The 144,179-nt window shown below is 47.6% G+C and overlaps 2 long non-coding RNA genes across 2 annotated transcripts; one reads left to right on the top strand and one right to left on the bottom strand.

The window, feature by feature from the left end:
• Window positions 1-34,485: 34,485 nt before the first annotated feature.
• Window positions 34,486-39,040, top strand: LOC129049605 (uncharacterized). Its single transcript, XR_008512832.2, has 3 exons — window positions 34,486-34,754; window positions 35,688-37,388; window positions 38,566-39,040. It is a non-coding gene; the product is annotated as an uncharacterized LOC129049605 (long non-coding RNA).
• Window positions 39,041-71,502: 32,462 nt separating this feature from the next.
• LOC129049604 (uncharacterized) lies at window positions 71,503-123,590 on the bottom strand. Its single transcript, XR_008512831.2, has 3 exons — window positions 123,447-123,590; window positions 81,323-81,447; window positions 71,503-72,153 (listed from the first exon to the last, which is right to left on the bottom strand). It is a non-coding gene; the product is annotated as an uncharacterized LOC129049604 (long non-coding RNA).
• Window positions 123,591-144,179: the final 20,589 nt, after the last annotated feature.

Here is a 144,179-nt window from a genome sequence, read left to right as displayed (position 1 = left end):
CACAGAAACAGACACACAAACACACAGACACACACACAGAAACAGACACACAAACACACAGACACACACACAGAAACAGACACACAAACAGACACACACACAAACACACGTGGACATACACATACAGAAACAGACACACAGACACACATGGAGACACACACACAGGGACACACACACACAGAGAAACAGACAGACAGACACACAGAGACACACACACAGAAACATACACAGACAGACATGGACACACACACAAACACAGACACAGACACACACAGACACACATGGACACACACACAGAAACTGACACACACACAGAAACAGACACAGAAACACATACAGAAACAGACACAGACACACACACAAACACAGACACACATGGACACACACATACAGAAACAGACACACAGACACACATGGAGACACACACACAGAAACAGATGCAGACAGACACACAGAGACACACACACAGAAACATACACAGACAGACAGACATGGACACACACACAAACACAGACACAGACACACATGGACGTACACACAGAAACAGACATAGACACAGACACACAGACAGACACACACACACAGAAACATAGACTCAGACACACAGAAACTGACACTGAAACACAGACAGACATACATGGACACACACACACAGAAACAGACACACAGACATCCATGGAGACACACACAGACACACAGGGACACACATACAGAAACAGACACACATGCAGAAATATACACAGACAGACAACATGGACACACACACACAAACACAGACACAGATAGACACACACAGACACACACATAGAAATCACAGAAATAGACAAAGACATGGACACACACACAGAAACAGACACAGACACACATAGACACACATAGACTCATACACATCCAGAAACACAGACACACATGGAGACACACACAGACATACAGGGACTCACACACAGAAACAGACAGACTGACACACACAGACACACAAAGAGATGTACACACCGACACACATGGACACAGACACACAGAGATACACAGAAACACATAGACACACACGTACACACACAGAGACACACACAGACACACACACGTAGTGGCTACATAGAATTTGGAGATCCATTCCACTGGACGATTTTGAGACTTGTGGATGGAAATAAACTCTTCTATTTATTAGCCGTGTGGCCTTGTGCAGTTGAAACCCTTTTCTATGTCAAAGTGTCCTCACCTGTATGAGGAAGATAATCACGGCTGCATCACTCAGCTGTGTGAAGGTTCAATGAAATATTTGAGAAGAGCCCAGCTCAGTACCTGATACTTAGTAAGAAATTAATAAATGGGGTTCATTTCTATAAATCATTCCTATTCAAATGCCTCCTATAATACATGTCTATTAAATTTCTTTTTAATATGTCATACAACTTATATAATGAGTATAGTATAATAAAATCAATCATAAGTCGCTGTCATTTTGTTACTATTTTGGCTGGAGGGAGGGTGACTGCGTGGCTCAGGTTTGAGGAGGCAGGACCAGGTTCCATAGCGTATAAGCCACTGAGGGCCTCCGACTTCATCCCAAGGGCTGGGAGAAGACACTGGATGCTTCTGCACAGAAGAGTGATAAGTTCACGTTTTCGGGCGGTCACTCTGGTGGTGGGGGGAGGACAGATGGGCAGAGGCCAGTTAGGAAACGCACAGGGGCCAGGGGAGGGTGGTGGTGCCCAGAGCAGCTCTGGGGAGGGCTCCGAGAAGTAGCCACAGGGGGCTCCTTAGGAGTAGAATTGAGGCTGATTGGACACGTTTAGTGAAAGAAAGCGTTTTCTGACTTGGACGTCTGGGCAGCTGGCAATTCTCCCCACTCAGGAGCACAGGAGGGCGACAGGCTCAGCACTCATGCCTTTAACCTGCCCTCCCAGAGGAGCCCACACTCAAGTCCTGCCTCGGGTCAGCTTCCAGGGAATCCTAAATGAAGACAAGGGCTGCAGAGTCACTAAAGCGGCGACCAGAGCCTTCAGCCTCAGCGCTGTGGGATCCTAGCACCAGACAGGATGCATCCCTTAGGGGCTGCCGGGGACTGTCCAACACAAAGCACCCAACAGAGAGCCAGAGGCCCTGCAGGGGTCAAGAATAGAGGGGTTGCCCAGTTGGCCAAGGGTCAACGTTGGACTCAAGCCACTAAGATGCTCCAGCTGCACACCAGTGGGCAAGCCTCAGACCTGCCAGGGAGAGGGCAGCATCTTCAGGGAGGATGGGTCACACCCAGGTGGCAGCTCTGATAACCAGGCTTCTCCTCTGCAGCAGGCAGAGGACATCAGTGACCACCCCCAGAGCTCGCTCGCTAATAGGCACAGAGCCTTGCTACTCAAAGTGTGGCCCACGAACTAGCAGCTCAACATCTCCTGGGAGCTTGCTGGAAACACAGAATGTCATGCCCCCCAAGCCCCTTGAATCAGAATCTGCATTCTAACCAGGTGCCTGGGGACTTGCACGCACACTCAGGCTTGAGCGGCAGTGACCTACGGAGTATTGACTCCAGATTACAGCTAAATATGGACAACTTATTATCAGAGGCGCTCTACTAACTCCAGATCATAGCTATACAAACATTTAGATGCATGTGCACATGTTGTGTTATGTGTGCACATGTGTGCATGTGTGTGACATGTTCATTCAAAATGTTTGCATTTATTTGCATGCTGAGCATACCCAGGTCAGTGCACTAGCACTGGGCGACTCAGCCATGGCTCTCACCCCCGCACCAATGCAGCTTTGTGCAACCTTTCTTATACAGATGTGCGTGTGTAACTGACGAGAGCCAGAGCTTCTGTGATTATAGGGCATCTCCCACCCTCAATTCTCGTACCCGATGAACATTAAGCAATAAGGAAACAGCCAGACACCACAGACAGAACCTTATTTTAAACAAGAAACGGACATCCTGGCAGTCCCACTTTGCCTGTCTGCTTGAAAAGCCAAGGCCAGGAGGCAAGCGATGGCCAGTGAGTCTGTTTCCCAAACCCTTGCCCTGCTCTCCTACCTGGGCTGTGCTCGGCGCTGTCCCCATTCAGAACTTCCCACTACCCCATACTCACCCAGTCTCTCCCAAAAGGCCAGTTCAAATCCCACATCCTCTAAGAAACTTCCCCAGTTGGTCAAATAGCTACATTTGGAAGCCAAAATTCAAGGTACGAGCTAACAAATTTAACTAGGTTGATATGTTTATACACAAGATTCCTCAAACAGAAACATCATTCCCGTTTTAAATTGAGACCCGATGGCCTGGTTAATACAATCCTGCCTGACACTTAATTGTCTTCAGTGATTCCAAACATTTTCACTGCACTTTTTGCAGTGGAAACCCACGGTCCTGGGTCTCTCGCTTTTCAGGACCTCCGCTTTCTTCAGGGTCAGTGGCAACTGAAAATTAAAAGTTTAAAGGAACAGAACAATTGGAAAGATCCTTTTCAAAATGCTTGCCAGAACCTCAAACTAGGCAAGCAGCACCCTCATCTATAGGGAGGCAGGCTCCTCAAAAATGGATCGCCAAGGTGGCCTGCAGGAGCTGCAGCTGGAAACGTGGGGCAGTAAGTGCCACTGGGGAAGAGCCAGGTTTGGGCAATGAGGACAAAGGGGCTGACCAGGAGATGCTCTGTTATCACTGGAGTTAGAACAGGAGCAGCCCTGGAGGTGCCACCTTCATCCCTCCCACGTCCTCCTCATGCTGTCATGGAGGCAGTGCAGGTGCAGCCAGTGATGGCTGGGATGGGGACACCCGAGGTGCAGTGGGGAAGGGAAAGGGAGGGAGTGCTAGAACCTCCTAGCCAGCTTCCTTAAGACGGGGCACAGACCCATTAGTGTATCTTGAGTTCCTAGTGTCCCCTGGTGGACAGGTGTGGGCAGCATACACCAATGATCTTAAAGAGTTTAACTAAAAAAAACTCCAAAACAGGTCAACTTGACATTTCCTGACTCCTTCAGGGTTCGGTCATGAGGTGACCAAGCAGCCCCATTAAGCCGTTGTGATGTGCTGAGCCAATTTCAGCTAGACCAGTTGCTGTGATGTGTCCAAGCCACACCTCCGTGGCTTGGACAATGGTGATTCATGCAAGGTATACAGTGATTCATTCCCCACCCTGTCAAAGTGGACCTTCAGCCATTGCTGGGGTCACTATGCCTCAGGTAGAGGGAGCATGCAGACATTTAGAGGGATGGGGTGTAGTTTAACATCAATGTCTGCAGACATAGATGTCCAGGTAGGCCCACTGGGAGCTGGGTAATAAATGGAGTCCCACCCCATCTGGCCCCACAGACCTGGACAATGGCTGTCTTCTCAGTTCCTAGCTGTACACCTGGAGTGGAAATGTTCTGTGAGATGGGAATGGCCCGTGGGGTAAAAGCCCTCAGCATGAAGAGAGTAGGATAGAAGCCTCAAAGTTGCCCCCTTGCCAGATGGATGAGCAAGCCACAGATGAATTCCAGAAGAGCCTAAAGGGTGCACGGGCCATCCTGCCCCATCTCCAAGTAGTTCACCAGGAAGCCTGGAGCAATGACCAACCCAAAAGTGCATGCCTGGGTGCTGCCCGCGCCTGCCCTGGCATCTGTGCTGGAAGGGTCCCATGGTGTCGGGGATGTGGGACCAGCGTTGATCTGAAAAGCACGTGGGTTCCCATCTCTCACAGGAAGTAGGACCAGAAACAGTGACACCGATGGGGGATGTGGGATGCCTTTGTGGTCTCGCTGCAGGGGTGTGTGAACCCCCTGCCTTCCACCCTCAGGGACCCCCATGTTCCAGCTCTCCACAGAGCATTCCCTTGGCCCCCTGTGCTGGTGGGTCAAGGTCATCAGACTTCAAGGGCCAGACGTGAGAGGCGTGCTAGATGCAAGCTCTCCAAGGGCGGGAGGTCAGCCCCAGGAGGGTCAGGGGCCACCACATTAGTGCAGCTACGCTGGGATGGCCTCCAAAACAAAGAAGAAGTCATCATCCTCCACCTCCACCTCCTTCAGTGGAACCACAGGGGTCCTCTTTGGGCCATAGAGGCCTCATGCTGCAGCCTCGGGAATGTGGTTTCAACATATACCCAGTGACAGGAGAAGCTCCCAGCTGTGGTTGGGACCCAGAGAAGGACAAGGGCACGCAGGGGGCCTGGGGGCGGCATAAGTGGCCCTCTCCTTTCCCTCTGGCCTGGAAGACACTGCAGACCTAAAGGAATACCTGGTGGGAAAATGTCATGTTGAGTTTTCAACCAGCTAGAGGGAGGCTCCAGCTAGGCCTTGAGGGTCCCACAGCAAGGCCATGCTGGCCGCTACTTTAAAGAACCACGCGCCACTTGCAAAAGGCCTGGGACACACTGCAGGGCCTCGGCGGAGACTGAGCACTTGTCAGCGGACAACAAGTGACAGCGTCATCAGAACTGCATGAGCTGGGGACAGGCAGGGGCACAGGGTCCAGACACCCTAGCAGGACGTTCATGCGTGGACATGGGACGGGAGCGTGTGAGCGGCTAGGCAGGTGGTCCTAACCCCAAGACAGCCCCACAGTGGCACTAATGCCTCTCCCTCAGCCCACCCTAGGGGGAGGGTCCCTCAGGACCAGCTGATGGTGTAGGACCAAGGGTGACCCCACTGTAGGGTGCCCCTGCCCCAGGGTTCCTCGTGGGGCTGGCGAGAACCTCAGTCTTCCCAGCCTGCCGTTCAACAGCCCCTATGCCCAGTTCTGCCCTCCTCTCTCCCATGCAGAGGAGAATCCCCAACAAACTTCCTACATCTAAATCTGTGTGTCAGAATCTGTATTCCCGGAACCCAGCCCTGGCAAGCCATTTAAAGAAAAGGTCCCAAAATATCATCCTTAGGAGAAAAAAAAAGAGTCCATACATCCAGAGTTAGTCAGTTTGCCTGGTACACAAAGGCACTTTCGGCTGGTCCAGGCTTCTTTCTGAAACAGCTATTTGTAAAGCCATATAAGCCGAGGGCTGTCCAGCTGGATCAGTGCTCAGTTCAGGAGGAGGGTGTGACGGAAGGAGAATGGGTGTGGTAGTGAATCCCACATGCACCACTCACAGCCTGTCCAGCCCTGGGCATTTACTAAAGCTCTGCATCTAGAAAATCCTCTGCAAAGTGCAGCAGGTGGTAAAGGGGAAAGGAGATGGCACACGCGGAAGCCCAGGCGGAAGAAGACGTTCGTACAAACCAGCCCCTCCCTTTCAAGGTAGTCACGTGATCACGTCCTAAAAGTGAGGAGGAGGCCAGAGGAGAGATGCATATTTGACGTATTTCAGTTGTCATTTAGCTCTGCGCACCAGCTGTGAGACATCGAAGCCAGCTCAGCCTCCATCTTAGTAGTTACCACCAAAAAGGATCAAAGTCAACAGAAATTCCGCTTCACAGCTTATCTTTAGAAGCCCCAAGTCATTACAAGGAGAATCCACAGGGCCCTCTTCTTCATCATATGCATCAGAACAAGGCATTTTCCAGAAGATGCTCCAAGATAGAAGGGGGATGATTTCACATGAAAACACCGGCAACCGTGTGTCATGCGTGATGGTTCCCTGGCCGTGACCATCATCCCCAGCTGCCCACGGGGAGCTGCCTTCTGCAGCCGGGAACCCACCTGTGGACAGGTCTGGGCAGACCAGCTGCCCACGGGGAGCTGCTTTCTGCAGCCGGGAACCCACCTGTTAGATAGGTCTGGGCAGACCAGCTGCCCATGGGGAGCTGCCTTCTGCAGCCAGGAACCCACCTGTTGGACAGGTCTGGGCAGACCAGCTGCCCATGGGGAGCTGCCTTCTGCAGCCGGGAACCCACCTGTTAGACAGGTCTGGGCAGACCAGCTGCCCATGGGGAACTGCCTTCTGCAGCCGGGAACCCACCTGTTAGACAGGTCTGGGCAGACCAGCTGCCCATGGGGAGCTGCCTTCTGCAGCCGGGAACCCACCTGTTAGGTAGGTCTGGGCAGACCAGCTGCCCACAGGGAGCTGCCTTCTGCAGCCAGGAACCCACCTGTTGGACAGGTCTGGGTAGACCAGCTGCCCATGGGGAGCTGCCTTCTGCAGCTGGGAACCCACCTGTTGTACGGGTCTGGGCAGAAAGAATCCTGACGTGGCTTTTCCTTCATCCCCAACATGTGACAACCTCAACCAACCACCAACAAAGGCAATTTCAAGGCCCCGGCAAAGGCTTGGAAATCAATTATACTGTCATCTCTGATCAGGTGGCAGGTACAGAACAGGGAAGGAAGGTGGAAAACAGGCAACTGGCCTCGCCCAGGCCGGGAAAAGTGAACAGGAATTAGATTTCAATCAACAGCTGGATTACAGTGCCACATCTCTGACAAGATCACACAAAGAAGATTGATCCACTCGGCGCACCTTAATTGTGGGAAAGGTTTCCCTGCCGAGATCCATGGAAGGTGGATGACAGGAAGGGGTCAGAAGGAGGCACAGGAACTGGAAGAAGCCCACCAGGAGAGCCTGCCTCCTAAACACACCCCCGGGAAAGGCATAGGTAGAGTGAGTTAAAATGACCGAGGCTCCAAATTCCTCAGGACAATTTTCTGATTTTGAAAACATTTAATGATTTAAGCTTCTTATCATAATTTTAAGTTATGAAAAATGTTGTATAGAAAGCCTAAAAAGAAAATAACATGGAGGCTATTTTTAGACATTTGAAAATAGAAAGTGATGTTTTTATTCATAAGATGTGGTTGATCAAGATGACCAAAGCCACGAGGATGAAGCCACAACTTCTGATGGTATTGACTCGCAGCCTCAGGGCAAAATGCAGCCCCCTCTTGGGTTCCAAAACACTCCCTTTCCTGCTATCACGTGTCGGGGCCAGGACAGGGAAGGCTGCTGTGGTGGGCTAGACTGAATTCCCTTGAAATTCATGTGTTGAAGTCCTAAGCCACAATACCTAAGAATGAGACTGTATTTGGAGATGGTGTCATTACTGAGGCGATGAAGGTAAAATGATGTCATTGGGGTGGACCTTGATCCAGTTCTGAAATGCAGGCATCCTAACGGGAGGAGATTAGGACACAGACACACAGTGGGAGACCATATGTGGATACAGAGAAGACAGCTGTCTGTAAGCACTGGGGGTCCTGCATTTGGGGCCCTGCATTGGGGGATATGCATTGGGGTTCTGCATTGGGGGTTCTGCACTGGGGTCCCACATTTGGGGCCCTGCAGTAGGGGTCCTGCATTGGGCTTCTGCATTGGGGTCCTGCATTTGGGGTCCTGCATTTGGGGTTTCGCATTGGGGTCCCACATTTGGGATTCTGCACTGTGGGTTCTGCATTTGGGTCTTACATTGGGCGTTCTGCAATGGGGGTCCCACATTTGGGGCTCTGCACTGGGAATCCTGCATTGGGGATCCTGCACTGGGGATTCTGCATTGGGGGTCCTGCATTGGGGATTCTGCATTGGGGGTCCTGCACTGGGGATCCTGCATTGGGGGTCCTGCATTGGGGGTTCTGCACTAGGAGCACCATCAAAACCACAGCCTCCCTGGTCACCTCTGCACCCTCCCAAGAAGCAGCAGCAGCACAGTACTAAGAATGGGCGCCCTGGACCAAGACAAATGTGGGTTTCGCATTCACCTCTGAGGCATATCAGGGTTCATCTTTGAGCAAGTCACCAACGTTCCCAAATCAGGGCCTTGAAGGCATATCGTTTTTAAACATGCATGTGAAGCATTTAGCTTAGTGCCTGGCAACTCAGCAATTGCAGCGTTTTAAGAAAAAGTGGACAGCATCCTGAAATAGAAAAAGGACATTTACATGAAAAAGAAGGATAGTAGAAAAGTGTGAATTTTAGTCAATAACAAAGTATCAACAATGGTCCCTTAGTTAAGTCAAATGTATCATCCTAATGTAAGAGCTTAACAGCCTGGAAATGGTGTGGATTATACAGGAACTGACTGTAGCATCTTGGCAACTTCTCTGCAAATCTCCATGGACTTTTGAAGTGTAATGTGTCCTCTCCGGGTTGGCCCTGAGCTCCACGCCATCTCTTTTTCTCTTACCCCTGTGCTCTGGCCTAGCAGGGACTTGGTACATCTCAGCTCTGCATCTCCATCACCTAAAAGAGTTCTGGGCACATGGAAGGCCCTGTTGGTTGAAGAGATACGTGTTTACAACTAATTTCTCAACCAGAAACAAAGCCAGTCCTGTAGTTTATACACATCAGCTTCCCCATCTCACTGCCAGCCAGGAGGGAGACCTTGGAGCTGGGAGGTCAGCTGGCCAGGCTCTGGAGGGAGGGAGAGGAAGGGAGGCAGAGAGGCCTTCTGCAGTGCTAGGACGTGGCGGATTTGGCTCTGTGGAGGGAGGGAGAGGGAGGGAGGGAGAGGAAGGGAGGCAGAGAGGCCTTCTGCAGGGCTGGGCTGTGGCGGATTTGGCTGTGTGGAGGGAGGGAGAGGAAGGGAGGCAGAGAGGCCTTCTGCAGGGCTGGGAGGTTGCGGATTTGGCTCCGGACACCTGCCTTCCAGCCAGGCCCCTCAGTAACTACATGGCCTGGGACAAATCCGTGCATCTCAGCTAGGCTTGATCTCTTCATCATCGGAGACCATGAGTTCCCCTGAGACTCACTTCAGGGTACTTTCATGGGGCTTTTAGTCTAGTGCAGTTTCACGGGGCTTTTAGTCTGCAGCGGTTTTCCTTGTTTGAATCTGAGATGCCTGGGGGGCTTGATAAAAATGAGGTGCCCAGGTTCTTGCCAGACCTCAGGAATCAGAATCTCCAGGCAGGTACCTGGGCACTGCTATTTGGAGCAAGTTCCACAGCTGATTCGGATGCAAACGCCCCCAGCCGAGATGGAGCTGTGGAGAGAGCCTTGGCATACCCACTCTACAACACGGGCCTGTAGACACCCCTGGACAGAAACAGCCTTCCTTGACTAGCGGGTCCCAAACATTAGTGTGCAGCAGCATCACCCGGGAGTTTATGGAAGTGCATGTTCCTCGGCACCACCTCCAAGGCTCTGACTTAGCCAGTCTGAGGCAGGGGTCAGGAGTCTGCATTATGAGATGTTTCCAGGGGACCCTGACGTAGGTGGCCCATGGGCAACACTGTTAGAAAATGAGCTTGGTGGAGATTCCGGGAAAGCAGGGACATAAGCCAGGCCTGGCATGCCGCAACTCTGATGCACGCACACGCACAGGAAGGAATGGGTGAAGCGCAAATGGATGAAATCCTTGAGGAAGTAAACCTAGTTTACTCTCCCCAAAACACAAAGCTGCGGCCATTCTCCCTGCCCTGTAAAAAGCACATGAAGGGTGACATTTGTGTATGAAGGTTTGCCTCTGTAGTCATTATTTATGCAGCTGCAAATATTCACATGATTGTTCACACTTCTTTCCGCTAATCGTCTTGTAATGACACTTCGCTGCACAGATGGGAAGACTGAGGCCCCATGGGTGCGTCTGGGGCTTTGACAAGGACCACGGTCAGCAGCAGAGACAGAACACAGCTCCAACAGCCCCTAAGCACCCAGGACTCTGACCTCCCAACACCTTGTGGCCCCCTGAAAATCTCTGTCTTTGCTTGCAATGCCGCCTGCCCTCCGATGTCCAGGCTGGAGGCACAGCCCTGCAGGCGTGGCTGGCCACCCTGTTTTGTTCTGTTTTCTGCAACACATTGCCCGGCAGGAGGTGTGAGATGAGGGGACCCCGTTTCCTCCCAACAGAAGCAGCAGCTTCTGTTTTGTGTTCTGGGCCTGTAGCCACAAAGGAAGGAGAGGGCCTGGGACTGGGCGGGCATTGCCCTGTGTTCTCCCAGGACCACTGGCAGCTGTGCGGGCACCAGCAGTGGGGCATGATGGCAGGAGGCCCTCTTCTCCTTTGGGAGCCCCTGTGGTAGAGAAGAGTCTGTGACGTCCAGAGGCAGGTTTGCTGCCTAGATAACGGGGCTCTCCTCTCCTCCTGGCTTCCTGCCTTCGTTATTGAGAGAGAAAGAGAAAACCAAAACTCCCTGGGACTCTGCCCTAACCTCTGTTCTTCTAGAATGTTCTTCCATCCACTGGGGCTGATTTCTGCCTTCTGCTGTGTGTTAGTCCATTTTGTGTTGCTGTAAAGGAATACCCAAGGCTGGGTACTTGATAATTAAAAGAGGTTTATTTGGCTTACGGTTCTGCAGGCCGTATAAGAAGCATGGCACCGGCATCTGCTTCTGGGGAGGCCTCAGGAAGGTTTCACTCATGGCAGACGAGGAAAAGGAGCCAGTGCCTCCCATGAGAGCAAGAGAGAGCTATGGGGAGGTGCCAGGCTCTTTCAAACCCCCAGCACTTATGTGAACTAACAGAGCGAGAACTCACTCATTACCACAGGACACCAAGTCCACAGAGGGACTTGCTCCATGACCGCAACACCTCCCACTGGACCCGTCCAGCACTGGGGCGACGTCATAACATGGGATTCGAAGGCGGCAAACATCTCAACCACATCACTCTGTTCTACTTTCTCCTCTCCATGGTGTGAGGGGTGGGGATGGGAGACAGCAGAGACAGTGGAGGGAGGGCGGCCACCAGTCTGTGACTGAGGTGTTCTGAGGAGACAGCGGAGAGAGGAGAGGGAGGGCGGCCACCAGTCTGTGACTGAGGTGTTCTGAGGAGACAGCGGAGAGAGGAGAGGGAGGGCGGCCACCAGTCTGTGACTGAGGTGTTCTGGGGAGACAGCTGCCTATCAACATTCCTTAACATTCTCCTGTTATTTCCTGTGTTATTTTGGTTCTTGAAGGCAGACCCTATAAAGATAAAGGTGTGGTCTAGGATTTTGTGGAGTTCTTTGAGCAATTCCAGCTGAGCCTTGGGCAGCACAGGTTTGAAGGGTTTGCAGGGCCCACTTGTACTGGATTTTCTCCCCTCTTTGCCGCCCCAAGACAGTGCAGGGACCCCGCTGTGCCTCGTCCTCCTCAGCCCACTCCATGTGGAGACGGCAGGATGGAGGCCTGCAGGATGACCCACTTCCACTTAATGAATAGTATATGTATTTTCCCTTCCTTAAGATTTTTTAAATAATACTTTTCCCCTCTGGCTTACTTTGTTGTAAGAATATGATATGTAATACATACAACATAAAAAATATATGGTGACCAACTGTCTACGTTACTGGTAAGCCTTCCAGTCAACAGTAGGCTATTAGTCAAGTTTTGGGGGAGTCAAAAGTTATGTGTGGATTTTTGACCCTTGTTCAAGGGTCAGCGGTGCGCAGTGACATTCTCTTGATGTTTAGAAACTGCTCAAGCTGCTTCCACAGGTATTAGTGCCCCTGGAAGTGGAGTTTCTGTGGGACCATGGCAGACACTCTGGTGTCCAGGACTGGTTTGGTGCAGGGGGGACCCCCAGGCAGGCTGGCAGTTAGGCATTGCCAGGGGTCCCAGTGACAGTGGCTGGGAGAGGAGCTGAGGACTCTAGGGCTTCTGGAAAAGCCGCATCCTCCGGGGAACAGCAGAGGACATGGTGGTCCAGCTGGTCTCCTCCCCAGGCCTCCCCCAGACCCCAGGCTGATTCCTGATGGAGGAGCCGCCCTTCCACGGGGACCACCTAGGGAATTTGGAGAGAGGCAGGGGGCGGATAGTATCTCTGGCCAAGGCTCCAGCCTGCGGCTCCTCCCCCAGCCCCTCTCCTGTGAAACTGTGGCAGGTTTCTGACATAGGCAGGGAACTAGAACTAGAGAGGTTGTGAGAGGGCCTCTGTGAGCACCTGTGCTCTGCAAGGACAGACCCAAATGTCTCCACAGCTTGGCATGCTCCAGGAGAACATGGTGTTTGCAGCTGGCAGGTAAACCTGGCCAGTGGTCATGCTGGTTAGGGCAGCGACTGGCCCTGCACAGCCAGACAGGGGTTATGTGAAGTGTGGAAGGAACCTTACCCAATTATTTAGATGTGTAAGTGTTGGAATGTTATTTCCTCTTTGATGAAAAATGTGAAATTTTTATCCTGTCACAGAACAAAGGGAACTGTGACTTCTGTTTCACCATTTGCATAGCTGATTTTGCGTACTTTTGACAGTTCTATCATGCTTCCGACAGTGACGATGTCCCCCCTAAGGGAAGGTGAGGAGGGAATTCCCTCGCTAATCCACACAAGCTCATCCTTTCATGCAACCTAAAGGATGAAGTTGGAAGAACGTTTGGCCTTTGGTTTGGAAAATAGTTCCATAAATCTCTAATAAGACAATTTTTTAAGATAAAACAAAAACGTCGTCATAAGTCATCTGCTTCACAACGTAAAACATTCAGGGTTGGGTTCCCTTAGAGAACATTCTAGCATCGGCCCAGGGGTCCCGGGGAATGCTGCTGAAAGGCGACGTGCTGAGTCACATGGCAGCACCTGACATCCCTCTTGGGGCAGGTGTTTGTGGCCAGGCATTGCATTATCCTGGGGACATGATGACACGCAGGGCATGGTCCCTGCGACTGTGCTGAGCCACACGGCAGCACCTGACGTCCCTCTCGGGGCAGGTGTTTGTGGCCAGGCATTGAATTATCCTGGGGACATGATGACATGCAGGACATGGTCCCTGCTCTCACCAAGCTTGCCGTCCATAAGAGAGCCAGACCACATATGGCGTCCCAGCACAGTCACACTCAGTAAAGTTCCAGAGAATGAGAGACAGGGAAAGGTGGAGCTGAATCCGGAGGTCTCGTCTTTGGTCCCCACACCCTGGGGGGGGTCAGCCAGAGCTCCCCTCAAGGCTGCCCCTCCAGCATTCTGCCCTTTGTTTACCTACAGCCTTTCTGTTCATCACTCACCAGCTCTGGGCCCACCCTACTAGCGAACTAGCCAACTGAGGGCTGAGACTGGGAGGCACGCCCTGACCCCAGGCATTGCCCTCTGGGTCCAAGACCTTCCACATCCCCGTGGCTCCTGTAAGGGTTTATCCGGGCCGGGCACAGCCAGCCAGTGTCTAAATCAAAAAGGGTGAACAACAGGGCAGGAGGCGGAAGAACAGAAGAGTCATACATGCTTCTCCCAGGCCACTTGCATTTTATACAATTCTGAGCAGCGTGCAAAAATCTACAGCCAAAACTAAAGGACAGGCTTTCTTGAAAGAGGAAAGGATGAAGAGTGTTCCAACATCAGGCTGCAGGCTTATGCCACCTCTGTCTCCAGCAGGCAGCCTGGCAGCTCAGGGCAGCATCTCCAGCAATCAGGCTCTAAAATGAGTCATTTCAAGTTTCATCTCATTTAGAAACAAGAAGACAATAAAGAGATGTGACCACTATTACAGAAGTCTGTCCCTTCAGGAGAAAGTTCAACATGCTACCGCACACATTTCTGCCTCTCAGTGCAGACTGTCTTCTGGAAGCTGTGGTTTTAAGCATCATGAGATTCACACAGGTTTGTCATGGTCTAAGATCAAACCAACTATCCAAATTATCTAAACAGCTTTCTTTGCCATAATTTTGATGTGAGCCGAAAGCCAGCAGCTTGCTGCCTTATGCTGTTTGAGAAATGTCTGCATATGGCTGTCCAAACAGAATCAGCTCATGCCCAGGCGGTCGCATGTGCAGGCAGATGCCGCCCCCTCAGCGGCTTGTGTTTCCATTTCCCAGAGAGTTGCTGTAGTAGGTCAACGTGCCCATTCATAGATGCTCTAGATGGTGACAGGCCGCTGGAGACAGGAGAGGATTTCATTTGTCCAGCTCATAACTTGCAGCCCAAATGTAATCAAATGCACAAGGACACTGCCCCTTGAACAGGAGCACAGAGGGTCATTCTGCTAAAATTATCACACCATTAGATTGTAAAATGAGGTCCTTCAAAGCACTGTCATGGGCATTTTATTGCCTCAAGAGTAAAAATACGGTACTTTCTGGAGAAAAATTACAGCTGCCATTCCCAGGTTTTCTGTGGTAATTACCTGGGTGCTGAGGTGACAGAGGGCTCCCTAATGACTCTATTGGTTCAGAAGGCGACATTTCCCCCATCTCTCCTGACAGTATCATCAGGATGTTGTCAGTGCAAACAATACCATTATCTAGCTTCTTTTTAAGTCACCTGATTAACTGGAGAAAATAGAAACAGAGAGAAAAGAGTAGGTCCTTGCACAGAGGCGGTGATGTCACCGAAAGGCCACGGGAATGTCCTGCCTTTACCAGCAGCCTCGGGTCTCCCCCAGGCCACTTGGACCCTCCTTAGCCTGCAGGTGGCTGGCTCCCTGCTCAGCTCAGTCTCTGCCTGGCCACTGCCCAGGGACCCTTCCAGGCCTGGGACAGAAGCCACTTCCCCTAGGAAGCCCTGGCCAAGCTGTCCCAGGGGAAGGGCTGGGTCTCAGCTCACTGTTCACATGGCGCTGCGAGCTCCGGATCACACCCAGAAGTTGCCCAGGGAAAATCCCAGTGAAGCAACGGAAGGCAGGCAAGAGACCCTGGGATAGGTGTTTCTTCTGCCCACATCCAGCCTGCACTCCACGGCAGAAATGAGGGCATCTCACTGGAGCTGGGAGCAGATCCTCTTACCTCAAGCAGGGCCTCTGGAGTATTTTTCTTAAAAAATGAATTCTGGACCACCACAAGGGTTAAAGTGCAGAGCATAGTAAATGCTTGTTAATGAAACAGTTGATGATAATGGTGATGATGACTGATGTTCCTTCTGGGGCTCTGCGTGCCTGAGCTTGTGCTAAACGCTTCACCTGGACACCACTCAAGGCTTCAGCACTGCCTCCTTGGGGACCTAAGGGGGAAAGGGAATGCCAGACTCCAAGATGGAAGTCTGGGAAAAATTTGAATTTTAAATCCTAAGGATTTTTTTTTCTCATAAAATATAGGGGAGGATATTATATTTGTACATGTGTGTGCATGTGTGTTTGCATGTAGGAGTGTGTATGTGTGTGTAAGCACATGTGTTTCTGTTTGTGTGTGTGTGCATGTGTGTATATGTGTGTGAGCATGTGTGCATTTATGTGTGAGCATATGTGTTTCTGTGTGTGCATGTGTTTATATGTCTATGCATGTAGAACTGTATTTGTGTGTAAGTGTATGTGTTTCTGTGTGTGTGTGTGCATGTATGCACACGTGTTTGTGTGTGTGCATATGCATGTAAGTATGTCGTTATTTCTTTTGTTTCCCTGGCCGCCTGCTGCCTCAGTGTTGGAGAGGCAAGCCTAGAAGCCTGCTTTTGGGAAAGTCAGGTATGCCTGACCCAGGGCCGCCTCTGGGCTAGCCTGCGGGGGATGGGTTCTGAGCCCCTGCAGGTGCTGCTGTAGATGACCAGGCCTTGGGCGGTAGCTTTATGTAGGACCCACTTGTTCCCCAAAGTCTCCAAGCAGGGCACTGCCAGTCCAGCACATAAAACATCCCAGTGTGGCCCCGGACAATCAATACCATCTGGTCCCCTCCCTTATCCCCAGGGGCAGGCTTGAGCTGGGGGTGTACCAGGTTTGAAAAGCAAACTGTTCTTCTGAACCCTCTGGGCTCATTATTCAATAGAACAGTGGTAACATAATGCATTTTCATTTACTTAGCCTTAAATATATGTAAATTAAAGGGTTTTCTTTTATTAAAAATAACACTGAAACTTACCACTGATGTGTTTTTGTTATTCTAAAAAGAAGCAGTACTAGAGGAAGGAGGCTCTAATGACATTTCACATTCAGATTTGTGTCTTGGTGGAGAAAGAGGGGCCTCCCGCCCCAGGGCTGAGTGCCCGCATAAAGCCCTGCCCAACAGCGCTGCCATTGGTGACTTTCATCCAAATGCGTTCTCATTGTCTTAAGTTGTGATGGAGGCAACGGCGGGAATGGTGCACCATGGTTGGAAGTCTAATTGTAGCCAAGAAAGAAAAATAAATTGCTACTCTCTCCTAGGGGTCGTGGATTATTGGAGAAGCAGTGTTCAGTGTGGGGGAGGGGGTGGTGCCCGAACTTCATTGCTTCAGGATCTCAACAGCCTCCCCAGTGTCTTCTGGAAGAAAGGAGTGGATTCTAAGGGGAGCCCAGCGCCCAGTTCCAGAGACTCACAAAGCCCCTCCGCCAGCCTCCCTCGCTGAGTCTTTCCGATTCATCCCACACGCCTCCACCCAGCAATTCTTGCTCAAACTCCCTCTGCGAACATCCCGGCATCCAGGCCCCTTCGCCCACCCACGAAGGCCCTCCAAACCTGATCCCACACCATTTCTTAGGAAACTCCTGCTCCCTTTCGATAAGACTCCTTCATTCTAGGAACCTGAGACCAGGCTGAGCACTCTGGATTTGTGTGCTGAGGCTGCTGTGAGGAACTACTGCAAACTGGGTGGCTTAAAGTAGCAAATATTTAGAATCCCATAGTTCTGGAAGCCAGAGTCTGAAGTCAAGGTGCTGGCAGAGCCAGGCTGTCTCCAGAGCCTCACAGCTCCACAGTCCATGATATTTTCTGGCTTGCAGCTGAAAAAGCCCCATTCTGCCTCCATCATCACGTGCTGTCTTCCTTCTGTGCATCTTTCTTGCCTCCTTATAAGGACACCAAGATCCAGCCCTGTTCGGAGGCTTCTCAGATAAATTCACTTTCTGTGGGCCCCGTCTTTCTGAATTGTGCTAACTCTTGCAGCTCTCACTCCTGTAAGGCTCAGGAGTAAGCCCTGTGAGACCCACTGCCAGAAAATAACCCCTACATTGTTGCTGAATTTCTTAGAAGTGACTCTCACATCTTCAGTTAGATCACAGCTCTTCAGAGATCATAGCTCTACATAGATCATAGGTCTTCATGGATCATAGCTCTGCATAGACCATAGCCCTTCATGGATCATAGCTCTACATAGATCATAGCCCTTCATGGATCATAGCTCTGCACAGACCATAGCCCTTCATGGATCATAGCTCTACATAGATTATAGGTCTTCAGAGATCATAGCTCTACATAGATCATAGGTCTGTCATGGATCACAGATCTACATAGATCATAGCCCTTCATGGATCATAGTTCTACATAGATCATAGGTCTTCAGAGATCATAGCTCTACATAGATCATAGGTCTTCAGAGATCATAGCTCTACATAGATCATAGCCCTTCATGGATCATAGTTCTACACAGATCATAGCCTTTCATGGATCATAGCTCTACATAGACCATAGTCCTTCATGGATCATAGCTCTACATAGACCATAGCCCTTCATGGATCATAACTCTACATAGACCATAGCCCTTCATGGATCATAGCTCTGCACAGACCATAGCCCTTCATGGATCATAGCTCTACAGATCACAGGTCTTCAGAGATCATAGCTCTACATAGATCATAGGTCTTCAGAGATCATAGCTCTACATAGATCATAGGTCTTCATGGATCATAGCTCTACATAGATCATAGCCCTTCATGGATCATAGTTCTACATAGATCATAGGTCTTCAGAGATCATAGCTCTACATAGATCATAGGTCTTCATGGATCATAGTTCTACAGAGACCATAGCCCTTCATGGATCATAACTCTGCATAGACCATAGCCCTTCATGGATCACAGTTCTACATAGATCATAGGTCTTCAGAGATCATAGCTCTTACATAGACCATAGCCCTTCATGGATCATAGCTCTACATAGACCATAGCCCTTCATGGATCATAGTTCTACATAGACCATAGATCTTCATGGATCATAGCTCTACATAGATCATAGCCCTTCATGGATCATAGTTCTACATAGACCATAGACCTTCATGGATCATAGCTCTGCACAGACCATAGCCCTTCATGGATCACAGTTCTACACAGACCGTTGCTCTTCATGGATCATAGTTCTACATAGATCATAGGTCTTCAGAGATCATAGCTCTACATAGACCATGGCCCTTCATGGATCATAGCTCTACATAGATCATAGACTTTCATGGATCATACTCTACATAGACCATAGCCCTTCATGGACCATAGTTCTACATAGACCACAGTCCTTCATGGATCATAGCCCTTCATGGATTGCGGCTCTTCAGAGGTCATAGCTCTACCTAGATCATAGGTCTTCATGGATCATGGCTCTTCAGAGGTCATAGCTCTACATAGATCATAGGTCTTCATGGATCACAGCTCTTCAGAGGTCATAGCTCTTCATGTATCATGGCTCTTCATGGATCACAGCTCTTCATAGATCACAGTTCTTCAGAGATCATGGCTTTTCATAGGTCATAACTCTACATAGATCATAGCTCTTCATGGATCATGGCTCTTCAAGGATCATAGCTCTACACAGATCATAGCTCTTCATAGATCATAGTTCTTCAGAGATCATGGCTCTTCATAGGTCATAACTCTACACAGATCATAGCTCTTCATGGATCACGGCTCTTCAGAGATCATAGCCCTTCATGGATCATACCTCTTCATGGATCATGGCTCTTTAGATACTGTACCTCTTCATGGATGATAACTCTTCATAAATCATGGCTTTTCATGGATGATAGCTATTCACAGATCATGCCTCTTCATGGATCATAGCCCTTTATGGATCATGGCTCTTCATGGATCATACCTCTATGTGTCTTACTTTTCTGTCTTCACTCTGGCATCATGCAAACGTCCACAGTAATCAGGAGAAATTTAGAGGGACGAGGGGGTTCCTACATTTTAGTGACATCCCAATCAGAGACTGTAGGACAAACTCAGGATGTTGCCTCTTGAGTTCAAAATAATCTCAGATGATCAAAAATCATCTCCAACTCCCTACAGCACCTTGCCAATGAAGCAGCAAGCTCTGTGTATATGACGGGCCCAGAGGTGTCTGCATCCTTGGACCTTCATGGCTCTTGGTGCCTGCCTCTTGTCAGGGAGGGTATCTGAGGAGACAAGAGCAGAGAGCAGCGCCATTCCCACCTACAGGGCTCTCCAGCACCTCGGCGGCATTGCAGCCACCTCTCCCTGGCCTTGAGCTCAGTGGCAGGGGTAGCCACTGGGCAGCCCTCTTGACAGGTTGGTGGCTGAAAGATCACTGCCCCGCAACACTGTAGCTACTGTCAGGTCCTGCCATGACTTTCCAACCACGAAGCCACTCAACATCCACAGCTGCGACTCTTCCATTCCAGAACTGACTGCAGATCCCACTCAGACCCCAAGACACTCTGCTATTTCTTTCAGGACTGCATGTTTCTGGAGTCACTGATTCAGGGATGACCTTGGGGTCAGTCGTCTCGGGAATGCGTACATCTCTGCCACAGCCTTATATGCCTTGAATTCTGGCTTGGCCAAAGAGAACTGCAAAGAGATCCACAGTGGTTATGTTGCCTCTGACAGTAGAGAAAGGCACCGCACTGTAAGCTATACCCTCTGGGGTCTTTTCCCAAGCAGAGTACCCTATAGGGAGCTGAGGCGGCTGAACAAAGAGGAACAGACCTGATCCTGAGGGCCAGGGAGACCCCAAGAGACCCCACGACCCCATGCACTTATTCTCTCCTCTCCCACACGCCAACTGTGGAAAGGCTGATTTTTTTTTTTTTTTGATGGAGTCTCGCTTTGTCGTCTAGGCTGGAGTGCAGTGGCGCGATCTTGGCTCACGGCAAGCTCTGCTTCCCGGGTTCATGCCATTCTCCTGCCTCAGCCTCCCGAGTAGCTGGGACTACAGGCGCTTGCTACCATGCTCAAAAAGACCAATTTTAATGCCTTAAGCAATACATCGAAGATCAGGGCTGGACCATACAACCAGGTTGAGAACCAGCGTGGGCCTGTGCAGGTTCCTGCCCCACGGGATCAAGATGGTGAAGTGAGCAGTTCTGACACTTCCTGAAACACCTGCCCTGTGCGCTCCAGCCCTGGTTCCTAATCTGTGGGAAGTGCCAACAGGGAAACACCCCAGCTCCAGTAAGAAGTGCGGCTCCGTGGAGCCGGGCACCCCAGGCAACCAGCACTCCAGCTGGCTCCTTCCTGCTGACTCCTCTCCGTGCCTCAATTTGTTGTGTGTGCTAGGGACTATCTCACAATGAGATGTGGAAGACAAAGAATGATGTATAAAAATGAGAAAGACTGCTAGGGACACATCCAGCATCTGCCCGCCCCACTAACGATGCTCCATGCGCCGGCCCCACCCTAATCTTTAATTTGCCATCTGCTTTATAAGAATTGGATTCCCAGGTTATTTGGTATAATGTCTGTGTGTGTCTTTCAGTGGTGAGAACTGAAGGGAACAGCGTGGGCTCTAATGCCTCCACTCACACCTGTGGTCCTGGCGGGTGAGTCCACTCCAGGAATGAATCTCCAAGCGCTCCCTTCCCAGGTAGAGCCTGTGCCTGTGCCGCTTGCTGCTGCTCCAACTCCAGCCCCCAGCCAGTCCAGCCTAGATCTGCCGGTGCTGAGCCCGGACCCCCTCTCCTGCCATGTTTCTTCTAACCCGAGGGAAAAAAAGGTGGTGGCTGCCGGACAGGCTGGTGGGAGTGCAGGTGGAGGTCTGGAGGAAGGAGAGGCCGGCACCGAGAGGAAGCAGAGGGAGGAGGTGACAGGGAGGGTGTTTGGGGCAGGGGACAGGGTCAGAGCGGGAGGAGACGGCCAGCAGGGCAGGCCATGCATGGACAGGGCGACGGTGGGCAAAGCAATAGCCCAACGTCACTATTGCCATGTGCAAGCATCTTGGGTGCATCTGCCCTTTCTGACTCTGCCCTTCCATGGAGCCCATGTGAGAGCTCTTCAGCTCCAAATGAATGACCATCAGCACGAGGACGAGAAGCGCACCTGCTGTGAAGGTGGTGCTTGGACACCGGGCATGACACCCAGGTCCCTTCCCCAGGACCAACACCCTCAGGCCCTGCTCAGGGAGGGCCGGAGTGGGAACTGCCTTCATTCCAGGTTGAGCAGAGACCTCCCAACTTCCATGTCCACCTGCAGCCTCAGAATGGGACCTTGGAAACAGGGTCTTTGTGGATGTGACCAGCTCAGTTAGGAGAAGGTCACACAGGAGTGGGGTAGGAGGAGGCCACGTGAGGGCACAGATGCAGTGAGAGGACTGCGGGGAAAAAGGCAGAGCCTGGAGCGAGCAGCTCCCAGACAAGCAACATGAGAGATGTCAGGCAGGACAAGGAGGGGACCCCCCAGGGACGTCAGAGAGCCCCTGTCCCTGCCCACACTTTGATCTCAGATTCCAGGCCCCCAGAACCATGAAAGAATACATTTCTGCTGTTTTAGGCCACCTGGTTTGCAGTATTTTGTGACAGGAGCCCCCGGACATGAATACATCCTCCGAAGGTTACCTCTGTCCCTGCTGGCCCTTCCCTGGCCTCATTCTGAGGCATCCCTGGGGGGCCTTCCCACCACCAGAGCTCCCCAGACTGCCCATCACACCCACATTGCAGCGAACCTCCATCTCAGAACCCAAAACAGATCACAGTAACTGGGGGTGGCAGGACGAAGGGGAGCTTTCTTCACTTTATAAGAATTTATATTACTGTGACTTTGCTGTGTCTGTGATCAAGACATCCCAGAAGAGCTTTCATCCTTGCTTTGACTGACACAGGCACGCACACAGGCCCACATGCACAAGCACATGTGCACACGCGTAACAGCCCGGTGCCATCACTATCATGGTTACAGGTTGGTCAGTGAAGCGATGATGCCCAGGCAGGTACTGGCTTTTTAGATAAAATTCCTGATGCTGCCGGAGTCTTCAAACTCCTTCTCTGCTCTACCAAACTGCTAAACTAGTAGCAAAGTTGGGTGACTGGTGCCGCCTAGCCTACTGTTTCCCTGGCCACTTTCTGGTGGAATTGTCGCACATCCGAAGATGGGAGGGTTTGATTCTTGACAACTGGGTGCTCCTTCCAAGCACGGGCAAGGGTGGCCTCCCTGCAGGAGGATGGCCGCTGGCCGTGCTGGCTGGGCCCCACCAGGCATGGCTGCCGCGCTGCCTGGGCCACTGCAGTCAAGCAGATTTGTTGTTGAGCCACAGCAGATGGGAACATTTTTAATGATTTAATGAGATCTACAGCAGCCAAACATTCTCTCTTAAGCAGGTCCTTACCCAGAGCTGAGAGCAAGACTGAAATTATCCCCCAGGCAGAAGGAGTTGTTATCAAGCTTCAGTAATCAGAGAACAGCACGAAGGTGACCAGGGGACGCAGCCTCACTGTCACCAGAGAACAGCACGACGGTGACCAGGGGACACAGCCTCACTGTGGATCGCTCCTGGGGGGCCCACGGCTTCCCAGGCTGATTTTCCACGTGTGTTCACCTCCAAGGGATAAAAGCAAGACCTCAGGATGCATTTCTGAATTTACTTTGTAACTCAGTTGATTCCAAGTAGAACCTTCCAGTGGATGGACACAGACTGTCACCCAGCCCGCCGGGGAGAGCCACACACTCACCGGAAACCCACAGCCAACAAGCCGCGTGGAAAGCTTTCTCATCTAAGTGTCAGAAATTTCTAGAATCCGTTAAGAAGTTTGGTATTAGGAGGATTCTGCCCAGATAAGGATGCGGAAAACTGTTAAGGGGGAAGCCAGAAGAGGAAAAAGCCGCAAAGCCTGAGGTAAAGTCATTAAGCAGCAGCTGAGAGGCCCTGGAGCAGAGAATGCCACTGATTTTCGTGGCTAAGCAGAACCTGGTCCTGTGGAAAGAACAAGGTTTGAAACACAGCCCAGCTGAAGGTGTTTGGCCCCAACAGATCCAAGAAGGAGGTAATTTTGTTCTACAAATTATTTTCTTTTTTTGTTGGTGAGATGGAGTCTCACTCTGTCAACCAGGCTGGAGTGCAATGGCGCGATCTTGGCTTACTGCAACCTCCACCTCCCAGGTTCAAGTGATTCTCCTGCCTCAGCCTCCCAAGTAGCTGGGATTACAGGTGCCCACCATCATGCCCAACTAATTTTTGTATTTTTATAGAGATAGGGTTTCACCATATTGGTCAGGCTGGTCTAGAACTCCTGACCTCAGGTGATCCACCTGCCTTGGCATAACAAAGTGCTGGGATTACAGGCATAAGCCACCGTTCCCAGCCTACAAATTATCTTCTAGACCCCCAGAGACAAGGAATGACCAGATGACTGAACACCTCCATGGCCATATTTTTTCTGGACACCTAAGGACTCAAGTTTGACGTGTTACCAGACCTGAGAAATGGACAAGCCCATCAGTCCAAGCCTTTTAAGAAGTCGAAGCAACTCTCCTCTCAATTCCCGTGTTGCCAAAAGACGGCCAGTTGACCAAAACTAGTAAAATATCATAGCAAAACCAAGATCTATAACTCTTTGTAATCCTTCACGGAGACCCAGAAGACCTGTGAAAGGACCACTTACTCCTTTCTTGAAACAGCATCTTTTGGGATTGCATGGCCTCGAATCCTTCCCTTAAGGATCCTACCACAAAACAAACAGCCATTTTTCCTTTAGAATATCTTATTAAGGCAGAGAGGAGAAAAACAACCAAATTTGAAAGTCAATCAATTCTATCGCCAAAGATAGAGTCTTATGATGTGAAGAGAGAACATTGTTTAATTATCATAAACTACAAACTTCTGTTGTCCCACAAACTGCCTTAATTCAGCCACATTTGCACTCAGTCAGCATCCTCAGCATCCCCTCGAAGTTTGGGCTTGGGAATGAGAAGGAACACAGAGCAGAGAAAGGAAACGTCTAGAACCAGACGTTGGTCACCAGGCAAGAAACATTTCTACAGGGGACGGCCCTTGGTTCCTGTTAGGGTGCAAGGGACCTGAGTGTACCCCGATGTCCCCACACAGTTCAGCGTGGCTGCCTGTGCACTGTCGGTGTGCGCCCAGCCTTGTCACACTTTTTTTTTAAGCAAGAGAAACACACTCATGACAAGATTCTCGGGAAGCATTCTAACCCTGTTCAGAGTAATGCTGTGTGGTGTGGGAGTGTTCAGGCCTCCCAAGCGCCCTGATCCCTGGAGGCTCTCTCAAGTACCTGTGAGCATTTGCTTGTGTGCCTTTCAACCTGGCTTGTTTGGTAAAATTTCCAAAAAGGCACCCATGGACAGGACAGCAGACCAGGCTGCAGGGCAGCGTCAGGGATGAGCGTGAGAAAACATGAACCTGGGCTCCCACGGTCCCAGGGGCTCCAGAAACCCTCCTCTGCCCTGAGTAGCCAGCTGCCTTCTTCCACACAGCAACCGAGCTCCCACCTGTATTGCTTCAGAAGTGGCCTGCTGGCTGTCATTCCCACATTCCCATGGGGAGCCCACGTGCTCTGCACGGACATCCCATCAGAAGCAGACACTTCCCATGCCTTTTTTGTGAATCGGTTGTTTGGCTGAAGGAGGAAAAACCCCATAAATATGAATAACCTTCTCCCTTCACATTTAAAATTGCTGCATGTTGCCTTAAGGGTTCAAAGGGCCGTACTTTGCCACATTTCGGCTCCATGGAAGAGCACGCGAGGCACCTAGCAATGGGCCGCAGCCGCATGGTGAAGCCGCGGCCCGCATCCCAGCCCTGGCCACTTCTCAGCATGTTGAGGAGGTGCAGGGCAGCCCTGCTCACACAAACATGGCCACGTGACGCGAACACACCACCCCAATGAAGTTCACGTCAGAGCCGACTCCCCCCCGCACCCCCGCAGTGTTGTCCTGACAACACGGCCACATGACGCGAACACACCACCCCAATGAAGTTCAAGTTAGAACCGAACCGCGCCCCCCAACCCAGTGTTGTCCTGACTTCAACACTCTGCCCCTCCTGTAGCCCAAATGCCCTCCGTGGCCACTGGGCAGGGGCTGGCCAGCCCACCCGCCTCAGGGGGCATTGAGCCCAGTCAAGATCCTGCCTGCCACATGGAACAGGCTGCTGAGTCACCAAGGAGAACGGGTCCGAGTAGGAGGATCCCACTAGCAGTTTGGCAAGCCCTTCGCTGGCCTTACGTGTGTGCCTCATTCCCAGTGTAACACATAAATCCCACCTCCGGGCAGATGTCTAGGGCCCCACAGTACAGGATGTGGCACCGTTGGGGTGTGGCAGAATGATAACACCCGGCTGACTACACAGGAATACAATGTGAGTGTTGGGGTGCATGCAGGAAAGGGGTCATGACATGGCACTTCAGGAGGGCAGTGCATCCCCTGGTAGACTGAGGCACAGGAAGCTGCTGCCTGTGGTGTAGTCTGGCAGCACCGTGAGCACCTGGCCCTCTGTTTACTTGTCTGCACCTGAGTGTGGCTGCCCGGTGAGCCCTGCCACCGTCCTCCGAAAAAAAGGACTCTATCCAACAGACAGGCTCATGCCCTGGGAAAATAACCAATCTGCACCGAGTCAAAGGCTGGACGGCGGCTTCCTGCCCTGCTGTTCTCCCCTGCGCTGCCCGCCGTGGACGGGGCAGGGATGCTGCTTCTGCTTATGATTATTGTTTTGAACCTGCCACTGAATCGTTCTGAGTTTTCACCCAGGCAAATGTCCCTCCTTCAGAGACAGTGTTCAGCTGAGGCCGCTGCAAAAGGGAGGGTGTTGTTTTTGTGAATGACTCATTGGCACCTCTAGTGACTGGCAAGGCCTTCTTGGAGCAAAGGAGACTCGCAGGAGAGAAATCGCCCCCATGTCCTTTTCAGGGAAGGGGAAGAAAGGAAACAAGTTGCACCGACAAACACGGGTTCCTTTTTCCTGCAGTCCCACTGGAGGGGACACGAAGCCCCACACCTGTCTCGGTTTGTAAATTGAAAATATATTGGTCCTATTGCTGCTGATTTTCTCTTTTCTTTTTCTTCTTTTCTTTTCTTTCTTTCTTTTTTTTTTTTTTTTGAATGGGTGGGAATCATTCCACTTTGCCATGAGGAATGCTGAAGAAATGAATAATTAAAAATGAAAAAAGAAAGTCTTTTCAAGGCTGTTTACTTGGGTGACACAAATGTTTCTTTCTCCTCGTAGGGCCCACCCACAGAAAGGAGCTGAACAATGCGGCACTGGGCTTTGCCGGCCGGGCCTCGAGAGCCCAACGTCGCAGAGCCCTGCTGGGCCCTTTCAGCTGACGCCGCGCCTGACAGGCCAGCCCAGACGCCGGCCTGCCCGCTGCTAATTACAAGGGCATTGTTGCTCGAGTGCTTTCTGTGTTTACATAGTTGGGCAAGTCTCCCTTAATTGTCCAAAAAAAAAAAAAAAGGAAAAAGAAAAAGAAAATTACTAATATTTCAGAAAAAGGGCAGGCTGATCAGGGAGAAAGGATTTACCCTTCACATGTATCAATATTGAGCACAAAACCCAGAGCTCTTCTTGGATAGCCCCCTCGGCCTTGGGCGAACTTGGACAGACTCCTCCACGAACTTCCAGAGCAGGTGCCCAAAGGCTTTTGCGATCTGCAGACACATAGATGAGTGTCAGTAGCTTGCGGCTCTGGTTACAGAGGGTTTAAGTTATCCTAGCAAGTAAATAACCAAAGTTACATCATTTTAATCAACATTCATCATTTTAATTGCCTGAATCTCCACCAGAACAAAGTAACACTATAGTTTTATGGTATTTGATTAATGAGGGCAGGAAAATTGAAGTTTTTGCAATAAAACTAAAAAAAAAAATCAACAGACTTTTATCGTTTTTTCCCTTGTGATTTTAATTTAATGGCTCGTGTTTTCATTACTGCAGAGGCTGTGCACTTCAGCGTGCAATTATGTCCCATCTGTGAAGCACTGTGTTACTGTGTTATTACAGTTTATTCTAGTAGCTTTTCAATCACTTTTGAGTTGGGCTTTACAAGTATTCTTGCAGCAGGTGGGCTTCCTGGCATGGGCCCAGGAACACACAAAGCGCAAAGCTGGAGTCTAATGGCAGCATATGCATGTGGCACGGAGCAGCAGCCTTCCCCCATATGCTGCGGGCAGCCCTTGAGCCTGCCAGTCACTCTTCTTACTGACTACAGTCTCTAAGTAGTTTTCTGCCAGGGAAAAATATACCAAGGCAGCAAATTTCTCCAGTGCACCATCCTTATTACTGAGACAACCCTGTCATTAGCAGGAGCACAATGAACCTGAACCAGGGATGCATACCAATTAGGCTGCACGGAGCACTTTCGCTTCTTATCTCCATGGAAACGCGCCCCCCGGCTGCAGTGGACAGGCAGGAATGTCCCCCCACCCATATGCCACCTAGTTAACACTGCACACTTTCATGTGAACCAAAATCCGCTCCAGCCCTCTCCGCTGCGGAGAGAAAGGAAAGAAAACAACGGAAGTGTCCGTCCATGGGGAGGCAGAGCCTTTAGAATTCCGGGTCTCGCGCAGCCACAGCTCCCAGCCACAGACGGGAGTCGCTGCATTATCACCCGTACAGCGTCTACATCTAGAAATAACACCCCCCACCCCCCATTCAATCTAGCGGGGAGAGTTTAAACAATCTAAAAGAAATTGCTTTATCCCGTTCAGAAAAAAATGGAAACCCAATGTTTGTTTTTAAATCGACAACGTGTCTCACTTCCGAGAGCCTAGGACAACTCCATCCGCCGCTCCAGAGCCCTTCTCCCTGGTACTTTCTGCCCGCACCCCCGCCCCCCTGTACAGAATGCACCTAAGGAAACAAAGACTCGGAATACCCGTGTGTGGAAAGGATCTCCCCGCAGGCTTTCTGTGAACTTTGCAAAGACCTGCTAACGAAGTCTTTTGTTTTCTTTGAGTGTGTGTGTGCATGTGTTGAGAGAGGAAGAGAGGGAGATGGTTTTTATTTCAGTGGCCCGGTATGTAGGCAACTGAGACATTCTGACTTTCAGATTTTCACGTTGTGGGTTGGGGTTCTCGTTTTAATTTACAGTGTTAACTACCAGCAAAAGATACACCACGGCTTTATTTTCCTCTAAATTCCAGCAGCAAGTTGACAACAGGGCAACCCCTTTCGTGCTGATGTCAGCCCTTCCTGAGCCATGTCACCCCCTCCGGAGCCGGCTGCGTCCCCATCTTTGTGAACCAGCAGCCCCTAAGCAACCCTCTTCTGAACCTTCATCGTCTTCCTACCAAGGATGATGCAGGCTCTGTCTCTTACTTTCTTCATGCAGGGGTATTTTTTTCCAACATTGGCTCTAAACTGTCACTCACGTTGCAATAGAAAGAAATTCTCTCAAGCTGATGGTAGCAAACCACTGCGGCCAAAATGAGGGGTAGCCGGCCCTTGCACTCCCAAAACTGCTGTGGTCACAGCCTCCTTCTGTTGTGTATGTGTGCCGGGGCTTTTGAGGAAGCACAAGTTCTGCAGTGAGCCGGTGCAGACTTAGCTTCCCACCAAGCCACAGCCTGAGTTCGACAGGAACCTAAGTCAGTCCCATTGAAGGCACAAATAAGTGTTGTTTGAAAAAACACACACACACACACAATATAAGATGCTGTGAAATAAAGTCACATAATTAGTGACAGTGAAGTAGGAAGATGAAAGGTACAGGGGGCTGGGAAACCTGACTTCTGAGCACAAAATCGACTGATGTAGGACGAGTGATTTCCCCAGGTACTGTCACTTATAGAACATTTATTTTTTATTATAAGAGCAATTCTAGATATACATGAAATTCACTGGATTCTGATGGGAATAATTTCCTCCTGCCTAATGTGTCCCTATGGAAATCGCACAACTCTTTGATTTGTATTTTTAAGTTCAAGTCATCAAGGGAAAAGAAAACTTCTTTACTAAAGACAGAGTAATCCTCAGCCCACCTCAAGCACAGCCGAGAAGGCGGAGGGAGGCCAAGTCACAGGAGGTTTAATTTGGTGCTCAGGGCTTGGCCTTCCTCCCAAAATACAAGAGGATCCAGATGAAATAAGAGATGGAACTTGAACGATTCAGCAACTTCACCTCCCAGCCACGCTGGAGACATCCTGTGCAACATGTGAATAACTACCAAGACGCTGCATTCCCTCACCCAAATGCTACAGTCCAGAGTTAGAACCACTGCCCAAGAGAATGAAAGCAATTTGTATTTATACTTATTTATGCTTTGTTCTTTCCCAGAGAAGATCTGGAAAGCCTGCTGTGGCCCTACCTGGCACTTCAGGCTCTACAGAGAGCGGCTGTTTTCTTCATTCCTTGAAGAAGGTCAGCTAATCTCCCCCACCCTGACATTTACAGGTTCCAATGCAGCTGGGGAGAATGTGAGCTCCTCAGACTAATATCCAGCGTCCTAGACAAGGCCTGTGCTCCACCCACCCCACGAAAGGCAGGGGCTTCTCGTCAGGGGGCTGCCCAGAGAGTCCGACGCCTCCTATTCCAGTCACGATGCTCGATGACCCTCTCTTATTTTCATTCTCACGCTCTCTAGGTGGCAGGCAGTGACACAGCCACACACTAGGCAATGAGGGCTCGCCATGCCAAAGCCCACCAGGCCTCTCTGTCTGTCCACTTACTGCAAAGTAGTGCCCAACTGCTGGTTGGGCTATGCTGAACTTCTTAAGGCAAAAGCTGCGCCCACAGAGCCACCGTTTCCTTCTTCATCTCAGACCTGGGTTGCCCTTCAGCCGTGTTCAGCCTGGCCAGGGGTTGAAGTTGCCACCCGGCCAGACTGATGGGATCTCTGTTGGGTTGGGCAGACAGTCACCAATGGGCGCCCCCTGCCTGCTGGCTGAGTGTCTAGGCTAGTGAGTCCACTGTCCGTTCTGATCTATTGAATGGCCTGCTAGAGTTTGGATGTTTTCCCCACCCAAATCTCATGTTGGAACATAATCCCCAATGTTGGAGATGGGTCTGGCGGGAGGTGATGGGGTCATGGGGGACGGATCCTTCATGAATGCCTGGGGCCATCCTCTTGATGATGAGTGAGCTCTTGCTCTGAGTTCACATGAGATCTGGTCATTTAAAGTGTGTGGCACCTCCCTCCCTCTCTCTCTTGCTCTCTTTCTCTCTCGTTCCCGCTGTCACTATGTGATGTGCCTGCTCTCCCTCCATCTTCCACCACGACTGGAAGCTTCCCTAGGCCTTCTCAGAAGCTGAGCAGATGCCAGCACCATGCTTATACAGCATGCAGAACCATGAGCCAAGTAAAACTCTTTTCTTCATAAACAACCCAGTCTCCAGTATTTATTTACAGCAATGCAAGAACAGCATAGTTCACAGCCATTGCAGGGCCAGCACCTCTGTTCTTTTTAGCCAGAGCCTATACTGCGGAATTTTTACAGACGTCTCAGCCCACCCTCTCTGGGGCCATGCTTTTTCTTCGTGGATGCTGTTACGGGTTGAACTGTGTCCCTACAAAAGATATGCTGAGGCTCTCTCCCCTAGAACTTCACAATGTGACTTTTTTGGAAATAAGGTCATTGCAGATGCAATTAGATAAGAGGAAGTCATCCAGGAGTCGGGTAGACCCTAATCCAACAGGGCTGGTATCCTCATAAGGAGAGCGGGTTGGACACAGAGACGAGACCCACAGGAAGAAGGCATGAGGATGGAGGCAGAGATCGGACTGAAGCATCTACAAGCCATGGGGGCACTGGGGCTATGGGGCCACCAGATGGTGGAAGAGATGGGAAAGGATCTCTCCCCAGGGGCTTCCAAGGGAGCACAGCCCTTTGGATGCCCTGATTCCAGACTTCCAGCTTCCAGGACCATGAGAGGGTTCATCTCTGTGGTTTGGAGCCACCCTGTTTGTGGCACTTTCTTACAGTAACCCTAAATAACCAATGCGGGTGCCTGTTAGACAGTGACTCCCCAGGTTCATAGAATAAGGGAAGAAACAAGACATTTCAATGAAAAAGCAGTTAGTTTAGGTTCCCAGGGGTATAGAGAACGTTCAAGGGCTCAGGAGCCACACGGCCTGCATTCTACTCAGTCCTCACAAAGGGCGGCAGAGTGTGTCCATAACTATAAGGACTCTGGATCCAGTCGGTCTCAGTCCAAATCTCAGCCCTGCCAGGTGGTGGATGTGCCACCTTGGAGAAGTTACTTAACCTCTCTGAAACTCAGGTTTTTCATCTGGGAACCGAAGACAAAAGCAGCCTCTGAGTCATAAATTTCTATCAGGCAGAGTAAGTCAACCCATGTAAAAAATCATGTCTAGTATATAGTACATAGTTAATGCCTGGGGACTCATATATAATAAGATTTATAGGAATAAATGCTATCTTTTTTCTCTTTACAAAAACTGTATTTAATTTTGTGTCATCACTGCCTAAAGTTATTTTCCAATTCCAAATCAGTCGTACATCAAACACAGGTTTCTTTTCGCATACAAAATAAAACCACAGACTTGTCTTAAGTGGGCAAGAAAAATCTGCTGTCTAGAATTGATGTGCAACCAATGCTGTCCTTGGCTGCCCTATAGGATAGCTCCTGACTGTCCCTACTGAGTCCTGGCCCCCAAGTCTGTGTCACTCTTTCCATCAGCAGCACCCTACCCCAGGGTATATGATGGGTCTTCTTTTCATTAATGTTCTCATATTTATTTTCTATCTCCTCAGATAAGTATGAATAATAAGTACCTTAAAAATAGGGATTGCATATAATTCCTCATATCTCTAGCCCTCATACATTATTTTCAACATGAAACGAGCTTAAAATATTAAATAAGATAAAAAGCAAAATAACAGATGAAAGTCAGGTGGTTATGGTGACCGTGTATGTTTACACAGCACTTTAGAGCCCAAAGGACACCCTCCATGTGCTTTCCTGTCTGGTCTAGCCTCAGGGGCTGCAGTGCTTTTTTTTTTTTTCTTGCAAATGAGGACATGAGGCCATTATTATTATTAGCATCTTCATATGCAGATGAAGGACATGGAGCACGAAGATGTTTATTCAAGGTCCACAGCTGGTGAGGACCACACCCCCAAGCAGGTCACCCCAGAATCTGTGCCGTTAACTGCAAAGCTATCGTTCCCTCTTCGAGGTGTGGGGAAGATTACATTAGGTAACACGTGCCCATCACTCACAACGGTGCAGGTTCTTCAGGACTCAGTAGATGCTAGCTCTAAGTAGGGCGATCACATAAAAGCTCACTCTCATTTTTGGAGATGAACAATGGCACATGTATCAATTACATCACAACAACAGGTGAAAAAGCAGGGCCCTCTCAGGCAAACTGACTCACACAGTCTTCTCAGTGGTAATGATGGTCCCAGATTATCAGCTCCCGGGGAGAAGAGCACATCTTGCCACAGGCACTTTGTGTGGAGATTCATGAATATTTAGGACCAGGGCATTTTCCTCTGGAGGCCGGATCTGGGGCAGCAGAGGGGAGAGTGAGGCTGCGTCCAGGACTCTGAGGCAGGCAGGGTACCGGTCACACCGAGACCCTGGTATAAGCAAGGTTTTAAAATCCCCCAGTGGGAAATCTAATAAAGTAACTTGGATTATTTTGAATCCACCCATTTATCAGTATGCCCTTCCATGTGGGAGACTCAGATGAGCATCATTAAACCTCTGCTTCTATAAAATCCACACACTATTCATATAATATATATGGTCAAAATACAAGTGAGATATGGGTACATATGTTGCAAATTATGCTTATGGCTTTTAATAATTATATGATTGCAATATGTTGGAATAAGCCTTAAATATGCAATATGCTGGAATAATCCGAAAATCTTAATTATGGTAGAAGCCATTGGGTGGGTGCATCTGAGTGGGGTGGGAAGGACGCGCCTCAGAGTCAGAGAATCCCAAGGTCAGGTGACAGCTTTGATGCCCACCCACTTGGGCAAATCACTTTTCATCCTTAGCATCCTCAGGTATAAAATTGGGGTACAGGCAGGCTCCCTGTTCAATATTTAAAAAAATAGAAAAGTAAAATGAAGATACCGTTTGTCCTTTCTCACCTTTGCAGCATGATTGGGAAAATCAAATAAAATAATGCAAATATAGTTTCTCAATTATTCAACATTTATTGTGCACCTCCTGTGTATCACACCTGCATGAAGCACTTGGCTTGCAGACAGGGAGAAGGACAAATAAACTGACAGCTATCCTGCAATGTGCCGAGTGTGCAGGTGAATCTGGCCCTTGGGCTAGCATGGACAGGCACTCCCTAATTTACCCATCCTCATGGAAACTGTTCTAGAGCTCTGTGTTTTAGCTAGCAAGCCCAGGTCTGTGCTCAAAATGAACAATATTAATGTCAAAATTTATAGCAAGATATTAATATGATAAAGCCAGTTTTTACACTGTCTTATAGGTGTTAAAATAGGTACTAGTGAACAACTGATTTTATCTCTGTCCCATTTGCTGAAATTTCTAACCTGGATAATCTTTAAAGTCTATAGAAATAGACCTGGTCATTTTTTTCCATTTGGAACCATCAATTTATTTCACTTAAGTTATCAAAGTGCAAATCATAGCTCCTGGTTTCTTCTAGTCCCGGCTCCTTTTGAGCTGATGTCGCACAGATGAAATTTTAGTTCCTGCCCCTTGTAATTATGCAAGCTGAGGCCTTGAAAGCTGTGGATGCATCAGAACACTTTTCTAACTGACTCTGTTTAGTCCACACCAGGCTGGGAGAGTAAACAAATGCAGTATGTGAATGGGTAGCTTTGCGTAGGTGCTGTACAGTTTGAAATTGCAAAAGATTGATTTTTCCATGAAAACCTCTGGATGTGTATCTGCCCTTGTCCTGACTTCTGAGCTGCCTGCCCCTCCCTTTTTGAAGCCCTCTCCTCGCCCACCTTCTGTGACCTCACCTCACCCAGGACAGCCCTGCGCCTCCTATCCCACAACTGCCCTTGGGTAATAGGGCCCACTCTTGGGTGTGGCGAGGACAGGTGGGACATCCACCAAATCCATGCCTCTTCCTGACACAGGATACTACTGCACTCTAACTCCCTTACAGCTGGGCTGGGACCTGTGACTGGGTTTTGACCCAAATGTTCCTGAACAATTCTCAAGACTTTGATGATGTTTGGCTGGAAGGCATCTAAGGAGGAAGCCAGAAGAAATGCAGCACCACGAGACAGAAGATCCCAGCAGACCCTGGCCTGCGCCTGGTAAGGTTGCAGGAAGCCTGTGAGGTGTAGGGGCGGCCGGCCTGGGCCAGCATCAGCGAGGCTGCCGTGGCTTCAGTACTAGCTAAGTGCTGCCGGCCCAGCTCTGTGCTCTCAGCCCCCGCCTCTCTCCGGAGCTTCCACCTGCAGATCCACCACTGGACATCTCCACGTCTTAAGACAAACTCCCCTCCTCCTGCCAAACCCCCATCTGCTCCTCTGCCTCCGGGGACACTTCCATCCACAGCACTGAGGATGGGCGATGACTCCCCAACCTCCCTGTGCCTGCCATCGCCTGCACCCCAAAGTCCTCCTCCCCACTCCTGTGGGGTCTGTCTGCTCCAGGTCTACACCACCTGAACCCCTGGCCTGGCCATCGCAAGAGCCTCTGTGCCCTGCCCTGGCCTTCTTCCAGACCCACTTCCCCCCCGAACGTAAAGGAACACACATTTGATTCGGATGCCGTCCTGCTAACGCCACCACCCCCCCACCCCCGCCCCGCAACAGCACTTTCCCATGGGATTCCAGGACCAGTTGGGATGAGGCCTCTGGACGTCCCTGCCAGCCTCGCCTCTCCCAGCCGCCCTCCTTCCCACTGCAGACCACCGCTGCCCTGCCTCTGCTGCCCCATCCCACAGGCAATCCTGCCTCCTGCCAGCCCTTGGCCTGGGCTCTGGGCTGCCTCACACCCTGCCTGCCATCCTTTCACAGTCTATCCTCACCTATCAGCTTCCTGTCTCCCCTGCCCTGTGGGGATGGTTCCCGCACTCCCTGTCACATCTGCAGCCACGCATGTAAGATGGAAGAGAGAGGGAAGGAGGAAGGAAAAATGGAAAGGAAGGAGGAAGGGAGGGGAAAAGGGAAGAGGGGAGAGGGGATGGGCAGACGCAGTATTTCCAGTTCATCCCTCAAACCAACATCTTACCCCTTTTACAGAATTGTACCCCTTGATCTGGCCTTGCCAGCATAGGCAGGACTCCCACCAAATCCAGTCCGAGCTGTAGGGAGCTGGTACTGAGAGGAGCATCTGCGGGCCCCCGGGCCTGTCCCCAGCTTCGCCGCCACCCCCTCCACACAGACCCCAGGGGCAGAGCCTTGCTGCATGGAATGTGGGGCCTGTCCCCCAGCTTTGCGACCACCCCCTCCGCACTGACCCCTGCGGCACAGCCTTGCTGCGTGGAGTGTCACACGTGCCACTGCATGGACGCCCTTTGAGAGTCCGCAGGGAATGCTGGCGGGAGTCATCGTGTGGTGCACAGTGGTCCACATCTGGATCCATCTCATCTTGTAAAATGGATTTTTTAAAGGTATTAAACCTTCCTTCACCTCAAACACAGTCTTTCTGATGGGCCTGCAATGGTGATAAGTTCTTACGGGCAGAAGCAAAGGAGAGGAAGACCTGGGCGGTGCAGCTGTGGGAAGCAGGCCGCTCTTCCTACCACCCTACCACCCTACCACACCATGACCTGCCAGTGAGCAGGGAGAGTCCAGACCGTGTCCCTCCCCTCCTCCCTCCCCTCCTGGGCGTCGCACCAGATAGACAAGGGCAGATGTGAACAGACACAAACTGCCTCAAGCCAGAGGCCGGCACCCAGCTGGCTCCCGATGGGTCCTCAGTTATTCATTGCTTGGTTGAAAGTGAGTTTAAGAAAGCAGGTGAGCCAGGTACTCCTCATACAGCAAGGTCTGATGGTGATCGCTAGAGGGCCGCGGCCTCCGGAGCTGGCAAGGAAACTTGGAGCTGCCTGCTGTCACCCAGGGGTCCCTGCTGTGTGCTCGCCTGTGTCTCTCTCCATTGGGGACATTGCTGGGGCCACACAGCAGGTGCTTTCAGAAAACACCCCCCAGGCCTGTGGAAAGTCGCTGCCCATGCCACCCTGAAGTGCCTCACACTAAAAGAACATCTGAAGATGCCCAGGTACACCCACAATTCCACACACCTCTGCTGACGATAGCCACGGTGGGGGGTGGGGGTGTGTGTCTCAAGCCCATGGTGAGAGACTCAGGCTGACTCTCTCCCCTGAAGCCCACAGTGCCGTTGAAAGCATTTTTAAAGACTCACATTGTACTTAAAAAGACTAATGGTTTTAAAGAACAACTAACCCTAACCCTAACTCTACCTCTAACCATAACCCTAACTGGACGAGTAGGATTCTAAGATGTGAGAAACAAACCAGAAAAAGCATTTCATTGCTCCTTAGAAAGTATTTTCCGAGCGTTAAGCTTAAATTATTATAAACATCTTAGCGCCTGCGCCAGCACCCTTCAGCATAGAGGAAAGTCCCGAGGGGGCAAGGGGCCAGAGGAAACGGCGACCCTCGTGAGCGCGTGGAGACCGCCCCACACACCATGAGCCCACATCAGACCTTGCGAAGGTCACTGGGCCTGCTGGAGCCTCCCCAGGCCTCAGAGCAGCTCCGAAATGCTCAGGGAGGAAGGGGACTATTTCTTCTGAAGACATTGAGGGTGCAACTGTGACACCATTGGTAAGCGGCTCCACCTCCAGCATTTTCCTGGAGCTGATGCGCCAGAGGAGGCTCAGTCCCACTCATCCCTCACGTCTCAGATCTCCATTCAATTTCTCTCCTGCATGGGAGTTAAAAAAGAAAGACGCTGATTGGGCCTAGGAAAATAGAGGTAATTTTCTGTAATTTAGTTTTATGTAACCAAATGTATACACTTAAAATATGCTCACATTAATATCCACAGGTGGAAACGAACAGAAGTGATCTTGTTAACCACAGGGCGGGAACCAGCTCCGGAACGGTTATGTGGGACCCTGTGCAGCGTCGAGGCAGGGCCACACGCAGACCTTTCCAGACGAGGATGGGAAGCAGCTGCGTCTTATTTGTAGAGGAAATCCCAGGGTCCCTTCCCAGTTCTCCGCGGATGAGCGTCTTCACTGTGGGGACTTCTGCTGGCTCGTGTTAGACGCCCCCCTCGACCCTCTATAGTTGGAGCCGGGGGTCCCGTTCACAACCTCCCCGAGCCAACGGCCCCTTTGCATGAAAGAGGCTGTCAGTCCCCTCAAATTCGCCCAAATAGCCACAAGGTCACCGCATTCGGTGTGCAGGGGCGGGCCTGGGCTGGAGCCCGCGGGTGTGGACTGTGAGGCTGGGAGAGCCGCGGGCTCTGTGGGGGTCTCCGCGCCTGCACGGTGAGAGCTGAGGCACCCCGTCACAGGAAGCGCAAAATCTGAGGGGAAATAGCGTCCGCAGGCGCTTTACCCCTCAGCGGATGCTCGGTCAAGGGTCTGGGCGAGTCTCACCAGCGAGGTGGCGTGGCCTTCCACGGAGAACCGGGCAGAGGCGCCCGTCACCGGGGCCACCACCGCAGCCCCCGGCCTTTGTCCTGCGCTCATGGTGCAGGCTGACCTTTGCCCTCAGCCCAGGTGGCCCAGTCCCCAGCTCCCAGGCTGATTTTCAGTTCCAGGTTAACGACAGGGGTTGTCTGCATCTCAGACTTTAGACACCAAGAGACTTCCCAGCCCCTGTTCTCTCCCGCAAAGCTCAGCCTCTCAGAGGGAGCCTCTGAGTTCCCTGTAGATAGTGATTGCAGCAGGGAGTGGACCTCGGCCAACGTGGAACCACCACTGCGGTCCCAAGACGCGTGTGTTTTCGGTGGACTTTGTCATAAGATTATATCATCTTCATATTTTTTTGCAACGAGGAACGCACAGGATGTAGTATGATGAGTGTCAGTCAAATACCAGAAAAAGAAAAGGCAGTACTGTCAGGATTGTTCAACATTTAGATTCGGGAAAACTTGTGGCACTCTTTGGCTAATAAGGAAGCATCTGGTTATCAACCAACAGATCCAAAATGCCGCTGAGGGAGACACCAGCCCGCTCTGCATGGCCTCAGAGGCAGCGCATGCACTGGCAGCCAACTCACATTCGGACCCTTCTACTTCTTAATGACAGTGAATCGAGATGTAGAAACGAAAGTAAGATCCTATGAAAGAAAATATAACAGATGTGGAAAATATAAAATCGAAATTATTTTAATCTGAGGTGGAACTAAGGCCTCAAGTTCCAGCAAGACTCGCAGGTGAGTGGCCAGGTCACAGCATCTCAACACGCGGCCGAGGCTCCTCGTAAGGGCGGCGAATCTTAGCAGATTTTATATTTATACTTTTCTTTCAAAAGTAAGGTGAAGGTTTATTTTAAATGTATATCTTTTCAGAATCTGCTGGTAAAATGCTAACAGATTTTCCCATGAGGGAGAGGATAGCTTTTTCCATCTATAACATGCTGATATTCAGAGATTCAGAGGCAGCCCTTGCCACTGGCTTAGTGGTACATGCAGTTTTCATACATTGTTATATTATGAATGTTTATTGTTGTAGGAGATTTTCCATGTTTTCCATAAAATGAAACAAGCGACATTTAAAAAACTATATATGCATAGATACATATATATTTTTTGCTCCCCTGTGAACACCCAGGTGAGACAATATATTTTATAAGTAGTAAAATTCTGAATATAAATTTTATTAAATAGCTATAATAGTGTACTCACCAAGATTCCTTATTTAATTATTTTACAAGGTAGAGTGACAGAAAATTTCTCTTTTCTTCACTAATGCAGGTAAATGATCCTTGGTTGCCAATGAGCAGTTTTTAAATAGCAAGCTCTATTTCTCTGCAAGGCTAACAAAAAAGTGTGCTGATGTACACACGCTAACTTTCTTTGTCACCCTGTAATAAAATTTTGAAGTTGCCCAAACTACCACTTTATACTTATTCTAACATGCTAAAATTAGGAGACAGTGAAATGTCAGACTGTGCAAATTAAGATGAGGACCAAGAAATGTCCTGTACAATTCCACATCCCAGAATGTGAAAAGGTAGTGAGGTTTCCTGAAATGGTTCTTCCGTGGTTCTTCTGACTCTTTGTTATAATCTCCAAGGACATCTTGATTAATAATAAAAATATTTTTATTCGCAACTATTTTTCCCTGCCAGGTCAGTTTTGTCCTGCAGCTCAGTTATTTACAACACACATGGACACACACGCACATGTACACACACACGCACACACACGCACATGCACACATGCACACGTACACACGCACATGCACACACGCACATGTACACACACGTACATGCACGCACACGCACATGCACACGTACACACACGCACATTCACACACAATGCACACACGCACATGTACACACACACGCACATGCACACATGGACACGCACACACACACGTACACATGCACACACACGCACATGCACACACATGCAGACCCACATGCACACACACGCACATGCACACACATGCAGACCCACATGCACACACACGCACATGTACACAGGCACACCCAATGCACACACATGCACACGCACACACCTGCACACACACACGTACACACACACACGCATACACACGCAGGCATATGCCTCTCCTCTCCTGCTGAACCATCGCCTCCATACAGAATGCATGCTTGCATTTACTGGGAGTGAGGGGCCTCTGGGTGGGGAGACCTCGGGCACCGGCTCTGCAGCTGCTCCTGGGACACTTTGGAGGCCACAGCACATCGTCAGGTGGCAATCCTCGCTAACTCGCCCCCTCCCAGCCATCATTCTTATTCCAGGAATGACTTTTTGATGCACATAAAGTGGATCAATGAGGATTTTCACCCTCTTAGAACAAATTCTATAAACCAAAATAGAGATGACACTTTTACATAATTTCCTTTTAATGGAAAAAGGAGGGTTTTGCTGGGACACAGAACACTGTAGGCAGCAGCAAGTGCAGCCGCATAGCTGTTTTGTTTAAACTACCCTAAGCCCCAAGTTCGGGCTTTAGCCTGCTGTGCAGGACCCAGCTCTGCGAGCATCTGGGACCCCCTCCTCTACGAAGGACAAAGCGGGGCCACTACCTGGGTGTGCAGCAGCTGCCCTGTGCCTGTAAAGGCGTACATGTCACCCAGGAACTACTCAGACTCAGAATTAAAGGTCAACTATGGTGTCAGATGTGGGGGTGGGGGCCCCAGTTAGATCTGCGTGAACTCTCAGGCCCAGCCGCCCCCGCCACCTGCCGGCTCACCTTTAGGCTGGGGCATCAGACACAGAAACCAGTGATCCCATGCGTGTGTGGGAAGAAGGAAAAGGCCTATTTCACTTTTTAGCTCCTAACAGGTTTGCTACCTTTCAGGCGAGCACTTGCATCAAGCAAAGTGACAACAGAAGGGTGGCCCAAGGCAGAGAGGCTGACACTCGGCATGGCCCAGCCCCTTCCCGCAGGTCCGCAGAGGGGCCCAGCCCCTTCCCCCAGGTCCTCAGAGGGGCCCAGCCCCTTCCCCCAGGTCCGCAGAGGGGCCTAGCCCCTTCGCCCAGGTCCAAAGAGGAGCCCAGACCCTTCCCCAGCCCACAGAGGGGCCCAGCTGCTTCCCCAGACCTGGGAGAGGCCCAGCCCTGGCAGCACCAAGCTCGGCATTATGCAGGATGGCAGCCCTTCTAGGATGGCAGAGGGAAGCGTGCGGATTAATCAACTTGATATTACCCGTCCTGATTAAACAATGAGGCGTCCTGGGGTTCTGCTTCCGTCCCAGCGAGTGCTCATCATAACTAATGTGCAAACCCCAGCGCAGCTCCCTCGGGAGCAAACTACCTTTTAATTTTTTCCTCTAAAGATTAATTCCATTGTTATGGAACCTGTATTATAAGAACTATAAACTAATCATTAGTCATTTTCAAACAATCTGACCTTTTCTGCCACGAATCGTGGAGTGTTTTCTCAAGAAGTCTTTTTGGGTTCTGGGAATTTGCATCATGCAAGATCAGAAAGAAGGGTTGAAAATAAACAGTAACGTGTGTGCTGTGAAACTTTGCAAAGAGGGGAGAATCCTGTGATGGCCTCTTTTTGTAGTGCATGATTTTTTGCGTTTTCACAGCTAAGGATGATGCTTCCACCCCAGCCCAGCACCACCTGGGCAGGAGAAGGAGCTGCTCCAGGCTAAGCACACCCACGAGCCAGGTGCCCTACACACGGGCACACCAGTGTGTGTGAAAATCCTGGCTGCCGTGGCAAAGCACCACACACTGGGAGGTAAGCAACAGAAAGTTATTCTCTTCGTTTTGGAGCCTGGAGCCCAAACTCAAGGTGCCAGCTGGGCCATGCTGTCCCCAGGGCTCTAGGGAAGGGTCTGCCCAGGCCTCTCTCCTGGCAGAGAGTGGCTCCTGGGTGTGGAGCCACATGACTCCAGTCCTGACACTGTGCAGGTTCACAATCTCTTCTCTGTGTCCAAACTCCCTCTTTTTATAAGGACACCTGTCATATTGGGTTAGGGGCCACTGCATCCCAAGACAACATTGTCTCAACTAGGCACATATATCCAGTTAAGGTCACACCTTGAAACACTGGGGGTAGGACTTCACTGTATGAGTTGAGAGTGCATTTTCAACCCACAGAAGTAGGATTAGCAGAGAAGGTGATTAAAGTCCAGAGAGGCCAGTCACATCTGCCAGGCCCTAGAGCCGCCAGTGTTGGAGTCCACCTCTGACACGGGCTGGGCTCACCTGCAAGATTAGACCCTGTCCAAAACCCTCAACATCTCTAAATGCTAAAAATTGTCTTGGAGATGGTCCAGAAAACATAAATGTCTGCAGTCTCCGTCTCCTCCACACTGTGGGTGGAGCACTGGGGTGGGAGTGAGCTGGGTTCAGATGAAAAGTAGTGCTCAGCAGCAGGACAGGCACCCCCGCCATGGGCCGCAGTGCAAACAGGAGGAGGCTGAGTCCATGAGTGCTGCCAAGGCCTTTCTGCTTTCAACCAAACATAGCTCTTCTTTTTCTGGAACCATCACATCTTACAGGACATCATACATCTGGAGGATTGAAACTGTGTGTGTGCGCATGTGCTTTATTTAACACCCACGCTCCCTCCCCAGAAGATTACAGACGGCCCCAGAGCTTAAGATTCTCCTGCAGTCCCACATGTAGTGAAATCTAGACAACAAGACCAAGCAATGCCCTAACCCAGTGAAAATTCCCAGCAGTCAGGGTTAGGTCTTTAGTAACCAACGCTCCTGCTACTGAGAAAAGAAAAGCAAGAAATTCAGTCTCAAAGCTGATTGGTGTTTTTGAAAATTATTAAGCTAAAAAACGCCTTCCACTCCCGTAGATGAAAGAGATTAAAATTCTATTAAGAACAACAGCTTATAGGCCGCTGGCCAGTTAGACACGCAGGCACACACAGAGAGACACGCGCCTTTACCTCGGGCTCAGGGGAACTTTGGAATCGAGCCCTGAGTCTGGTGGGGGGCGCTCTGTGTTTCAGACTCAACTCCCGCTCCACCCACTTTTCTCTGGACCTCACACAGGGGTCTGTGTGCTCTGCCCCTGAGCACCCAGGCATCCTTCTCTTCTGCCTCTGCGCTGTTCCGTTTCTTCTGGTCAGCCCCAGTGACACCCATTAGCAAACATGTTTTCAGCTTTGAAGACAAAGACTCATATTCTTTACTCATATACTAAAAACACTAGGAGACTGGGACCAAAAGTGTGAACAGACAATTCCAAGGAGAAGAGGAGGAGGAGGAGGAGGAGGAAGAAGGCGAGGAAGAAGGACGAGGGGAGGAAGAAGAGGAAGAAGGACGAGGGGAGGAAGAAGAGGAAGGAGGAGGGGAAGGGGAAGAGGAGGAGGAAGAAGCAAAGGAAGAAAGAGAAGGGGAAGAGGAAGAAGGTGAGGAAGAAGGAGGAGGGGAAGAGGAAGAAGGCGAAGAGGAAAGAGGAGGGGAAGGGGAAGAGGAGGAGGAAGAAACAAAGGAAGAAGGAGAAGGGGAAGAGGAAGAAGGTGAGGAAGAAGGAGGAGGGGAAGGGGAACAGGAAGAGGAAGAAGGCTGAACAGTGGGTAGCCCCGGACCCCGGCGGCACATCACGTGAGTACACAGGTGGTGAATTTTCTCCCATCACATTGGAAAAATATTCTTGGCAAGCACTTGGGAAGACAGACATGATGAGATCCTACTGAAGGGGCTAAGACAGTGCATTTGAGGAGGCCAACTTGATACTATGCTGGAAAAAAACCTCAAAGTACACAATGTCACTGCTGCAATGACTCTGAGAGTTTATCCCACAGAGATAACTGAGAACGTGAAAAATGGTTAGTACCAGGGTATTCATCACAGTCCAATTATACCAGCAAAACGTGAAAACCCTGAAGACCCAAAAATGAGGAGCTGTGTAAGTAACTGTTACGGAGCTTCCTAAAAAGCAATTTTTATGCAAAAAAGTAAAAAATTGCTGTTATAAAAAAGATAGTTTTGGCATTTAGAATATTTTCAGTGTTGTGTAACTGCCACTTCTATCAAATTCCAAAACATATTCATCACCCTAAAAGAAAACCCTGTACCCATTAAGCAATCACTCCCCATCCCCACACCCACCCCTGCCCCCAGCACCCACTCATCTGCCTTCTGTTTTCTGGCTTGCCTATTCTGGAGTATCCTATGAGGGGAATTGTACAGCATTGGTCCTATGGGGTCTGACTTCCTCTTTGTAGCACAATGTCTTCAAGGCCCATCCATGTTGTAGCATGGATCAGAATGTCATTCGTTTTTCATGGCTGAGTAATATTCTATTGCAGGGGCATAGCATACCTTGTCTATACCACATACCGGAAGGGCACGTGGGCTGTTTCCCCTTCTGGCTCTTGTAAGTAATGCTGCTATGAACACAGGTTTGCGTGTATTCTGCATATGTGCTTGAGTCCTCAGTTTTGGTTATTTTGTGTATATCCCTAGGAGTGCAATTGCTGGGTCATGTAAGTCTATGTTTAGCTTTCTGAGAAATGTAAGTGTGTTTCATATGTCACAGATCACTATTAAACAAAACCATCGAGTAGGATGCCCTTTTATCTGCTGGGACCATTCCTCTCAATTTCAGGCTGCTCTCCTGATAGAAAGACAGCTTCCTTGCCTGTATCTCATCGCTTCCTATGAAGGTTTAGATAAAAGTGCTGACATCCTGTTGAAGTCTGCTCTTTAAGAATCTCCCTGACCCTGAGGCTCACTCATAGCACATATGGAAATGGGACCCAGGTGGGGCAGGGGAGGCATGTCAGGCACCTGTCACTTCCCACTGGAGCTCCAGCTCCCCTCTCAACTCTCAACTCCAGGAGGATTCTTCCTCCTCCACTAAGGGGGCTTATCTCCAAGATGCACCTGCGGGAGGCAGGAGATAGGCAGTGGGCATGAGTGGGAGGTGTGGGGTGGACATCTGCACCATCCAGGCACCTATGTTGTGGGAGCCGGGTGCCAGCACCTGAAACCACTCGGGGAAACTCCAAGGGTGGCCTCGCCCCCACCCCCGCGGGGTGCTTCCAGCCCAGAGCCATGTGGCCTACGAGTGCCCTGACATGGGGACACCCTGCCACCAGCTCTAGGCCACATAGAGTTACTCTTCAGACACTGCTAATTGCAGCAAATTGGCTTTGGAGAGGGTTAGTGCAGTAATTATCTCTGAGTCTAAAGTGCACAAACCTCTGACCCACTCTTAGCAATTCCATCTTCCATGCACACGGGCACAAAGATAGTTATGGCAGCCTCCCATGGAGGCAGCAGTGCTATAGACAAGGGACACAGTGGAATCCACTCACAGCATAACTGCATAATGGCTGCAATAGAGACGTGATAAACATGAGGTAGCCCTGAGCAGAGCCACCTCCGTGCGAGGTAGTGAGAGGATTCCACCGATGCCACCCTCAGCAGACGGCCCCCATTAGGGATGTGGGGAACTCGGGGTGGGCTGGCCTCCTCTGTACACTGCCTCACGCCAGCCTTGACCTCTCCGTGTCTGCCCTGGCCAGGGACAGGGACAAAAGGAGTCAGGCTGCAGGAACACAGTGCACTGGGTGCAGGTGCCAAGATGTGTGGGGATGCACCCTGCCCTCTGAGGCCAAGGCAGCAGGAGCAGGTGTCAGGGCTGCCCAGGAGTCTGGGGGCAGTGGCTACTCAGACATCATAGGAAAACACAGAAAGCACGGGCCAGTGCCAAGCAGGTGCGCGAGTGCCAGGTGCCCTGGACTCACCTTGGCCATGCGTAAAGCAAGGTCATGTGCTCGCATGCCGGTGAGAAGCTATCTCCAAGAGATCTTATTCCACAAGGTGCAGAACAGCATGTGAGATTTATCTTTAAAATTCCTACATAGACACAGACATAGAGAACTGAATATATGCATCATATATGTCCAACATCACATATATAACATAAGTACACACAAGTCTAGATTGGCAGATACACATGCTTGCAGATGTGCAGGTCATCATTGGAAAGAGATGGGGAGACAGTAGTCATAGTCAGCTTAGGGGACAAACCTACTCTTCATGCTATGCTGTTTTTATACTGGTTTAATTTTTTTAACTACAAGCATGTACTTCTCTTTTCCAACTTTCTTTTAATTACCAAAAATAAAATAAAATAGAATGTACATCCACAAGGAAGATAAGATGTATTATTTGTTCTTTCCACCAAATGCCACATGCCTTATTGATTGATGTGACATTTTAAAGCATGCCTGTCTTCTTCAAAGTCCTCTTTGCTCAAATCAGATGCATCAATAAGTCGTTATCTCATGGTAGAGGATTCACAACGCAAGAGTCCTCACCACTGGTAGCCAAAGAAATGGAAGCTTGGGGTGGTTCTGAGGCTCCACCAGAGTTGACAGGGAGTCCCAGCCTGCCCTGGCCGCACACCCTGGACCAGCTACCTCTGACTGACTCTGATTATGGCAGGATATTTGTTGGCATCGCTAGTCAGGGACATTGAACAGAGAGGGAGAGAGCACTGCTGTTTCCCTTAAAAAAAAAAAAACCCCCCACATAATCTCTCCCTCATTTTCACCACAAATTGCTTCATAAATTCTTCTAATTGCTTTTTAGGGCAAAATGTTGCCCTAGATTATATGGACTGTCTCATCAGGGCCAGCTACTTGTACAAGCAGAAAAAATCAGACTGAACCTTAGTAAGAGCTCTTTGCAGATTTTTTTAAGAAATTCAATGCTGTTTTCTGCTCTATTAAAAATTCAACTTCCCTGCGTGGATCTCCACTTCAATTGGCTGCGTGCCCCTGTCCTGCCATGACCTCATCAGGAGGATTCTAGACAGCTCGATGATCAGATCCTTAACACAGAAAAAACAGCAGGTTCATACGTTTGACAGGGACTGGGTGGGACATCAGAAGAGCCCTTTGCTGGCATGAAGACCGACCCCTTTCTGCGGAGCACACCCCTCCACTTGCATGGAGGAAATGAGAGATGGTATGCCAGGGAGAAGAGGAAAACTAGCTTCTCCACTGACATGGCACCTGCCTCAGACAGGCCAACAGCTCTTCCCTTTATCCTAAAGTAAGCCACATCTCCTCTTAGGTAGGCTGTCTGCCAGCCAAGTTTCTTTCTTTGAGTCTGGACTCCCGTTGATCCCATTAGGCTTCCTTCTATCCCTCCTCTTCATTGGCCACCAATCACTTGAGTTACCAAGGCCAATCCTTGCAGCAGGTGGAAATCCCCATTGCCATTGAGTGTAATAGTTACGCATACAGATGACACCATCAGACAGGCCTGATTTCCACCTGCTTTCCAATCTGTGTGATGTTTGGCAAGACAGTGACTCTCTCTGAGGCTCAGCTCCTTCATCGGTTCAGCGGAGATGCTCAGGACACTTCCCTCAGAGCGTTAAGGAATGAGTGAGGAGGTGGATGCAAACGCCCACTCAGCACAGACTCCAGCCCTCAGCAAATGCCCGACAAACAGCAGCCCCAACTACCATCCGCGAGCCAGTCTCTGCTGACTTTGAATGTTACATACCTACCACGTTTCTGCCAGTCATTGGTAGTGTTATCAATAAACGTCAGAATAAGAACCTAAGCTTCTTTTCCTTGAAATTAATTCACATTAATTGAAAGTGTGGGCTAGAAGTGAAACTCTCATGGGCAATGGACATTTCAGGTGCTTTCTATTCTGGCTTTCCTGCTGGATGTACTTCTTCCTAATAGTGAGAAACACAGAGGGAAGACATGAGAAGGAGATGGAATTCGCATGCCCCGGTAGTATTTATTTTAGGTCAATGGCGCCCCTCAGTAATGAAGGTCATGGAAGAGCCCAAATGTCAATAAGAAGGTCTTCAGGTGGCAGATTCCTGCTTCGGTTCCAGCCCCCTCCTTGCTGGAGTCAGACATCAGGAAAAGAGATACAGTCCTCAACTGGAGTGTTGACAAAGCCGGTTGGCATCCCAGTGGAGATTAGGTTGCTGATCTTGTAAGGATCAGCTACTTACTCCGGGATGTTTACACTGGCATTGATGTAGTGACATACTGATCTAATTACATGTCAATAAACCAAAGTCCTGATTCACTGAGGAGACCACAGAGGATTAGAGGGCTCCATTGGCAATTCTTAAAGAACAAGGACTCAACCTTCAGACTCAATTACAGCAAAGTTAGCCAACTGTAAAGCCGTGGCTTGGAGGGAGAGAGAGAGGGAGAGAGGTCAAGCTCCATTTCATAACCTCCCTTGGACGTGCCTTTCTTGTTGTTGTTGCTGTTAAGCTTTCTGTTTTTCTGAAGCTTGTTTTCACCCAGCTATTGGCTCTTGTTACATAATCTATATAACTGATAGATTCCAGAGACTTAGTGCAGAGCAGGAGAAAAACAATGCTCATCCGATTGCAAATCAGCACCGGCCTGCCCACACTTCCCCTGCCTGCCTCCTGCACCACGCACTGGAAACGCAGCTGCCTGCACAAAGGAAGCTGGATTCCCGGGAGACCTTAACAAAGAGGTATCAGAAGAGAGAGGCGGAATGCATTCAGCCTTCCCGGGCCTGCTGCCTGGGCCCTGTGGCCGCCATGCCTGGAGCAAGCACGGTTCCTCAATCTTTGCTGAAATGCATCATGTTCGGGGAGAATGATTCGAAATGGGGACTGGTTTGGTTGGCCTGCTGTGCCTGGGTCTTTAATGTCAAACAGTCACAATTGTGCAGTTTTATTTATTCATCAGAGTTTTGCTTTGTTGCATTTTGAAGTTCCCCACACTGTGGGTTGAGAGCAGATTGGAAATATTTCAGAAGTGCAGTGCCATGTCCCTAACAGAACTTAGCAGATCATGTAGATGAGAGAAAGCAAGTGAAGTGCCAGGCATAACCTCTAGTGCAGGCGTCAGCAAACTTCTTCTCTGAAAAAAGAAATAATAAATAGTTTTGGCTTCTCAGGCCATACAGTCTCCATTGTGGCTACTCAGTTCTGCCAGTGTAGCTCAAAAGCAGCTCCAGATATGCAAATGCTTGGGTGTGGGGTTGTTCCAGTCAAACTTTATTTAGGAACATTTAAATTTGAATGTTTTATAAATTTCATGTGTCATGAGATACCACACTTCTTTTAATTTGTTTTCCAAACACTTAAAAATGGAGAGACCATTCTGAGATCACCAGCTGTACAAAATCAGGTGTGGGCTACCACGAGCTGGCCCCTGCTCTGATGGTTAGCAGGGCTTTGACAAACTGGAGCTTCCTGATTCTAAGATAAGGATGCTATGCCGATGACCTGAAAGTGGTACCTGTGCTTAGAAAAAAGCTAGATGTAGGTTTTCTACTCCCCAAAACTCACCTAGCCTAATCTTTTCAGGGTTGATGGAAATTGGAGCACACATCTTACAGGATGTCTGGCTTCCTGCTGGACGTCATGAGATGATCTTTTCTAGTCCTCAAAGAGGCTGCTAACAAGTCCATGCAACTAGGGCAGACAGTAAAAGCAGAAATGAGAGTGAACATGTTGCTAGTCTTTTGTGAAGATCTGGTTGCTCGCATAAACTCCCAGCGCCTTTTGGCAATCAGCTTTCTGCTGCGTGTTTGCATTCCAGGAGCCAGGAGACTCTCCAGGCATTTTGGACGGACTGCGCCTCATCTCTGATGATGCCCTCGGACTTCACAGGTGTGCTGTCATGGGCATAGCAAGGCTGAGGCACGACTGCTGGGCGGAGGTGAAACTATGAAGAAGGAGGAGGCTCAGAGGAGACACTTCAAGACAAAAAGAAGTCTTTCTTGGTGCTGCTGAGGGACAGAGGTGAGAGGAAGAGGTAAAGTGGTGATGGTGACATTTCTGGAGCATCCTTCCTGGGCATGGAGTGAGGCTGCAGGTTCTACTCCTGGGCAGCCGTGGTGGCTGCCAGTGGTGATGGTGACATTTCTGGAGCGCCCTTCATGGGCATGGGGTGAGGCTGCAGGTTCTACTCTTGGGTGGCCGCAGTGGCCACTGCACCCTTGAGTTGCTTCCTCATTGGATGAGAGGCGTGGTCTTTCATATTTTTCTTCAAACTGTTGATGCAGGTCAGTGCTTTGCAACTGAAAGGTGAAGTTTGTGCTGATATACCACCTCCCTGTTTCATTTTCAAGGCGTTTTACTGTCAGCAAGAAGGAATTATAAAATTACCTGTAGCAGAGTGCTTCAGGCAAACAGAAAGTGCACACAGCAATCCCAAAATTTCATCAGGTCATTTTCACTGGCTGAAAAATCATTCCTGCTCACATTTGATATTTTTATAGAAAACATAAAAGACTTAGAACAATTCTCTTGACTCCCAACCCTACAAAAGAGAAAGCGATCACAAGAGCTCCGAGCTGGGAATAAAGCCTGCACAAGCTCAGCTCTGCATCGCCCCTCAGTTGGGGCTCAGCTCCCTCCTGGGAGCCTCCCGAGCACATCTCAGGAATGTGCGGGATTGAACAGCTTCTGGGGAGAACACCGGGAATAGGAGAAGATACTGGGGACTGGGGCTTAGGACAGAAAATACTCAAATCAAGGACACTGAGTTAGTTGATTTATATTTTTTAAGTATAGGAAAAATGTTTAGAAGCACAAATGATTATGAAAGTTTTAAACTGCAGTAAGAATCACCGTCATCATAACCTGCTGGTAGCCAGAGCATCACCTTGTCTTGTCTCTAATAAACTTGCTCCTCGGTCTCCTACACTATCCTCTTTCTGTTACCCTCAGGGGATATTGAACCCCCCTCCCACAGTGGAGCTGCTCACTTTTATGTAAACCAGGCCACAGCAAATTAGGCTCTCAGGCCAACTCTGGCCCACTGCCTGTTTTGTAAATAAAGCTTTATTGGTGCACAGCTATGGCCATTCATTTACATATGCCTGCAGCTCCTTTGGGGCTACATAAATAGGGTTAAGAAGCTGTTAAGAGAGATTATGAGACTAGCAAAGCTCAAAAACATGACTACCTAGCTCTGTACAGAAAACATTTGCCACCTCTGATGCAGACCATATTCTGTGCAATGGCAAGGCCAGTGGGCAGGCGGGGCAGATCCGGCTGTGAATTCTGCCCCTGTCCCTTAGCAGCTGTGCGACCCTGGAAACTCCATTTTTTGAGACACGGTTCCCTCACTGTAAAGTCTGGACCATAATATCTACCTCATGGGCTTGTTGGGGAGGCCATGAGACTCCGTATGTGAGGTACTCAGCACGGTGCCTGGTATTTAATATGTTCTCAATAAAGGGAAGCTATACAAAGCAGCTGCAATTTCAGCCCCGCTGCCTGTTCTGGCTCTAATGCCCTTCCTCCATCTTCACTCCCCATCTCTCCTCTCCAATCCACCTTTCCTACACCTTGCTGCTTTTCATATCCTGGTCCTCTGAGGTTTTTGTTCTCCTTTATTCCTCCTTTCTGTTACCCCTCTCCCCGTTTGCCTTAACCATGCGGCTCATTCACGTCTCTGAAGACCCTCGTTATTCCCACCAGCATCTACACACTGGGGATCCAGTACCCTATTTTTCTGGGGAGCTGTTCCCTGCTTCTCATGCTTCCCAGTAACAGCCGCCATCCTCGGAAAATGGTAAATCTAGAGGAACCGAAACCCAAACCTAGGGCTCTGTCCTGCCTCTTGAGAGGTCCTCTTCTTGCTCACGGCTAAGGGCAGCAGCCTGCACAACCCGCACCAGTCTCCTCAGAAGCTGGCCCCGTTGCATCAGCTCAGCACCTGGCTGCCACGCTCAGGTGTGACTGCCGACATCGCATCAGCAGCCTGCAAAGCATGGGGTCATTGGCTATCGACCCAATTCCACATATTGAGAAATTAGAGCCCTCCAGAGTTAAGTGACTCAAGGAAGCAAAGTGACAGCATGATCACAAACATCTGGTCAAGTGGATTTGTAGGCACTCTGTCTTTTTTGGAAACTCTGGCAATCCTACAACAGGTCTGTGTGCGGAAGAATGTAGGTATCTCAGCATTAATACAGGGGCTGATGTACAACAGTAGATTAGAGGGGAGAGAGATGGAATGAACTAGGTGCTCCAAGGGCCCATGCCAGCTGCTGCAAGTCCACACAAGAATTTTAATACAATTACCCAAGGGCAGGGATGGTGCTGCTAAGCTGCGCCCATCTTTGATGGGCCCGCAGTTTACCTGAGAAGACGCACACACAAGCAAAGAGAAGACACAGCTTCCTCATCCCATGCTGTCTTAGTCCAGAAGGGAGTGCAACTCCCTTTTGGGGCAAGATTATTGTTTCTGATTTAAATCCATCACCCGACTGGAGAGAAAGGGACTGAATTCATCATCGAGTCTCTGAAGTCTTATAATTGCCTAATATTTGACTCCCTGATTGCAGTATTTATCTTCTAAAGACCTGGGTAAACAGACACAGGTGAAACCGAACTGCCGTGCACCGCTTTCTTATCTCCGTCCTGTAAGAAACACTATGAAAGGGTTCCACTGAATTTAACGGAGGTGTTATGTAGCTGATAAATGTTTGTTGATCTCTTTACCCAGAGGTGGCCGTGTTCTAGAAGTGGATTAGTGGCCTCCACGAATCAATGGTGTGTTATCTTCATTTGCTAGATTTCTAAACGCTTGGGGGTTCTGGAAGATGAAAGGTGCCTTGGAGGGGATGTGTACAGGATTTCAAAACCCAGAGTCAGAAATATGTTAATGGACAGGACGTTTAATAAACTACAAAATGCTTTTGCTTTTTCCCCATAGTCACAGGAACAGAGAAGCGTGTAATTCTTAAACACCCATGCTGTGCTGAGGTCTGAAGTGCACGCTTTACATGTATTTATACACATGATTTCATTTAATTCTCAAAATCCAGGTGAGGTGGCATTATCCCATTTCACAGATATGGAGCCTAAAGCTTTAAGAGATTAAATCACAGGTTACACTGTCTCAGGTTACACAGCCAGGAAGCGGTGAAGTCAGAGGGCTCCCACATGACTTATTTAATACTGTTTGCCATCGAACATGTGGCTTCTGAAGATATCAACATCTTTAGTAAAACTCATTTCACCTCCTGCCACATGTTGAACAATGCTTCCTAAAACCAAAGCCATTTCGCCAGATGAACTTTCTAACTGAGCGATTTGTATATTAAAATAATAGATCTCCTGATATTTATGTCTTTAATTACTTTTAGTTTGCAAGAGGCATTGAGCCCCTGAATTATTTTGAAATTCCTATGTTCTACTGGAATTCTCATCATCTCCTACACTATAATTGTTGCATGCTTGTAAAGGAGCTGAAGTTAATCAGGAAGGATTGGGGCCAACATTGCTATCTGGAACATAGATACAGAGTCATGGTTGAATCTCATCCCTGTCATCTGGGACCCTGGGAGAGAACAGGGAGGGGAAACCCAGGCAGAGCTGGGAAGACCATAGACTTTGTGAGTGCCGTGCACATGGCTACGATGAGCACCTCCATCTTCCTGGATATCCAGGGAACAGCAATGCCTGCAGCAGCTGCCGTTTCAGGGTCCCCGCCCAGCAGACCCAGTTCCCAGGCCATATCAACATCTGTCCCTCAATAGCTTCACCTGTAAGATGCGAAAATAAAATCATCATGGGATACCATAAAGGCGCCATTGCACAGTAAGGTCCTTCACCTGCCAGGCATGTGGCCACAGCTCCCAAGAGTTGACCAGCTCGTGACATGAAATACCTAGAATGCTCATTACAGCCCTCGAGATAGGCATTTTTTACATCCATTTTGCAAATAAAGAATGTCAAGCGCAAAGACACCAAGTGAGCAGACCAAACCAAACAGTGGGTAAGTGCTGGCTCCAGACATGTTCAGAAAGCCACTGCCAATATTCAATATGTTCTGTGGGAAGTGGAATCTTTTATGTTGTTTGCACCATGAATACACCTGCAAACACATGGTCACTGTCACTTAATGAGCACATACTATGTGCTGGGGTTGTCTGCATCCTCTCCAGTCCATGTGAAGTTGACACTGTTGTCCGCATTTTAAAACCTAGGTAACAGACTCAAGAAGCTAAAATAGATCCCCCAGAGTACAACAGCTAGAAGCAGTAGAACTGGGGCCAAACCCCAAGGCCAGGTGGCTGAGAAGGCCATCATCTTAAACTACTATTTTTTTTGTTGTTTCTTTTATTTTGTTTTTGTTTTCTTGGGGATGGAGTCTTGCTCTGTCACCCAGGCTGGAGTGCAGTGGCACGATCTCAGCTCACTGCAACCTCTGCTCCTGGGTTCATGTGATTCTCCTGCTTCAGCCTCCCCAGTAGCTGGGATTACAGGTGTGTGCCACCACCACGCCTGGCTAATTTTTGTGCATATATATATATATTTTAGTAGAGACAGGGTTTCACCATGTGGCCAGGCTGGTCTTGAACTCCTGATCTCAAGCAATGCACCTGCCTTGGCCTCCCACAGTAATGAGATTACAGGTGTGAGCCACCACACCCAGCCATTAAAATTATTAATGTTAACCCCATAAAAAGAGAGTCTAGAGTCAGCCAGCAGGTAGAACAAATGCTTAGAGCTGTGACACCACCAAAGATGGTGGTGGCCCCTCTTCCCGTAGTCTTCAGGGTTGGATCTGTATTTCAGCCCCAGGTGTAACATGACCACAGGCTGCTCTGAGCTCCCAGCTGCAGCACATTCTTCCAGGTGAGGGGCTGTTAGGGCAGCATCCCGCAACAGGCCTCAAGACCGGCCACTCGGGAAGTCATCTCCTTCCAGCTGCCCTAGAAAAGCTTGAGTATTAAGAAATTATATAAAAAATCATCATTAATTATGCTAATGCTGCCTATGATGTTTAAGGGTGCTTATTGCTATGGAAAATCTCAAGTCATGTTTCCACTGAGGGGAGGAATTGGGCACCTGCTTTCTTCATCTCCAGAAAAATTGCAAAAGCAGATATTTCACTTTGATAAGCTAATTTAAATAGAAAATAGCCGTGTGTGTACTAAAGCATGAGTTATTTTTGAATAGACCTTTAAATTGAAAACTACAAGTACAAAGCCATAAATCTAATTATTTCCTCCCTTCAGCCCCGTAGTTTAACATAGGAAGCGCTAACACGCAAACAATACAAAACATCAATGGAAATGACATCTAATGGGGATAGAGAATATATCAAATAAAGAAATGCCATTTAATAGGCTAATATCACACATTAAGCTTAAAAAACAGAAACCCGATCTGAAGTCTGGGCTGAACACATCCATTTGTCTAATTCTTTTGCTTTAAAAATTAAGCGTTATTTAAATGTCTCTTAAGGCTGCAATTGCTCATCCCCTAAGAAATAAAAAGATCAGAAGCATTTCACAGATTTTGAAGGTAAAATAAATAGCAGTCCAAAGAGAAATCATCGATAAAATCTGAATTTGCTCTTACACAGAGGCTGCTTTCAGGGACACGTGATCTGCTTTAGGATGTGAGTGATTAATGCCATGTCCTTCTCCCTTAACATTAAAAACACCGAGATGAGGGCATTTTATTTACTGACAATAATGCACTTCTAAATAATGGGAGGCTTTCTTGTCAGATGATTCCATATGGTGAAGCCAGCAGTGCCCACTTTTGCATTTGGCTCTGTGGAGTGGGTGAGGCACCCTAACAGGATCTGGATAGTCTCCTGCTCCTACAAACAGCAAGCCAAGCCACAGTAGCCCCTGACTGTACGTTCTCCTGTGTGTGCACCCCACACCTCCACAATAACCACCCAACTTCACCGTCATGGCCAATCAAACGAGGGTTCTGTGGGGTATCTGTTTCTCACGAAAAACATAAAATACATTAGGAACATTTGCAAGGTATATTTGATAAAGACATTATCTTACCATGGGTCTTGATGACATAATTTGTATCTCTCTCTGAGCTAAATAAAAAAACTTATTTTTGAGATAATGCACACAAAAGCCCTTTATAAACATTACCTGGTGGCAAGTATGTTTCTAGATCCCAGAGGGAAAGGAATGTGTCAAGTGCCACATACCAGTATCCAGCGTACCAGGTACAGAGAGTATCCATGTAGCCTTCTATTCCCCACAGATGTTTTTAAGCAGCCTTAGAAAGGAGACATTACGCTCAGAAGCATTACACTTTCTAACTCGGGCTCCCTTGACTGACATTGCTATAGGTCATGGGGTATCTTCAGATTCATTTGCTGCTATAACATGGATGGTTTAAAACTTTACTTCACACACATAGGGACGTTGCCGGGAATTGATTTTCAGGTTCCATTAGTTACTGGGGCAGGTGCTTGCTTTGTGTAACAAACTCAAGCAAAGAAACCAACTTTGGAAACACTTCTAAATATAATAGAGGGAGGAAAAAAGAGAGAGAGTGGAAACTAGGTTAAAACCACAAGTATTTCTATCCTGTAAGGGTTCAGGATTTTTAAAAGAGTAAGAGAAATAAGAAATGATGGAGTTTATCCAAATAATATCAAAAATGTCTTAAGAATATAATATATAAGGAGAAAGGTAAACTTCTGCGTCAATGCTGCATTCAATACATGGACCGTATTGTAAGTGAGGAATGTCAGGATCATGGCAGCACTGGTGCACGTCATCTGCATCTCTCATTCCTTCACCTCGCCACAAACCTGTGCTTCTTACTGAGGAAGCTCTCATAGAGTCTGCCTCTGGCATATCGAAGATGAAAACGTGTAGTATTATACCTTTTAAAGAACTGAATTTGTAATTTTAAAACTCTAGAAAAAGAAATATCCACGCCCAGATGGTTTCACTGAAGGATCTTACAAAGATTTAAAGGAGAATTAAAACCAATTTTACACAATCTTCTCCAGAAAACAGAACAGGAAGGAACACTTCCCACTCATTTTATGAGGCCAGTAGTACCTTGATACCCAAATCAGCCAAACATAAAAGAAAACTACAGACCAATGTTTCTAATGAACTTGGATATAAAATATATATATATTTATATATACACCAACCAAATCCAGAATTGCACAAAAATAATAATACACCATGGCCAAGGGGGATTTATTTTAAGTATGCAAAGTATTTTTGGATACCAATATCCAAAAATAAATCAGTGTCATCCACCACTTCAACAGGCTACAGAAAAATCACGTGCTCATACTAATTGACGCAGAAAAAGGACTTGATAAAATCTAATACCTACTTATGATAAGAATTCTGAGCAAACTACGGATGCAGAGGAACTTCATAAACTGTATAGACAGTAGCCACAAAAAAAATCTACAGCTAATATCATATTTAATGATAAAAGACTGAATGCTTTCTTGTTGAGTTTAGCAAAAGGCAAAAATGTCTGCTTTCACTACTCTTATTCAGCCTAGTAGTAGAAGTTCTAGTCAGGACAATAAGGCAAGAAAGGACAATGAAAGGCATATAGATTGAAAGGAAAAAAGAAAACCGTCTATATTTGCAGATGATTTTCCATATAGAAAATTCCAAGGAATCTACAAAAACTCTTAGAACTAATAAATGAGTTCAACATGGTTTTAAGATATAATACAAAAATCAGTTGCATTTTTATAAATTAACAATAAACAAGTGGAAACCAAAAGCAGAAATTTAATACCACTTATAATTGCTCCAAAGGAAGAAAGATGTACAGAATCCGTATGAAGAAATTAATTTTAAAAGACCTAAATAATTGGAGAGACATACTATGTTTATGGATTAGAAGACTTAACATAGTGAAAATATCAAATATTTCCAAGTGGATGTATAGGTTTAATATAATTGCTATTTAAATCCTAGCACATTTTTTTTGTAAACACAGATGAGCCTATTCTAAAATATATATATGAAAACAGGAATGTCCTAGAATAGTCAAAAGAATTTTGAAAAAGAAGAATAAAGTAGAAGGAAAGAGTCTACCGGATTTGGAGACATACCATATCCATAGTAATCAAGTGTGGTGTTGGCAGAGAGGCAGACACCTAGATCAGTGGAACAGGGCAGAGAATCCAGATATAGACACACAGAAATACACCCAACAGATTTTTGATAAAAGTGTGGAAGCAACTTAATGAAGGAGGGACAGCCTTTTCAACAAATGGTGCCGGAACCATTGGACATTCATAGGCACAAAAAATGGACCTTGATCCAAACTTCACATCTTATACACAAATTAACTCAAAATAGATCACAGGCTTAAGGTAAAATATAAAACTCCAAAACTTTTAGGAAAAAATAATTACAGGAGAAAATCTTCAGGACTTAGGGCTAGTCAAAGAATGCTTAGACTTGATACCAAAAGCAAGGAAAAACTTGAAAAATTAGAACTAATCAACTTTTTTTTAAATGTCAAGAGGATGAGAAAAGACCAAGATAAAATATTTGCAAATGATATACCTGGCAAAGAACTTGCATCTAAAATATAGAAAGAAATCTCAAAATTCAATCTAATGAGCAAATGGGCAAAAGACATGAATAGATATTTCACCAAAGAGGACATTCATATAAGTACATGAATAGAAGTTCAACATGATCAGCTATTAGGAAAATGAAAATTAAAACCACAATGAAATATCACTGTATATTTATCACAGTACTGAAAACAAAAATAATAAGACCAAATGTTGGTGAGGATGAGGTGAAACTGGGTCACTTATACATTAATGGCAGGAATGTAAAATAGTACAGCTACTCTGGAAAATAGTTGGATAGTTTCTTTAAAAACTGAAATCAACTTCCCATATAACCCAGCAACTGTGCTTCTAGGCGTGTATTCCAAAGAAACTTAGGTACATTAAAAACCTAGACATGAATGGCCGTAGCAGCTTTATACAAGAGAAGCCCAAACTGAAAACAATCCAAGCACCTTCCAGTGGGTGAATGGTCACCAACATGTATCCACAGCATAGATTACTACTTAGCAATGCAAAGGAGCAAATCATTCATACATACAAAAACTAGGTGAACCTCAAGAAGATTGCGTGACACGGTCCAACCTCAAAAAGCACATACTGTGTGATATGGGGTGATTCATCTGCCGAGGATGGTGCCATAAAATAGCTTGATTGAGGCTCACGTGACGCAATGGCATAGAATTGTGTTCACACCAGAAATGTGTCGTGCACACCTGGTGAAATCGAAATGAGCCCTTGAAGTGTGCCCTTGTCAGCGTCCTGGTTTCGGTACTGTCCTACGGGCATGCAAAAGCCTCCATTGAGGAAGGCAGGGTTTGGGCGCTGCCGCCTCCCTGTACAGGTCTTTGCAACTTCCTGTGAATTTATCCTTATTTCAGAATAGAATGAAAAGTTACTTTAAGGCAACTTAATTACAGTACAGAACAAAGAGAAGGAAAAGGAAAAAGAGCAAGAGGAGGAGGAAAAAGGGAAGAGGAGGGGGAGGTGGACAGAGGTGGAAAGGGGCGGGGGAGGGGAGGAGAGGGAGGAGAGGGAGGAGAGGATGAAGGAGAGGAGGAGTGTGCTTGAGTGTACAACTCAGGCACGGTGGCTCACCCTTGTAATCCCAGCTCTTTGGGAGGCAGAGGCAGGCGGATCACGAGGTCAGGAGATCGAGACCATCCTGGCTAACACAGTGAAACCGCGTCTCTACTAAAAATACAAAAAATTAGCCGGGCATGGTGGCGGGCGCCTGTAGTCCCAGCTACTTGGGAGGCTGAGGCAGGAGAATGGCGTGAACCCGGGAGGCGGAGCTTGCAGTGAGCCGAGATTGCGCCACTGCACTCCAGCCTGGGTGACAGAGCGGGACTCCATCTCAAAAAAAAAAAAAAAAAAAAAAAAAACTGAGAAAGACCCAAAGAACAGAGCCAACTGAGGCTGTTTTTTCCAAGGAGATACTGACAACTTGTCACTGGTGAGTGAATGCTCAAGTCTGAATTGGTGTTACATGTGTCGTTTATAGGAGAGAGGAATCCATTCCATTTTACTTTACTACTTTGCCAAAGGCTACCAGCTTAGAACAGGGTGCAGAATAGGGCAGCATCAGGGAAGAAGGGAAGGGGAGGCACCAGGAAGCCACCGCCCTAGGCAGGTCCTCTGGAAGGCCGTGGCTGCCATGATGCATCTGTCCTGAGTCCTAACAATTGACTGCCTGGGATGCAGACTCTATCCCTCCCCGTCGCACAGCTCTCCTGCCTCAGTTTCCTCGTCTGGGAGGTGTGGATGGTAAAGACGCCACATGCTGATGCGTGTTAACTGCGTGGGTTTCACAGAGCAGTGTGTAAGCCTTATCATTATAGTTAGGGATGTGTGCTGATGCAAGGGAACAAGAGATCAGAAAGTAGGGGGCCCTGGGTTCAAGTCCCAGCTCTGCCACAGCTGGGAGAAATGACACAGTGACCGTGACAGAGGGGGTCCCTGACAGAGACGCTAGCATAATGGAAGGAACGCCTGCCATCAGCCCCGTGGGCATCATCTCACTTAAGTCTCGGGCTTGTTCTGAGAGGAAGATTCTGATCCTGCCCCCACTTGGCAGAAACCAGATCCTGAGCAGTGATGTCATGGGTCAGCTCAGCCCAGCGGAGTGAGGATGTGAACTGTCAGCTGACCTGGAGTCAAGGAAGTTCCAAAGGCCGGGCATTGGCGGGGTCCCACCAGCACACCCCAACCAGGCTTCTCTCGCTGGACCACAACAGAGGATCCACAGGCCTCTCCGTGGCCCTGTGCCCCGCCGGCCCCAGCCACAGGGCCAGCCTCTGCTGGGGGGTTCAGGCTTTTTTCTCCCAGCTGCCGGGCAGCGTCCACCATTTGTGTCCTCTTCAGCCCTTTCCACTTCACCTATTGCAGCCTCACCTATGGCTGTGAGCAGTCATGCTAACCGGAGGGGCCTGTGACCCATGAAGGGGCTGGGTGGGGATCCCACGGGGCGTCCATGCCACAGGGACGACTGTGCTGCGTGAAGCCACCTCCAAAGGCAGCTGTTCCCACCTCTCCCCCACCCCACCTCCAGGCCTTTCCCACTGATCCTCCATCGATTAGGACGTGCACGGTCACCCGTCAGCCCCCTGCTCAGCCCGCAGGACTCATCCCACATCCGAGAGTCACCACAAATGTGAGGGGAGCCCCCCAATCCCACTAGTCCTGTGCTCTTTCTAGAATATAAGCCATACCTCTCGTGTCCCCAGGTTGGAGTGAAATCACCTATACACATGGGACAGCTGCCTGCTTTCCAGAGACCTCGATTTCAGGTTCCTGGGGCTGGGCTGGAGCCACTGTGAGAACCACAAGCCTACTGAAGTGTCCCCGCCTTGCCATGCCCAGCCTGGTCCTGGAACCCTGCCAGCCCTGGCTCTGTACCTCTCTCCCAGGGTGAGTGTCTGGTGAGGGCAGTGTGTGCCTGAGGCCACCAGGCTCAGCCCGGCTAAGAGCCAGGGCAGCTTCTATGCTGCAGGGCCCAACGCCACACCAGAGCAGCTGGCTCCCCACAAGGCCTGAACCAACAGCCAGCCCTGTCACAGACACATGGGAGACGCTGCTGGCAGAAAGGAAAGAGCACGGCTTCCCACACTTACACTCATGCCCCGCAGGGCCCAGGAACCCACCTGCCACCACGTTCAGCTCCTAAACGTTTCTCCAGAGATCTGCGTGAGGCACACCTGAGTGGGGCATGAGAGAGGTGATTATCCTTGAAGTGAGGAGGATGGGAAGGGCAGCGAGAGAGAAGTGGGTGACACAGCGCTGGCCCCAATAGGGGACGATGGCTGGCCCCTGCCAGGCGCACTCAAGGTGCTGCCTCCATGAGTGTCAAAGACACCCTGTGCTGGGCCCAGTTCCCTGGGGCGTGGATGGAGATGAGAAACAGGCCCAAAGAGGGAACCCGGCACATCAAGGATGCCAGCCAGCCTGGGGCCGCCCCTCCCGGTGCACACTTGGGGGCTAAGGGGCTCCTTTCCACCCGGCGCTGCCCCAGGCAGGAGAGGGAGGCACCCGCACAGAAAAGCAGTGCACACAGCGCTTTGAAGGCCAGCCCTGGCCGTGGGGAGCTGAAACGCACAATGATGATGAGAAGAAACGGGTGGGGGGTGCAAATGGATAAGCACCCACCTCCCATAGCCCAGCCCCTCCTCAGGCAGCCTAGGATTTCACTACCAAAGTTTCATTTCAACACACAAAGGGAGAGGGTAGTCCAAGGCCCTGGCAGCAGGCTGGCTACAAAGTGAGGGTCAGAAAGTGTGAGCCCGGTTCATCCTCTCCCCCGATTCGTCTCCGTGTGATCAATTCTCTGGAGTGACAGAACGGAAATGCATCTTTCCTCCCATGTTGAGGAGTTCTGTTTAAATGGTTTTTATCCTCCGTCGTCTGTGCTTACAATTGTATACCTTTCTTATGGTTCAATATTTACCAAAGAGCTGCAAAATTAAAAGCAATCCTATGGTTGCAGAAGACAACATAATTATAAGGGTCAACTTGATAAGACATATAATCTTCAGAAACCTGCAGGTTTGCCTAATAAAATATTTATATCAGTCACGGTTGGACACCCAGAGAGAGCAACGTAAATGAGTCCTCAACCTCAACTTTCCAGCGCACGCAGAAATGTCACATGTGTGCCATATGCATGGGGAAATGCCTGCTTAACAAGAAGGGTCCTTGTTTTCTTGTAGTCTGTTGACACTAGATATTGCTAAGGAATAACGACTGCTCTATCAGGCAATTCAGTTGAAATTGAATTCAGTTTCTTTCATAAATTTGAAAGAAGCTAATATTTTTTAGTTATATTTCATTAAAAAGAAGCAAACTGAAGACACCTGCCTCCTCCCTTTTCCGGGGTTCCTTGGCCTGAGTTCCATCCAAGAGAATTAAACAAGGTTTATTTGGCACCATAGTTTTTATTCTCATATATTTTAATATTCTTTAATATGACATCAATGTTTCCTTTTGAATGTAGTCATAATCAAACATTTGGAAATAATAAAATCATATTAACAAATAAAAAGGGATCATTTTATTGTTTCTCCCTGTTGAGTTTAAAATGTGAATTTCCGTCAGCCATTTTATTGCAGATGTCTTTCTGGCTCTGAGGTATTTTTATGCGGATTGTCTCTGCCTGCACAGGACTTAGCACTCAGAGAGGGTGAGCTCCTTGGAAATCACCCACTGGACACTTGGCATTCCAGAATGCAGACAACCAGGGTGTTGGAAGTTAAGGAACTTGCTGGGGGGTACCCCACAAGCTTCAGAGCCCCAGGGGTCTCAAGTCCCAACTCATCCTCCTGAGAGCCGTGGGGCCTGGAACCAACTCTTACACCTCAGCACCTCCCTTCCTCTCCCTATCAAACGGGGCTCATCCAACAGCTTAGGAACCTATTGCAAGTGCTAGAAGTTCTTATTCTATAGCAGAGATGTAAAGAGATGGCCGCTCTCTGAGTAAAAAATGTTCCTATGAGTAGTACTGTGTCTATAATGCTAATATAAGACAAGGGAGAAAACTGGGTGTTTTGTTCTCTCAAACCTAAAGATAAATTTGCAACAAACAAGACAACTCTCTCCCCATCCAAAAATAAAATAAGATAGAGTCAACCACAAGAATTTTTAGAAACACATACATTAGACGTTTTCTTCAGCTGATGATTTTATTTCACGTATGTTATTCGTCATCTTCTGGAGGCCACTTGGGCATTGGGGGGCTGGTTGTAAAGGTATCATTAACTTAGATTTGTGAAAATATGGAAACGTTTCCATATGTGGAACTCATAAGAAGCTAACTAAAAATGAAGCTTTAAGAAAGAAGTAACAATAAATATTTTTTCTCTAAAAATAAGGGATGAGAAAAATACACATGCTTTTTCAGTTCCTGGACACAATCTGGCCTGTTCTGCTGCCTGGCGCCTCTTCTTCCCAGGCTGCCCCTGGTCTATGCAGTCGGCACAGTGAAGATGTAGGAGCCTGGCTCCCAGACCCCACCTGTCTCATCACCACTGTGCCGAATGCCCCACTTCACAGATCTGTAAAACTGGAGGCAGAAAGGGAAAACACAGGGCTCATGCACATGTGCACGCCTGGATTAGAAAAAGAAATATTACTTGGTCTGTTTAAATATTTTGCTTTGAGTTTAAATGAAACAGTTGATTCAAAGGAAGGTAGAAATGGTGTGCTCCTGTAGCCTGGGCCCAGGGCTCTGTGTGCGGACACCTCCCAGCTGGGCTTTGACAATTACTTGAGAAGTGGCCAAAATAGACATTAATGATCATTCTTGGATGGGAGCAGGTTGTGAGCGATTTCCCACTCATGCATGGCGGTCCTGCCAGCAGAGATGCTGGGGACATGGTGTTCCAAGGCTGCCCTGGAAGGTCGTCTCCCAGAGCTGTGTCCTTGGCCTCTTTTCCCAGCTCCACCTGAGGAAAGGGCTGGCCCAGAGAAGACGGGAGAAATCTGGGCAAGGATCCAGAACATTCCCTATGAGCAGAATTTACAGAGTAAAGCCCAAAGCAAAGCATTCACTTCTCCCCTCAGTTGCCATGGCCCCATGGAGCAGGTCACAATGCCACATGGCCTAGAGGGAGGGAACCAGGCTCCTGGGTCAGCCAGCATCAGCGATGAAGTCAGGATGAAAACCAGCCCCAGAGGGCCTGCTGCAAACCACATCCAACCCTGCCTCAGAGTGGGCACCAAGAAACGGGATGCTGGAGAGTGGTGGGGTTCAGTGGAAGACTAACCTTGCACTTGGTTTTTAAAGGTTTATTTATTTATTTTTTAGAGACAAGGTCTTGCTCTGTCACCCAGGCTGGAGTGCAGTGGTACAATCATAGCTAGCTGCAGCTTCCAACTCCTGGGCTTCAAGCGATCCTCCTGCCCCAGCCTCCCTAGTGTTTTCTTTTAAAAACAGTTCTTAACCCCCAGAATTGTTCACTCTCTTCCCAAGAAGCTGCCCTGGAGGTGAGCAGCTGGCCAGGCTTTCTGATTGCCTCACCACATCATCTGTTTAATAAGAGTCCAGGTAGCAGATGCAGACACGGGTCCCAAATCTTCCCCCACACTGATGTTTTTTTCTCAGCCTGAGAAACTGCCAGCAGAGAGAAAAGGGTTTTGCATTCTGTGCATGACCAGTCGTGTTTATTAAGAGTTACTAGGACGGGCTACAGCAACTAGCAGGATACGTGCCGAGGATTCTGTGTGACCCCTCTACTCATGAGAACAGGGCTTTGCCCTTCCCCAAAGCCAGAATTAGGCCCACAAATCTGCCAGCAGCACCTCCAGCAGGCCCCGTCCATGCGACATGGTGGTCCTCACAGTCAGGACACCCTTGCTCAGGGCAGGCATATCGCGGGCAACCTCCCTGACCTTTTTAAGTCTTGGTGGCAATGTCAAAAGGGAGAAGGACAGAGACACTGAGGAGAGTCTTGGTACCCAAGACAGGAGGGGAGAAACAAATATTGGCGAACACTGTTAAGAGGAGAAAGCACCCACGACAATTCATGCTCTGAAAGCCTGAAGTCCACGAGGCGTTCACTCCATTTCTCTCTATGTGCAGAAGACATTCCCATTCTGTTCCCATCACTGAAGTGATACACATGACAGGGTAAAGTCACTTTTCAGCTGAAAATTTGGTAATGTGGTCTCTAAAGTAATTCTGAACCATCTTAGAGTGAATGAATTTACAATTATAAAAATTACTTTTGTAATGCTGGCTGAGCTTGGAGATATGATCAGATGATCCTATTGCTAAAATAAAACATGTTAAATTTAACATTATGGCAATTCTGTCATTTCATTCAAGACACCATAAATTGCCACAGCATTCTGGGTGAGCCATTAGCTCACTCTTTTTACTTATGTTCCTTCTTTCTTCTCTTTTTAATCCCAAAGAAATGGCTGTAATGAGTTGCTAATAAAATGACAAATAGGAACAATCTGATTTCATTCAAAGATTGCACATTCAGACAAGACTGACTCTCATTCTAAGAAGGGCTAAAGAAGGCAGCCCTGACCAGGCAGCAACCTCATCCGTCCCTCTCGTCCAGCTGGGTCTGGTGGGGGTGGACAGACAAAAGGCAAAGGGCCGTCATGGCTGGTGAACATGCTGGGCTCAAGGCCACAGGGAATGTGGCCGTCATTTTCTAGGCTGGGCTCTGCAGCAAAGCCTCTAGTGCAACCCTGGGAGCCAATTTGATTGATCCATGCAGTTTCCATTCCTGATCACCGTCAAGGTCTCCAGAGGTGCTGAGAGCTCCAAGCACCCTTGACTGCACTGAAAGGCACTGCTGCACATCATTTGAAACAAACAAGTGTCCACATACCTCACATTTAACCTGATTTTTGCTTTAAAGCTTTGGAAGGACTTTATAATTGTTCTTTTGAGAGACAGCATGGGATGGTGCTGAAGTGCTGTGTGGAAAGCCCAGCTCCGCCTTTCCAAGCTGTAGGATCTGGAAAAAGTTACTTAAAATCTCTCTGCCTCATCTATAGGATGGAAATAGCAATAGCACTCATTCCATGGGTGATTATGACCAGGAAGTAAATTAACGTAATAGGGACTTGGAGGGAGCCGAGCGCCTCCCAGGCGCTGCCTGCGTGCTCCTCTGCACTGCCATTTGGCAGCCGCGAACTCACGTGACTTGCAGCTGGCGAGGCTGCCTTGGCACTCTCTCTGCACACTCAGGGGTGCTTGATGAGTAAGGAAAGCTGACTTATAAGCCATTTCCAAAGGCGGTGCAATTGCGATGGAAAATCAGTGTAACCATTCGCAAACTTGACCTGATATTGTTTTAAAAACATTTAATTAGAAAGTTTAGGGGCCAGGCACAGTAGTTCATGCCTGAAATCCCAGCACTTTGGGTGGTTGAGGCAGGAGGATCACTTGAGCCCAGGAGTTCGAGACCGCCCTGGGCAACATAACAAGACTCCATCTCTATGGAAAAATAAAAATGAATTAGCCAGTGTGGTAGGCACGTACTGGTGGTCCCAGCTACTTGGGTGACTGAGGCGGGAGGATCACTTAAGCTTAGGGGTTCAAGGCTATGAGCGTGACTGCACCACTGCACTCCAGCCTGGGCAACAGAGCAAGACCCTGTCTCAGAAAAAAATACATTTTAAATTTAAAAAAAGTATGAATTACAGTTTTGTAGTTTTCTCATCCTCAATTCTGAAAAAATCTCACACATCTTCATGGATTGATTAAGAGCCTACGGCCCCCCCAAGTCCTTGGCCTAAGGCTTCTGCACTGATCACCTGCTGAGCCGAGTGATGTCAGCTATAATTCAGGCATGCGGGAGGTGCAGGTCAGTGGGATGCCACAGGCCTGGGCTCTGAGGGCCGGGGCATCACCTGTGACTGTCACCTCTGTCACTAAACGTCCCCTCTGCGCGTTGCACTCTTTCCATGTCCCTGCTTCCCAAGCTCTCCCTCGAGGCCGGCAGCTAGGGCAGTGGCCCCTCCGCCCAAACTACCACATGCAGGAGGGGTTTCTTCCTCTTGCATCGTGGGCAGGTGGCTCAGTCTTTGTTGAACTGTCCAGGCTTTGGAATTCCATTGTTTTGAGCTCAGGGCTCTCCTGGGTGGCTGTGGCTTCTTGATGCTGACTGCATCTCTATCAGGTTTTCTTCTAAACATAATCGATCATGCCACATATATTATCTCTTCTAACCAGATATAAAACTCTTCAAAAAACTAAAAATTGGAGGCTGGGTGTGCTGGCTCATGCCTGTAATCCCAGCACTTTGGGAGGCTCAGATGGGTGGATCACCTGAGGTCAGGAGTTCGAGACCAGCCTGGCCAATGTAGTGAAACCATGTATCTACTGAAAATACAAAAATTAGCCAGGCGTGGTGGCACTTGCCAGTAGTCCCAGCTACTGAGGAGGCTGAAGCAGGAGAATCACTTGAACCTGGGAGGCAGAGGTTGCAGTGAGCCGAGATCATGCCACTGCACCCCAGCCTGGGTGACAGAGTGAGACTCTGTCTCAAATAAATAAATTAAATAAATAAATAAATATTATTTATATTTATGAAACAGCTTATCAAATATAGTCTACATCAAACACTTAATATATAATTTTTAATATATAACCCATACTTTACTAATACTTAATATATAATACTTAACATAAATCATAACATATATATAACATGAAATATAAATCCTATAAAAAGTCCTCTCCTAAAAGAAACCTCTCTCATAATCAATATTGCTTGCCAGTTTAATTATGAGACACTAAATGTCACTTTCCCTCCTGTTGGCCGTAAATGCTGTTTGCAGTGGTCAAAAAGGTATTTAGTACCATGTGGCTTGGGATGGTCCAGTGATTAGCAATTGCTGGGAAGAAGTGGTGAGCTGAATTAATTGGCGGCTGACATTCTGACACTGATAGACACCCATTACCTTATAATGGACACTAATGCACAAAAAAGCACCAAAGCAAATTGGCCCTTCAGCTCCCACTGGCAGTGGAGTATATTAAATGCAAGTCAATGAGAGTCTAACAGAAATGCCAATGGCTTTGCTATTAGCCCTTTAAATCAATGTCCATCCAACAGGTATCCAAACTCACCTTTGGTGGTACACCACAGGCTTGCTTTCCCCATGGTGGCTAATCACCATGTAGCCCCCTACCCACCCAAAACCCACCCTCCTGAGAAGTTGCACATCAGTATCAATGACTTCCCCTCCCCACCCAAAACCCACCCTCCTGAGAAGTTGCAGGTCGGTATCAATGACTTCCCCCTCCCCACCCAAAACCCGCCCTCCTGAGAAGTTGCAGGTCAGTATCAATGACTTCCCCTCCCCACCAAAAACCCGCCCTCCTGAGAAGTTGCAGGTCAGTATCAATGACTTCCCCCTCCCCACCCAAACCCCCTCCTCCTGAGAAGTTGCACATCAGTATCAATGACTTCCCCTCCCCACCCAAAACCCGCCCTCCTCCTGAGAAGTTGCACCTCAGTATCAATGACTTCCCCCTCCCCACCCAAAATCTGCCCTCCTGAGAAGTTGCACATCAGTATCGGTGACTTCCCCCTCCCCACCCAAAACCTGCCCTCCTGAGAAGTTGCACATCAGTATCAATGACTTCCCCCTCCCCACACAAAACCCTCCCTCCTGAGAAGTTGCACATCAGTATCGGTGACTTCCCCCTCCCCATCCAAAACCCACCCTCCTGAGAAGTTGCACATCAGTATTAATGACTTCCCCCTCCCCACCCAAAACCCGCCCTCCTGAGAAGTTGCACATCAGTATCGGTGACTTCCCCCTCCCCACCCAAAACCCACCCTCCTGAGAAGTTGCACATCAGTATCAATGACTTCCCCCTCCCCACCCAAAACCCACCCTCCTGAGAAGTTGCACATCAGTATCAATGACTTCCCCCTCCCCACACAAAACCCTCCCTCCTGAGAAGTTGCACATCAGTATCGATGACTTCCCCCTCCCCACCCAAAACCCGCCCTCCTGAGAAGTTGCATGTCAGTATCAATGACTTCCCCCTCCCCACACAAAACCCGCCCTCCTGAGAAGTTGCATGTCAGTATCAATGACTTCTCCTCCCCACCCAAAACCCACCCTCCTGAGAAGTTGCATGTCAGTATCAATGACTTCCCCCTCCCCACCCAAACCCCCTCCTCCTGAGAAGTTGCACCTCAGTATCAATGACTTCCCATCCAGTGCAGCCATCCTCACCCAAGTAGGGGACGATTTCAAGTTTCCCTAGAACCAGGAAGCATTTACGGCACGAAAAGGTTTCTCAGCTCACCCCTGAAGAGTGATTTCTCATGACTTGGTTCATTCACTGAATGAAACTCTGACGCATTAGCCTCCTTCCCCTGAGATATTTGAGTTCTCAAAGCACAACAGTATCCTTTATTCCTTCCGCGTTTTCAAAGGTGGAAATGTGTGTCTGTGTGTGTGAGTGTGCACCCATCCCTGAACCCAAGACGCATGGTAGACTCCTGTGACCTCTTCCTGTGAACAGACCGAGAAGCTCTGATGCAGAAGCAGGTCAGAGTCAACAAGGCCTTCCCTTGCAGAGTACGGCCCAACACGGAAATACAGCAGAACATCACTGAGCATTGTAGCACTACCACGGGTGTTTTTATGAGATGGTTAAGATAGGAGGCATATGACATACATGCATCTCTCTGCCTCTCTATCTGTCATCTATCTGTCTACCTATCTCTCTATGTATCTATCTCTCTATCTATCTATCTATCTATCTGTAATTACAAAATATTCAGAAGTTTGCCTCCTTTAATCTTTCAGGAGCCCTACTATTTATGGTCACTTTGCATTCTCAAAGGTGAGGTCATAGACCTGGGAGACAGAATAAAGAGAAGGAAAGCCCAGATTTTCGGCCATTAGTGGGAGGATGAGCGGGAAGGCCCAGCGTGTTTACCGCCAGGAATCCCAAGCATCCTGTGGACTGCAGGCAGCAGGAGCTTTCCTTCCTGGGGTGTTGATGCCACGGCATGGCTGTGGCAGCCAGGGGAGACAGCAGAGGTTGCCTCAGTTGTCCTCCAGAACAAGGTCAGTCCTACATCTGACAATACTGTGTAAGGTGTCATAAATACTGCCGTCCACTAAAGCACAGTGTTGGCAGATGCTGTGTGGGGCAACACTGAGCAAATGGGCCATCACGAGAATCTTCAGTTGTCTGTGCATGTGTGTGCACGTATGTATGTGTGCACGTACATATGTGTGCATGTGTGTGAGGGTGCACATGTGTGGGCACAATGCAAAGAGAGATGAAGAGAGAAAGAAGCAGGGATGGGGCGGATGAGGGGAGGGGCATTGAGATGAAGACTCCATTGTGGAAAAGTTAAGGGAACTGTCGACGTCGATGCCATTCATCGGGATCAATAAAAGAAAGACAGAAAGTGGGGGCAAGGCATTCGGCTTTGTAGTAGCATACCAGTTACTGCCGTTTACCAGAGCTGCTTACCGTTGATGGCTTAATGACCATGTGCAGAATGACTGTTATGCATGTCACTAATATGTGGTGGATGAAGTTTTCTTTGATTACAGCACACACTCGGATCCTGGATGCCTGGTCCTTGGTTATCATGTAGCTGGTGTCGCCATCCACTCAGCTCCAAGGCATTAAACAAGGTTTTTGCAAGACTCAGGGCTGGGAGTGGAGTCGCATCAATGGCATGGCCTCCACCGCAGGAATCGCAAGACAAGTGACATGCAGGACTCAGAAAGACACCGCTCCTCAGGGACCTGTCTATGCAGGACTCAGGAATAAGCCGCTCCTCTGGGACCTGGCTGTGCTGGGAAGAAGCCGCTCCTCTGGGAACTGGCTGTGCTGGACTCTCAATGGGGTGTCTGAGTTTAAATCGATGTTTAGAGAATGAAGCAGGTTAGGGAAGATGGACATGCTGTGACACACTGCTGCCCAAACGGACTCTGGCAGACGAGAGTGTGGGCCCCACGCCTGCCACTGCTCATTAACTCAGTGCGGTAAAAAATTTAACCTCTGTGCATCTCACTTCCCCCATTTTTAAAAATATGAATATTATTTGCCTGGGAGGGTTTTTCTGAGGATTTTATAAGATACTGACTTAGAGAAACTGACACAGTTTCCGGAATCTCCCAGGTGCCTATTAAAAATATGTATAATATCTTTACTTATCATATACTTTACATCACAGTATATTTTATATGTTACATATCACATGTATTCAAAATTGTTCTCAAAACAGAGAAAGAAAATATGCTATGCTAGGACATTTTGAAGGGATTAGGGTGCTGATCAGGCAGAGTGGCTTACTTATGTGAATGGTTTCTTATGGAGAAGGTTTATCTGTCTACACAAATCTCAAATTAGAGGGGTCCCCACTCGGCCATGACCTCTCTTACAGTCGTCCTGAGCAAGGGGTGTCACCTCTTCAGGACACCAGTTACTCACAAAATGAAGGCATCGCACGTATTGTTCCTAAAGTTCTGGCCAGCCCTGCAATTCCAGAATGGCTGAAACGGGATCTTGGTTAACCAGGAGGAAGACCATGTTGGCTGTGATGACGCTCCGCATGAACGCACAGCCATGGCTGCTTGTGGGGTCTCTAGCCTTGTGCTGCCTGGAATCCTGGGTTCACATGCGGTCTCCACCTTCTGGGTGCAGCTGCTGTCGCTCAGCTCTTTTCCTAAGTGAGCTTGGGCGGCTCCTGCGATTGGTTCTCTTGCACCAAATCTGCTCGTACCGGTTGCTTCTTCATTTGTTTTTTGTTTCTGTTTTTTTTCTTTTCTTTTTAATTTGCTAAGGAATGGAAAAAGAGAAGGACAAATCTGTAGATTCTTTCAGTAGCTGAAAGGCGTCGCGGTGAATGTCTTATGGCTGAATTTCTCATAGCAGGGCATCTTTGACTAAATTCATCATCCTTCTGAGGATTTTAGGGCAGATTTGAACTTGAGTGTTTTACTTTTAACTCACCCAGGGGTAGATAGGAAATTGTGCTGGATTAAACAGAGGGTAGAAAACCAAATGAAATGAGTTAAACAGTTACAGATGCGGGAGATTTGTCCTGGACGAGCCATTTGTCTGAAAGCTGCTCTGACCGATCCCCAGGTCAGTGCCGCACACCTCCCACCCTGAGAGACGCCGCCTCGTAGAAATTTTCACTCCTGTGTCTTACTTCTCTTTTCAGTGACCACCCTTGACTTGCATAAAATAACACACATGTTTTATGTGTGCTTAATAATTACACAGTTAACCTCAGCCTGTTTTTTCTATCTGTAGCCTGGATCTCTAAGCACATAAAGATCACAAATTGTTTTGTTTCAAGTCCTTTATACGGTGCCCACAGAGGAACCACAGGCAATAAACGCTTTCAATAATAATGGAATTATCTTAGTGCTCAAGGTATTACCCCAGTTCTTCAGGCCCCTGAGTGCGTGTGACTTCTGCAGGCCCCCCGTAGTCAATCCATTCATGATACCATCGTACCCCGCATGGCCCAAAGTCATCTCTCTTTGTTATGCATATTATGGATTCTCAAAACTATACAGAGAGTTTAAATATTAATTTGTCTTTCTGTATATTCTAATTTCAGAACACCAAGGAAAAACTCGGCGATTGTTGATTGTTATCGCATTATTTAAATATAGCATGTATTTACTTGATAATACACAGTCATTTTTCTGTTGTCTATGAAATAAATACACTCCCAATCCATAATGCTCTATGATATTTATCTGAGTGATATAAACATTCCTTTGAATAATAATGCTTTGTGTAACCTCCCATGACAGTTTGTCTATTAAAAAGGAAATTAAATATACAAAGGTATGGGAAAAATCACTATAAGGCAATAATGAACTTAGTAAATTCAAGAAGAAAAATGAAATAAGACTGATTTGAAGCCTAAACTTCCCTTGCTGTTTCTCATGAATCATCACTTATCACCAGAAATTCAGCTGGAGGGGCCTTCGCACCCACGAACGCACAGATCCTGGTGATTATGTGCCGCACACTGGAACGGAAGAAGCCAAAGTAACTGCGGCTGGACTCACTGATCAGCGAAGAGCTGAGGTCTTTACTTCTGTGGGATGCATCTGCTCTAATTTCTCCAAGTTCCCGATTATTTACTTAGAAATGCTCCCAAATTAATTTTCAATTCACAACCCAGTTCCTGATTTGATATCATTCAGCCAAGAGTCTGATGATTGTATTTTCTCAAACAGTAAAAATCCTCTGGATTCCAGAGTATCACCCAATCTCCACCAGCTTTTTTCTTATTTAAACTGCACAAATCTGTGTAAAAGAGAAGTATTTGGTGTGGATATTCAAATGTATGCTTAGTGATATACGCTTACTTTAAAACTAGCCAAGTGCAGACATTCAAACATTGGAAAACTTTTTAAATATTTTTGGAGGACAATTGGGGAATGCCACCTTTACATGTCAATGATAACTATGAGTATGAGCAACAGTTATACATGATACCTGTTTTTCTTTCACTACCCAATTATTTCTGGCAGCAAATCTGCCTAAAATTGTCACTTAATTGAAATCAAGCATGTATGGCCACAATGACTTATGATTTCTTTTAAAAGGAAAAAACGTTTTAAGTTGGGGTAGAAATCTTATCTCCTCAAACAAAGTATAATTTGGCTATCTTTCTACGAGAAATAACAAAAAGCTAGACCCGACTACAAAAAATCATACCCTCCACAGAACTAGAATTTCCCCTCCCCACAGTAAGCCAAGCTCTGTTCCTGAGGCTTGGCAGCTGCGGGTGCACTGGGCTCCTACTTGGGTCAACGATGTGTTTAGCTGAAGGCACGAAAAGACAGTACAGTGAGTATTGTGTTGCAGCTGTAAAGTAAAAGTCATCCTTGTAAAAGCCTTCCTGGTAATGCCTTTAAAATCAGCGGTCAGAAAACCATTAGAGTGATGACCCAGGAGGCCTGGAGCTACCCTGGGAGCAGCCCCGGCTCTCCCTCACCCCCACCAGCCCCAGATGCTCCTGAGGTGGGGCTGAGCCACCCACCAGGGCCAGAGCAGCCGAGACAGGAGGGCAGGTTTGTTCAGCTTCGCTAGGTGTTTGTTCAGCTTCGCTAGGTGCTTGCTGCGAGTGGGGAATCCTGTTTTCTGCGTAGAGGAAGGAGGTGCTCTTTCCTCAGTGCCCTTCAGATCTGGTTCCTCCCCACCGCCCGGGAGGGAGTGGCTTCCCTCTGACTTGGAGTTAGGAACTCGAAGCCCAGGGCATCAAATCTCTGCAGAAAGCTCTGGAAGTTGAGAACTTGGAAGTCTGGCCTTTTGGCCCCCAAAGCCTGTATCCTCTCTATTCCCCCTTCAGCCTCTCAAGTTATTATTACCGTTAACACTGGAAACCAAAAATGAAATATGAAGGCCCCCCAACCATCAGAATGGACTTCCTCCTCAACAAGGGCTCTTTAAAAATTTAACCCAAGAGACTGGTTCAGGCCATGACGGGCAGTGAGGGTCAGACATGCCTCTTTCTACCTCTCCGCCATTAACATCAACGCAGACTTTCAGTCTCATAAGAAACATTGTACAACCGATTCCCTCTGAAGTCTGCTACCTGAAGGCCTCCTTTGCAAATAAGAACTTGGGTCTCCACCGTCCTTTATCTTCACCCAGACATTCCTTTCTCTTGATCCCAGGTCTTTAAATAAACCCAGACAATTGTCAACGAGAAAATGTTAAAATCTACCTATAAGCTGGAAGCCCCCGCTTGGAGTCGTCCCGCCTTTCTGGACGAAATCAATGTATTTGATTTTTCTTAAATGTGTTTAGTTGAAGTCTTATGTCTCCCTAAAATGTATAAAACCAAGCTGCACCCCAACCACCTGGGACATATGTTCTCAGGATCCCCTGAGGGCTGGGTCATGGCCATGGTCATACATATTTGGCTCAGAATAAATCTCCTTAAACATTTTAGAGTTTGGCTCTTTTCATCAATAGCAACCACTGTTGATAAACTTACCCAGGATCTGACTCTTATGGTATACATTTTACATTCTAGAAGCAGTGTTTTCAATAAAGCCAGGAAAATGAGAATTTCACTCCCAATAAAGAGTTCTGCATATTTGCTTGTTTGCTTATTGTTGTTGTTTTTTTCTATAGCGATAGACACTGGATAACAGAAATTAAATTCACAACTCTTGATCATACTGTATAAAAAGGGCTAAAGAAAAAAGACAAATTACACCACATGTGAAAGTTGACCCCATATGACGATAGAGAGGGGAAACATTTGAAGTTTGCCTCCTGATAAGTTCTTGTCCTTCCTGCCTTTTTTCCCTTTATCTCCTCTTTTGAAGCCTGAGGCTTCACTGGGCCTGCAGGGGCCCCATGCTTATGCTGTCCCAATCTAGATAGCCCATGCCCCAGGTCTCTGCAGCTGTCCCAGGCTAGACCAGCCCATGTCCCAGGTCTCTGCAGCTGTCCCAGGCTAGACCAGCCCATGCCCCAGGTCTCTGCAGCTGTCCCAGGCTAGACCACCCCATGCCCCAGGTCTCTGCAGCTGTCCCAGGCTAGACCAGCCCATGTCCCAGGTCTCTGCAGCTGTCCCAGGCTAGACCAGCCCATGCCCCAGGTCTCTGCAGCTGTCCCAGGCTAGACCACCCCATGCCCCAGGTCTCTGCAGCTGTCCCAGGCTAGACCAGCCCATGTCCCAGGTCTCTGCAGCTGTCCCAGGCTAGACCAGCCCACGCCTGAGGTCTCTGCATCCTCCTGTCCCTTGGGGTGTGGGCCTGCCCCGGGCTCTTGCCTCACAGCCTGCAACTGACTTCCTAGTTTGGCAAATAAATATCTGTCAAGGCATTAATGGGCAAAAAATGGCTCCATTTACCTCATTCCTGAATGTCTAGAATTAAAGAAAAAGGGAATGTCACGGAAGGTGGCTGGAGACCAGCTCTCATGCTTGACTCAGTGCTTGCCAACTCACTTCCAGGTGACACTGGCCAGGCTAACCCAATTTCCACAGCTGGTGATGGTTTTAAAATGGGACCATGCAAATATATGTTTGCATTCCTCCCTCCAACCTCCCAAGTGTAAGTGTTTAACCTTATAATCTAACCCATGGCCCCCAAATAGGACCTTCATCAGAGGCAGAGTGTCACAAACAACCTGGGCTTCCATTTCTTTATTTAGATGGATGAGAAAGCTCTAGTTTCATGTCCTTAACTCCCAGGATTTTCATCTTGGTGGGAAAATCAACTAGGATTCCAAGGTCATAATTTGTTCCTGCAGGAGTGCCCTGGGAAGCAGAGAAACTGGCAAGGCAGGGGTGATGGCACACGATACCCTTACGAGGTACGTGCTGGAGCATGTCCTGATCCTGTGCTTCAGAGGGCAAGGAGAGCCAGGTGGCCCACAGGCCCATGCGCTCAGCGCCACCTCCGTGATGTTTGGGTAAATGCAGGCAGGTGACCGAAGGCTACTGCCCTCGTTAACCAAGCACGAGCATTTGACAGAGCTGTGGAGGTGCTCCGATTCAGAGCTCGTGATGAAGAAGGCAGACATAAGTGAAGTTTTAAAATAAAAAATTATATTGCCAATGTTTCCAGCCTGTCAGAAGGAAAGCTGCTTCCCCACAACTGCAAGTCAATACGGAGCGGCACAACATTAAGTGTCTTGCACTTTCCCCATTTCACGCTAGGTTAGCCTGATGGATGAGTGTACTTAAGTCAACACCGCAGGCCGTTTCATAGGACAGGTGCTCTGAACGTATAGGCAAGGCCATCCCTATTATTTCAATTAACAACATAAGCTACAAAAACACAGGCGGGTGAATTAATTTAGAGCTTCCATTTAGTGCTGCTGGTGAGGACATCGTTGGGCCCTTGGTTGTCGTGGCAACTTCAGCATCCCCAGCCGGCAGAAGCAGGCGGCTGCTGCTCGCGTCCCCCGCACACACACGGTTCAGATAGTACATTAGCAAAGAATACGATGTCCATGTAAATGTTGAGATAGTTTCGTTGCCATAGAGATAAGAAGAATGGCAAAAATACAGGAGTGCTTGACATACTCCAAGGCAGACTTTTAATTAAAAAAAAATCTCCCGTGACAATGCCAAGATGGCTGAAGGCACCAGGAGCTTCCGGGCTCGTGGAGGACTGGCATGGCCCCCACCCAAATGCCATGGACAGGGCCCGAGAATTCTGCTGAGTGGCCCGGGAGGAAGCACAGGGGCCCTGGGAGGTGTGGGGCCACGATGATCTTCTTTCCATGAAGCACAGAAAAAGAAAGGAGCAGAGACAGTGGAGCCCACGTGCCAAGTTAGCACGTCCTTCTTCAGAGTGGGGAAGCCTCGGCATAGACAAGTCTCCTCTGTCCCAGCCCAGAGCTCAGAGCCTGCACGAGGATGACCTCGCACGTGCCCCCAGGCAATGTGCTTCCTCCTGGGCCTCCCTGTCCTTGGAGCAGGCTGCACGGCTTCATTGTGGGGGTAGCGTGTGGGTCGATGTGAAGCGTGTGCTCCATCAAAGCAGGGGGCAGCAGGCAAGGAAGGAGCATTTGCAAGTCTTGTTGTCAAAGTTGGGGTTGGCTCTTCTCAAAACCTGCCATTCCAAAGCATTATGGGAGGGAAGGACTTTACTTTTCTCTAAAATTAAGATTTCACTTTTTTTTAAAAATGGTAGAAATTTCCATGAGCTTCCACCAAAAGAATCTACTATAAGTTATGTCCCACAGAGGCTACAGCCAAGGCCCAAGGACTGACAGTGGCCACATTCAGGAAAGTCCCTGAACAGGCTGTGCGTAAGGAGAGGCCAGAGTGGTGAGGGTAGCCTGGCAGAGGCTGGCCTGCGGGCTCAGCAGCGGCACCAGCGACCTCCCCTGCCTCCTGGGCACCCTCCAGCCTTGCCTGCTGGCTATTTGTCCTCATCCGAGCGATTGCTGAGAGTCAGAGTTCCCCACGCCGTCCTATCCCACCCTTCCCACTTTCCTGTCTGCTCTTAGCCATTTTCTCATCGGCAGCTCCCATCTCCTGCAATTCCCACACATCTCTCCCAGCCCTGAGCCCGCTGTGTGCTCTCCGCTGATGGCTAACTGGCTTCTCCACCCTGATGACCCATCCCAAACCTCACATGTCAGAGAGCAGTTCATTATCTTCCCTTCCTCTCTTTCAACTCCCTAAATGCAGCAACCTAAGACTGGAACCTCAGGTTTTCTAAGCTCCTCCATCTTCCACACCACGGGCTCCGGACTCAGAGTCCCCAGAAACCAGGGCCCAGTGGCCAAAGGGATGCCTCTCCCCAAGCCAGGGTGGACACTTTTCAAAGCCACATCAGCCAGACGCCCCTTCCCATGGCTTTGAGCTTTGAGCGGAGTATGCAAGATGGAAACACCAGCAGTGCGGAAGGGGTGGGAGCCTCTCCGTTCCCCAGCAGCACACAGAGTGTTCGTCTTTCCTTCTCCTGAGTCGCTGCAGAGCTGCCCTGGCTGCTGCCTTTTTCAGAACCCGCTTCTTGATTCTCCCATTTAATTCAGTCCAAATAAAAATCCTTTTCTGCTTAAATAGCTGGATTCGTCTTCTGTTATCCGCAATATCAGAACCCTAACTGCTGAAATAAGCCAGACCTGGTTTCTGTTATCTGTGATGTTAGAACCCTACCCAATACAGACCACTGATGGTAGAAATGTTTCAGGAGAAATTTGATGGGATGGAAAAAAGGATGAGACAGAATCTTCCTAAACTATGTCAGACAGTCATTCTAAGCTTGAGCTCGCCAGTATCCTTCAAGGTGGAGTTTGCCTGAAGAAGACATTTGTGGATGACCCCTCTGGACTGGAAAGTCGGATTGAGACTTACTCACTGGGTACCCCACATTCACAGAGTGAGGTCAATCACAAACAACCCTGGCTGCTGCAGACCCACCTGGAGCCCCACTGCTTCTCGTCCTGTCCTAGGAGCACACTCTGTTCCAAGCTACCTGCTGAGAGAGTGACTTCCGGGGAAGGAATTCCTTGTGGTCAGTGCCCACTCACAGCTTCCAATCTATTCCTTTTGAAAATAGGAATTTCTCATGTGAAACCCAACCTCTTTCCCAAAGTATGCAGCTGTGTGGAGGGGAGCCACTCCTAAAGTGTGACAGGGGAGCTGCTGATCACAGGGGAGAAGTCCAGGGTTCCGGGGTCTGCATGCCATCACAGGGGCTGGCCATGCAGGCACGGCCCTGCCTCAGTCCTGCCGTCACAGGGGCTGGCCACCCATGCACATCCCTCTATTGCCCGCCATTGCTGTGTCCATCGGGACCTTTCTATGAGCAGCCGTGCCAGTGCCCAGCACTGCAAAGACATAAGATCCAGTCATAAACCTCAGCGATCATACAGGCGGTGGGGGGGGGGGGGGGGCGGGGGGAGGGGGGTGACCCGAGAGACACTGTCAACTGTCCAGGGACAGGCGTACAGCGACAGCATCCTGCCACGGGAACGGGAGAAGATAAGCCGCTTGCAGCTCAAGTGGCAGAGAAGGCTTGAGGAAGCATCTCAAAGTGTAGGTTTCAAAAGATGAAGAGAACATTCCTGGGATAGGGCTGGGGCAGGATGCAAGCGGTTGCGAGGGGTACTGTGATCCAAGCTGTGAACCACGGCGCGCCAACGCACCACTTGGCAAAGCAGACCAATTTGGAGCAAAAGTTTTTGGGGAGAAGTCAGAGACAGGGCTGTTGTCGTTGGTGCAGGCAGATGGTGAAGGATGAAAGCTGGACCACTGTTAGCACCTCTCTAGTTTTCATGACACTTTTTCTCTGGTGACAAAAGAGAAGCATGTCGGAAGGTGGTTGTTGGCATCGAGCAAGGCGTCATAGCAAAGACCCACCCCTGGGCCTGGTGCCCACAGAGACTTGACATTCCCAACAACTGCCAGTTCCCTGGGTGGCATCTCTCCACTCCACCCTGTGTCCCCTACTTTTATGCTCCTGGCCTCTCTCCTGAAGGGGCCACACAGCCATCTCCTACAGATCTTGGCATTCAGGGACAACTTGAGTGTGAGCTGCTCATCTTTGAAAGTCTAAGCCTCAAGGTGTTGCTCACACATGTCCGTCCTCTGACAAGGTAAAGTACGCAGCCCTGCAAAGCCACCCAGGAATGCCAAATCCAGAGTTGAGGACAGTCCTGGAGCCAACTGCAGCTGCCAACCCTGCTCTCACTGTCCCAGGGTTTCTGAGATGACGGCTGAGAATAACGGGGAGGGAGTCTGGCCCTGCACATCCAGGAGGGGTGGCCGCCTGCCAGAAAGCTGCGAGGTCATGGGTAGGAGCCCCCTCTTCCCCTCCTGCCTTTGCAGTGTCTCCATTCCTCCCCACGCTGTTCCAGGCATAATTGGATGATGACAGGAGAGGCAGGCTCAAGTGTGTGGTCAATGTTGGTGAGGAGTGCTGGAGCTGTCTGTTTGAGAGAAGAGGAGAGCAAGGTGCTCTCACCTCCCCATGGGGCTTGGGCTCTGCCAAGTCCTTTGGCCGGGAAAGAGAACTCAGTGTCCCGGTGGGAATAATTGCATGGCTGAGCTTATGCCAAGTCAAATCTGAGCCTTTCACAAGCCTGAGCTGCCATGCACTGTGTCCAGCAAAGCCCGGTGGGGTCGCGAGGCTCTCCTGGAAGCGCTCCTTCCTGCCAGGGCCCAGGTGGGAGGGAATCTGAGCAGCCTCCCAAAGCGGGGGCAGACATGAGTCAGCCGGGAAATGGGGTCCTGGAGGCTCCCCGAGTTGGATCAAGCTCACTCGTCTTCACTTTTGGAAGGGGCTGCATAGACAAGAAGGCTTGAACTGGAGCTAGGGGAGGGCTAAGAAAGGAGTGCCTGCTGCCACAACGTGGGAGCTGTGGATGCAGTGATGCTTCCAAAGGGCCAAATTCTACGCTAACGAAGACAACCAGCACTGCACAGAAGTTCAGGCAAGTGGTCCACTCCCTAACACACCGGCGATCACAAGGAAAGAAGACACAGGCTCAAACTCACCTCATCCTCTTCCTTCCCCAGAATCCACCAGAGGCTCTAGGCACAGGAGGTGTTTCCAATTCTCTTCCCCGCCACCACTTCCTGCTGGACACCTCTTGGGCCATGGCCCACCTCATACTGTTATTCTGAGAATTAAATAGTGTGTGTAACATAATTAGAGCTTAGTAATAGCTAAATAAATATTAATTAAGAAAAATGAGACCATGTATTAGAGTTCTCCCAAGAAACACAACAAATAGACCTGTATCTATTCTCTACAGAGCTACATCTTTGTTTGTCTACCTCAAGGTTTATGTTAAGGAATTGGCTCACCGTGACTATGAGTGCTGGCAAGTCCACAGTCTGCAGGGCAGGGGGCAGGCTGGGGACCCAGGGAAGACTCAGTGCTGCAGCTCAGCGTCTGTCCGCAGGCTGAGCTCCTTCTCGGGGAGTTCTCAGTCTTTTGTTCTTAAGGCCTTTAACAGATTGGATGAGACCAGCCCACATTCCGGAAAGCCATCTGCTTTACCCAAAGTCCACTGATTTGAGGTTAATCTCCTCTAAAAACACCTTCACAGCAACATCCAGACTGATATCTGATCCAATATCTGGGCACTGGGGCTTGGCCAAGTTGACACACAGAATTAACAGCATGATCAGCCCAGGTATCTCCTCCTCTCCTCCTTTCTGACCACCGCCTCTCCTGTCTCTAGAGCGCTTTGCCCTAGACCTCGGGATCCCAGGTTTGGAGCCACGTGGACTCATGGAACACCTTCCGTGTGGACCTGCTCTGTATTCATCTCAGAGAGGACTTGGACCACCAAAGCATGTTCTGAACATTTGGGGGTCTGAGAAGCTCCTTGGAGAATCAGGTACTAGCTTTGGATTTTTGCCCCGGAAAATTTAAATATGCATAAAATTGCATGACATTTCAGGGTTTCCACGGCCTGACCTCCTAAGTTTGTCTACATGTTGAATTTCAGAATCCTATATCTAAAAGTATTGCAATTGCCTCAGGTTCAGCGGAAACTGTTCAGAAGGGAATGGGCTTTGTTAGGATCTGGAGATGTTTCCACCCCCAGAAATGACGAGGGACAGGGAAGGAGTGCTGTTTGGGGGGCCGTGGAGATCGAGAGGCACCATTGGAGGCATAGACCATGTTCTGTCTCAGCTCGACCCGCCAGAGCCTCGCCAGGTAGGCCCCACCAGGTAGGCCACCACTAGAAAGGAGGTCACTGGCCCAGGTAAGAACAACCAGGTGCCACAGATGCCGCCCAGCTGGGACCTGTGTGCCTCATGGCCCACGTCCTCCCCGCCCCTTCCTGCATCCAGGCTGAGGGCTGAGGCGGTGGCCCTGGTTCTATGGGGCAACCTTGTTCCCACACTCAGAAAGTATCCCCTGCCTGTGGGTCTGTGAGCGGGCAGTAAATACTGTTAGGAAAACAACAGAATATTCCATGAAAACTGCTTTGATTTATTATTAACACAAGTGTTTCAATGGTGAACTCCACTTCAGAGTGTCTGTCTCACCCCTTCTTACTCACTTCACATCTCAGTGTTCTGTCTTTGCAATGACAATTATTCATCGTGGTTGGTTTTGCTGAACTCTTCACTATTGAAACCAGACTTTTGCAAGTCGTCTCTCAGCTCTTGGGAGTCAAATTTTACAGCCCCCAGAGTGACCTTCTGGGCCAACGGCATTTCTCTCATGGACGCGTGTGTGCCGTAAGCCTCACGGGACCAGAGCACCACTGAGAGGGGAGGCTGCAGACCAAGGCTGGTGTGAAGCCTTCAAAGCAATGAGGGACCCGGTGGGGAGAGCAGGTGCGCAGAGCAGACGGGAACTTACCGAGGAGGGGCTCCGCAGGGAAACAGGAGGGGTCTGCAGAGAGGAGGATGGTACAGACGATGCTCTCAGGGAGGCCAAGCTAAGATGAACTAAGGCGTTTCCAAAGCAGCACAAACACAGAGACTTCTTAGTATAACAGTCCACCTGACTTCAACCAGGAAAGGGATTGCAACACTATTTGGGGATAACAGCACACTCGGATCCGGACCCCGTGGACTGGTGTCCCTGGGAACATTTACTGAAATTCCTCACAGTGGAAAGCTGGAGGGGCCTCCTGTCCTTGCACGCGGAGAGAAATGGTGATAGGGAGAAGCAGCAGTGCAGGGCACGGATTGGATCAGGACATACCCAGTGGACACCTGCTATGGGTCAAGTCAAGGATCACCCCCACATCCATCAGACTACACAACCGGTGACAGCCTCGCCCCCATTCATACTTCCTGGGCTGCTTAGGACAAGCTCATGAAGGAGGTGGACGTTATCACCCCTCTACTAAAAACAGGGAAACTGGGAAAGAGAAAGATTATCCTGGGCCACGTGGCTGTAAAATGTCAGAGCCAGAACAGACCCTGCTCTGCCTAGTGTGGGCCGGTGCTCCTGCTGCTGCTGCTCAGAGGCAAGGCTTGGGGTCGTGCCGATATAAATTATCTCCCTGCTGCCCTTGGAGCTGGCCACAGGGCAGAGCCAGGAAAGGGTGCGAGAGTCACAGCCTCTCAGGGTTGCTGACTCATTCCTCCAATAAACGTAACACGAGTCGTTTCAAATACTGTAGGGGAATGCGCTAGGGTGGCGCCTTCTAACATGCGCTCAACAGTCAGAGCTGTTCAGGGCAACGTTCCCTGCTGGAAAGCGTTGCTGGGCGGTTGTACTTTGACTCAGCTGTGCCGGTGGCTGGGGGCAGCGAAGGTGGCACTGCGGAGGCGAGGCGGCTTCTACGGGCAGGAACAAACTCTTCGTAACTTAGGGAACACGGAGTCTCTGCAACCGTTTTCTGAGCATTGTTTTAAATCAATGGCTTCATTAGACCCCAGTGGCATTTTCTTCTCCGTGAAGTGAAATGGCCTTGGCGTTAATACACATCAACATGTTGTCTCAATTATGCCCAAAAAGTCAAGACAGCAACAAATGATTCGCAGGGAAGAAAAGGAACTTGTGTGGCTTCCGAGGCCCTGCGAGCTCAGCTATACTTCAGGGTCAGGAGCTGCGTTGGTTTCTTGTAAGACACGTTGCATGATGCGTGCATTTAAGGAGGATGGCGGTCAAGTGTTTAAAATTTCAATCCCAAGTGGAAGCAAGCAAAACATGCCAGGAATTTAGCAACTTGGCTGTGGCCTGAGAACAGGTGAAGGCTGGGCCGCAGAACCGGGCGAACTTGGGAGGCACAGCGGCCTCCTCTCGTGGGTGCTCCTCACTGAGCCAAACTGGTGCGAGGCCCATACTGGTGAGGGGTGGATGGCAGCACCCGGGCAGCACCCAGGAGGCTGGGCCCCAAGGGACCGTTTCTGCCTGATTGACAGGGACCTTCTGGACAGCAGCACCTGATGCCTGGGCCACCGAATGGGGATCGAGGCCCACGTGGCTTGGGGCAGAGGCTCCCAGTCTGCATTGGCCCTGCAGGTTCCCGGGGCTGGGGCCACCTCAGGAGCCATAGGAGACATGTCAGGGGCTTCTGCCTGAGCTTCCAGCGAGGGTCATGGCTGCGAATGAGGAAGAATGGAAGGCGCCCTGGCCGGGAAGGAGGCCACCTTGGGAGCCCCCAGAGCCGCCTGCACACGCGGGCTGGGAGCTGTCCCCTGTGCGGCCCCAAGACCCAGTTTCCTGACGGATGAGGCACCGGACCTCAGAGGGCAACGTGGACAGTCGGATGCGGCCTAGGGACGAGGGGGACACGTGGGGCTGATGGAGACACGGGCAGAGGGCACCAGAGGGAGAGCTGGGATTGTGTGCTCCACACACCAGAGAGATGCACACACACCACGCACACCACGGACACACACACACCACAGACATACACACCCCACACACACCACATAGATACGCACACACACCACACACACACCACACACACACACACCCCACACATACACACCACGAATAAACACACACCACCCACACACCACGGACACACACACCACACACCACACATACATTACACACACACCACACAGATACAAGCACCACACACACACACCACAGACACATGCACCACACAGACACACACACCACAGACACACCACACATACCACACACACACACACCACACACACCACAAACACACGCCACACACATCCACACCACACACACACACCACAGATGCACACCACACACCCCACACACACACCACACACATACCACAGAAACACACTGCACACACACCACACAGACACACGCCACAGACACACACACAACACAGAAACACACCACACACATGCACCAGGCATACACTTACCACACAGACACATACCACATACCACACACACACACCACATACACCACAAACACCAGACACACACACACCACACACACCACAGACACACACACACCACACACACCACAGACACACACCACAGACACACCTACACACCACACACACCACATACACCAGACACACACACACCACAGACACACACCCACACACACCACACACACTTACCACACACATACCACACACACACCACAGACACACACACACCACAGACACACCCACACACACCACACACACACCACAGACACACCCACACACACACCACAGACACACACCACAGACACACCTACACACCACACACCACATACACCAGACACACACACACCACAGACACACACCCACACACACCACACACACTTACCACACAGACACATACCACACACACACCACAGACACACACACACCACACACACCAGACACACACCACAGACACACCCACACACACCACACACACACCACAGACACACCCACACACACACCACAGACACACACCACAGACACACACACACCAGACACCACACACAGCACAGAAACACACCATACACACACCACACACATGCACCACACATACACTTATCACACACATACCACACACACACCACACAAACCACAGACACACACACACTCCACACACACCACAGACACACACACCACACACACCACACAGACACACACACAGCACAGACAAACACACAGCACAGACACACACACCACACAGACACACACACACCAGACACACACACCACACACACCACACAGACACACACACACCACAGAAACACACCACACACACCACACACATGCACCACACATACACTTACCACACAGACACATACCACACACACACCACAGATACACGCACACACCACACACGCCACAGACACACCCACACACCACAGACACCCACACACCACACACCCACACACAACACACACACATACCACAGACACACACCACACATACCACAGACACACACCACACACACACCACACATGTACCACACATACACATACCATACAGACGCATACCACACACACCACAGACACACCCACATACACCACAGACACACCACATACACCACACACACACACCACAGACACACAACACAGACACAAACCCACACATACACCACACATACCACACCAATACACACACCACAGACACACACCACACACATATACCACACACACACACACCACAGACACACACCACACACACACACACCACACATACCACAGACACCCACCACACACACAAGCCCCCCACACACGCCCCACACCCCACATACATATACAGACACACACACACCACACAGACACACACACCACAGGCACCCACCACACACACCACACACATACCACAGACACACACCCACACACCACAGACACATGCACCACACGCATACCACACACACACACCACAGACACACGCATACCACAGACACCCACCACAAACACACACCACAGACATACCAGACACACACCACAGACACCCACACACACACCATACACACCACAGACAAACCATATGCACACATGCACACCACAGACACACACACAACACACACTACACACACCAGACACAAAAACACACCACAGATACACATACCAGACACACGCACACACCACACACACCAGACACACACCACAGACACACACACGCCCACACACATCACACACACATCAGATACACATATCACAGACAGATGCACACACACACACCACACACTCACCCTCCCCTAGACACACCTCACACCACCAAGAGACACATATGCCCCACAAACACATAAACACACACTCACCATACACCTACAGACACACACACACATACTGGTTCCCCATTGGCCTGCACAGATGTCCTCTCACACATTCACACAGGTGTGGGTGTCCCCGTGAGCTCACACTGGGCCAGTGTCAAAGCTCCTCCGTGGGCTGACCCGCAGCCAGGCATTCCCACAGCCCCCCAGGAGAGGGCCCTGCTGCCCGGGCCCTTCACAGCCCAGCGGAGGACAGGGATGAAGGCAGAAGCCAGCCTGCCCATTCCAGACATTGGTCTCACCGTGTTCTACCCCACCACATTATTAGACACCATGACACATGATATGCCACCTCCACAGACACACACCACATCACTCTGCCACTTCATGGAAGTTAGAGCTCTCACCTTTCTGAGCCGTCTGCCTCCTCCTGTGATAAGTCAGTTTTCTGTGATCAGGGAATGTACACATTCTTGCCTCTATCTGAAATCCCACAGCCAGTGGAAAAACCACCATTTCCCCCATTAAGTGTGAGGCTAACATTTCCTTTCTGCTGCATTCAAAATACGCCCATGGCTTCCAGCATGATGTCCTTTCTGTTTGTTCATCCTGGTGTAAAGAATTGCTTCTCCAGGCCTGGTGCTTGTCAGTACCCATCAGTATCAGTAGGCAGTATCAGTACCCATCAGTATCAGTAGTCCATCAGCAGCATCCCCCTGCAGGAGAACCTCCCTTCAGATTGGAATCCTGCAGTTGGTTCAACGTGCACCACGCTAAGCCCACCACCAGCGCCCAGAGGGCTCTCATTTAATGTCTCTGCACGGACACCTTGCAACACAGGAGAAAGGGAATAATTATCTAAGATCCAGTGGAAAACCGTACCCTTGGAAATTATCTACTAAAGGAGGTGAAATCACTTTTAGAGAGTTTTACTTGACACTTCTCAACAGGAAAGAGCGTCATAGGGAAAGCAACAGGAGCAGGGTTAAAATATGCAGTGAAGGCAGCAAAAAGCAGAGTGGACCGGGTAGAAAATGGAATCAATGCTGCTGGGGAGAGACAGAAGACTTTCTCCCAGAGAGCCAAGGAAAGGTCGAAGCACTCGCAGTTGAAAATGATAACGTGGAAAATGAAAATCAAACCGATAAACATTATCATCAGAATGTTAGTTCTCCAAATTAATCCAATCCAACCCACATCCAAATCCCAAAGGAAATTTTACAGACTTTGACTAGCTAATTTCAAGATTCATCTAGAAAAGAAAATGTACAGGAAATACAATAATTAGCAGTGTAAAATATCAAAGAATATTTGATAACTGTAGCGCTCACAACATTGTGGTGTTGGCTCAGAAACATAAAAAATCAATAAATGGAAAAAGAGGAAGAGCCTAGAAGTAAGAAATGCATGTATGCATCTTGGTGTATACGGTAGAGGTGACATTTTTATATCAAGGAAAAATTTGTCAATTCAGCAAGTGGTTTTGAACTACTCCTTTCAAAAATATTAAATATTCTACACAAAAATAAATTTCAGATGTGATAAACACAAAATACTATAAAAGTACTAAAAGATATCACAGAACACTTTTTAAAAAATTAACCATTTGCCCATTTGGAAAAAATAAAGTGCACCTCACTGCTAGCGCTCACTTTTACATAAACACGCTCTTTGAGGCTAAAGCAAATCTGACTGATTTTCAAGGTAAAAGTAAAATATAAAAACTGTTCTTGGAGTTATTTCTAAACAGAGCTAACATCAGAATCGTCTGAATCATCAGAATTGTCAGTTTCGGAAAAATCAGATTCATCAAATGAATCTTCGGCCAACAACTGTTTGAGAATGATGTTCATATCACATGTGAGAATGCCACGTTTTCTAGGATTTGACATTTTCAGCGATTTTGTAAATGGAAAATACTGTTACTAAAAACAGAATGCTATAAATAGAATGTCTTTTGTTTCCAAAGTTGATATACTACAGTGATGCAAAAATAACAAAACTGAGGTATTTCATGACAAAGTTATCTCGGGGTAAACACTGCAGCCGCAAGTGCCACCGCTGCGTCCTCTCCAAGCAAACGGAAAAGGGTTAATCATGGTATGGGGATAAGAAAGGCCTTCTGTGTCTCTAGATGAAAAGGCAAAGCAGGTTGAGGACAAGCAGCCCGGGACACAGTCCCTTGGCCTTTGAGGAAACAGCAGAAGCAGGAAAGCTCCTCTCACCTCTCTCCACCCTGCTCCGCTGAAGCTGGTCCTGAGACCCTCGTGGGAGAGGCGCACTCCCTGTACCCAGAGGAAAGGAACATTTTTATCTCTAAAGACAAGGACACAGAGAAGAATCAGAACACATAGGCCTTGCTAAGCCTCCCTGCTCCCTGGTTTATTACTGCTAGGCCATCCACCCCGTTGTCCAATCATACATCCCCATGACTGTTCATCAAACCTAAGCATAAAACACACAGGTTTCTCTGTTTCTTCATTTCTAAAGTTTCCTGTGGCATGTTAAACTGACATTAAATAGATATGTCTGCTCTTCTTCTGTTAATCTGCCTTTTGTTACAGGGGCCTCAGCCATGAACCTAGCAATGGGTGAGGAAAATTAAATTTTTCCTCCCCTACGACTGTCATCAATGTCTATGAAATGATGTCAAAGGCAAAATGAGAGACAAATGGAAGACTAGGAAAAAATAACTTCAACATAACAGAAATAACTTCAAAATAACAGAGAACAGTTCACTCTCGAGACATAAAGATCATATTATTATATGTACTCTATAATCCGGGAGAAAAATGGGAAAAATTTGTAAGTAGAGAATTAAAAGAAAAAGGAAAACTAATATGTCTTAATGTGAACATTGTCCAATCTCACTAATAATCTATGAAATACATCATTTTCCCAGTAAGTTCAGTAAGACATTTTTCAATGATAACACTCAGTGATTCTGTGCATATGGTGAAGGGCAATGTTCTGTGGGGATGAAGTGAATGGCGAACAGACATTGTGAGGGTCCCACGTATCCATACGTACACACTCCACAATAGTCTCTCTACCTCAGGAATGATGCGGCCTATCAGGGCCTTCCAATAATTACATGCACAAATTAGCAATTAACATTGGTTACCCCTCTAGTCAGAGGTCTCACAGTTTCATGGGTTTTTTAATGCTATATATTCATGAAGCACCAGAGGAAAAAAAGCCAAATCTCAAATCAAAATTTTCCCCTTCCAGGAAGACTTTCCTGGTTCACTCTTTATGCCGTACATTCTCTCTCCAACTGCTACTCCTGCTGGATTTTCTCAATTTCTATGGCATGAGATGAAGCTTGGGTCAGATTTTTCAGTCCCTTGACTCTTGTCTAGATTCTCTGAGAGCAGGGCTAGTGCTGACTGGCTTGTAATGCTGTGCTGACCACATGCACATTTTGTATATGCCTTGCAGATAAAAACAGTAATGACTTTTATGTATCCTTAGACTTTGATCAGCTTTCAGATAAACTTAGGAGGGCATTTTCTTTCTCTACCAGTTGGATTAAAGACATCACTCTAGGAAGGAAACATAGGAACACCAAGTGGAAGAATCTTGTGAAGCTGGAAGAAAGAAGGACGTTTAAGTCCTAGAAACCAGACTCCTCTGCTTAGCAGCAGGTACCCTCCAGCAAATTACACCCCCGGAACCTCACTTTTGTTATCCATAAAATGGAAACAGGACAGCCTTTCTCCCTGAGCTAGGATTGGATAATGTGACAGTCACACAATGCCTGACACAGTACCTGGCCCATAGTATATGCTCAATTAATATGAATTCCCTCCTAGTATACACTCAATTAATGTGAATTCCCTCCTAGTATACATTCAACATGAACGCCCTCCTAGTACATGCTCAGTTAACATGAATTCCTTCCTAGTATACATTCAATTAACACAAATTCCCTCCTAGTATACACTCAATTAATATGAATTCCCTCCTAGTATATGCTCAATTAACACGAATTCCCCCTTAGTATATGCTCAATTAACATGAATTCCCTCCTACTATACACTCAGCTAACATGGATTCCCTCTTAGTATATGCTCGGTTAACATGGATTCCCTCATACTACATACTCAGCTAACATGAATTCTCTCCTCTCCCTCAGTCCCTCGTCCATTCCAACCCTGTCACGTTCAGCTCTTCCAACCTCTGCAGCTGTTACTGCTGGAAGATAGTTTATACTGTGAAGAGATAAACGGCTGCTCAGTGTGACATCTAAGCAACCTGTCCCTGCTCCAGAGCCCTTGAGCAGCAGGAGGAGCACCAGGAAGCACAGGTGAAGGGCAGAGGGTCAGCCAGGCTTCCCAGGGGTCGGTGGTACTTTCACTTGGGGCCTCCTCACTCTCTGACAAGCCTTGCCTCTCACAAACTGCACCCACGGAGAGCTTGCTACCTGCTCTTCTTCCCTTGACCCCAAGTTCCCGCACACGTTTGCTCTTGAGTCTCATATAAGCCTTATTAACCTCTCTGGCTCCTCTATAAAGGGTCTCCCCATTTCTAGAGCTCTAGAAGGTAAAGCAGCATCATAACCACTTAATCCTTCCAAAACTACTTTCTGCAAGATGTTTACGAATATAGCGCCCACTCAAAAATAAAACAAGAGTGAATCTAAACTACAAACTTCATCTGGATGCCTGCTTTTCCTTCTCAGAGATTGTCTGTGATGTCAGACAGCAAAATCAGAAAAAAATCAAAGCTGGTTAACATGACAAGACCAAGTCACAATAGCTCTTTTGGCTGTCCATGATTTGTAGGCAAATATCATGAAAAATCTTAGCGTGAAATTCGCAAGCTGAATATGCTTCTGTTTTGGTGTTGGGAACACACGCAGCTTTCAGGCACCAGCCTGGAACCCGGCGAACCCTGGTCTGTACTGGGAAGGGGCTGGGTAGGAAAGAACACAGCCCCAGCCTTCTGCACTGAGTGTCTCCATCCTTATGCCTGGGCTGATGCAGAGACACACTGGTGTAATGTGCCCTCCATTCCTGAAGACCTGTCTGATGAGGTGGGTGATATTAATGAATGTGACTTTTCAATATTGTATGATGAAATCTGTGAGCATTTGGAAGATCTGCATAACTGAGCGAATCACTGTTTTCCAAGTGACCAATGCATGATTTTGCAAAATCATGCTTGGGTAAAAAAAGACCCGTTCAAAGGGTAATGGATTTTAGTGTGACAGGGCATGCAAAGCTCATCGGTGTGGTTTCAGAATCCGCACAGCCACTAACTTTTAACAGACTACCACTTGTTGAGTTTGGTGTTGTAACAAGGAAGAGTACTAAAAATTATTCTGCAAAGGCTATTAACTACTCCTTTTTTGATTACATATTTATGCAAGACTGAATTTTCTTCATTTACTTCAACCAAAATGACACATTGCAACAGAGTGAAGGCAGAAGAAGGACGGGAGTCCAACTGTCTTTATTAAGCCAGACACAGAATAAATTTGCAAAAATGTAAAGCAATGCCACTCTCCACATTCCTCACTCTTTGTTTGAGGAAATACAGCTATCTTTTAGAAAAAAAGTTTAATTGTATTAGCATAAAATGGGCTTATTATAATTTGTAAATTAATTAATACTTCAATATTGAAATAGTTTGTTTTACTTTCTAACATGGTCAGTATCAATGGATGTAACCCACAGAAACAAAATCTCTTTGGGGTTCTCAATAATTTTTAAGAGTATAAAGGATTCCTGAGATGAAATCAATGGAGAACTGCTAACATAAGTTATTTCACTCTTTGGACCAGATTCATTCTGAAAATGAACTTTATTATAATCCAGCAAATTCTTTCAGAAAAGCTCAACTTGCCTGACTTAAGCCTCTGCTAAAAGCATTAAGCCCTGAATTCCTAATGGAGTCTTGTATATCCAACGTTGCTGACAATTATATGCACAATGAAGGACACGTGCACAAGGTAGATGCTTGATAAATACTTCATGTATGTATTAAGGATGCTGGAACACACTGCCTTGGTGTGAATCCCAGATCTGCTACTTACTAGCTGTGTGACCTTAGCAAGTTACTAACCGTCTCTGAGTCCCAGGGTGCTCACCTGTAACATAAAAGTGTATCTCCCTCATAGGGCAGCTGTGAGCACCAATGAGTTAGTATCTGTTGTTAAGGGAAAAAGCAAACTCTGTACAATACTTTAAAGAGGTTTATTCTGAGCCAGTGTGAATTACCACAGCCAGGGAAAACACAAACCCAAGAAGCCTTGAGTAAGTTGCCCCAAGGTGGTCTGGTTAGTTTGATTTTATACATTTCAGGGAGGCAGGAGTTACAGGCAAAGACATAAATCAATAGTGGAGGTATACATTGGCTTGGCCCAAAAAGGCACGATATCTTGAGGCAGGGGCTTATAAGCCACAGTTAGATTCTGAGATTCTCTAATTTGCAACTGGTTAAAGGAATAAGACTTTGTCCAAAAACTTGGAGTTAGCAGAAAGGAATGTTTAAGTTAAGAAAGTCTAGCTTGGTGATGTGGCTCATGCCTGTAATCTCAGCACTTTGGGAGACTGAGGTGAGTGAATCTGATGGGCCCAGGAGTTTGAGATCAGCCTGGGCAACACAGCTAAACCCCATCTCTACAAAAAATACAAAAATGAGCCCAGCAGTGTGGCGCATGCCTGCAGTTCCAGAGATTCAGGAAAGTGAGATGGGAGGATAACCTGAGCTTGGGAGGTTAAGGCTGCAGTGACCCATGATCTTGCCACTGCACTCCAACTTGGGTGACACAGTGAGACCCTGTGTCACCTTTTTCAAAAAAGAAAAAGATAAGGAGGTCTGTGAATCATAGAGCCAGCCACAGCACACTGGATGAAAGTGGTCTCTCGGGTAGAACTGATGGCCTGTGGGTGCAACGTCACCCTTGTCTTGCATGGCCTTGGGTCCTGATTATAATTTGGCACCTTAGTGCCACAAAGAGTGTGTTCTGTCAGCCTTATGGTCTCTGTCTTAGCATTAATGCTGGTCAGTTGTGCCTAAACTCCAAAACAGAGGGGGCAAAATGAGGTGCATCTGACCTCCCTTCCCGTCATGGCTGAGAACTCAGGTTTTAAAGTTTCTCTGGAGTCCCCTTGGCCAAGATGGAGTCTGTTCAGTTGGGAGTTGGGGGCTAGGGCATTATAGTTCTAGTGCACAGTGTAAAGACTCTGGCATGCCTCATAAGTACTAGGAAAGCATTTGCTGAGGCTGTTCTGACACAAAGGAGCACAGGGCTGCTTGTTGCGGTGTCTCAAGCCCTGAAATCCTATTAGCCTCACATTGACTACTACGCCTCCTGGGCATTTACTCCCCTCCAGGCCATGTGCTCAGATGCTTCATTTGAAGCATCTCATTTAATTATTGTAATAATAAAGATGAGCTGGGACTGGAGCTCGGTCTGGCTGCTCTCACCTGTCCTCTGCCCCGGATTCAGAGAAGGATCCAGGGTTGAATTTGCTGATGAACAGAGCAGGTTTGGAATGAATGTATAGCTGTGTGTACACAGAACCAGTTCTCCTTCATTCTCTTTAAGCCTCCCTCCTAGTTAAATGACATTAGTAATCATTACTTAGTTACTTGTCTCATTCCTGTATTTATTCATTGAACAAATATTTGTAGCACCCACAACCAGGTGCTGGGTTCAAAGGATGAGTAAGACAGAGCTCCTGCCCTCAAGATAGTTACCATGGGCCAGTGTGCAGGTGGATTAACTTGGAATGTTAAATACTATCATAGAAATAGGAATACGGTACTCTAAGAGCAGAGAGGACAGGGAAACTCACCCAACCTCATAGAAATCCAGGAAGGGCTCACCAAAGAAGGGCAATATGAAATGGGTCTTGAGGGATGAGTAGGAGTTTGGTGGTTTAGAAAGGGAGCTGTCATATTGGCTGCCAGGAAATAGGCCACCAGCATAGAAAGGAACAGGGGGTAGGTTGCAGGATGGATGGAGCTGAGTCATTGACTTGCAACATTTCTGCCAGCCTCCCTCTTCCCAAAGCAGTGACTATATTTTAGCTATAGACAACACCTTATGTTATTAAAACAGGCAATAAATTAATACCACTGACTTCATTTACATCAAGTTCTCTATGGAGACACCAGCAATTTGCAAATTCACAATCATAGGTTGTTCAATTTTTATTTACAATTGTTCTTTTTTAGCTTTTACTCAACCACAAACTAAATACAAGGGTTTTAATATTAGGTTTCTCTAGGTCTAATACCACAATGTTCTCAAGAACTTCCTCTCATTCTACCTACATCCCAGCTAAACATCTAGGAGAACTTCGGCTTCAGGAGGGGTCTTTCCCCTTCATAAAGCAAGTTTGTCTTCCTTCACAGGGCCAACAGTGTCCTAGGATTACCAGCCAAAGGCCAGGGAAAAAAGGGCCTCATTGTCTTTTCAAACTCCTGTCACTCTTTGTTCAACATAAATTTGTATGTACATTAATACAGAGGAAGGGGCCAGGAACAGAAAATGGAGATCGGGGGGCCAAAAAAAAACACAAAAATCCTTTGCAAAATATTTGAATTTTATTCCTACAGTTTTTGCTTTGACCACAAATGTTCCCACATAAAGATATGGAACAAATTCTCTTGTGAAACAAAAGATTTAGAAAAATAGAACATAAAACCTGGAAATGTAAACAACTTTTACATGCTTGGAAACTTCCTCAGGGTACAACTTCTCACTTTTCTTGAAAAGATGTATAAATAGAAACATCATTCCTGAATTAATTATTCTTTCCAGGGAAGAAATTGGCTGGTTTTCAAGTTTGGTCTTTCCCAGTGATTCACCAGATGATGTGTAATTGTACTATACGATTTGATGGCTTTTTTTTTTAACATATCAAAACATGTAACATTTTAAAGTTAACTATCTTTGTTTCCTGTGATTAAGCCAAGAAGTAGTGATTGCAGATGAAGCTCAGGATAGGAAGGAGGTCGGTTCGGGAGAGATCGGCCACCAACTGCGTTCCCTGCATTAAGTTATGGACATCGAGATGATAAATGCTTCTCGGCTATTGTTTTAGTGCCTTCCTTTGGTAAATCCCGTTTGATTGGCATGAACAGTATTAGGTAAAACAGACTGAAGCTGCAGTGCCAATATTTTTGTGACTATTTTGCAATCGGCGTTAATCAATGAGATGGGACTGTAATTGCTGCAATTTCCCGTGTCTCTTCCTGGCTGCAGAATCACAGATATAATAGCGCTCCTAAGAGTTTCTGACAATCTGCTATTCACAAATGCTGTATTAAATATACCACATGAAACTGTATCCCAGCACTCCATCTTTTTTTCAAAATCCTTCTGGAATGCTGAAGTCCTGGGGTGCCAGGGCCCCATGAGGAAGCCATCTCTCCACAGTGCTCCCAAGTTCTCTGGTGGAATGTCTCCTTGAAAGCCATGTTGGGATTTTGGCCTCATGGCCTCATCACATTTCATGAATTCAACTTCATTTTGGAAATTTTTCAATCACTTTGGTGACATTGACAATTTTCCATTTCATTATAATGCTACAAAATTCAAGCACCTGCTTTGCTTTTCAAAATGTAAATCTACTGAAAAATCAGGGAAAAAGCAGGTGTTCTACCTTAATTGACAGAATTGAATCTCCTATCAGAAAACAAGCCTCCAAATCAAAACAGAGACTCCAAAGTACCCGCCGAGGCTGGGGGAATGAGGCTCAAGCCCACCGCTGAAGTCGATTTGGGGCACCATAGAGATGCCTTCCCAGATGGGTTTTAAGCCTAAGGAACAGCAGGGTGTTAGATCAGAAATGAAACAGAAGCGAAGCGACTCCTCCACACCTAAAAGAAGAATTCAGTGAAACATGGACACTAATGACTCACAGGCTGCCCCTTCAGGGTATTTGCGTCTGAGATGCGGGGCTGTCAGTGGCCTTCAAGCACACTGAGCTTGGAATCAGGCACAGAAATTCTATTCCACAGAGAAAAATGCTTCCTGGAAAACTTAATTGTGCTTTTAAGTTTTTTCACCCCTTAAATTCACAGAAGACTCTGTACAACTTTAAGAACATTTTTCCCATCCTAATTCCCTGGCAATCTCCTCTTGCAAATGTCAGTGTTATTCAGCCTGATTAACTCCAGCAATTTCATCTTTCAGTGATGTTCTGCTCTCAAACTGCCAAACAAAGATTCTTCTATTTCATTATTCAAAATATTAAGTGAAGCTCAAAAGCCACAATGATAGACTTTGGGGTAAAGAAATATTGCTCTGTCTGTCAAAAAAGCTGCAAGTTATTTCATTACATAAAATAGTACTTAGGGCATCTAAACCATCAATTCTCGAAGAACAGAAAGGGTATGGCTAAATCAAATCCCAATCATCCATTTTCATCAAATGCATGCTTCATCACCCATCAACCATTTTACCAGAACTTAAAAAAATAATGTAATTAACTACTCTAATTTTATTTCTCCAGCTGCTGTTCTTATTTGGGTAAAGTTGCTAACAAATAAACTTGGTAAAAATACTGACAAGTCAGAAAGGAATGGAAATCGATGTGCGATTCACGACTGTATAATTTCTACCTGAATAATTTAAAGTTAAGTGTAACTTTTTCCCACACAAAGCGTTTGTATTCCTAGCCTTGTCAGAGCAGAATATTTTCATGTTTGTTAAGGACAAGAAAGGAGTCAGAAAATGCTGCAACATGGCTGGTAGCACGCAGGAGCTGAACTCAGAGTTTATTCATCCTGAGCTGGTAAATATTTAACTTCTGTGTTTCAGTTTCAACTGGGAGAAAAAGGCGATATCATACTTACCTTGCCAGTTTATGGTAAATATCAGGACATCGCCCAAGGGATGTATGTACATTATGTGTTGGGGACTCAGGAAGGACACATCCCCGCTTCCTACCCAAATCATAGCTGCGACAAATGTATATGTATTGAAAATCGTCCCTACCAAAAATGGGCTTTGCAAGTGTCAATTTAAAACTAAGGTCAGTAAACCTAAACCTATATATGCCAATATCCCAACTTCCATAATAACAGCTGCTGACGCCCTGTCTACAAGAGGCAGTGGCAGGGCAGCTCCAGGGTGTCACCGTGCCCTGGGCTTACCCCCTTTAGAAATAGGAAATCACCACCCCTCATCTGACAAGCAGAACTACCAAGAGGCTTTGAGGCTGGACCCCTAATAAAGAAATCATTTGTCAACGCTTATGTAATTTGCACCAAGCAGATTGTGTAATTTCCAGTCCTACAGTATCTCATCCCGGTGCCGTTGACAACACCTGATCGACGGTCCTTGCAAAGCTGGCACGTGCCCTAGGGGGCATTTAAAAATGATCTGGTCTGCTTTGGACTGTCCCAACAGCTGGGCTCACTCTGGCACTTGGCCATAGGGACCCAGGATATTAAATGTCCCTCAGTGTCCGCAGAGTCACATGAGCAAGACCTGCCCTTATTCTTGCGTGACTTCCAAATAGTCTATGAGACATTCATGTAAGTGCAGATTTAAGCAGAATTCTTAATTTCAATGTGCACCAAATTTTTCATAAAATCAACTACCAGGAGAGGTAAGGGGAAACTGCATTTGGCTTTGATTGAAATCGACAGTGGGTTGCTTACTGTCTCAGGAAAATCAGCAGCAATTCTGTGTGGTGTTTGGGTCCACAGGGAGGTGTACCTCCATGGGTCCCCTGGATCCTCACAGGGAACTGACTCAAAGTCTGGTGTTGCACTGACCTCTCATTCCAACCACACCTTCTGCAGAGCTGTGCCAAGCATTTATATGGGAAAATACATATTATTCTTGCTAAATTACCTTCTTTTTATTTCTCTTTTATAATAGAGTTAGGGCATTATGTTGTTGTTGTTTTGAAAGTCTATGTGCAGGTTTATTATTTAAATTTATTTTTAATTGAAAAATAAAATTGTATGTATTTATCATGTACAACATGCAGTTTTGAAGTACATATAGATTGTGGAATGGCTAAATTGAGCTAATTAGCATATGCATGCCCTCACATACTCGTCTTTTTTTGTGATAAAAACCGGCATAGATAAAATCTATTCTCTTAGCAATTTTCAAGAAAACAATATGTTGTTATTTACAATACAATAGACCTCTTAAGCTTGTTCTTTCTTTTTAACTGAAATTTTGTATTCTTTGATCAACCTCTCCCCATGCGTTCCCTCACAATAACTCATATAATAACACACATAGGTCAATGCTATGATCATCCCCGTTTTACAAATGTGAAAAGGGAGACGCAGTTAAGCTTTGGTTCCCAAAAATGCAGCTTCATCTGGGGCTGGGGAAGGTTCAGTTTTGGCCATGCAGGAAAAGCAGGGCTTAGCACAGTGACTGGCCCCCCCATGGGCTAAGGCAGTGGTGCCACGGAGCCACGCGTTGCTCACTCTCCGTCCCATGGCTGGTGGTACAGCCGCTCTCTGGCTTTAGTTTTCCCACCTATAAATAGGAATGGAGACAGCTACGCAGCAAACATAAACTGAGTAGAGCATGCCCCACACAGGCGCCGCCACCCAGGGCTTTTCTCTATTGACTGAGTTAAGTCTCACAAGCACCCTGGGAGGTAGATAGTATGAAGTTCCTGATTTTACAAATACGGAAACTGAGAGGGAGAGAAGTAAATGAGTCCATGGGGTAGCTGTGCAGATGACCTTGTAAAACACATGAAACAGTGCTTAGTGCAGGGCTGGCTCGCCCATTACAATGCATCTTATCCTAGCTTTGACGGCATCACTGCCTCCCATTCTGAGCCCTGGCTTACCCTGTTCCACACAGGCTGGACGTATCACTTCATTTTCAAGCCTCAATTTTTCACCTGGGATTTTGGAATTGCCTTGTTTACCTCTCAGGGCAGGGCAAGGATCCACTCATTGAAGGCCCACAGCAATGTGCCTGGCACCCGCCAGAACCTCAATGAGTTGGAATCACAGTGACTGTTGTAGCTTCCATGGCCGTGCTCGTCTTGGAGCAGGTGCTAACCCCCAGCGTTGGCCAAGCAGAAATATGCAAACCCCAGGGCTTGCTTTCTAGCCTTTAAGACAGCCCGGGGAGGAAAGAGGCCAGCCCTCTGCATTCTGATGTTAGCTAAAACAAGCCTCGATTTTCAATGATACCCATTGTTTACTAAGTGCCTCCTATGTGCAGTGTCAGGAGAGGCTTGGAAAACAAGTGACATTATTATTTGTCTTTATGCAAAAAAATCACTTTTAGAAAAAACAGCAGCATAGACTGAACATGTTTTGACTTGAGAATATGAAGGCACACTGGGCAAGTTCATCACATTTCTTTTCTTGCTATGATTTACTATGAGCCCTAATTTATGTCATCGTTCAGAGAGAATCCCTATTTTACACAGTCATATGAATACCCCTGTTCCCACAGCCCTGCTAAAAAACCCATCCAGACACACTCGGGCAAGGATGAACAACTGCACGTTAACTCTGCTGTGGAAGGACTGTTGCTGTTTTCTATTGGCACTAAAAAGAGGAAGGTACAGAAACAGTGTCCTGTGAATTCTGTCCAGAATTCACTTTGCTTCCTTGAGGGCGATGATGATTCAATCCATGGATTAAAGACCGCTAGGCTGCTTTCGAGAATCATTTTTAGCTCATTCTGTATATCATTGTATTTCCCAGTCTGGCACCGTGAACCATAAATAATCCTATCATTTATTAATTACATTTTCTAACCTAGTCAAGGAGAACCCTGCAGTGTGGAGCAGCGAATCATGAATGAATGGTTCATTGAAAAGCAACTCTTATTGCCAAGTAGTTGTAAATTAGGGTGTGATAATTACCCACTTTAACCTTTTTAAACAGGTTCCTCTAAAAAGCTCCAAGATGGATGTTTTATTATAGCAACTTTGACCTCCAACACACAACAACACAATTAGTTTTGCACCCTGACAAAGGGATGCTTTGATTAAAATCTGGTATACCACATTATTATAAGGTATTATCTGCATAGGTATTGAATGTGGGTGGATACACACGCACACATTATACATACACAATATTCACAGATTATGTCCCACATCTATTTGAAGTATAGATCTAGCTAAGTCAAAAATAATGAATAAGTGAGGACTGTAATTACATAAAAAGCAGCCAGCTCCATCATCATAAACCATTATGAGCGGTGCTCCTGTGGGGTGTGCTGTCCCCTGCATCCTAACCCCACTGAACACCTCAGCTAATGTCACACAAAATGCAGAGACACCACAAGGCAATGGGATCTGCTCAGCCCACGCATCACAACCAGGACCCAACACTGCCTTCCAGAGGCCCAGACTCCCATGGTCCAGTGTAGACAGGACCACAGACACAGCCCTCTGGAGGCCCAAAGTCCCATCATCCAGTGTAGACAGGATTGAAGTCACAGCCTTCCAGAGGCCCAGAGTCCCATCATCCAGTGTAGACAGGACTGCAGTCACCGCCTTCTGGAGGCCCAGAGTCCCATCGTCCAGTGTAGACAGGACCACAGTCCTGAGACCCCATGGCACTCAATCTCGATGCTTTTGTGAATCCTCCCTCTGCCTTCGCCAGGTTGCCTGGTCCTTGACAAAGTGCTCACTTCCAAGCCCAGGGCAGGAGAGCTAGTGCCTCCATTCCTTCAGTAGCCTTGGTTCCCCAACCACACTCCCCACACCACACTCTGCCCCAGCATCTACTTACATCTTGCTTAAAAAACCCACCCCCAAGGTCTACTATTTATTTTATGAAACAATGAAACCAAAGCAGAACATGCTAAAGCCCTGTGGAATAGGAGTCAGAGGAAATCGGAGTCTATGGAGGGCCCCAGGAGGAGAGGCTTCCAGGGAAGGAGAACTGAGATGAGGACTGAGATGAGAACCTATGGGAGCTGTGGGAGCTGAGGGCCACCCTGAGCTCTTCCAGGAGAAGTACCTGGCTTCAGGGTAGGTCCTGCTCAGCCAGCCCCAGAGCCACTTGAGACCTCCGGTCTGGTCTGCTCTTACTAAGAGGGGATGACTGGGTGTGTTTTGTTTTGTTTGTTTGTTTTTAGGAAGTCAAAGGGGGGCTTGAGTTTCATAGCTGGGTCAATTTGCAATGGAATAAAGGCTAAATGATGGGTGTATTCACCCGTTTTCACATTGCTATGAAGAACTACCTGAGACTGGGCAATTTATAATGAAAAGAGGTTTAATTGACTCACAGTTCCACAGCCTGTACAGGAAGCATGGCTGAGAGGCCTCAGGAAATTTACAATCATGGTAGAAGGTGAAGGGGAAGCAGGTGCATCTTACATGGCCAGAGCAGGAGGAAGAGAGCAAAGGGGGAGGTGCCACACACTTGTAAACAAGCAGATCTCCAGAGAATTCACTATCACAAGAACAGCAAGGAGGAAATCTGCCCTCATGAGCCAGTCAGCTCCCACCAAGCCCCTCCTCCAACATTGGGGATTACAATTCCAGTTGAGATTTGGGTGAGGACGCTGAGCCAAACCATATCAATAGGGGAAAAAATCCAAAAACTGAACAAAAACTGAACAAATGTAGTAGGAGTGTGAGTTGAAAACCAGACATGATACAAGAAAGTAAGCACCCAGGGGAGCCTCAGCTTTCGCTAGGCACAGAGCGCAGCAGGCTGAGAAAAATCGCACCTAGCTCTCTGGAGGCTTGAAAGAGGCACTATCACCCTAACATAGGAAAGTGCCCACCTGACACCTCGCCCACGAACAAACCCTGTGTCAGGAGAAACCGAGGCCGGCCCTTGCATGTGAACGCTGGGGCTGAGGCAGCTGGAGTCCCGCAAGTGCAGGAAGAGCACAGGCACACAGGGCCAGCCGAGGCACCCCTCAGACTTCACTGTTCGGGAAAGCAATTTGGTAAAGTATTAGGAGCCTTGAACGTGCTCATATCTCCTGTCACAGCAGCTTCACTTCTGAAGATCCACTCCTAGAAAATAATCCTTGATTCAAAGAGGTTCACTGTAAGATGAGTACAGTACCACAAACCACATTAAGCGACTGAGTGCCCAGTCATAAAGCTGGGATAAGGGAATTCCACTGCAACGACATCCAGAAAGTTCTCCAGTCACTGAAACATTGTTGACCGAAAGCTTTAGTGACATGGGAAGACATCTCCTGGAATGCTCTCATTCCAGAACGCTCTAAGAAGAAACCAGGACACCAAAGTGAGGATCTCGGCACTGCAGAGTGACAATCACGGAAAGAGAAATAGACCCTTACTCTAGCTGGATGCTGCAGCTGTGTCCACCATCACCGCGGAGTGCTCCTGCCAAGCCGTACTTCATTTGTATCATAACCAGAATTACATTTAATAAGTTTTATTTTAAAATAAGTTTTATTTTAAAAAGGGATCATGTACGTTTACAAGTGAAAGACCCAGAATCAGCCATTGTATATATTTTTACCCTTCATCTTTTGAAGTTAACAAAGGGCACAGTTGTTAGGCATATTTATTAACAGGACCATTCACAAGAATTCTAGCAGCAACATCTATGCAGATAATGCCTTATAATAATGTGGTATGCCAGATTTTAATCAAAGCATTGCCTTGTGAGGGTGCAAAACTAATTGTGTTGTTGTGTGTTGGAGGCCAAAGTTGCTGTAATAAAACGTGTGTGGTGGCAGAGCTATGAGGCGCACCGAGTTGACTGCTCTGCAGTCTCTATATGAATGTGGGTATGCTTCTATGCATATGTTTGTGTATATGCATACTTCCGTGTGTTTATCTCTGCTAATGTTTATCTCTGTATATATACATTATATATATATGTTAATATATGTATGTGTATATGTTTATGTGCATGCATTCCAGATTCTTCCCTCAGCTTCCAGCTACATAATTTCAGAAACTAAGCTTTCCATCTAAATTTGTGATTTCATTGCCTGGGTAATTGATATGGTTTGGATTTGTGTCCCCACTCAAATCTCATCTCGAATTATAATCCCCAACTTTAGAGGAGGGACCTGGTGAGAGGTGATTGGATCATGGAGGTAGGCTTCCCCTTCCTGTTCTGGTGATAGTAAGTTCTCAGGAGATCTGGTTGTTTAACGGTGTGTAGCACTTCCCCCTTCACTCTCTTCCTCGTGCTCTGGCCATGTGGAGTATGCACCTGCTTCCCCTTTGCCTTCTGCCATGATTGTAAGTTTTCTGAGGCCTCCCCAGCCATGCTTCCTGTTCATCTATGGAACTATGAGTCAATCAAACCTCTTTTCTTTATAAATTACCCAGTTTCAGGTAGTTCTTTACAACAATGTGAGAACAGACTAGTATAGTAATGGTATTTACTACTGAATGAATGGGAATTTAAAAAAACACAAAAAGTTAAAACCTAAATAGTTGTGCTAGTCCTGTACAGGTTGATACAGTCTACTTAATTTTTTCAATTTTGAAATAGTTTTTATACCTACCGCTTAAAAATGCATTACTGAGGATTTGGAAGTTTATTCTGTTGATATTTTGATATGATGATCAAATTAACTAACACATAAGGAATTCTTTGTCTCCATGTCTAGAAGCAGGGCACTGAAGGGAATGCCTTCTGGTGTAAAAATCCACTGGAACTTTGATTAAACTTTTTTCAATATTGTTACTTTTGACTTAATTGAAGCACAGAATCTCCAGTCTAAAGGAACATTTTGAGAAAGTTTAAAAACAACAAAATAAAAGAATTTGCAATGGAATAAATATATTTTTAGCCTAAACAGCAGTCGACATTTCAGACAACACTATTATATCATCAGTAGCTTTCTTCTTTACCCATCGGGGGGTCTGTAATTATGTCATAATTCATATTTAATTGTTTCATCTGAAGACTATTATCTCATTTCTTCATGATTGTCTTATTCTGGCTGTTTATATTTTTTCCTATTCACAATGTCATAATTTTCAAACTAAAATACTGAGCTTAGAAAATATTAGTTTTGTTATAGTTGATATATGTATATGATTTAATTTTTAACTTTTTAAGAAAACCAAAATATAATCAAAAAATGTCTTGTATCTTAACTATAGAGTCCATCTGAATGCTTTAAAATGTCATCTTGCAGTGGGTATGTATAGCTATAGTTCCTTGTATAACAAATATTAAACACTTTTTTACAGGGTATGCTGTTAACTACTATTATAAATATTTCCAAATAAAAGAAGAAATTGACAGACACTCTACAGAAACTATAGTTTCTTGTGCATACCGAAGAACTAAAACCCAACATTTCTCCTGAGAAGTCAAAGCTCAATTGAAGTAGCCTTCTTCTTTGGTAAGTAGTCATTTCAAAATTGTAACATGAATATTTTTATACAATCATTTTGTGAAATGCAGAAAGACCATTAGCCCACAGTTTGGCCTTTGTTTAGACCTAACACTGGAGGAAAGTGAGTTTCAATGAGGGAGAGAATTACTGCCTTCTGGGTGAGAAAGTTTGATGAAGAGGGAGTGTCTCTTTTCGGGTTCTGGAACACCCACTGGCTGAGGCTCAGGTCATGGGATTGATCCATGCAAATCCATTTCTACATTCAGAAAACAACTGGAAATGATTCTTATTGATAAGTGAGTGCCAGTTCTCATTGAAAGAAGAGGGTTACCAAAGCTGCATTCTAGTAAATGTTTCTGCAATGGAGGACAGAGGGTCAGGAGAGCCCTATGGGACAGTGTGTGACAATTTCCAGGGTGCAAATACTCCCAGAGTGGCTGATTTCAAGTGAGCATTGTGACATTCTTAAATGCCAAGGAGATGAAAGGAGAGGGAAGGGGAGGGGAGGGGAGGGGAGGGGAGGGGTGCAAGAGCACGCCATTCTGCACGCAGCAGAGGTGCCACATAACACATCTAATCACCCCAGGAGCATGAACAGTGGTAAACTGTAGCACACAACACTAGCTATAAGTTTTAAGAACGTGTTGCCTTTGTTTTTCATATCAGTTAAGTGTGCATTTAGAAAATTTTAATAATCACTGTGTACAACAAGGGGCTCATAAAAGTCCTGGAAACCCAGCAGTCAGTTCTCAGGAGCTTTTGGAGCCCCCCGCCCCCCAGCACTGCCATTTGATGCCTCTCACCCTTAAACATGACTGGCAGTCAAAAGGCACCAGGAATTTGAGGAAACATTGCTATTAAGAAAGAGGCCAAAACAAACAAACAAAATAATGAATAAACAGCAGAAAGAAACCTAGGCAGAGATCAGAAAAAATTTAAGTAAATTTTAAAATAATGAAACATTAATAATGTCAGAGAAAAAGAGAAGATGCTGTACCTTGGTAACAAGAATACCCAAAAGTCACATTAAAAAAAAAATGGGCAAGGACTTCATGACTAAAACACCAAAAGCAATGGCAACAAAAGTCAACATTGACAAATGGGATCTAATTAAACTAAAGGGCTTCTGCACAGCAAAAGAAACTACCATCAGAGTGAACAGGCAACCTACAGAATAGGAGAAAATTTTTGTAATCAACCCATCTGACAAAGGGCTAATATCCAGAATCTACAAAGAACTTAAACAAATTTACAAGAAAAAATCAAACAACCCCATCAAAAAGTGGGCAAAGGATATGAACAGACACTTCTCAAAAGAAGACATTTATGCAGCCAACAGAAACATGAAAAAATGCTCATCATCACTGCAAGGACAGAAAACCAAACACCACATGTTCTCACTCATAGGTGTGAATTGAACAATGAGAACACTTGGACACAAGATGGGGAACATCACACACTGGGGCCTGTCATGGGGTAGGGGGAGTGGGGAGGGATAGCATTAGGAGATATACGTAATGTAGATGAGGAGATAACGGGTGCAGCACACCAACATGGCACATGCACACGTATGTAACAAAGCTGCACATTTTGCACATGTACCCTAGAACTTAAAGTATAATTTAAAAAAAGGAAAAAAAGTGAGTTCTTAGAAATAAATAAGATAACTGAAATTAAAAATATATGACTGAAATTAAAATTTTAATAGAAAAAATATTATCCTATTATACAGAAATTAGAGCAAAAGTCAACAAGATGCAAAACGGAGACAAAATTTTAAAAATTAAATGATCTATACAAGAGAGATACTATTTGATTAGTACAAGTTTCAGAGAGAAGGAATAAAGAAAATGTCGATGAGGAATTTATAAAAGAATTCAGGAAAATTTTCCAGACTGAAGAATGTGCGTGCCTACGCTGCAAAGGATAACCCACATATAAATAATAGAAATAAGAAAGACCAGAGTTTTACAGCTTCTAGGTACTGAGAGCAAAAGAAAACCCTTTTCAAAAGTTTCCAAGGAAAGTGGGGGAGGAAGAGTCCATCACAAAGGACCAGGAGTCACAATGGCATGACATCACCCCACCCTGGAGCCTCAACAACGAGGACCACACCTTCAAAACCTGAGGGGAACTATTCCTGATGTAGCTGTCTGTCCCCAGCCAAACCCCCAATTCAGCATGAAAGTAGGAAGTAAGATCATGATTTAAATTGCCATTTTCCACACACGCCTTCTTCAGAAAGTTAGTGAAGTCTCTAATTCACCAAAAGGCAGGCAAAACTATGAGTGGGCGAGACGGGGTCTGCTTGGTTTTATCTAAAAGTTACCAGACACGCTTCCAGTGACAACTACAGCCTCAGTCCCATCTCCCAAACAAAGGTAGATCAAGGAAATGAGGTCGAGGGCATCGAGTGGGATGCTCCAGGAAGGGGCGTCCACAGTGACAGGGCCGGTCCAGAAGGGACAGCGTCAGTCCAGGAGGATGCGGCGGCATCACCAAGAAGGGATGAGAGGGCGAGTTGATCTAATATTTTGTATTTGAATTCCAAGAATTTAAGGATGAATTCGTAAAAAATATGCAGGAACTTAAGCAAATTGAATAAAACAATTATTAACTCCAGGGAAAACAAAAAGTTGTAAAAGGAAAAACCTCAATCATTGGCTGTTACATGACCTGGCATAAATGGTAGGTAGAAGTAAAGACTATAAATAATATAAATACAGTGTATCAATGTGACAAGTCACCAACAATCCACATCGTGTGGCCCAGGGTCATAGCTTCATCTAAAAGTTATCAGAGACACCTCAATGACACCTGCAGCCTCAGACCAGTCACCCTAACAAAGGTCTTTACCATCAGGCACTGCTGCCCTCTTTAAAGGATCTGTTAGCCTTTTTGCCCAAATCACACAGAGTTATGAACCTCAATCTAAAGGAGTTTGTTTTGGTGACACACAAGCTACTGTGACAGTCCTTTGACGGGATTTTTGAAAAGGGCAGAGGAATTTGAGAGCTCCTCAGATGCCGCCAGGAATTCTTCTCTGTGAAACCCATGTTCCTGATGTTCAAATTAGCACCCATCTGGAATGTCACATCCGCCTCTGCTTAGACGAGGAATAGTGAAACCTATAGTCATGAAAAAGATCATTCTTGCTTTTCCTCGTGTAGAAAAGAAGGAATGCTACCAGCTGAACTCCCACACAAAGCCATGTGCCAGGGCCAACAGGTGATACTTTGACAGCATCCAAAGAAGGTTGTAAAATTAGCAACCCTACAAATGAAATGTTGACTCCAGGGACCTAATGTTTTAGCTGGGGAAACAAATCCCCATGAAGCTAGCTTTCCAAAACAAGATTTAAAAAGGCCCACAAAATTACCACACCCCTCTCTGAACGGATTCCCAGGGAGCCCCAGCCCCCCGACAACCTCCCCTCCATTGTGACATTTCCGTTGTGAGGATGTGTCGCCGCTGAGCATCATGATGTGTTGATGGAGGCATCACAATGCAACAGCCGGGTATCAGGTCCAGCCTTCTTCAGCTCTCTGTTGTCTCCATCACCTCCCCTGGGGGCACTGTGACATTTCCGTTGTGAGGCTGTGTCGCCACTGCACATCATCACACATTGATGGAGGCATCACAGTGCAACAGCCAAGTATGGGGTCCGGCCTTCTTTGGCTCTCCGTTGTCTTCATCACCGCCCCTGTGGGTGCATGGGATGGGCTGTGAAGGGCTGTCTCAGTGTGCGGCAGGGAGTCAGGGCATCCAAAGGTCCAAGGAGACTTACTGAGTGACCTTGACCAAGGCCATGGAGCCCACTGCCTTGGGTTTTTCACTTGCCTGGGCAGGTAGACACACTTGGGAGGAGGTAGCAAAAATGATTCCTGAGCTTAAGTCAGCTATTACAAGGCTGTGTCTGGTTCTCCAGCTCTAGAGATGCCCAATGCATAAGACCCCCGATTGAAAGAGAATGCTGATGGAGTTGGGCTGCCAGGTCTTTTCTCCTAGGTTGCAGCACTGGTGGAGAGGAGAGGTGTCTGGAGGAGGAGAGCTGATGTCAAGCGCATATGAGCACACACCTTCTCTCTCAGGTCCTGGGTTCCTTTCTGAGCAGTGGATGAGAAAATGAGAGGCATAAACAGACCAATTTCAAACGTTCTGCCTAACTATCATGGCAAAGAGAAGGAAGTCGTCCCCTGGAGTGATGACCTAGCTTCTTCAGAACTTTCTTGGAATGAGAAGACAATTTAATTAATCCATGGTTATTAAATGGATTATTACTAATTATATTATTAAAATAGAAGAGTCCGTCTTTATTGCAATTTTTTCCTGGGAGACAGGTGCAGCGTCTTCCAGTGAAGACGACGTGGCAGCCGCGGGGGCACAGGCGTCTCTGTACCTGTAGTACTTGGCTCTGTAGCCAGCGGTCACAGCCCTGGCAGAGCAAATGGGGTGTCCGAGGCCACAGAGGTCCCAGTCAACATTTGTCGTGGTTGGCTAGACTCACAAAAGAAGAAATCTAAGTAGACAATGTGTGGTTATAGGAACGATTCAGGGAGCCACCATTAATGATTGAGACCACTGACTTTTAAATTACATTCAGCTCTAGTTTAAATTTATGTGACCCCAGCACAACATGATTTGCTCTGGAGACAGTGTGGAGGCCAGAAATTAATTCTCCCTAGTGGACTGTCAAAGTGAGTATATAAAAGATAGAGTCAGCCCAACAGTGAATGCTGCTTTACTCAACCTGTTGCGTTATTTTTCATTACCATTATATATTATCTGATCTCTGCAAGCGCCCAACATAGATGTAACTTTAAAAATTATTCATTTATCAAATATATTCAAAATAATAGAACAGTCATTGTTTTCAAATAGTATACTAATAGTAGTTCATTGAAATGATCAACACTTGAACCACGTTCAAATTGCAGACGTCTCCAAGAGTGTCTGCAATAAAAAAGAGGCAGGGCTTTTCCCAGGGAGGAAGATGAAAGCTCAGACTAATGAGGAATCTTTGTTTGTCTCCCCATGATGAGTTTCATTTTTATGGTGACAAAAGGGAAAGCCTGTCTGTGATACCAGGATAAACAACCTGTAAATATGACAGTCCATTTGCTTTCATGGTTTCCAGATTTCTTTCCCAAAACGCGTGTGGCTGAGATGATGTGACTTAATACTGTTGGCAATTTTAGAGCAAAAAGAAAGGTTTCCACGTGAGGCAGGTGTTGCCGCACAGTCTTGTGGGCAGGACGGGAGCATATCTCTCCCCAGCATCTCAGCACCTGCTGTACTCAGAGATTGTGACTTTCCGATGAGATGTGCACTCACCTGCACTGGCACATCTAAGCATCTCAGCACCTGCTGTATGCAGAGACTGTGACTTTCCGATGAGACGTGCACTCACCTGCACTGGCACATCTAAGCATCTCTGCACCTGTTGTATGCAGGGATTGTGACTTTCTGATGAGACGTGCACTCACCTGCACTGGTACATCTAGACTTATTGCACTGAAAAGTCTAGAGTTTCTTTAAAACTATCAGCAAGGAGTTAAACATGGAAATCCAGGAGGAGCCCTTTACAGAAAGACATCAGCCTGAATGCCACAGCCTGATAACTTATAAGTCATTAACTTAATGCTAGAGGTGTTAAGTTAATAATGCCTTATTAAAAGATGACTCCGTTTTTACTGGCCATGAACTCTTTTTTGCTCTTATTTTTTTGAGATGGAGTCTCACTCTATCACCCAGGCTGGAGTGCAGTTGTGCGATCTCAGCTCACTGCAACCTCTGCTTCCGGGGTTCAAGTGGTTCTCCTGCCTCAGCCTCTTGAGTAGCTGAGATTACAGGTGTGTGCCACCTCGCCCGGCTAATTTCTGTATTTTTAGTAGGGATGGGGTTTCACCATGTTTCCCAGGCTAGTCTCAAACCCCTGCCTCGGCCTCCAAAAGTGCTGGGATTACAGGCATGAGCCACCACGCCTGGCCTGCCATGAATAGTTAAGGCTATCCCCAAACATATTAATCACACTGCCACAAATCTAGAATGTTCCAGGCGTGGTTTCTGCCAAATGAACTTTCTCTTTTTGCATTTGCCTGTTTACCAATGAATGCATCAGGTCATCAGTAATTCAAGCCCCCCTGTACTTTGTGTAAGCGGAGTGCGTTTCCGAGGGCCATGCCATCCATAATTTCTTATGCCAGTGTCCTCATCCTCAATTTGCATTTCTAAGGTGTTTCCTGCACACGGAAGGGTCCTTTCCTGATCCTCCCAGGCTTCCTCTGGGCGACTTTCAAATGCATCCCACCTAAGGAGGATCAGCAGCACCCCACCTGCTGACCGGGGCCAAGGAAGCGCAAGACGTGGGAGACATGAGGGAGGCAAGGGCCGCCTCGCCACTGCTGTTATCCTCTCTCTTCCTCACTCTCTCTCTGCCTCTCTCTCTCCCCCTCCTCTTCCTCCCTCTCTCCCAGCCCCTTGTCTTTACCTCCTGCATCTAGCCGCATGAAGCCCTGCTCCTGCGTCTTGGTCAGCTGCTGCAATGGCTCCCAGGCCTGTGTTCCCGGCTCTGGACACTTCCCCTGAGCCCCTCCCCATGTGCCACCATCACTAGAGCAATTTTCCTGGAAATCAGGATTCGGATGCCTGAAAGTCGACTGCAGGTCCTCCTGGCTCTTCCAGCTGACCCCTGCTGGGCTTCCTCCCACCCACTCCACTTTGCCACAGAGTCACCCTCCACCCCACTGGCCCTGCCCATCACTCACACAGCTCCCTGTTTCTTCCCCACCACAGAACTTGCTTGTGTTCCTGGACATACCACATTCACTCCCGACCCCCGGGAGGTTGTCTCTCCGCTAGGAAGTCCATTCCACAACCGCCAGGAACAGACCCAGCCCACCTCCCCCGAGCCCTCCCAAAGCCGGCTGCACCTGCCCCTTCTCCCTCACACCCCTGTAGTCATGCTGTGACCCCGAGGCTCCTTCTGACCTCTCAGCTTGTCCTTTCTGTCACTGGCTGCACACCATGCCATGTCCCCGATGGATGTACAGAGTCATGGGACACTGCCCCCGCTGGGTGGCCAAGTCCGTGCCAGGGACGCAGACGGGCTCTGTTAATGTGGGCAGCAGGAAGGGACCAGCAGAGGCTGATACTGAGCCTGGATCTGTTCTGGGGGTGTCCATCTGAGCGTGCACGGAAGGAAAGCATTTGTGCTAGGAATGGATTCCCAAAGGGACCATTTTCTCACCTTTCCGGCTGGTTTGAAATGTTTTGAATATTTTGAAAGATGCTCGTAGGCCACACCTTGCTGATTGGCAACAAATGTGTGGTGTCCTTGGCGAAGATAGATAATTCAAAAGCAGATGTCCTAATGTGGCACTGCTCCCCACCAACACACCGATTAAATAAACATAATTCCCTACCATATATTTCACTGTGTTATTAGGAGAGACTTGGATGGAGCCCTGAGTGTTTGGCTGTCTTCTAACTTGGATGGAGGCCTCACAGCCTGAATTTTGACCAAGCCATGGGCACATTTTCCTTGCAAAATAAGTAATACTTATGTCCAGTTAACATGCTACACACTAAATATGCGGTGTGATATCGGGGCCCTGTGTGTTCTAAGCATAAGAAGGGCCAGCCCTGGATTGCTTTTGGAGCAGTGCCCACGCCTTCACATTCATTACTTCATTTGATATCACAACATTCGTTTTCCACATAAAGAACGGAGGTCCAGAGAAGGTAGTGCCCCTGCAGGCTCACACAGCTGTGGAGAGCAAAGCTGGAGGTCCCCCGCCTTCTGCTCACCGACTCACGCCCTCTCCACCACCCCATAGCCCCTACACAATATCAAGCCCCACCGCAGGAAATGCAGCTTTTTCTAGTCCACGGTTGACCGAGCCACTCCTGTTTCCAAGCCTTTCTGCCCACCCTGTTCTAGGAAGTGCCTCCTACACAATGCCCAGACAGGAAATTGCCAGGCAGAGATGCTTCGGCTTCAGAGCTCCAGGTTGGAGGGAGGGAAACTCAGCCACAGGCAGCCATGAGCACGTGAATGACAAAGTCACCAGCTCACCCACCTGGGCTGTCTGAGTGTCAACTGAGCTGGGCAGGTAAGCATTTAGAAAATGCACCCTTAGGCAAAAATCCACAGGTGTACTTATTAAGAAGATGTCCTCAGACCAAGAAAACAGTATCAACCTCACCCAAGCTGCATGTCCTTTGCCACCAGGCACAAGAAGAAATGAAATACCTGACTTTAGGGGCTTCGTCATCCCATGCCAAAAGCACTCAAGTGGGGAGAAAACCCATCAGCACTGGTTGTGACAAGACGTAAATGTCCGGGCCCTCCTGCCAAGGGAAGCAGGTCAACTGGGACCCGGGGTGGGTCCAGGTCCATGCTGTGCTCAGCCTGCTGCTGACCCATCACAGCCTCTTTGATGGGGTGAGCCCCCCAGGTACACGGTTAACGTGGAATATTGATCCCATCCATTTGCAGGCATCTGGCAGTAGTGAATGGGTAAATTGACAGCTCTGTTATTTGACTCCAGGAAGAATGTAACAGGAGCACCTTCAGGAGCACATCAGAAATATTTGAAGCCAACACGCCTGCCCCTGAGAACAGGGCCGTATGTCAGGATATTTTCAGGGTATATGAAGTTTGGAGCTGCTGCTTGTAAGTGCATTGACCCCTTCTCACCATTGAACACTAACAGAGACCAGGCTTTTGTCAACAATATTTCTAGGAGGGACTGGAGAACAAGAGCAGGAGAGAAAGGAAAAAGAATGGAGAGCACACGTGTGGAAGAAGGAGCGAAGAGGAAAACAGAAGGGAGAGGAGGGCGGGAGCTCAGGGTGGTCGGTGACAGGAAAGGAAATGTGCCACCCTCCCTGCAGGAAGCCACCCCGGTGCCTGGAGGAATCTGGAGAGCCAACCCAGAATGTGGAGGGTGCAGGGCCTCAGGGGCACGCAGCTGACGCCTCCCGCAGGGTCACGTCGGGGGCCACTCGGAGGACGGTGTTTGGGGTGATGGCAGCATCACTAGCTCCTGTGCCAGGAACTGTTCCCAGTGGCCTCATGTCACCAGACAACTGCTCGAGGCCCAACTTCCCACCATGGAGACATCACTGACACCTGCTCCATCAGCCTACACCCACAGTCGCTGGTGACCGCAATCAAAATTAATCATGAAACCCTTAAAATGGCTGAATCTCATTCCTCCCGGGCTGGGTGAGAGTGAACATGGGACTGGAGCCAGCGCCAGGGCCAGTCCACTTCCTGGAAATCACTAATTGATAAGGAGCCGGGTGCCCCTTGACAGACCTCTGTGAAGCAAAAGCTTCTATTCCCAGATTCAATGCAAACCAAGGCTGAGGCCAGGAATTCTGGACAGGCAGTGGAGCATGTGGCCAGGGCGGTTTATTCTGGGGGCCGGCGGAGGGCCAGCCTGCTCCGCCTTCACGCTGGGTTCATGCGGCCATTCCCCTTCAGTTCCGGGAGCATCCACAGAGTGCATATCTGTGACATCGCCACAAATGTAATGAGCAGAGGAAATTGACGGCAGCTCCAAGTAAATTACAGTTTAAAAGACAAGGGAGGTCCCCAGAGACGGCCAACAAAGGGGAACTCAGCTGACCAGGCCCAGGTAAAATTGAATTGGAAATGTTCCCTGCCTGATTAGCATGACAACAGTTCCAGTGTTTAAAGAAAAAAAAAAAGTCATTCTCTTTAAATGAAAAGGGGGGGGCAGAAGCCCATCTTCCCACAAACACAGTTATCTTTAAAAATGTCCAGTCTAAGATAGGTTAGAACTGCGCTATAAACAACATTCTGCAGAGAATGGGCTCTTAAATAATCCCCTCTCAATCCATATATTTTCCCTTTTTATTTGGACAGGAACTGACCTGTTTATATATGTGTGCAGACACAAACAGATACACACACACGCATATATAAAATCTTCGCTTTAGGGAGGACTGAAGGTGAGCTTGGCCTGTAGCTACTAAGAATTGAATTCTCTTTCCATTTCTTGCTTCCACAGGGAGCCTGGGGTCTCCCTCCCATCGGTGTGGGTCACGCTTTCCCTTCAGAGACATATTTCTTCCAGTTTGGTGTGATGGGAACAGCTCTGGTTCTAAATATTAGCTGGGAGTAGGTTTAGCTGGAAGTAACAGCAGCAAAACCCTGAGGGACAAGTGACTTCAACCCAACAGGACCTTATTTCTCCTCCCAGGAAGGAGCACAGAGCAGGAGGGCCAGGGAGGTCCTGGGGCATCAGAGACCAGGCTGCTCCCTCAAGGGATGCCTCACGACCTGTAATGGCATCTGTCACGCTGGTGCTCCCGAAGGCTGGTAGGCACGGCTGAGGGATGAAGAAGAGCACATTTTATGCCTTTCCAGAGCTGTTCAGGTTTGATCTTATGAGCTAGAAAGTAGGCACGTGGTCGACAGCCGCTGCTGCGGAGGCTGGGAAATGCAACCTTTATCGTGGACCACTCAGCTTGAATTTGGGGTCCTGTGACCCAGGGAGACGGGGAAGTGGACATGGTGGCCCTGCCAGCACACTCTCCTGCAGCGTGAGAACTAGAGAACATTCTCTCATACTCGCCGAGTGACTTCTGGGATGGTGACACGTTCCACCAAAGCGTCTTCATACGAAAAGGGGAAGACCATCTGCATGGTCCTGAAGCGTTCCCCAGAATCCCTTTCTCAACCGGTGTCCACCTGACCACAGCCACATCCATGGCACTCATCCACAGATTCTCCCCCACCACGGAGCTCCGCACCCTCTCCTGCCCTACATCGCTGTGCAAGCCCTGTTTCTTCCACCTTAGAGACGGCCCCTCGCTGCCATCGTCCTCCACACGCTGCCACCACAGCCTGGCTCCTGCTTCCTAGAGGTTCATCACCACTGCTCCCCACAGGCAGGCCAGAGGGTGGCCCTGACCTGGGTTTCTATGACACTTCGTCTCCCACTTGTTTAGTCAATAGTTACGGTCCTGCGACATGCACTCAGCTCCACCTGGGTGCTACTAAAATAAACCTGTGTGATGCCAGTGCAGAAAGCAGGTCATGCGGCAGGCCTGGAGCTGAAACCTGCAGGAAGGCCTGCAAGGGTGGCCCTGGGCTGGCATCTGGGAACCTAGGTTTTGGAAGGGTTTCCACCATTCTCTGCTAAGAGGGGCTCTTTGTGCAAACAGTGTGGTTGATAAGGAATACCCGCTTTCCTTCTGGGAGTCTGGAATCTTGGGGTGTGCCGAGCAGAGGGTGCCTGTGTGACAAGCCCTCAATAAAAACCCTGGACATACAGCCTCTAAGGAGCTTCCCTGGTGGAAGACACTTCACATCACACCCACTTCAGTATGTGACACCCACTCCAGTGCTGTCACACCCACTCCAGTGCTGTCACTCACTGCAGGGAAAGACTTCATGTGCTGTCACACCCACTCCAGTGCTGTCACACCCACTCCAGTGCTGTCACACTCACTGCAGGGGAAACAAAGCACATCCGTGTGACTACACTGGGAGGGGGACCTAGAAGCCTGCGCCTGTCTCCCCCACGCACCTTCCCTCTTTGCTGAGTGTGCCCTGCATCCTTTTGCTGTAAAAAGCCACAGTCGTGACTGTGATGGAACCCTGGGTTCTCTGAGTCCTCCTGGAGAATCATAGAACCTGGGGTGGCCTGAGGGACTCCCAACAGTCCCTATCCTCAGAGAATTCACAGGGGAGAGGGTCGGTTGACAGACGCCACAACACAGTGACCTAAGTGTGAGTCGTGAGCTCAGTGTTGTTGGAAGGTGAGATGGAGACTCTCGTCGGGGATAGCGAGTTTGCAGGTTGGGAGGGGGTGGTCTGGAGGGTGGATGGGATGGAGGGGAGACTTAGGCCAGAGGAACAGCAGGCCCAAATGCACAGTGTTCAAACACAAGGTGCATGGGAGCAAGCCTGATGGAGGCCTGCAAACATTTAGAGTACCTAGATGGTAAGGCACATGAGAGCCGTGGCAGGATGAAGGAGACGGTAACCAGGGCAGTCCTGCCGCCCCTCCCTCACCAAGCTGAAGCACCCAGGTTGCACACAGGGTTCAGATGGTGGCACCAAGCATTGTACTCCAAGGTGGGTGGGCAGGGGGCGCACATGGTGGGAAGGACCACCAGCCCCTGCCTGTCCCCAAGCTCCTCCCATCTCTAGCTCCTCCTCACCCATCTTATCCCCTTCTAGGAGATGGCTCTGCTTTACGGCTGTAGGCTTCCTCACTGAATATAAAGGTAAAAAGTGGATTCTGTTCTCTCTGTTGAGTGTCATCAATGTGAGTGGTCCAGGACACCCAATCAGAGACCAGAGAGTGGCTCTCAGATTTCAAATGTAAGCTCAGGTCACTCGTTAGCAGTCAAATAAAACTACTCTCACCAGAAACTTAAAGAGCTTTTACTTCTCTAATTATTTATATCAATTCTTTGTTTCAAAGGCTAGTGAATTTTGGCTTGCCTTTGAATGCCTCACTAATAGTAAAAGAAAGTCGCATGAAAAAACGCTCATCATCACTGGTCATCAGAGAAATGCAAATCAAAACCACAATGAGATACCATCTCACACCAGTTAGAATGGCAATCATTAAAAAGCCAGAAAACAACAGGTGCTGGAGACGATGTGGAGAAATAGGAACATTTTTACGCTGTTGGTGGGAGTATAAACTAGTTCAACCATTGTGGAAGACAGTGGCGATTCCTCAAGGATCTAGAGCTAGAAATACCATTTGACCCAGCCATCCCATTATTGGGTATTACCCAAAGGATTATAAATCATGCTGCTATAAAGACACATGCACATGTATGTTTATTGTGGCACTATTCACAACAGCAGAAACTTGGAACCAACCCAAATGTCCATCAATGATATACTGGATTAAGAAAATGCAGCACATATACACCATGGAATACTATGTAGCCATGAAAAAGGATGCATTCATGTCCTTTGTAGGGATACGGATGCAGCTGGAAACCATCATTCTGAGCAAACTATCACAAGGACAAAAAACCAAACACTGCATGTTCTCACTCATAGGTGGGAGTTGAAAAATGAGAACACTTGGACACAGGAAGGGGAACATAACACACTGGGGCCTGTCATGGGGTCGGGGGATGGGGGAGGGATAGCACTAGGAGAAATACCTAATGTAAATGATGAGTTAATAGGTCCAGCACACCAACATGGCACATGTATACCTATGTAACAACCTGCACATTGTGCACACGTACCCTAGAACTTAAAGTATAATAAAAAAATTAAAAAAAAAGAAAGTTGCTTTGAGGCACACTCAATTCTGAGCTTGCCTCAGTAGCCCCCATGATCTGACCTTGAACACAGATGTTTAAAAATGTGTCCTTGTGTCAGACACCAGTTCCCAGCACACAGCAACCAACGACTCTGAGAGCAAATCCTTGCTTCTTCCTTAGGGCGTACTGGTCCTGGGCTTAGCCATACCCACATGTTAACCATCTAATCTGCACAGAAGCCCAATCTGATGGATGACTCATCGGCTCCTTATTGAAAACACTGAGGATCAGAGATGTTAAGTCGGCTCCTTGAGGTCACACAGCTTAAAAGTCACAGGGCTAAAATGGTAGCCCACATTATTTTAGCTCCTGAGACTGTAGCCACTGTAGCATTACAAATTTTTAATAAATATTCAAAGACTCCAAAAATGAATGAGTCCCCAAATATCTTTAAACACGTATTTTACTCTAAAAGTAATTAAGATTATTTTTGTTTTCAGTTATATTTAAAACTTAGTTTTGATTACAATATATAACTTGCTGCAATGAGGTTATAGAACCAACAACTTGAAACTCTATTTTTGCTGTCTCTATTTTGCTATTTTTGCTGTCTTCACACATTCTACAGTTTGTCAGTTGTAACTTTATTCCTGTTTAACAGTTCAAAGTTCCACTTTGACCTTTTTGTATCTAAAGAGTCAAAATAGACTCTTTAAAAATCTAATTTGAAGTTTTTCTATCTAAAATAGATAAAAAATTGATTTTTCCTATCTAGAGTCAAAATAGAGAAAAAAGAGAGGAACTATAGCTGAAGGCCAGTTGGTTTGATTTAATGACACAATCAATTAATAAGAACCCATGATCTGGAACAGTGTTTCTGGATCACTGGCACACACAGGTCACCCTCTAGAGCGGCACTGTCCACTAAAACTTTCTGTGATGGTGACAATGTCCACACCCGCTCTATCCAATATGGCAGCTCCCAGTCCCCACTTTGGATCACTGGCACACACAGGTCACCCTCTAGAGCGGCACTGTCCACTAAAAGCTGTGATGGTGACAATGTCCATACCTGCTCTATCCAATATGGCAGCTCCCAGTCCCCACTTTGGATCACTGCCACACACAGGTCACCCTCTAGAGCGGCACTGTCCACTAAAAGCTGTGATGGTGACAATGTCCACACCCGCTCTATCCAATATGGCGGCTCCCAGTCCCCACCGTGGATCACTGGCACACACAGGTCACCCTCTAGAGCGGCACTGTCCACTAAAAGCTTCTGTGATGGTGACAATGTCCATACCTGCTCTATCCAATATGGCGGCTCCCAGTCCCCACGTGGCATTTTGAGCACTTAAAATGTGGCTAACAAGAATTAGGAACTAAAATTTTAATTAAATTAACAGCCACATGCAATGAGGTGCTAGCATATTGGATACTACAGCTCTGCAGGAATAATCCAGATTAAAAGATTTGTATGAATAAATACTGATTTGCAATAACATCTTTACCCAACCACACAGCTGCAGTTGTCTATGTCCTTAAAACTGAATCTTAAATGATAGATATAACCAACGTTTGTGAACACTGATTTATCCTTCTGCTTAACAGTGGGCCCTTGTTCCCATCGCGAGGCAGTCCCAACCCATTGGCAGGGCAAGTGTGGAGTTGGAGACGATGAAAGGGTGGGAAACGAAGAAAAATCAAGAACTGAGAAGTCAGCAAAAAAGCAAAAATAGAAAAATAACGAAGAAATAAAAGAACAAGAGGGAAAGAGAAAGAAAAGGAAAGAGGAGATGGTCGGTGGTGTTACCAACTGCCCCAGCAGTTGCCAGGCTGAACCGCGCAGCATGGGCAGAGCAGCCAGGTGCTGATCCTGGGCGGGCTCTTCGTCAGCCGCTGGGGAGGAAGGACGAACAAGAGAGGGCCAGCCCAAGGGCACACAGCCTCAGAACTGCAGATGTGCAAGCCATTATCAAAATGCCATGCAGTGAGGGTCCTGTCTCTGGAGCAGAGAGACAGGGCAAGGAGCTGAGCACACAGACAGAGGTCAATTGAAGGCCTCGGAAGTGTAGTCAGAGATGTGGAGTGAACACTTGCCTTTCAGCCTGAATCTCTCACAGAGCACAAATGTGATTTTCTCAGTTGGCTGTCCTCACTGTCCTTTCAAAGGCCACACTCCCAAACATCACCTCCCTGGAACTGCACCTGGAACTTGCTTCTACCACCTACCCATCCACTTCACCACCTACCCGTCCACTCCACCACCTGTCCGTCCACTCCACCACCTGTCCATCCTCTCCAACATCTATCCATCCTCTCCAACAGTTGTCTGTCCACTCCACCACCTGTCCGTCTACTCCACCACCTGTCCGTCCACTCCACCACCTGTCCGTCCACTCCACCGCCTATCCATTCACTCCACTGTCTATTCACCCACTCCACTACCTATCTGTCCCTCCATCGCCTATCTATCCCTCTGTTACTGTTCATCCATCCACTCCACTGCCTGATCGTCTCTCCATCACCTATTTGTCTGCTTCATAGCCCATTCTTCTGCTCTGTCACCTATCCATTCATCCACTCCATCACCTGTCCATCCATCAACTCCATTGCCTATCCATTCACTCTGTCACCTATCCATCCACTCCATCGCATATCCATCCCTCCATTGCCTATCCATCCATCCAGTCTATCATCTATCATTCCACATCGTTCGCTCCATTGCTTACCCAACCATTCCATTGCCTATCCATCCCTCCATCGCCATTCATCTGCTCTGTCATCTATCCATCCATCCATTTTGTCGCCTATCCATCCATCTACTCCATTGCTTATTCGTTGGCTCTCAACCCTTCACGGCTATCCAAATTGTACATTTAACATTTTCTACAAGGAATCCTTTACATATGCATTTAAAGGTGACTAAAAATATCATTCAACTTGGCACATTAATAAATTCACAGACCTAAAGAGTTGTCAGACCATATGTCTTGCGAGATGTTTCCAGAGAAGCTTTGAGCCGTGTTTGCTACCTCCTCTGTTTCAGGCTTAGTCTCACCAATTGCCCCAGAAGCAGCTCCCCTCCTGACAGTCACGTTCTCCATACATGAGGTACAGTGATGTGCCTGCCCTGTGCTCAGGGACAGGTGTATCTGCCAGTTGCTGCAGGGTATTGGCTAGAGTCAGCATCTGGGTGTCCAGTGCTGCCCAAAGTTGTCATGTCCAGCTGAATGCACAAGAGCTTCTGACCTCACTCAGGGTCCAGGCAGCCCACTCGCTGCTGGTTTCCAGCTGCTCCCATTTCTCAGGCACTGGGCTTCACTTCACTGGAGCTGTGCTCTCAGCTGACCTGATCCTGAAGGTCAGCTTTGGTCCCTCTGCACCTGCTGGTGCTGGATGTCTACCACGGGCTGTGCTCCTAGGCCTAGTGGGATCTTCCCAGGTCAGTCTGTCCCCACGCTCACTCACTGTGGTGGGGGTGTGACTGTCCTTCAAGGCTCAAAGCTTCTCTGGTCTGCATTCTCCAATATTAGGTTATCTGATCTATGTTAAACCAAAATAGGTAGCAGAATACAAGATCTGACAACTTTTTTTCAGGTTTGTGAATTTATCCACATGCAAAGTTGCACAATGTTTTCTCTAAATTATCTTAAATGCATATGCAATGGATTCTTTACAGAAAATACTAAATGGTGTAAATTAAGATAGCTGTAAATAAACTAGAATGCACCAATGACCGTCCTTTACAGCCAGTCTGTTTCTGATTTAATGTCTTCTATTGAACAGCGTTCTTTCCTCTTCATCTGTCCTGCAAAGCTCATCACTTTGCACCTGTATTATTGCCACTGTCCTTTTGCTTCACCCTCACCAGACCCACCCCAGACATCCTGTCCCCTCTCTGCCATTGTTAACTCATCCTTCTGAAATTTTTATTGTGGTTTTGGTGGGGAGAGTTTATAGCACTGTGGCTGACAGTAGCTCTCAGGGCCCCAGACTGATGGTCAACACCTGGTACTTGGCTAAGACGCTTGGAGTAAATTACTCAAACTGCTTTAGGCCTTGGTGTCCTTATCCGGCAATGAGGTCAGGAGTTCTCCATAAGAGGACTAAACTCCACGAAGAACACAGCACCTGGTGCAAGGTGAGAATATGAGGGCACCTCCCTCCCTACAGAGTTGTATGGTCAAACTCTCACCTCTCAGGCTTACTCTCTTCCACTAGGCCCAGAACAAAACATGGTGCGTGGAAAGCACAGGTGTCGGCTGTGAGCGTTTGTATTTGAGCTGTAGTACCATCTGCATCGTGGCAGAAGTCAAGCCTTCCTCAGCCAACAGGTTCTACTCTGATTCAGCAGATGTCACAGACTTAACCACCGAAAGGCACATTCCCTCCCAGATACACTGAGATGTCCGGAACTCCTCGTCCACGCCACAGACCTGCATCTCCTCCCAGCTGTGAGGTGTGGCTTATTCCATAGAGTGGCAGTGGGGCCAGTTCACATACCTTCTCTTCTCTTGCACTCACAAAAGTTCAGGAACATGACATCAACCAGGTGAGCACAGGGTACAGCCAGACACACAAATATAACTAGCACCAGTCAGTGCTCTGGGCTGAATGGTGTCCCACAAATTCACAGGTTGAAGCCTTAAACCCCAGTACTTCAGATTGCCCTTATTTGGAAATGAGGTCATTGTGATGTAATTAAAGTACGATGCGGTCATTCTCACATAGGGTGGGTCCTAGTCCAATATGGCTGGATACAGAGAAGAGGCCCTGGGGAGTGACTGTGTGAGGACTGCAGTGGTGCTGCCCAGCCAGGGAACCCCAGAAGCCTTAGAGACATGGAGATAGGTCCTCCCTGGTGCCCTCAGAGGGACCATGACCCTGCCAGCACCTTGATCTCAGGCTTGTGGCTTCCAGAACTGTAAGAGGACACATTTCTGTTGTTCTAACCAACCCAGTATGCAGTACTTTGTTATGGCAGCAGTAGGACGTGAATGCAGCCAAGAGCCTTAAGGCTATCTATGGTCTGCCATCTACATAGGATCTGTCCTGTGGAATAAAGTATGGAGCTTGTACCTCTGTCATTTTATTCCCATCTGGTTTTTGTCTGAATCACAGCCTGACCTACCTTTGCATCTTCCAGGGTAATTAGCCCAGGAATGGTCAAGTCAGAGTTGTTCATAAATATTTGTAGTTTTTTTAAGCAGGATGCTTTATCCAAATAATTTATCATAAGTGTTTTTTAAGAGCAAGTTCCGTGGGACATTTGGAAACGTGATTTGATGTCCAAGCATCCGTGAATAGCAATTCTCCGTGAAGCTGTGTTCGCTGCACCCACTCTGCAGGAGGAGGAAACAGCTGGTTGCCGCCCTGTCCCATGGGCTTTTAGGAGGGGTGCATGCGGACGCCAGCGGCAGTGGTGCGTTCAGCCAGCTGTTGTTGTCGCCGGCAGATTGTGGCATATCACTGCCCTAATTAATCCCGTATTTTTGTAGCTGAAGCCACAATACTCATTTCAGGATAGAGTGAGAGTAAGGCGAGCCTATCTGTACCTGTAAATGAATGATATCATTATTTTGGGAAATGAAAGTTTAAGCTCTGTGAAACACACAATCCCATGGCGATCTCAGCAGAGGAACTTGTGCGCGCAGGTGTTCAACGTGATAAGGTGCGTTGCCATTTATCTGTGTACTTGCAGACAAATATTAACATAGTCATGAATTAAGCTTTTAATCCCTTTTATTATAAATTGAATATCTTTATTTTAACAAACATCAACAATGCACATGATTGTGTTCCACACTATTCATTGCTATTCCCTGCAGCGTGCCAGTACACGATACGCCGAAATACACGTGTTTCCAGAATGGCCGGCACCTGCCTGAGTGTTCCGTAGCATGATTCATTCTTTCTTCCCCTTCTGAACAAAGACGCTCTCTCACAAAGACACTGTTCATACAGGGAAAGAGGACCGCGGCTCTGTTTTGTATCCTGGAAGTCTGGGAACATGTTTCATGTTAGAGACATTTGTCACAGACCGAGGTTTTACTTCTTTGAAACTTGAAAGGAATTTGATTCAGGTGCTGGGGTCAGAACAGCAAACCTAGGCTTGGTGAGCTGGGTGTCCAGCCAGGGCTTCTGTTTGGGGACAAAGTTTGGTTCTCATCCGCATTTGCTCGAGCTTCCTGGGCCAAGTTCTACAGCAGCATGGCGGGGTCATATGGGGATCAGAGGCAGAGGGAGAGACAGACAGGCCTCCCCACGGCCCCTTAGTCACAGGGACCAGGTCACTACAACCGGCATCCCCAGGGCATCAGCGTGTGCAAGGGACCCGGCTGGAGCCTGCAAAGTGCAAACGTGCACGAGAGAAACTCCGACTTCAAGGAAGGACGCAAGAGCGGAGGGAGAGGACGGGAACGAATGCTTCCAGCGGAGCGCAGGGCGAGCGCGGAGGGAGAGGATGAGAACCGAATGGTTCCGGCGCAGTGCAGGGCACCAGGAAGAACGTAACGCAGGTGTGAGGGATCAGGATGGGAGAAGCCAACCCTGATGTCAGGGATGCAGGCGGGTCTTAGGTCTAGAAAACAGTGTCTTGAGTCCAGTGAACATGCCAACACATTAACAGGAAAGGAGGCGCCCACAGCATGTTAGTCCCAGAAGGGACTTCGTGGAGCTGATCTTTACATTTCAATTTATTTATTTAGTTAGTTATTTTTTGAGACAGAGTCTTGCTCTTGTCGCCCAGGCTGGAGTGCAATGGCACGATCTCAGCTCACAGCAACCTCCACCTCCCAGGTTCAAGTGATTCTCCTTCCTCAGCCTCCCAAGTAGCTGGGATTACAGGTGTGCACCACCACACCTGGCTAATTTTTGTAATTTTAGTAGATATGTGGCTTTATCATGTTGGCCAGGCTGGTCTTGAACTCCTGATCTCAGGTGATCTGCCTGCCTCGGCTTCCTAAAGTGCTGGGATTACAGGCATGAGCCACCGTGTGTGGCCTACATTTGAATTTTTAACCTGATGTTTCAGAGAGGACAGGCGGATATACTGTTCCCTCTCCCCCACACACAGCCCCTGAGGTGACGCGGAAGGGAAGTCCCTGACACAGCACCTGTCAGCCTCTCACCTCGCTTTAGAGTCTCCAGTCACCCTGCCATGTCCATGATGACACAGGGAGAGAAAATGGATGGCTCGTGACGGAGCCAGCCTTCCCAGAAAACAGCACAGCACCTGCAAGCACCAGCCGACTGTGTAAAGAAGGTGTAGGCGGGCGCAGCAGCTCATGCCTGTAATCCCAGCACTTTGGGAGGCCGAGGCAGGAGGATCGCTGGAGCCCAGGAGTTCAAGACCAGGTTGGGCAACATAAGAAGACCCCTTCTCTATAAAAAATACAAAAATTAGCCAGCTGTGGTGATTCCAGCTACTCGGAGGTGGTCCCAGCTACTTGGAGTCTGAGGTGGGAGGATCACTTACATCCAGGAGATAGAGGCTGAAGTGAGCCATAATCACGCCACTGGACTCCAGCCTAGGTGACAGAGCAAGACCCTGTCTCAATAAACAGATGGTGTTTGCCAGCAAAGCCTCGAGCACTTTCAGATGATGTTGCTTTTGAAGGGCGGTGGCTGTTCAGGAGGCACACTGGCTGTTCAAGTGGTTCTATTTCTCGTGGCCCTGGTGAGGCTTGGATTTATAAATGATATGTCGGGCTTTGCCATTTTAAAGAGCCTTTATTAAAACATGTGAGATGTGTATGTCCTGTACACGGTGAGTATGGAGAGGAAGATAGATTTCCTGTCATTATTCCAGCCACGGGCCTGAGGCGCAGCGCTGTAAAATGATGCTCCAGAAAGGGAGACATTGGAAAGGAGAACAAGAAGAGCGACCACCCGATATAGCAGCTCCAGCCTGAAGTTCCCTTCCTCTATTTTAAACACTTTTTCCTTCTCTGCGCTCGAAAGATGTTATTCCTCCAGTTAATATGATTCATCAGAAGCTTCATGTTTGCCATATGAAACAGAAAGGATGTTTCTCCAACAATGTTACCTAGAGATCTAGTTTAATCTATAAAAAGACAAATGCTGAAAATAAATTCTGATGGCATGAATAAGGTGTAGCTAAGGAGGGACGTGGAGGATGCCACGAGCATGCAGTTTGTTTAAAAGCTTGTATCTTGTTTAAACAATTCAGAGTAATCTTCATTATCCCCAAAAGCCTTCTGATTGTTTTATTCCTTCAAATGCTACCTATTTAAATAATTTTTCTTGCTTTACATATGGCGCGACATTATTAGCTCCAAAAAGTGTTTGCGTGACGTCTCGCATGCAATCCTCCAGGCTCGGCAATCTGCTGAGAGGCTAACATTGTCATAACAACGTCTTTCTCCTACAACACATCAGCGCTCCAGGCAACGTGCTAGGGAAAACAAATCCCACCAAGGCAAACACAGCCCCAGGCTCCAGGAGAGTATCGCGCAGCCTGCCAGTGTCTGGCTCCATCCCCGGACTGGGGCGGTGGCAGCGGGGTGGAATCACGGACTGATGTCTCCTGTAAACGTCCCACCCACAGGCCCTGGACAGTGACAAATGGCCCTCAGGGTGGGGTGGGTGCTGAAGAAAGCCGTGGGGTGTTGTCACCGGGTTCACATACTCACTGCAGGAAAGGGCTGTGGTTCTAAACAGGACTACCAAGAAATCAAAGAATGTCGATCTTGCTCAGAGTAGTGATTTTATTGTCACTTCATGTGTGGGGTTTGAAAAGCTCAGCACTCGGAAGGCCCTTATTTTGAGCACTCTGCTGAACTGGGAGAGGACGGAGCAGCAGGGTCTTGAACGTGCTCTCCACCTGAGCCACGTGGCCTTGGGCCCAAACAGCTTCTCTGTGCATACGTCACCCCCGCCCCATTCTATTAAAAACAGAATTCTGTGTTAAATGCACGCCTCACACTTTACTAATAGGTTCTGTCTTGAAACTAACCCACAAACAGAGCAAGCCTTTACATTATAAATCTTATATACAAGCTGGTGCTTTTTCATTAATTACTTACTTATGATGGAGCACACATTTGCTCTTGCCTCAATTTTGTCCTTGGGTTCATGATGACAAAATCACACATAGTTCTTCCCCTGCACTCAGATCTGCATTGGTGCGAAAAATTTAGGCATCAAGACTATTTCCTGCATTCCTGCTTCAACTCTCTGTGTGGAATGCAAACGTTATTTTATTTATTTACTTGGATTGACTCTGGTACTTCAAGTTAAAAAAAAAAAAAACATATCCTCTTTCTATTTTCTCTCCTGCTCTGCTATTAAAGTAATTTCTCAAAGTTGTCAGATGCTTCTTCTTAGAAAATTCCTGTTTTTCCCAGTTCTATGGACCAAACACCGAAGAAAAACAGAAGAGTCTTTGAGACCAGTGGTCCGTGTAACTCCTCGATAGTTCCATAACTCTAAGCTTCCCCTCTTCCAGTGATAAAAAATTTATCACAATTGTTCTCTTTGTGTAATAACTCACCTCTCATACAAATCTTAAAGCTACAAAAATCTCACAATGTACCTAAAACTGTTTATCCTGAGATCTGTCTCTCCTTCAGAACCCACCCTCCTGGGACACCCAGAACACTTCCAGGAAGGATAGGGGTGTGGCATAAGGCATGGAATCTCCTGCTTCTCTTCACAGAACCGAGTAAACATTTTACAAAGAAACAAAAGCCACGAAGAAAACATCATCAACATGACGGCACCAAGAACGCATCACACGTGTTGAGAAATGTTGGTCAAACAATGCAACTGGCGAATCTGAGTGAAAATTCAGAAATCGGGCTCACCTGCCGACCTTTCCAGGAGAGCCATTTGCTGAAGCAGATGGTGAAGAAATCTTGGGCAACCCCGATCCCTGACTCTGTAGGCGCTAAGATCCCAGATGCAGAAGAACAGAGGAAGGTGTGTCAGTCCCCACCCCAGGGAAAGCACAGCAGCTGGGGGGCCTGGGCCACACCAGAGGTCTCTGAGTTGTGCACAGTGAGAGAAGTGCCATTGTCACAGTGACGCAGGACTAACGGCGGATATCAGGGTATCTTGCTAAAGGAGACGTGCTCCCAACTTTGAGAACTCACCCCAGCACTGATGGTCGAGCAACTAGGGAAGCACCCCAGATGCCAGGCTTCTGCCCCCTGTACACTCCCGGGGCACAGGACGTGCGTCAGGGACTGGAACCCCGCAGAGGGACTACAGAAAGGATGATATGGGGCCTCCGAGGACAGGAATGGGGCCACGGAGAATCACCCACTTCAACACTGGGGCCAACAGCAATCTCGGACCTCTCCAATTCAAAGGTAAGAGAAGGAGAAAAAGATTATTGTGAACATATGCAAAAATTTTACTGCCCCAAAAAACAAAGATTATAGCATGCAAAAGAGATGATGCAAGTACCATGAAATACCATTCATTCCACAAAACAAAGTTCATAAAATGGCTTTATACTCAAGGGAACTAGGAAAATAATGAATTTTTAAGACAAGAGATATAATGTGAGATGATATGCAGAGAAAATGAGGAGAAAAGCAAGCTAAAATGCTAAAGCAAGCTTGTCCAACCCATGGCCCACTGGCCACATGCAGCCCAGGATGGCTTTAAATGTGGCCCAACACAGATGCATAGACTATGTTAAAACAAGATGGGATTGTTTTGTGATTTTTTTCTTTTTTACTTTTTTTTGCTCATCAGCTATTGTTAGTGTATTTTACGTGTGGCCCTAGGCAATTCTTCTTCCAGTGTGGTTCAGAGAAGCCAAAAGATTGGACACCCCTGTGCTGAAGGAAGAAATTAGGGAGCTAGATATGCTCAGTAGCACTGCAATAGGAAGCACAGAGAGCAGAATGGGGGTTGCCGAAAGCCACATCCCTGGCACTGATGCCAGCCCAAGGCAGACGCACAGCAAATACAAGAGGAAATGCGAAGAGAAAAACCAGTTCGAGGAAACGTGAGGCATACGAGGAAAGACAGAGGAATGCTACAACCACGTAGTTTTCACAAAAAAGGATCCAAAAAAGAAAGGAAAACTGGCCAGGTGTGGTGGCTCATGCCTGTAATCCCTACACTTTGGGAGGCCAAAGCAGGTGGATCACCTGAGGTCAGGAGTTTGAGACCAGCCCAGCCAACATGGTGAAACCCCATCTCCACTAAAAATACACAAAAAAATTAGCTGGTTGTGGTGGTGCACGCGTGTAATCCCAGCTACTTGGGAGGCTGAGGCAGGAGAATTGCTTAAACCTGGGAGGAAGAGGTTGCAGTGAGCCAAGATTATACCACTGCGCTCCAGCCTGGGTGACAGAGCGAGACTCTGTCTCCGGAAAAAAAAAAAAAAGAAAGAAAGAAAAAGGGAAAGAAAAGAAAAGAAAACTACTCAGTTATTTGTAGAAACTGATGAACTAAGACCTGCAATTTCCAATAATGTTCCCTGCACCAGAGAAAAATATAAGTTCTTAATCAACATGATTCATATCAAGTGGATCTACAGGCAGAATTAGACACCTTACAAAAGAAAACAAATGCACCTCATGCATATTAAAGAGAAGAGGCTGACACACAGGAGTATTTCTAATCCCCACTTCTTGCCAAAATGAGGACAACACAAGCAAGCAAACGAATCACGACCACCACAAACCCCACATGGGCAGGAGCGGTGGGTGAAGCGTGACTGCTTGCAGAGTCCGGAAGCCCCATGCCAGACACACACAAACGGTAGGTGCACAAGGCAGCTCGTGTTGCGTGTGGAGCTGTGCTGGCCATGGTAGGGGCCATTAACTATATATGCCCATTGAAAGTCAAGTTTCGATTAATTAACATTAAATAAAACTTAAAATGTAGTTCCTAAGCTGCACCAGCCCCAGACTGTGGAGTGGCCCCCAAAGTGGGGGTGCAGACAGGCCAGCTGTCCCATGCAAGTTGTTCTATGGACAGATCAACCAGGGGGTGGGCAGATGCCCCTCACTGCCCCACTCCCTCCCTGCAAGTCTGCACACTCCCCTTCTCCACCACCCTCACCTCTGGGCTTTATCCTCCAAATGGGGGCAGAATGGAATTTCAGACATTACTTCCAGGGACAACTTCCAAAAAGAAAGGTAAAGGAGGGAAGTGTCCTTATTGCACCCTGTTTAGAAACGTGGACTCTTTCTCTGTCAAATCCTGCCTGTGTTCTTGGGCCTGAATTTGGTCCCATAAATATTCCTAAAGCAATCACTGGCAAGAAAATAGGATTATTACTAATGGCTTGGATGCTAGAAGGTAATGGGTCAGTACCTTCAAAATCATAACAAAATTTTATCTCTATTCTATACCTTATTAATAAATGATTAATCAAAGTAGAGACAGACAAAGATATTTAAGACTCACGAGCATTCAGGAAATTTACTTCCCATGCCTTCTTTCTGAGGAAGCCACTGCAGGATGCGCTCCCACAAAACAAGAGAGCAAAGCTCTAAAGGAAATAACATGGGGTTGCAGAAGCTTCATTATCTCAAGCCAAATGTAAGATCCAAAAGTGGTTTAATTCTGAAACTCTTAATGCCTGAGTAAAATTGTAACTTTTCTCTGCTTGGATATACAGCATAGTTCCTTAAACAGCCAATATCCTGAGTAGTCTGAGGCCATCCATGCGCCCTTCCACCAAGGAAGTTCTAGGGCTGCTCAGGCCACAGCTCCTTTCAGCAATTCCCCCTCCATCCTTCAGAGTCACTGCAATGGGAACACTTTTTCATTCAAAAGGGCTAGCAGAGCACTTTGCACCTTGTTGATCTGAACTTTTTTTAAATTCAAGTAACATGAATAGGTGTTACTTTTCTGATGGAAAAAAATAAATAACTTTCAAGTCAAAGCAATGTCGAGTTATATATTCCCAAAAATGGAAAGCAGGGACCCCAACAGATACTTGTCTGCCCACGTTCACAGCAGTATTATTCCCAACAGCCAAGAGACGGAAACAATCCATGTTCATCACAGATGAACAGATGGACAAAACGTGGTGTGTACATACCTTAGAATACTCAGTCTTAAAAAAGGAATGAAATTCTGATTCATGCTGCAGTGTGGATGAACTTTGAGGGCATTATGCTATGTGAAGTAAGCCAGTCACAAAAGGACAGATACTGTACGATCCCACTCATATGAGGTCGCTCGAGTTGCCCCATTCATGGAGACAGAAGGTAGAATGGGGGTTGCCAGGGGCTGGGGGGCAGGGAAGGGAATGAATGTTTAATGGGTGCAGAGCTTCAGTCTGAGATAGTGAAAAGTTCTGGAGATCGAAGGAAGTGATGGTTGGACAATGTAAATATACTTAATGCCACTTAACTGTATGCTTAAAAATGGTTAAAGTGGTTAATTTTATTTTGTGTATATTTACCACAATAAAAATCACTAAAAAAAATCAAAGCAACGAGTCTGCTCTGACAGTAGTTTCAAATGTAGCCTTAAGAAGTCTTTGGGCCCCAGACAGAAAAAAGCTTAACTTCTTTGGGCCCCAGACAGCAAAAAGCTAGTTTGAAACAAGCCTATTTGTATTATATATGTTAAAGCAGCAGAACCAATTTTGTGTGTGTGTGTGAAATCTGATGCACAAACCCTAAAATACTAGGCTGCTATTGCTGTGGCCGGCTGCGGCAGTTCCGTGTGGATCACAAGGCCAGGTCAGAGCTTCTCTGGTCACATCAGCCCCCTTGACACACCCAGGAGATTCACTGAATACAGTTTAAAAGCCACGGAAAAGTGTTATCAGTCCAGAGTCCTTCACTTCCAAATATTTATGACTTCATCATTTATTCCATGCAAAGAATGAAAAACATCTAATAAAGAACCTACTCATGGCCGGGCGTGGTGGCTCATGCCTGTAATCCCAACACTTTGGAAGGCCAAGGTAGGCAGATCACCTGAGGTCAGGAGTTCAAGACCAGCCTGGCCAACAGGATGCAACCCTGTCTCTACTAAAAATACAAAATATTAGCTGCGCGTGGTGGTGGACACCTGTAATCCCAGCTACTCGGGAGGCTGAGGCAGGGAGAATCACTTGAACCCGGGAGGCGGAGTTTGCAGTGAGCCGAGATCACATCATTTCACTCATACCTGGATGACAAGAGCGAAACTCCATCTCGAAACGAAACAAAACAAAACCAAAAACAAACAGAAAAAAGAGAAACTACTCATGAATAGACAGCAACACCCAAGGACAGCACCCTGGCACCTCGTGCTACCCACAGCACCTACCAGGAAGATAATTAATCAACCCTGTCCTCGCCTGTTTAATGTCTGGCTGCCCAGGGAAAATGCATGCACCACAGTATCGGATCTCGCCTGCGCCTGTCTTTCCAACACCGCGTGGCCGTTAGCTCTGCCCCTGGGCGCATGGTGGAACCACACTTCCTGACACCCTTGTGTGCGGGGGACACATGTATAATTCAAGCCAACGGACTGAGAGTGAAAATAACCCCCGTCAATTCCAGCCCACAGCACTGAACTGCTGGAGGGAGGTCTTCCAGAACTCCCATTTTCTCATTCCACCACCAGCAATTTCCAGACAGTGTGTTGTGGAGGGCGGGTGGAGGACAGGGCCCAGTCGAAACTCGGGGTCTGCATTGTGTGTGTGAGTGATGACTCTGCTGTGTCAGGCTACTGAGACTGGGGCTGCGGTGGCCTCACCTAGCTGAGCTTTCCCTGACCACTCTGTCCCCAGTGCCTGAGACACAGCGTGCACCCTGATGTGTGCCCAGTGAATGAATGGATATATATGAGTATGTTGTAATAACATAAAGTCTAGAATGGGGCTATCCTATCCAAACATACCTGATGAGCAAATTATTACCGTCTGGATGGTGTGCAGCACCCGTTAGCAATTCGAGAGTCTGTACTCCTGAGAGTCCAGCTATTGTAATCTCACCCATCCCTAGGACTGACCACCACGGGTGACAGCCACCTGACGTCGTTGCCTTTGTCAAAAGCCTAGGTAGGGAGAGATCTGAAACCAGGGGCCCTCGGAGAGAAGCAATAGGGTAGATGGTAGCCAGAGTGCGGGCCCGATTCTCATGAGACTGGGAGCCTCCCCACAGACGTGCTTCTATTAAACTGGGTCTTCCCTGAAGTCGGGTCTGTTACTATTTAGTTTCAGCGTCCACACCAGTGGAGGGGGATGGGGAGCAGCTGCCATAAGCAGAGTCCGCAGTGTAAGGACACAGCCCAGCAGCTTCCAGAGATCATTTTCCTCTCTATTTAAAGTGTCTTTTCCACTCCACTCTGCTGACTCCAGAGGTCGGCAGCCAAATGTGGTCAAGACTACATGAAAGTATTTTATGCCACATGTGTGCCAGGGCAGCATCTACTAAAATGAAGATAACAGCCCTGAGATCATGGGCGCAGGCTGATCCCTGAAGCATTCCCTGATGGAGCAGAATTAATTAAAAATCACAGGCTAAATAAACCACCCCGGGAAGATTATCTCCCTTCATAATTGAATTGTGAACTCTGACGCTGGCAAGTTCAACTGTCTTAAATTAATGAACCCTGTCTGGTGGGATCACGGGCCCTTCTTAAAAGGGAAATAAGTCCCCTCCTCAATGGCGGGCTTCATGCTCCTACTCATATTATTTGCTGTGTTTCACCATTTCCTTTTTTACGATTAAAAGTCTGTACCTCCCAGGATAATGTTCTCCACGAAAAGTGTGCAAGAGCATAGGTACAACTCTAGATGGCTGTTATATTCCTGATCATTCTGAGAACTCAGATTGGAATAAAACATACATATGTGGGCCTGACGCAGTGGCTCACACCTGTAATCACAACACTTTGGGAGGCTGAGGCAGGCAGATCGCTTGAGCCCAGAAGTTTGAGACCAACCCAGGCAATGTGGCAAGACCCATCTCTACAAAAAAATACAAAAAAAAAAGCCGGACATGGGAGCATGGACCTGTAGTCTCAGCTATTCAGGAGGCCGAGGTGGGAGGATTGCTTGAGCCTGGGAGGTCGAGGCTGCAGTGAGCCATGATCGTGCCACTGAACTCCAGCCTGGGTGACAATGTGAGCCCCCATCTCAAAAAACAAAAACAAAAACAGAAAAAAAACTCAAAACATATTTACAGTCTTTATTGGTTTATCCACAATTTTTGCATATGTGGCAATAATTCAATCTCGGCTAAATTATATGTATTCAATTTTAAAACACTAGTCGTGATTGCATTCAAAATCTGCTCCTGAATACACGTCAAGTGGCAATATGGCAGCGCCATTCTTTTGCTGAATCACATGATAATTTCTAGGGGGTGAACATGGGAACATTTTTAACGTCGTACACTTTTGGATGCCCAGCCCATGTGTGTTCTCCTCATTCTGTCTGCTAGAGACTGGTAGGGCAAGTATTTCCTATTGCAGATAATTTGGTTACCTTGTCACAAACAAGGACTTGATTTATTCAAAAATTGAGTATGACATTATTGATAGCTCATCAGCATGATGCAGTTGGCTTAGAATTAATGATCTCCTACAGCAAGTTAACCCATTCTGTCATCATTTGTCTCAGAAGCTCCACAGAACATAGCATTTTTCGAAGCTGGTATGCAGGAAATTTACCTTCCTTTTTCCTCCTAATGGCTGAGGTGAGCGCTTGTTTAAAAAGTTGCTGGGTTTTTGTTTTCCTCTCAAGCTCCAATAATTGCGGCCATGCTGAACTGCACTAGAATTTCAAAGCTTTCATCAATGGCTGGTCAGCAATAGAACCCAGTGCAAATAGAGATGCCTAACAGCCTCCATTAGGACCTGAGTGTGCCTCCCTAACGCTCAGCCGAAGCCCTAACCTCCAGTGTGATTTGAAGATGGGGCCTTTGGGAGGTAATTATGGTTGGACAAGTTCATGCTGCTGGAACCCTCATGACAGGATTAGTGCTTCTACAAGCAGGGACATCAAAGAGCTCTCTCTCTTCTCCCCCTACCCCCATATGAGGACACAGTGAAAAGGTGGCCATCTGTAGTCCTGAAGCAGGGTCGTCACCAGAACCTGGAAAGCCGGGACTCAGGCTTCCAGAATGGTGAGAAGTCAGTTTCTGGTGTTCAAGCCCCATCTCCAGTGTTCTTCAACGGGAGCTCAAGCTAAGGCCACGTTTACAGGCAGCTCCCACTGCTCCACAGTCCCAGGTCCCCGTTTTGATCTGGGGACCAGAGAGAAGATGGGAACTGGGGTAGAAGAGGTATTATAGAAGTAACAGGGTGCCAACTGCATGGTGTTGCTGAGGAACGGGGCCTCACAGTTGGCAGAGCTTCCTAGCAGCTCTGGGCTCTTTCGCCGAGTAGTCCGTGCAGTAGCCAGCAGTGAGCCTAGGGTGAGAGCCTGTCCCACCCCTTCTTGGGTGTCTTGTTTGAAGTGCTTCTTGACTTGAGCCTCTGTGGTCATGATGGGGGACCATGATGGCTAGAATCTCAGACCCCAGACCCCAGGCCTTGGACTCTGCCTATAGTGGGGGTCCTGTCCTTCTGGTCCACAGGGGCTGACCCGCACACATCTCTATATTCTGGGCTCCTTCCTTACGGATGATTCTTAACTCACATTAGAAAGTAATTTTCTATCTCATCCACCATCTGCTGTGCATTTTTAGGTAATACCATCTCAGATAGCATCTTTGCTAGTGCACAAGTGGGTCTGTATTTATATTTATGTATTTATCACATACGCAATCACATATGATGCTCATATCACGCCTATGTATGTGTGTGTATAAAGATACATGTATGTCTACGTGCACATGCATATAACTTATCAGTGTAATGGCCTGTGGAGGCAGGTTCAACTCACCTATTCCAGATATTCATCACCTCCCAAGGATGATTGTAAACCATGTCTAGTTGTGACATTCTGTATTGATATAATCCAATTATAATCAGTTATCTCCTCAGTTTACTTCCAAAGATGCTTTTATCATTTCTTGGAGAAGCAGTTATTGAGTCCCTACGTGTAGGAAATACTGTGTTACACTATGGGGGATTGAACGAAGACCCAGATATGGAGTGCGACGCACATCACAGAGAAACAGGTCAACAAACAGGCACTCACTGTCACATGTGGTCAAATCCCATCATCCAAAAGTAAAAGCAGACCGGAAGTTCAATTTATTCCTGGTACGAAGACTTAAGAGAAAATTGTCCTGTGGGTCCTCATAAAAAGAGGGTGGCCAGGATGCCAAGAGTCATCCTCACAGTGGTGATGAGGACAGCTTTCAAGAGCTGTTCCTCATGGTGCCCTTTAACATGGGGGCACTGCTAAACCTACAACACTGCAATGAAGGCTACATGAAAGGATTTCCAAAATAATTTTCCACGTTTCTGGCCTGGCTGAGGGCCAGATGTACACATCCTTCAACAAGCTTTGTGATTTGTTTCAGCAATGTGTTGCCAGGCGTCAGGCAGCAGCATATTCGGGCAGTGGGTTGAGAGTTCCCACTGCCTGAACAGAGCCTGCGAGGAAGTAACTTCAGGTTGCTATGAGGGGAGAGCCAGTCTTAAAACTTGAGAAAGTTACATTTGTCTTATCTGAGTTCCTTTTTCAGGCAACCAAGCATCAGACCTCCCAGGTAGTATCAAGGAGCTGAAACTCACCAGACCATCTCATCTGGACAATGAGATGCCAGACCCCTCACCATCATGATCGCCTAAGGAACCACCTACTTCCTGTCGACCACTCCTCTTCCTTACCCCTCCCTAATTCCTTTTGGGTTACATTTCTTTCCTGCTACATAAACCCCTAGTCAGTCAGGGAGATGGATTTGAGACTGAGCTCCCGTCTCCTCAGCTGCAGCACCCGATGAAAGCCTTCTTCCCTGGCAGGGCTCATTGTCTCTGTCATCGGCTTTCTGTGCAGTGAGCAGCAGGGCCTAGACCAAACCCCTGGTGTTCCCATATCATTTCCTTAACAAGAGTCTCTTCCCAGCATGCAGCGCAGAGTGAGGCCCACCAGCCCAGGAGACCACCCAGATCAGGGCACTTTGCTCCTTTACAACTCCAAGCACCTAAGGAGGGCTGCCAGATTCGAAAGATAATTTTTGGGATGCCTGGCTCTATGTGAATGTCAGATTTAAATACATCCTATGGGGACACAACTGCTAAAATGTCCTTTGTTGTTTATCCAATCTCAAGTTTATCAGGGTTTCCTGTATGTCTGCTGGCAGCCCCACATCTAACATCTGACTGTATACCACAAGCACCACTTTCAAGAGCCCAGTTGCTGCCTGTGTCTGTCACATGAGCCTCCTGCTGAGGCCACTTTCCCCAGCAATGAAAGGGCCAAGAAATAAGCCACCCACAAGGCTTACTTCAAAAGGGGAAAAAAATGGGGGCTTCAGGCTATGTTCACATTAAACCTACAACTGTGCCATCAGCAAATTAAAATCAATTGAAATCAATTTAGTCGGGATACAGTCTCCCTCCCCGGCTGGGGCTCATCTGCGGCACTAACAGCTCGCAGCGATGAAACAGGTGCTTGTAAATTAATTAGCCTACTGAAACACACCTTAAAATGAATTTCCCAGAACTCCCTGGCAGGGAGCCATCCTGGCCCCACGAGCTGATCAGCGTCTGTAAATATTGAGATTTGATAAAGTACGGCTGCTCTGGCAGCAGATGGCTGGGGACGGTCTGTTGACACGGCTGCGATTACTTGTGTATGAAGACTTCACTCCGCAGGCCTCCTCTGGGAACTGGGGAGGACCCGAGCCCCTCTGCAGCCATTTGCCTCCTAATTGAAAATCCTTATTCCCAGATGGAGCCGAACGCGCTTCTGCCGGCACTGCGCGCCGAGCCGCTTGACTGTTGATACATGGGTAATTGCTTTCAGTAATGCAGGTTAAATGTGACATTTAGTGCTTAATAAAAATTATCAAGGCCAAAGCCGTTTATCATTCTTACACTTTGGGCTGTCACTTCTAAGGGGATTCTCAATTCATCTGAATTATTGAGAAGGAGTCGGGTGACTTCACTGCAAAGCCACTGCAGCCACGACTTAACTTAAAGATTTCTTCCTTTTTTTTTCCATTTTTTGTACTTTTACAAGATTTGTTGTTAACAAAAAAGGATTCCAAATTAAACTATGGAGTGCTGCAACCCTCTTCCTTTGTGTTCAGTGGGCTGGTAATACAGAATCAGCGCCAGCAGGTCCACAGAGTGTTCAAAGCAGATGTAAGGCTCTGCTCCTTCTGTGCAGGGTGCGGAGTCACCCCTACAAACAGCATGAAGAAGTGAACCCAGGGAGAAAGAGACAGTGGGTTGGTATCAGTTGATATCAACCACACACATTTTAAATAGAGAAGAAATTGTCATTTAGATCAAGGGCTTGAGGTTCCTCACTGTAATTCTTTTGTGCCAACAATGAAAGCAACTTGGTAACTGGTCTTGAAGAGAAGCCGCTTTCTAGATAAAAAGGGGCCCCAGAAAAGAGCACCTGAGCCCTTATGAGCTTTCCCGGCAGAGCTTCCAGAACATACCAGTGATCCCGATGGGCCGCAAAAGTGGCAGAGCTCTGGGCTGCTTTGGAGGAGCAGGAATCCTGGGGGAAGCAGCTACACTGGGACTCGTGGCTGCCAGGCCAACTTGAGTGTCCAGTCCCCCTCCAGCTCCTTCCTGATATACGCCACAACGTTGAAGTCGAATAGACCTAGTTTGGCTCTAATATGTTTGTTCTACCCCTTGAGGCCCCAGGAAGGGATGTGGCAGAAGGCAAAGGCCAGGAGTCTCTGAGACAGGTTTGAAAATCAGGGCTAAGCCACACAGGGCATTCAGTAATGCATAACTACAATCGTCTAGTTTTTCAAGCAGTACTTTTCAGCTTAGATGTTTTTAGGTTGTGCATGTTTACTAGGGAAAACTTGAAACATTTCAAAAAGTACAAAGAAGAAAATGAACTTACTGAGAATCTCGTCATCTGTGTAGACTTTGCCGTGCCTGCCTTCTGCTCCCCCTCTGGGCAGGTAGATAGTTGGAGGGTTGAGGTGGATGTCCGTTTGGAACGTAGCGTAACTCATTTAGTCACTGCCAGTTTCACAGTTGTTGTTTTTGTTTTTGCTTGAATTTGTTGTACACTTCTTTTCATGCCTTGCTATAGTCTAAACAATAATTTTTAATGGCTAAACAATATATGGTACTTTGTGGATTTGTTCTAATTTACATGTTTTAAAGTGAACAGTTAGGCTGTATTTATTTATTTATTTATTTATTTATTTTAGATGGAGCCTCCGTCTGTTGCCCAGGCTGGAGTGCAGTGGCGCAATCTCGATCTCCTGACCTCGTGATCCACTCGCCTCAGCCTCCCAAAGTGCTGGGATTACAGGCGTGAGCCACCGTGCACTGCCAGCTGTTTTTAATTTTTAACCGTTATAAATAACACTGACTGTATCGCTTTAAAAATTTGTGCATATTCTTGCTTCTCTTTTTACAGTGTATTTTCTTCTTACAGTATAAGACAAGAAATTGCTACATCCAAAGGGAACAAATATTTACATTTTGTAAGACACTTAAAGCCAAATTTCACTCCAAAATATTCAAACCAGCCATGATTCCTGTTGCTAAAGTGGCATTGCACCCATTTCCTCTGCCTCCCCAGCACTGGCAATGGCCAGATTTTCTTCCTTGACAATTTAGTGGATAAGAAATGGCATCTCATTTTAGTCAGTGATTAACTACTAGAGAGGTTGAGTGTCCTGGATTTACTAGCAATCTCTATTTCTGCTTTTCTGCATTGTTTGTGTATTGGGTCATACATGCCACAGCTGACATCTCTGTTGCAAATGTTTTCACCTAGTTTGTCATTTTAGGTTAATTTGTATCTACCTTGAGAAGACACAGAAATATTTCTTTGTTGTTGTTGTTGTCAAATCTGCCAAACCTGCTTTATGTTTACTCCTTATTAATAAAAGCCTCCACACCCCAATATTATGTAAATAGCCATCTGTATTTTCTTTTTCTCACTGTACAATTTTTTAACCTTTATTCTTTCAATCTGTCATAGTTTATATATATGTGTATATATGTATATATGTGTATATGTGTATATGTGTATATACGTGTATATACACGTATACATATATGTATATATGTGTATATACGTATACATATATGTGTCTATATGTATACATATATGTATATGTGTATATATGTATACATATATGTATATATGTGTATATATGTATACATATATGTATATATGTGTATATATGTATACATATATGTATATATGTGTATATATGTATACATATATGTATATATGTGTGTGTATATATGTATGTGTATATATATATATATATGGAGTTAGGTCATGAACTTTCATTTACCTTATATTTAACCAACTATAACTGCATTCTATATTGAATAATTCTCTTCCTCAATGATTGAAATATTGCATTTGTTATATGGTAACTATACATTTGGGTCCACTTGGGGATTTTTTTTTTTTGGCCTGTTGCTATGTCCATCTGCTGTCTTAGTTATTATAGCTTATAGTATGTTTGCATATCTGCTGTTGTAAATATTTAATGGGTTTTTATATGTTTCTTTTTTATTACCAATGTATTACATATAAAATTTAGAATAATTTTATCATGTTCCAAGAAAAGCCCCATTGCTATTTTGATAGGAATTGGCTTACACCTCCTATAAATTGCTCAAGAGAGGTGGGATCTTTACAGTATTGAACTTTCCCCACAGAGGCAGGGCGTGTCCCTCCAACCATTCACATCTTTTTCTTTCTCCTTATAGTAGAGTTTCATTATTTTCTTTAGTTGGATCCTATGCAGCTCTTGTCACATTAATATTTAGGTAAACGTTTGCAGCTGTAGCTCTGAGCGGAAGACTTTCCCAATTATGATTCCTAACTATCATTGCTATATAAGAAAACAATCCATCTTTGAACATTCATTTTGTGACTAGCCACCTCTACTCTGTGATTATTCTAACAGCTTTTCAGTTGACTGTCTTGGGTTTTCTAGGTAGGCAATCTCAATCTGAAAATAACGATGTTTCCTCCTCTCTTCTCAGATGTTTGCTGCTTTCCTTTTTCTGTCCTGTTTCCTCAGCTGGAACCTCCAGGACAAAACCTCCAGGATCGTGGTGTAGCAGGCTCCCAGGCACGTTACCCACAGAAAGGGGGCATTTCTAGGATTTCAACAATAAAATGTTGCTGGCTGGGCTTTAAAATGACATAACTTTTCATGTTGATGGATTATTCTTCTATTCCAAGTGTACTAGGAGGTGTTTGTCTTGCCTTGTCAAACATTCCATTTTCTTTACTTGGCTACATTTTATTTATTTTAAAAAATCTGCTCTAGTTTCATGATCTTCCAGAAACGTTCCCTGTCCCAATCCTGAGCCTCTCTTTTCCCAGCACAGCCTGTGCACCCTCCAAAGATTCTGCTCATCACACTGGGCAGCAGCTTGTTTCCAAAGAGGGCCCCAAGGTACATGCCTCCTGCTGTGACCCCTCCCACATTGAATCTGGGCTGGACCTGTGAGTCCTGGGAACCAGAGGAACCTGGCAGAATGACACGGGGCCAAGTTCAGGCCTCGCCACTGAGAGGTCCTGTGCCTTCTGCCACCTTCTTAAGATGCTACTTTCAGAAGTTCTGAACCACCACACACACAGTCGGATCTTCTACTGGAAGGACCACATAGAGTGACCACTGAGGCTCCCTCATGCCAGCATCCAAGTCCAGCCTGCAGATAAATCCAGCACCAGGCACCTTATGATTGCAGCCACATGAGATACTCTGAGCAAGACCTGCAGAAGAACCGCCCACTGAGCCCAGCCAACCTGCAGAACCCTGAGAGGTTCACCGCACAGCAAGAGATAACCAAAACCCTTTGTAATTTGTAGATTCATTCCCCTGTCCCTTCAAGTAAGCTGAAAAGTCCTTGGGGACCTGAGCCAATTTTGTGTGGGACTAGCACAGGCAATGTGCTGACCAAGGTTTTGCGGGAAATCATGAAAGTGCCAACCCTACAGCAGACACTGTGCTATCTGCCTGTCATGTGACAGAGAAGGCAGAACCTGGGCCCACCTGCATCTCACGGGTGCATGTCGAACACACCTGTGGGCAACTGATGACACAGCTGAGACGGAGATGTAATAGAAGGGGCTCTGGAAACATGGGTGGGGGTTAACTCTCCTTTAAGAGTCAGGGAGGACCCTGGAGGAGCTGACATTAGGACTGGAACTTTCGAGGTGGACAGAAGAGGACAGCCTCAGAGACTGTCCCTGTGCCTGCACCAGGAGGAACAGGCAGGCTGTGTCTCAGAAAGGGTGTGGTTCTGGGTCAGGGTGGAGCAGGTGCCGGGGCGGGGGCTGTGATGGCTGAAAAGACTCCTGGATGATTCTAATTTATCCACAGAGTTGAAAAGCACCCCATGGAGAAAGGGCCCAGAAATGTTGACTGTGGTCAGATATTAAAGGGCCTTTTTGCCAACCTGCGAGTGTCATTTTTCACACTGGCCTCCGGGAACCAGGGGAAAAGTTGAAACAAGCTGGCAACAAGGTTCAATGTATCAAAAGATACTCCAAGGGCAGCATGGGGGTGACAAGGTCCAGTGTGTTGAAAGATACTCTGAAGGCAGCGTGCGGGTGACAAGGTCCAGTGTGTTGAAAGATACTCCAAGGGAAGCGTGGGGGTGACAAGGTCCAGTGTGTTGAAAGATACTCCGAGGGCAGCGTTGGGGGTGACAAGGTTCAGTGTGTTGAAAGATACTCTGAGGACAGCGTGGGGGGTGACAAGTTCCAGTGTGTTGAAAGATACTCCAAGGGCAGCGTGCGGATGACAAGGTCCAGTGCATTGAAAGATACTCCAAGGGCAGCATGCGGGTGACAAGGTCCAGTGCATTGAAAGATACTCCGAGGGCAGCGTGGGGGGTGACAAGGTCCAATGTGTTGAAAGATACTCCGAGGACAGCGTGGGGGGTGACAAGGTCCAATGTGTTGAAAGATACTCCAAGGACAGCGTGGGGGGTGACAAGGTCCAGTGTGTTGAAAGATACTCCGAGGACAGCGTGGGGGGTGACAAGGTCCAATGTGTTGAAAGATACTCCAAGGACAGCGTGGGGGGTGACAAGGTCCAGTGTGTTGAAAGATACTCCAAGGACAGCGTGGGGGGTGACAAGTTCCAGTGTGTTGAAAGATACTCCAAGGGCAGCGTGCGGATGACAAGGTCCAGTGCATTGAAAGATACTCCAAGG

The sequence above is a fragment of the Pongo abelii genome, chromosome 14, assembly GCF_028885655.2.
Source record: "Pongo abelii isolate AG06213 chromosome 14, NHGRI_mPonAbe1-v2.0_pri, whole genome shotgun sequence".
Classification (NCBI taxonomy): Eukaryota; Metazoa; Chordata; class Mammalia; order Primates; family Hominidae; genus Pongo; species Pongo abelii.
The sequence above is the reverse complement of the archived record's forward strand: the minus strand, read 5'-3'. Positions and strand labels throughout refer to the sequence as shown.